We start from the raw sequence: 144,179 nt of genomic DNA on the forward strand, positions 1-144,179 counted from the left end.
CCCCGAGGGGGAAATTCAGGTGTCAAAGCAGCAAAGCGCAGATACAGAGGTACAGGTGTACAAAAAGATTATAAAACAATAAATAGAAATACAGAATATATATAGTGAATGGACATAGTGAATGAACATAGCGTGTACCGTCCGTCAATAAAAAGATGTAGTGTACAATAAATAGATGTAATATGTGCAGTCTATAAAAGGTATATGGGATGTAGTGTAAAGAAAGTTTAAAGTTTAAAGTCCACCAGTGGTTAGGAGAGGTGGTTGCAGGTAGTGCACATAGATGCAGATAGTCCAGATAGTGCGTGTTTTAAGTTTAAGGTAGTGCAGATAGATGCAGATAGTGCGTGTTTTAAGTTTAAGGTAGTGCAGATAGATGCAGATAGTCCAGGTAGTGCGTGTTTTAAGTTTAAGGTAGTGCAAATAGATGCAGATAGTCCAGATAGTGTGTGTTTTAAGTTTAAGGTAGTGCAGGTAGTCCAGATAGTGCGTGTTTTAAGTTTAAGGTAGTGCAGGTAGTCCAGATAGTGCGTGTTTTAAGTTTAAGGTAGTGCAGGTAGTCCAGATAGTGCGTGTTTTAAATTTAAGGTAGTGCAGGTAGTCCAGATAGTGCGTGTTTTAAGTTTAAGGTAGTGCAGGTAGTCCAGATAGTGCGTGTTTTAAGTTTAAGGTAGTGCAGGTAGTCCAGATAGTGCGTGTTTTAAGTTTAAGGTAGTGCAGGTAGTCCAGATAGTGTGTGTTTTAAGTTTACGGTAGTGCAGGTAGTCCAGATAGTGCACGTTTTAAGTTTAAGGTAGTGCAGGTAGTTCAGATAGTGCGTGTTTTAAGTTTAAGGTAGTGCAGGTAGTCCAGATAGTGTGTGTTTTAAGTTTAAGGTAGTGCAGGTAGTCCAGATAGTGCGTGTTTTAAGTTTAAGGTAGTGCAGGTAGTCCAGATAGTGCGTGTTTTAAGTTTAAGGTAGTGCAGGTAGTCCAGATAGTGTGTGTTTTAAGTTTACGGTAGTGCAGGTAGTCCAGATAGTGCACGTTTTAAGTTTAAGGTAGTGCAGGTAGTCCAGATAGTGCGTGTTTTAAGTTTAAGGTAGTGCAGGTAGTCCAGATAGTGCGTGTTTTAAGTTTAAGGTAGTGCAGGTAGTCCAGATAGTGCGTGTTTTAAGTTTAAGGTAGTGCAGGTAGTCCAGATAGTGCGTGTTTTAAGTTTAAGGTAGTGCAGGTAGTCCAGATAGTGCGTGTTTTAAGTTTAAGGTAGTGCAGGTAGTCCAGATAGTGCGTGTTTTAAGTTTAAGGTAGTGCAGGTAGTCCAGATAGTGCGTGTTTTAAGTTTAAGGTAGTGCAGGTAGTCCAGATAGTGTGTGTTTTAAGTTTAAGGTAGTGCAGGTAGTCCAGATAGTGTGTGTTTTAAGTTTAAGGTAGTGCAGGTAGTCCAGATAGTGCGTGTTTTAAGTTTAAGGTAGTGCAGGTAGTCCAGATAGTGTGTGTTTTAAGTTTAAGGTAGTGCAAATAGATGCAGATAGTCCAGATAGTGCGTGTTTTAAGTTTAAGGTAGTGCAGGTAGTCCAGATAGTGCACGTTTTAAGTTTAAGGTAGTGCAGGTAGTGCACATAGATGCAGGTAGTCCAGATAGTGCGTGTTTTAAGTTTAAGGTAGTGCAGGTAGTCCAGATAGTGTGTGTTTTAAGTTTAAGGTAGTGCAGGTAGTCCAGATAGTGCACGTTTTAAGTTTAAGATAGTGCAGGTAGTGCACATAGATGCAGATAGTCCAGATAGATCTTGTTGTTGTTGTTGTGGCCATCATTGCACACACTCAAGTAAACTACAAGTACCTCAAAATTGTAGTTCAGTAAACTTCCTTTCTGTAACTGAACATTTTTTTAAGGTATTCACCTTTAAACTTCAGCCCCTCCACTCTCTTCTCCTTTGTACATTTGTACACAACCACTTCAGCTCTCCTCCCCTTTATGCAAATTAGCCCCCTGACGTCGGCGGAAGTGAGTGCTGCGTTCTCTCCTTCCGACAAGCTAGTCCTTTAAAGGCGTATTTAAAGCCCTGGCTTCAGTTGCAGGAGAGCAGCGGACAAACCTATGCAACAAAAAGCTGCAGCAGCAGAGCCGAGCGACCGACCGACCGCTCAGCGGACAAAACACACCGAGCCAGAGGCTGACAACGACCCGGAGAGGTGAGAGAGGTGTCCTGGTTAAAGGGACGGATATTAAACATTATGTAGCCGAGGTTGGTCTCTGCATACACAGCAGCATCTCAGGTTGCTGCTGCAGAGAGGAGGAGGAGGAGGAGGAGGAAGAGGAGGCATTTACAGTAGTTTGTGTAGGCCTGAGTGAAAAACAAAAAGAGAGGAGATGCAGACAGCCTGGCACAGGTCAGGTTGCTCTCATAATAAAGTGTTTATTATAAGGATTTCTGCATGTTGTTTAAATGTAAAGCAGCTTTGCAAAGAGGCTCAAGGTTGCAGCAGCAGAATAAGCTTCATTTCCTGCACATTTTTTTTTGTAATGAGTTGTATAAGTTTGCAAGAAATGTCAGCAGATTTTAAGTGTAAGGTAGTGCAGATAGATGTAGATAGTCCAAATAGTGTGTGTTTTAAGTTTAAGGTAGTGCAGATAGATTTAGATAGTCCAAATAGTGTGTGTTTTAAGTTTAAGGTAGTGCAGATAGATTTAGATAGTCCAAATAGTGTGTGTTTTAAGTTTAAGGTAGTGCAGATAGATTTAGATAGTCCAAATAGTGTGTGTTTTAAGTTTAAGGTAGTGCAAATAGATTTAGATAGTCCAAATAGTGTGTGTTTTAAGTTTAAGGTAGTGCAAATAGATTTAGATAGTCCAAATAGTGTGTGTTTTAAGTTTAAGGTAGTGCAGGTATATGCAGATAGTCCAGATAGGCCAGACATCCTGGCACAGGTCAGGTTGCTCTTATAATAAAGTGTTTATTATAAGGATTTCTGCATGTTGTTTAAATGTAAAGCAGCTTTGCAAAGAGGCTCAAGGTTGCAGCAGCAGAATAAGCTTCATTTCCTGCAAATTTTTTTGGTAATGAGTTGTATAAGTTTGCAAAAAATGTCAGCAGATTTTAAGTATAAGGTAGTGCAGATAGATGTAGATAGTCCAAATAGTGTGTGTTTTAAGTTTAAGGTAGATGCAGATAGTCCAGATAGGCCAGACATCCTGGCACAGGTCAGGTTGCTCTTATAATAAAGTGTTTATTATAAGGATTTCTGCATGTTGTTTAAATGTAAAGCAGCTTTGCAGAGAGGCTCAGGGTCGCAGCAGCAGAATAAGCTTCATTTCCTTCACATTTTTTATTGTAATGAGTTGTATAAGTTTTAAATAAGAAATCTCCTTATAGTTTTACACAACAAACCTGCTTGTTTTGTTTATTTGTTTTGCACAATTTAAGACTATACAACATAACAAAAAAAGTAAATTAATAATATACAGTGCAGGAAGAAGCAAAAAAAAAACACTGGGGTTATCTGAAGCTCTCCATCTAGAGACAAGATTAATATAAATAAATAATATGACTACATAATAGTAATAACAAACAATTAGGACAAGATATATATAATAACAATACAGTAAATATATCAAAAAAGATAAGTGGAAGTGTATGTTAGTGTTTGTGAGGAGGATATTGATTTAGATATCTATAATGAAACAGGTTGATTTAGGTTCAGAAAAAAGATGATGGTTAGGGTTAAAAAAAAACCTTTCCGGCAGAAAAACCCTGAAGGCAAACTTCTCCAATGGAGCAATTTTAACTGTAGTGACTTGCACACCTGCTGTGACAATAGAGCTCTACCAGTATGTTTTTGATTGACAGTTACAAATTAAAAATAATATGAGTAATTTCCTAGCTGCTGCTGTTGTGATTAACCTGTTCATCTGTGTTTTCATTATCTGTGGCTGTTGGTGTGTTTAAATACCAACAACTGTGGGCGTTGGTGATGCCAGTGACTTCAATATAACAAAAACAGACATGTAGGGCTGAATAGATTGGTCGATCAATCGAAAGAAAATGGTTCGGCGATAATTTTATAAATCGATTTAATCGTTAAAGTAGTTTCTTAAAGGTACAGTGTGTAATATACTATTAATAAGTTTTCTTTAGTGTTTAATCACCTACAATTGTACAACCGTTTGTTTCCGTAACCTTAGAACGAGCCGTTTTAGCCGTCTTTATCTACATACGGAGCCAGCCGCCGCGTTTCTACAGTATAGCCCAGAACGGACAAACCAAACACTGGCTCTAGAGAGGGGCATTTTCGTGACCTTGACCTTAATGTCGCCAGATCCTACACACTGTGCCTTTTTAATATGCAAAAGTACTAAAATAAATATCTGGTTCTAGCTTCTCAAATGTTAATATTTGCTGCTTTTCTTTAATGTTTCATAATGAATATCTTTGGGATTTAGGATGCTGGTCAAACAAAAAAAAGCAATTGCAAGACGTCACCTTGTGCTGTGCTCGGGAAGCTTAATGGATTTATCCAGAAAATAACTCAATGAAACAATATTATAAGCATTTGTTGCAGTGGTAGCAATGTCTCAACAACGGAGCTCCTCTGCCCTTCTGCTGTCAGAAAACATTTAAAAGTCATGTTTTATTACCTCAGAGTACCTTTAATGTACATCTGTTTGACATTATTTATCTACTGTTTCTATTAGATAATAATATTTGAAGGATTCTACGCACATTTTTGTGATTCAGTGTACAATTTTATTCAAATATCTCTTGTGTTGGACGGCTGCAGCTCCCATCACATTACTGGTGCAAAGGCAGAGTTGATGGGAGACTTTGCATTAGGCGTTTTGCTGGTTTGGGTGTGTTCTGGTTTATTGACAGCTACTGATTTATTATCATGCTTGTGTGCGTGAGAGAGTAAGAGCAGTCGTGCATTTTTTGTGCTGTGGTGTCAGCGGGTGCTGTATTGATCCAATGTAGCCTACAGTATCCTGACTTGCTGTGTTTGTGTGCACCGTGCTGATTTGCTGAGTCTTACCTCTTTGTTTTTGTGTGTGTTCAGGTATGACGGCAGGGCTTTAATATCACAGCCTGGACCAAAACTGCAACGTCTCGATGACATTTATGACGCTTTCAAGGCCTTTTGGTGAGTCTCACAATGCACAACACCCATTTCTTTTACTCACTGTTAACACTGCATTTTAAAAGTCCTCCGTGTGTCTGCACAAAAACAAAACAAAGGTCCCAAAGAGAGATGCAAATGTCCAACATTCTTCCTCTATTTGCTTTCCTGCCTAATGTGTTTCTGCTCTGCTGAAAACCACAACAAGCACGAGCATAGATGTGCAGTATGTGATCTGAACACGGTCTTGGTTTTGGATAAACCTGGTGGGATTTTGCACACACAAACACATTCACACTGCTCACGCGTCTCTTCGTGTCAGCGTCTTGCTTTCGACATGTTGTGAGGCAGTAGTTTCATGTTTGCACGATCGAAACCGGCAGGTTCAGCTGAAGTGAAAGCAATCGACTTCCTCTTGATGAAATGCTTGCTGACTAGCTACTGGGGCTGAGTCAGCATCGGGTTATTATGGACAAAATGTGACCAGATACAACTGGTCACGAGCAGACAGTCACATGAACACACACACACTAGTGAACTTAAATGTACATTTGCACAGATGTTGTGCAAACAGAGCACACATAGCAGTCACCACCATGTGCACACATTCACAGAGAAAGGCTTATGATCATCTGCCCACGTACAAATATATTTGAACAGGTTTATAATTCCATAAATGACACGTAAATATAATAATAACTTAGTGCGCTTCCTTTCATCCTAGCGTATAACAAGGATCATAACAATGTGTTCTCTACGTGTATTTCACACACACTACCTACCAGTCTCTTTGGTAGATCCATCCAACAACACACAAACACACTCTTCATTCATGATGGACAAGTGAGGATGTGATTGAGGTTTGCAACTGATATATATAAACAATTTTTTTTATGAGAGCTTTACTTTGAAAAAGGATGTTTTGGAGGTTGAATTGTGGCTCAAACACACAAAATGCACCACGTATTCCAAATTGACTTTGGCATGTTGTAAGACTGCTGTTAAATACTGCGGTATGAGCCAACACCAGTATATCTGTTTGTTCAATGGTTTCCACACAGCACGACAGAGCTTGAGAGTCTCAGCGGGGGCCGACGCAACGGGCAGGTTCCTTTTTAAAACAAGAAGGTATCCTGCTGTAAAGAGACTTTAGACGCTTATTGTGCAACCTCCACGCCCTCACTCACTCTCTACTGGCAGAACTGGCCTGTAAAGGCTACAATGCCAAACCAAATCTCCAAAATAAACAGCTAACCATGGAAAGAAATGTGCTCTTGCTCGTATTTGATTGGCTATTGCTGCTGCTGTCGGCAACATCTAGGTCTGAAAAGTAAAGCCGATTTGGCATGCTTTAGGGCGTGGCTGCCTTGTGATTGACAGGTCGCTACCACGGCGTCGTCCAGTCTGGGTGTGTCGGTGTTTTTGTTTTCTGTCTTTTCAAAGTGTGTTTTCTGTTTATGAAAGTTAATTGTAACATTTTGGTCGCCTAAAAATGTCTTATTCAGCGTTCGGTTGTACTTGGCTCCATTTTTGTCACTTGTGGTTGTAAAAAAACAAAGTGGCGACGGCCGAAATGCCGAACTCGAGGCTTCAAAACCGTAGTCCACAAACCGATGGGTGACGTCACGGTGACTACGTCCACTTCTTATATACAATCTATGGTCAAAAGCTGAGCCAGGCTAAAAAAAATCGCCGGAAATTGAAGTTGAATTAGCCCAAAACCCACCATTTGCCAAATTTCATTTAAGTAATACTGCCTGTGTAACACTGTCACTCTTTGCCTTTCTCTGTCAAACACACACACACACACACACACACACACAGCTGATCTGGCTTTGTATCCTGAACCCTGATCCTGTGTGTAGATAACCCACTTCCTACTGCTGTGAAGTTTTTGTACACAAACCTGAGAGAGAGGAGGGAAAGAAAAGAGTGAGCGTGTTTATTTTCCCACCTCTGATCAGAGAGCAAGACGGTGTGTTTATGCGTTTGTGTTCGTGTGTTTGACGTCTCACGTACATCAATGCCATCAATAGCCCCCCTTATCTCTACCAGATCTTACACACATACTTGTTGCGGTTATACTGTAAATATCGTTGTGTTGGAGACACAGCATTCGACATTCAAAGACCTAGCTCGGCTTTTCGCATGTCTGGTGGGTTGTTTACTTTCTAGGTGGGTTAAAAAACTGCCACACTTCTTAACTTGGGCTCTCAGGTTAAGACGTGAAACTTGACTTGGACTTGCAAAATAAATTGGCTTGTGAGCATCTCTGCTTTTTAGTTCATGAAAGTATTCTTTGTACACTTTAACTTCTAGTACTTAGCCAGTGATTTATGTATCACATAAAGAGTCTTGCTCCTTTTGCTATTTGACTTGAACGGATAATCCAAATACTTGATGAATTGAAGTAAATTCATATGAAAACATCCTTTTACAAACTCTCACACACTTTAATAGGCTACTCTTTCAAAAAGTCAGCACAACTACAAGCCAAGTATACGCCAAGTATTCTTTTGTTAAGTATATCTCTGATAAGTACATAAAAAATAAACTAAAAGTATACTCCTCTTATTTTAAGTTCAAAAGAAGTATACTAATAGCACACTTGAATAAACTTCATTTTGGTAAGGGTTTGTTAAAGTTACCCTCTCTGAACTTCCTCTTCAAACAGCAGGCTAACATTGGTGTCTAGGAAACAGATAAAGGGTTAATAGAGGTGTGTGTTTGTTTGTTTGGAGACTAACCGCAACATGTCATGGCTGGCTGGTTTGTTTTGTAGAGCTGGAGGACTGTTATCAAAGTCAATATCAGATGGCTGTACTGTATTTAGCCCTGGCTTTGAGGTGGAGGACACACACTCAGATGCTCTCTGCAGCCAGAGAGATTGTCAATAACACTAAACGTCTTCTAAGAATAGAGACTTTCCATTTACTTGTCTGCTTGCTCTCCTGTCACCTGTCCTCCACTCTGAATGGTCGACCATTTCTCTTTTTTTTCTGTCTTTCTTCTTCTTTTCATTTTTGGCTGGAGGGTCCGGTGTTGCACCCAGAAGCCTCTTCAATTCTGTAGTTTCTGCTCATCACTTGAAGTCACAAAAAGCTATGAATATGCAAAGACGCATTAAACGTTTGAGGAATAAAAACAGGCATGTGTTCATGTTATCATGAAACAATCATTCTTGACCTTTCAAACAGCAATTGACAAAACTATCTCCCACCACATCAATTTAGTAGCGCTTCAGTGCAACCACATTTTTTCCGCCAGTATCAGTTCTCAAGGTCAAGAATGAACTTTCAAACTCAACTTTTAAGCCAACGTGGATGAAAAGTACTCAGAAAGTGCTCAGAAGAATGGGGATTTAACTCCATGACAACTGGGCAAACTCTGTCTGCTGAAGATTATGTGATATGAGTGAAGGCTCCAGAACAGCTGCTAAGTGGACCCTGTGGTGAGACTGGTTTGTTAACAGTTTAGAGGCTTTTTAGTCAAAGTACTCCGGTCAAAAACTTTGACGTATGGTAGGAACATCAAAATGATCAGGTGAAGTGAGAAAGAAGAAGCTGATAGTGTTCGATAAAGACATTCATGAACTTCTTAATAACACCTCTTATGTCAAATTCAAACTGTACCAACATCCTTGTTTACACTGGTATCTTTTTATTTCTCCCAGTAAAGATGTCACGGTGAGGAACGTTTCCCACCAGTTAATAAACTTGTTACCGATTACACCGGACACTTACAAGAAAAGACGGCGCTCAACATATGTGGAGTGCTTACTCCAGCTTTCGCTGCAAAGCTGCAGGTTTCCACCTGGAGCCGCTGTGCCACGCACACCGGCTGTGACCACTCCGTCGTCCTCACGGCGATTGCCTCATTAACATTATGGTTCCCTTACAGCATTGGGTTTAAATCTGAAATATTGCCAAATAGGCGCTTTTGCTTTTCCTTTTGATACCAAATCCTCCGCCATCGTCTTGTCTGTGAACTCTCTCTCTGGTCCTACGTGTGTGAAATCGGACGTCTGCTACTCTGAGATAAGACATAGCATTCGTCGTCTGACCATGTATTGATAACATGATAAGCTAAAATTAACTAAAAGGGTTTTATTTCTGTGAAAAAAGCAAAACGACGGTAGGGGCAAGTAATTTAATGGGTGTATGCCCAACCACCGTGTAACACCAGTAACACCGACTACCGCAGCAAGCCTACCTCCCAGTCATTTAGTGTCAAAGGTCACCTGTGGGGTACTTTCTGTAGAAAACCGCTGGCTTGTATCAGAGATTTTTATACTCTTTTACCAGGGTCGGCATTTGACCCTGTGTTTTTCATTTGGAGGTGTGAAATCTACTTTAAAGATCTGTTTCTAATCACGTGTGAAGAAACAATTCTATTCAACCCAAGATGGGAATGCAGCCAGACTGGAAAAGCCAGCACAAGAACCTTAAAAAAATCCAATGCAAGTATAAATACCTAATAAAATAAAGGAGCAGACACCGTATGCATTTTCCCTGCAATTCAGAGATTTGGACCAGCAGCCTGATTTCTCTGCAGAGCTCCTAAAATCTCTCCCATTGCAGTTTCAAATTACCAAAATAGCACCAAAAGTTATGGTGAAGGTCACATGAGCTCAGATAGCGTGAAAAGCTTGAACAAATTTGGCCTCAGCACACTTTCGGGGCTGTTTGGCCTCTGCCGCCTGTGGTTAATTTTAATACTCTATCAGTGAGCTGTTGTGAAACATCTGCACTTCGAGCCAATTTTCCAAGTTTTCTCTCCAAAGTTTTTACCCAAAGTCATTTAATCCTGCAGGGGAGAAAAATGTCAGCCTTTAAATCAAATAATGAAACTTTTCTCATCTCTTTGGGTTTTGTCCAATCACTATTCCCATCTTCAGTGACTCATCCTGTCCCAGGACAAACTGATGTCCTGCTTTCCAATTAAATTACCAGAGAGCTCAGTGGGTGCCAGAGACGACTGCCGGCGGATCAGATTTGCTTTGTGTGTGTTTTGCCTTCAGGTCGTCGCCACACCCAGTTGTCAAACGCTTGTCTTGCTCTCTCTATTAATTTGTTTCACAGTTATTGAAGTTGACTTTTTAGCTGTTGGTGTATGGTATTGATGACATCCGACGTGGCAGGTTGTCGAGTTTTGGTCTGTTGTTGATGTCGTGGTTGTATGGAAGGCGCGGCATGGAGTCATTATGGCTTGGAAAAAACCCAAACAAGTCTTGATAAACTGGTCTGCAGCCAGAAGCACAACCACAGCCAATCCAGCAAAGTAAATGCCTGAAAACTACAAATGGCACTTCATCACATTGATACAAAAATCTTACAGAAATACAATATTGCCACAAAATATGTCCAAATGGTATACTGTATATTAAAGCAGCAGTGGGTAGAATTGGAAAACAATTTTTATCTAATCTTAATTTAATCAGGAAGTCTCATTGAAATTAACATGTCTTTTCCAAGAGAGATCTGAGAACATTAAACATTCACAAGAACACACACATCTGCAAAACAGAAACAACACAATAAACAGAATTAAAAACAGTTAAAAGAATCATAAACAACAGATAATGAAGCTTTAAAACCTCCAAGGGGAATGTAAGACTCTAGTTTGAGGACAGTTTGCAGCTCATTCCATTTAAAAGGTGCATAATACCTGAAACCAGTTCTACCAACATTACACAACTTAACATGAGGGTTATCTAAGGTAAAGTAATTACTGGATCGTGAGCTGTAGTTTCTAGATTTGAATGACAGAAGAGATGTGAGGTAGGTTGGAAGCTTCAACAGTAGAGCTTTATAAATGAATAACATGAGATGGCTATTTCTTCTTGACTGTAAGGAGGTCGATCCAACCGTCTGATACAGAGAACAATGATGAGTCTGAAATTTGTTATTTGTGATAAAGCACTATGATGCACAGGGTTTAGCTGCTGAAGTGTTGATGGGGCAGCATGGCAATGGAGAATATCTTCATAGTCAAGGACAGACATGAAGGTTGACTGCACAATAGTTTCACGGTTGGAAGAAGGCAGACATCCTTTAAAGCTGCAGTAGGTAGAAATGGAAGAAATGTTTATATAAAACGGTCACTATGTCCTGACAGTAGTGCATGAGGCAGGTAATCTGAAAAAAATCACGTGTCCTCCGGTGCTCCTAATGACATCTGCAAGATTTCACTGACCGGAGGAAAACAACCAGTCAGAGCGGAGCTGGAGCCTTGCCGTCTCTGAGCAGCTGTCAATCACTCGCAAACGGTCAATATAGGCAGCGCTGATCAAATATGAATCAATATTCTTTTACTGTTATACCTATTTCTCGCCTCAAATGTTTTCAGAAACATCTTGTAGTGTACTGTTTAGCTGTAAAATGAGAAAGTTTCTGACCTGACAGCCATGTTGAGATCAGTTGAGGAAATACCAAGCTGGAGCACAGCCAATAGGAACGCTCTCTCTCTGAAATGACCTGTGATTGGTCAAAGTCTCCCGTCACAGGCTAGATATTTTAAAGTCTGAAAACAGAGCCATGAGGAGGTGAAGAAGTCTAGTTATCTACCAGAAGACTCAAATTATAATATGGTATATATATAAAAGGTTGTTATAGAATTTTTGCCCAATGATACCGAAAACATTCTGCCTACTGCAGCTTTAACATATCACCCAACCGTATTGTCAAGCCACAGCTTTTAAAGCTTCACTTCCTACTCTAGTCTCTTGTAATTGGTTCACACATCATATGTAATAACTTTTGTAATCTTGTGTGCGTATTGGCAAGGTGAAGGATTTCATATAGATGTATTTATTCGAGCACTGTCGACAATGTTTCAGAAATTGTATTTGGTGCCAAGTAGGCTAAGCAGATTTTCAGGCCAACTGAAAAATCACCATTTAAAAACTGAGAATTATTGATTATTTTCATTCCAGATTTCACTACAGGCTATTTTCTTGATGTGGTTAACAAAATGTCAAAAGCAAAAAGGGGAACATTTCTATCAGTGTCCTATTGCCAAAGGCGACCTCTTCAAATCGCAAATTGTTTGAACACTTCACAATCCAAAGATATTCAGTTTAATATCAGAAAAACAGATTTATAGATTCATCGATTATCAAAATAGTTTCTGATAAGTTTTTCTGTCGACTGTCTGTTGTTTCAGCTCTAGATGTGAACATGCAAAATTTACAGACTGCATCGGCTACACAAACAGGCAGGTAGTCGGGTATCTAAGGGGAAAGAGGAGAGATGATAACTGGCCGTGTGCCAGTAATGTCATTAACACTGTTAGTAATACTGCACTCAAAGTAATGGAAACACACACACACTTGTTCACTTTTGGGCTGATATGCATGCTACAGAAGAAGAAAAAAATAAATCCTTTTGCACATTTTTACAAATAAAAGTGGATTTATTACAGAAGTGGATTGACCCTAAAACACTACATGCAAACCGATACTTTATTATACAACTCAGGGTCACATATCGGTTAAAGAAGCATTGATTGACTGGTCATACTGGAACAGAGATGTGCGTCATTTGTACTGAGAAACAGTAGTTTCTTTCTCTGTCTTGTTATGTAGTTGTAGATTTGTTTTTGTCACCCAGTGGGATTGAGTCCAGCCAGTCCAGAGTGACAGGTTTTATTACCACCTCCCAAATATAAAAATGTGCACACTCATAAAGCACTCTGGTTTAAACGCTCCACCAAATTGTTTAATTGTGTGTTTTGGGGCCCTCTTATTGATTTGTAATGTGATATTTGGATTGTTTTTGTACTTTGTGTCCGTAAGTGTTATGGTTTCTCTGCAATGTTTTTGAAATGTTCTCAGAGAAAGTTATTTTCTCTGAAACTTAGTGAAGTTTTTGGTAAAGTCAGGCATGAATATGAGTCAGAACAGTCTGCCTGCTGCCAGATACAAATCATAAAATCATGTTGTGGATGCTGCAGATGAAAACATTGTTTGGAATAATGTCGTAGTAGACTCTGAAACAATATAAAAGCTAGTCGCTAGACTTAACCTGCCATTTCTGTTTAAGTTGTAGAGGTTACTTAATTATGGTTGTGTCTAGAAGGTAACACCGAGGCTGCAAAACTCTCACAAGATGGTTATGGTTATGACGGGTCATCGGGCAATGAGTCTTGCGAGGAGTTTTCATATGTTTTTGCAACTTAGTGGTTAATTTGTTACTCATCATATTGTGTTGTATCTTCGGGGTCGTGGGCCTAAACTAAAACAAAACATAAAATGTTTTGATTGTTGTACATTTTCAAGGATTTACAACGTTGTTGGGCTGCCGGAGTGCTTGGAATGTACTCTAGGTCGACGCCATATTTTTAAGGTTTCAGTTCAGTACTCTGCCGTGCATTATGGGTGGGCAGATCTGTACCTAAAGTAGGGACGCTACCGATACTAAGTGTTGTTTTGGGATAACCAACAGATCCGTCTCACATTAGATCACATTTTGGGAACATGAACGCAGAACAATTGAACCAGTTTGGTAAATCATTTGGTGGTAATGCATTAAGACGTAGTCTATTTATCATGCATTTGTCTCATAAATCACAGGTCTCCCTCCTACATGATTGTATATTAGCTGCATTTAATGATAAAATGTGATTCTGGTGCTGGTATTTGGTGTTGGATTCAAACCAAATTTCGTCGTACGACCACAATGAGTGAAACAACCTACCATGCCTCTGATTGGCTGTACTTGTTTTCTTCATTGGTTGGTTTGGTTTAGGCACGAGGAGTGAGATGTGTTAGGGGTTAGGGTAAGAATATTGTGTAAGCCAATCGTTTTTTTTGTTGGAAGACGCCCGATCAGACAGAGGTTGCGTCCAAAATTCCAAACTAACGCACTATTTAATATGCTAAAACAGTATGTGAGATATATAAGTATGTTTGAAACCTTAGTGTGAAACCAATAATATGCAAATTGCATACTATTTCCTGTGAAATATTACAGTATGCAACGCTGGACACTACGGCGGCATAAATATCCCAAAATGCAATGCGGTAGCAAAAAGCTTCACTCTCATTGTAAACAATTACTCAAAGCTGACCCAGGCTGCTAAAAAGCACTCTGGTCCGTCTGGTCATGTTGCCAATTATCAATCAGACACTGTTTGTGTTTGGCTTATAGGCTTATACCGGAGTGTGACGCTACAGGTTTGGTGAGATTGTTGGACACAGTTTAGTTTGTGTCCTAACCGAAGCATATCCTCATTCCTGAGAGGAACAAAAACCCAAACAAAACGATGGAAAATACTTGACTTTGTTTTTGATTACTTATGTGCGGGTTTTGTTTTCACCAGCTCGACAACAGGAAATTATAGAGCATGAGATGTTCCTATGTGGTTAAAGCAGCGGCAGTGCCACCAAATGTTGCACCAACATAGTCAGTTCAAATGTTACTGCCATAATAATATGAAGACTTTATATCTGTATCACATCAGCACTGCTGTTTGCATGATGACTGTCGTGTTGTTTTTGACAACTTAACCCGTGTGTGCGTGTGGTCAAGCAGTTTGATGCTGTTGGTGTCAGTTGGCCTTTATCAGCATCAAGCATGTGTGTATGCATGAGGCAGGAGTGTGTGTATGTGTGTGTTTGTGTGTCAGCTCTGCAGTGGAATATTCCATTAGGCGTGCGGCCGGCGTTAAATCTCACCATCATGAGGTCTGCGATCCTGAACAGGTCTGTGCAGGAAGTTAGAATTCTTTTGACTCGTTGTCAAACAAGCTTGCGGGAAATAATAGTGTTTGTTTACAAAATGAAAACAGCAGTTTTTATCGGTACATTACATTAGTGTTTAGCAGCTTGAGCGTGAGCGTAGATGTGTGTTTATTAGTGAGGTTTGAACTGACTCGGAGGCTGGTTTAGGGTTTTTTGTTTTGATCAGAGAGCGGCGAAGCTATAAAGTGTGACAGACGGTGCTTGTCTGGAAGGAAAAAAAAAACACAACCGCAAATGCTACATCAAATAGATCTATATCACCTCGTCGCACGCTCTTGTCGTTTTTTTCTATCCTGTTTGGCTTGCAGCTCCCTGGTGGGTTAAAGCCTCAGGGGGCTGTAAGGGGGGGGGAGGATACACACACACACACACGGTCCCTCTAAAAGGGGGCAGGCCCCCTGGGTCAGAGAGACAGGATGCAGGTGGGGGGGTTGCAGTAATGTGATGTTGGGTAGGGGGTACTGTAGTCAGAGGGGGCACAGATGAGGTTTGAGGTGACGAGTTACAGTCCTCTGTGTGTGTGTGTGTGTGTGTGTGTGTGTGTGTGGTGAGGGTGACAAACAGCCAGTAACGTGACTCCGGTGTAGAACTAGGCCAAGGCCACTTCATCTTGTCAAAACCTCACTGTATCCAGCTTCAAACGTTCAGACCTGCAGGAGTCAACACAGCGATTTTTACATTAGGAGTCTGTGATCATTATCTGTTTGGAAAGAAAAAGCTTCTGGGTCAGCAGATTACATAAAAAAAGATATTAAATTTACGAGACAATAAAAACTACGTTGACATCACCAGCTGTCTAGACAGACTCAGATCAGCAGGCAGTGCATTTGATACAGCGATGTGTATTATGTTTGTGTGTGTGGCAGTCTGCTGTTGCTTACAAACTAATTATACTGCATTTATTTTACAGCTCTGGTCACCTTCAACCTGTCTTGACCAGGAGCTTTGAGTGCCAACTAGCCAGGGCTAAAAATACACACTATAGGATGACTGGGCTATTACTGGCTGCAAAGCTAGCTGACACAACACACAGCAGAGGCCTCTCCTCACTTCTCCTCTCCTCTTTAACTTTTGCCAGTGTTACGCAAGCACTAGCTGCATAAAGGGCTGGGCAATATGGCCAAAATCTTCCATCACAATATAGGTCATTTCATATTTATAACGATATATATCATGATATAGCATGTTTTCTGGTCATTTTTAGTGTGAGTATTTCTCATTTTGAGAATTTGAGTGGAAAAAGAACATAAAAGTTTTGGGTGAAATTATAGAGAAAAAATAAATAAATAAAGGCTAGCCTAGCTGATATGCTGTATATTGTCATATTACCCAGCTTTGTAGCTTTCCTTTGTAGTGCCACAAAAAAAGACCTGAAACACATTTTTGGCCTCTTGACCCACAGAAGGTTTCAGGTGACATTACAGACACACCTCAGTGACCATGGTCATTTAAAATACCAACAACTTTGTTTGTTTGTCAAGGTATTTCAAAGAGAAACTTTCAGGTTGGCTGTGTGCGGGGAAATCATGTAGAAACTATATCTAACACACTACAGTGGCATCCAGATTTGTTTTTGTGAACCAGTTTTCACCTCAAAACAGAGAAGTTAGGTCAAGTTTAACAACAGTAAATGTGGATACCAATGCTGGTACTATATAGTTTTTGTGCATGTCTACAAAGTTACAAAGCCCAAAGTCACCTGTCTCAGTCTCCTGAACTGCCTGAAACACCTCGCTTTAAGTCCCGCCTTTTCTTCTATAAATGGTGATGTCACCAAGTAACACATTTACATAATACCTGCATAGCAGCTAGTTTAGCACGCCCTCTAACAAAGTTAGTTAGAGCGGAGCTGGAGCGGAGTCCGAAGAGTTTGGTTGGGTTGACCAATCACAACAGAGTGGGCCAGCAGACCAATCAGAGCAGACTGGGCTTTTCGGGAGGGAGGAGCGAGTGTAGGAGCTCAAACAGAGCGTTTCAGACAGAGGGTGAAAAGAGGTGCTGCAGCACAGCCGGTATGAGGAAAAATAAAGTGTTTTTTGAACATTAAAGCATGTAAACATGTTCTAGTAGAAACCCCAAATACAAGTATGCACATGAAAATAAGCACAATGGGTCCTCTTTAATGTGTCACAACAAAGTGGTGGATTTATTTGCCAGTTCCACAAAAAGAATTGCGAAAATTAGGTGGTTAAATTGTCATGATGATGCTACACTTGGATATACTGACCTCAAAGTCTCTGCAGATGTTACGGCAGATTGACTTGTTAAACTTGATCAACCTGTCGGTAGGATAACTTATGATCTTCTGACTTGTTATTCCTGCTCAGAAACAATACGTCTCTTCTTGTCATATTATCAGCCACGGTGGCCGAGGAGTAAAGAGTGAGCGAAGACGTTGAACTTATATTTTGAGCGGAGGCCGCCGTGAGGTTCAGGTGAGGTTGAGATTGGAGATTAATATAGAGCCAGTGGGAGGTTGTCATAAATGTTTTGCTATACGTACGCGCGTGTGTGAGAGTGCATGTGTGTCAACATTAGGTATGTTATGTCACGTCACATTCATACCAGCCTGTGTAGTGATATAAGCCCTGTGTTATGGAGGAAGGGATTTATCATTGACTCTAGTGCACGTTGATACACATGTGCCCCCCCTGTGCTCTCTGCACTGCAGCAGCACTGCACCATAATGCACACATCCAGCTTCTGTTTACCTCTCTCTCTCTCTCAGTAGTGCTTATCCCTGCCATCTGCCTCCAAAAGCTGGGAATATGGTTATTTTTCATGGGAATATCACCATCAGCATGGGGATGTTGAAGTGTTTGTGTGCACGCGTTGCTTTGTAGTTAGCAGCCTGTGTTAACATGTTTCTCTGTCGGTGTAGAGGTCCAGGAACTGTTTTCTGTGCTGCCAAATACATGTGTGTGTAAGAGACAGGGAGAGAGAGTATCCGACTAAAGACTGAAGAGTCTCTGTACTCGAGTCACACTATCTGAGTACGAGACAGAGAGACCCAGAAGACTAAACGTCTGTCAGTGACATTTAGCTGAATTTCTTCTCTCTCTCTCACACACAGACAAAGCAGTGAATGCTATCGGATTATACAGTAGGTCCGTACACATGTAGCACCAGTCAGTTGTCTTATTGTTTCTGTGTGTTTATGTATGTGTGTGTGTGTGTGTGTGTCTGTAACATGAGCTCAGTTTATGTAGAGTTGCACCTCAGCTTTTTCTGAGAGCCAAAATAAACAACGTAGAGCTTCACGTGAGAGCTGAGAGGGAGAGAGGGAAGGTGAGGTGAGGGGAGATGGAGAGGATGGGGTTGAAGCAGAGGAGAAGGAGGGGGAAAAGTAAGGGAAGGAGAAAGAAAGACAAATAAGGGAGGAAGCAGGATGGAGGGAAGCTATAAGACAGAGCTGGAAAAAGTCAAATAAAGTAAAATATTTGACAAAAAAATCCTCAGATGGACAGAAAAAGATGCGCTTACAGAAGACGAGAGGAAAATGAGCAGGAGGGAGGGAAAAGGAGATGCCTGTGTCTCTCAGATCATCACACACACACAAGCTTTCTGAATCTGCGAACACACACACTAAACACACGTAACCCAGGTCTATTTTAGTGTGTGTTTATTCTTGTGCAACAGACCAGATTACCTGCTACACCGGCATGAAATCAGGACAAGCTCTGCCTTTCTCACATCATCTATCTTCTTGTTCTCATTCTTGTTCTTGTTCTTGTTCTTGTTCTTGTTCTTGTTCTTGTTCTTGTTCTTGTTCTCGTTCTCGTTCTTCTTCTTCTTCTTCTTCTTCTTGTTCTTCTTCCTGTTCTTGTTGTTGTTCTTCTTCTTCTCTCTCTGTCTCACATGAGAAAACAGACACCTGCTGCAGGCCTGATCATGTATGGAACATAATGCCAAGGTGCAAATAAGCAGTGACTTCAATTGTGAAATGCTTTGCATGTTTTCTGTGCTCTTGTGCAACCCTTTTGGATACCCTATAGGTGACATTTCTGCAGAGCAGGTCAACACCCTCTGCTGTAAATGTATCTGTTCTACCTGAAGGAATTTCTTGGGATTCCCAGACGATCGAGCTCGTACAGTACATATTCCCATATCGAGCCAAACGAAGCAGCAGATCAGGTCACTGCAGCTAAAAATTGTAGTCAAGTGTCTCTTTCACTGTAACAAAAACTCCTCTTTATGTTCACTCACTGTCCATCCCTCTGGTGTACACAAACCTTAATGGGCCACAGCAGTATGTGAACTTGATCCTGAGGTCTCCATCCTTGTAATCTATATCCAGCTCCATATGGGTCAGTGTTATGTTGTGAGGCGTGTTCGCAAAATGTTCACATACCTTGTCTACAGTGTGACACCAAAATGAATGTCCAGACACAAGCTGATGGCATAACGATAAGTCAGATAAGTTCTTGAGAGCCCAAGGGGGGCGTATTCACATTCCTTGTTATGCAACCAGCCGTCCAAAGAGCTGGAACCAGCAAATGTTTGACATTTTTGCTTGAATAAATTATCTAAATTAATTTTCTGTTGATTGATTAATTGACTTATCTGCTGCCTTGTTTAGGCAAATAAAACTACTTTTTCTTAATTGTTGACAGAACAGTCACAACTCAAGGTCCATCACACAGTCCTCTACGGCAGATTGAGTTTACTCACATGCCATAAACTCTACATGTTTAAATGGTCTGTATAACACGGTCGGTCCTCAGATGTGATGGGGTTGAGAGCTCTAGAACAAGCGAGTAAATGGACCTTAAGTTGATGTCAAGTTATTTTTTTAAGCAATAAGTAAAAAAATTCTCTGCTTCACAAGTCTTCAATGTGAATATTTGCTGGTTTTCTTAGTCTTCTGTGATATTTTTCTTAGTGGAGTACTCCTATCAGGTTGAATATGGATTTATTTTGGACCCTTTGGCCTTGATTGACAGATACATCAGTCAGTTGGCTTCAAACCTTGTTGTTGCCTCTTACTCGTCCTTCTCCAGCTCCACCCCATTCCCCAAATAAATATTTCTTGGCTTTAGATAACTAAGATGTGAGCAAGAAGAAAACCCCATCCCAGCAGCTAAATACATGTTTTTCTGCAACCTTTAGTATCAACCTGCTCTGCAGAAATGTCACCTATAGGGTATGCAAAAGGGTTGCGCAGATAACAGCATTTTACAGTTCAAGTCACTGCTTGTTTGCACTTTGACATTATGTTCCATACATGATCCGGCCTGCAGCACACATGTGACATGTCTGTTTACTCATGTTACCTGTTACATATAGAGACAAATAGAGAGAGGGAAGAAGAAGAAGTGGCAGGAAGATGCAGGGGTTAGATGAAGTGAGATTTCATGCCGGTGTCGCAGGTAATCTGGTCTGTGGCACAAGAATAAACACTCACTAAAATAGACCTGGGTTACGTGTGTTTAGTGTGTGTGGACTCTTGATTTGTCCCTGTCCTTGGACTTCAAAGGCATCTCCTTTCCCTCCCTCCTGCTCGTTGTCATCTCGTCTACTGTATGCATCTTTTTATATCTAATTTTTTTGGCAAATATTTAACTTTATTTGACTTTTTCCAGCTCTTTCTTAGCCTCCCTCCATCATGCTTCCTCCCTTTTTTGACTTTTTTTCTCCTTCCCTTACTTTTTCCCCTCCTTCTCCTCTGCTTCAACCCCATCCTCTCCATCTCCCCTCACCTCACCTTCCCTCTCTCCCTCTCAGCTCTCATGTGAAACTGTATGTTGTTTATTTTGGCTCCCAGAAAAGCTGAGGTGAAATTCTATATAAGCTGAGCTCATGTTACGGACACACACACACACACACACACACACACATAAACACAAACACACTAACAATAGCACAACTGACTGGTACTACATGTGTACGGACCTATAATCAGATAGCATTCACCACTTTGTGTGTGTTTTGTAGGACTGAGAATTACAGATGCAGGCCAGATAGCGCTGTCACCTGACAGCAGGAGATGCATGTATGGATAGCAGCACCTTCACTTGTTGTTTTAGTCTTGTTTACTGTGACCTGTTAGTTTCTTTCTTTAAAAAAATCAATTATGTTTACATAAGCATATATTCCCATATTTACGTCTCATACAGGACTCACCTTTAGACCCACAAAACTAGATTTGGACACAAGCACTCAAACTTGACGGGTTGCATTTCTTATAGAGAGATTATACCAGCCACGCCTCAGCCGAGTTTGACGAGTCAATCTTCCATAACAACTGTAGAGGCTTTGAAGTTAGTATATCTATGTACAGACATCCATCATGTCACCTCTACAGTATGTCTCCTGTTCATACAGGTAATTATAGTTTTCTCAACCTCTCATCATATGACGTCTCTTTCAGACCTGGAATTAGCTCTTCTCTGAACTTTCTCTATTTTTTCTATTCTAATTCATAACGACACCAGACTAAACTTGCAAATTCAAGAAACTCATCAAGGATTTATATAATGGTAGAAATATCTCCTTGCCTAAAAGTGCTAAATTTGAAATTCAGAGCATTTCTATTGCCTCCACACGGCTCTCAACATGGAGACGACTAACAGCGCTAACAGTGAAACTACAGAAACAGTGCTGACAGAGTTAACAGCGTTTACCTGAGGGGGGAACCAGAGGTTGGGCGCTACGCTTCTGCACCAACGCCATTGTTCGGGACGGTGTTATCAATTGTAACCACCGTATGAAAGCGGTGCTGAGTGGTGGCCATGAGCTAGCCGGTGGGGCACACTCACGTGCATGCACTAAAAGGCACGTGCAGCCTGTTTTTCTTGAAATGTGGGTGTGGAATTCAAGTAAACCATCAATTACTCATGCTACGGAGGTCTTCTTGAAGATGCCTACTTTGACAGTTTGATCGGATTCACGAGCAGTGATTGAATGTTTTTCTTCGGGCGCGGTGGAATCTTACTAATGCCATTATAAGCACTAAAAGGAGGCAGAGGAAAATGTGTTCACAGATTATCTGTCTCATGCACTACGGTCAGGATATAGTGACCGTTTGAGCAAATATGACAAAATGTAATTTCATTAAAGTTACTAACTGTAGCTTTAAATGTAGAAAAAAATATTTTTCTGACGTGTGTGTTTTTGATATTTAAACTCTTCAACAACCATTTGACAATTTCAGCATCTCCACCCTGTTTTGATGCAATTTAACCATAACTTCCCATCCCACTGATATATTTGGAGACCGCTGGTTAACCAGGTCTGAACATTTTGTTGTTGTTGTTGTTGCTAGCATGTTGTGACACGTCTCGCCGTAGAGGCTTTGGCCGGTCCGGGTGCGTCGGCACATCGTGTTCTCTCCCTGACCGCAGAGGGAGGTTGCGGTGTTCTTTCTGTGGTCGTCCTCTAATTTTAACATCATATATTTGATTAGATTTTTAATTAGCATGTATTTGTTATGTGTGTATACTGTGTATATATATGAGTGCCCGTAAAGGAGAGGGGCTTGTTATGTAATCTGCTGCAGTGTGTGTGAGGTCAGGTGAGGAGGGGGCTGTGTGTGTGTGTGATAAAATATTCATGACCATCTTGAGTGCATCATGAATGTTAATGGGGACATGTGAGAGCACTGGAAATGGAGAGGAGAGAAGAACCAGAGAAAGTAAGAAATGGGTGGAGAGACAAATATTTTCAACCTCCGCCCTCTTCCATCTGTCCCTTCTTGCTCTTCGTCTATCCTCCTCTTCCTCTGCCTAACTTTGCTCCCTCCAGCTCTTATTCCTCCCACCTTCCACCTGTTCAAACCTTCCTTCCTTTCCTCAACCCTCCCTCTCTCTCTCATTTTGTTTTCTTTCTCTCCCCCTAAGAGGCTTGATGAGGGTCTTAGCACTGTTATGATGTGTGTGTGTGTGTTGTTCACGTGGCAGGCATTAGTGTGTGTTGGGTGTGATAAAACATGCCGTCTCCACGGGTTATAATCCAGCGGCCGTCCGGACGCAAAAACACACACTTTGGAATTTAACTCTGTGGGAATTTGTGTTGCACATACTGTACATGCAGCCTGCTTCTCTCTCTCTCTCTCTCTCTCTCTCTCTCTCTCTCTCTCTATGAGGCGTGTTATTAGCTGAAGGCCTTCACGCCGCGTTCTCCTCTCTTTCTCTTTTTTCTTTTCTGTCCACACATTTCTCATTTCTTCTCACCAAACACACACAAGCCCTCTGTTTGAAACAGTCAGCTCAAACTTGAAAACGTCTCACATAAAACGCATCGCATGCTTTCATCCTCCCCGTCCAGTTTGAAAGACTGTCCGAGTGTCTGCGAGGATGAATCATGTGCTCAAACCAATTACACTGTTTAAAAATGGACTCTTTTCATCGGAGCGTGTGCACAGATTCAAACACACAGGGGTCGGTTTATAACGCGAATACGCATTTTGCCCTTACGGTGTCATGGCCTCGCAGATAGTTTTGGTTTATTCGTCAAGGTTGTTTTTTTGTTGAGTTATTGGTCTCTGACATTTCTGCTTCCAGGCCAATCTAATGAATAGGACAGGAATTTAGTTTGTTGTGCTTGTAGCTTTGAATTTCAAAAAGCAGCATACCTATGCAGAAATAATGACCCCGTGTCAGAAGTTAGAATTTTTCTTCAGGTAAAAATAATTTGTTTAGTTTTTCAAAAAGTATTTCACAGCACATAAAAGAATTCCACTAACCTCGATTGTATTTGAGTGGAGGCAAAAATGCCAAAACTCAAGAATGCGTGGAGAGACGTCATAATAGGCGAGTAAGAAGTGAGAAATATGTTCATCTTTTCACACACAGAAGCAAGGGAAAAAAAATTCTGTGATGCCAAAAAATACTTTCTACAGATGCAACAAAAATGCTGCTTGTGATGCTGCGTACCATAGGGATGTGCGTGGGAAATTAGTCTTTGTACCTTTTAGTTGTAGTTCAGCAATCAAGGGTCCTTCACCTAGTATGCTCATGTTGTTGCCAGATCAGATTGACAGTTTCCAGCCCAATCACAACTTAAAACCAGCTCAATTCCATAAAAAAACAGCCCAAATCATTGCCAGAAACCCGTGTAAAACCATAAAACCATAAAACCATTACATGCGCAATAGAAACCACACACAAAGCTTTATATCTGCATCAAATAACCAAAGATGAAATGTTAGATCACAACCCACAAATAGTGCAGTCAGACAACCAAATACATGAATTCCCATGTCAATGGTGATGACGTCACGCTTGTTCTCATTCCCGGGGGGCATAAAATACAGCTTTCGTATGATACCAATGCACAAGGCACCCTTTAGCACAAGTATGTGACGCATCAGGCTTTAAACCCATCTGCGTCAATATTAAATGCTCATAGAAAGTGGTCAGGGAGTGTGTTGACCTAGTTTAAAGAACGAACAGACACGCAGGTCGGAGGCCAACAAACACATGGCTTTCATCCAGGAGACCGCTGTATATGTCCCGTGCGTTTAAGTTTCACTTTCACATTACAAACAGCTGTTAGTTTGTGTCCCGTGTTCACAACGTTAAGTTTAATTTTCACTTTACAAACGTAGTCGTTTTAAGCCCAACCATGTTGTTTTTTCCTATTACTAACAAAGTGGTTCTGTTGCCTAAACCTAACCAAGTGTTGAATTCACAACGTTAACCACGTGTTTACTGCGTCCGTAAAGTGACGCCAAGGGGTCTGACAAAACGTCAGTATGTGACGAGCTTCGATGAGAACGTGTTGGTTATCCCTAACGACGATTGAATACAACTCATGTTAATCAAATATTTTTCAAATTAAATGAGTCAATAAAATGAGTGAGTTGACACAATGAAGTTTACCGAATTTTAGTATCTGTGTTTTTGACCATACAGTAGCAGCTTGTTCGGTAATACTATCTTCACAATGTTTTCAAAACCCTGCTAAATGCCCAAATAGTAGCCCAATTGGGCGGAAACCAGCCCAATTTGGCAGAAACCAGCCCAATCTGGCAACAGTGCTCCCATGCTTTGGTCATTTGCTGTCACTAACTCTGATGTTTTGTTTTCTCCCCCTCTCTTCTCAACCACCTCACCGGTCATCTCTCCTCCCGACCAATGGGACGCCTGCATGGATGTCATCCTGCTGATTGTTTTCCTCCAGATTGATCAGCCAATCGATGGGGATTCACAGAGGAGCTCCGCCCACCTTCGCTACCTGCCTTCTTCCTCCTCCCCTGCCACCCTCTCCCCGCGGCCTCTCCCTCGCCCCCACCCACTCCGCCATCCAGACCACCAGCCAGCGCTCCATCCAGCCCTCAATACACAAAATGACTCTGGAACTAACTGAATGGTCTTCTATATGGATTTTTACAGCTTGTAATAGACAGTAGGAAACAGAGGGAGAAACCTCAATGACAAAAAAGCCATAAACGCACACCACACACTACACACACACACACACACACACACATACATACACACACACAAATACTTGACACACAGAAAAAAGCAAACGCACACTCTTGGATGTACCGCACACTCTTCCTGTGAAAATTCAACTGCTTCCTTTTATTTTTCTGGATTTTCTACGAGCCTTTGGAAAGCTGATTTTTGTTCATTATTTTTTTTTAGACTCTGGGACAAAACAAAAAGCCGAGAGGAGGATTAACACGTGTTGAATTTGAAGCTGCAGTGTTTTGGGACGACAACTTGTTTTTAGGACAACTTGTTCAGAGGACAACTGATTTTTTTTTGTTTTGTTATATTGACACACCAGATCTCTAGATAATAGATCAGTTTTTCCTTCATTTATTTAGTATCCATAGCTTTTTTTAGTTTTAGTAGGGATCCAAGATTAATTGTATTACCTTGCATGCTGGGACACTATCTGTTACAGGGTTTTATTCTAGTGGTATTAGTTTAAAGCATTAATAGATGTAACTACAATATAACCAGCAAACTACTAACACAGGCTGCAGTTTGTAGCTTGTAAAGATTGTAATTCCATCACTACTACGAGTGACTTGATATAATTAGTTTGAAGAAAGCGAGGACGAAGTATTGTTTCTTCTTTGGTAGCTACAGGTGGTTGTTAGAGGGGGGTGCACTTGTTACCTCATTGCGTGCATGCCCTCCAACATGCCTCCCCAGAACACAGATGCCGACGCTATGCAGGTCGGATCTCTGGGGGGCGGGGGCAAAGCCAAAAAAACCAAGGCATCGGGCTCGGACGAGGAGAAAGGAGGAGCAGGAGGAGAGACGGATGGATCGGGGGCCGGCGGAGGAGGAGGAGGAGGTCGAGGAGGGGAAGAGTCTACGAGCGAGGGATCGGTCGAAGGAATACCCTTGAAGAGATGGGTGATGCACGGGGCCGTGATGTTCGGCCGGGAGTTCTGCTACGCCATGGAGACGGCGCTGGTGACGCCCGTACTGCTGCAGATAGGTGAGTACAGTAAAGAGTTCACACACAGACTCACGGTATATATTCTGTATTTACATAAAAACACCTGCTACTGTACTCACTTTCTTCCTGCTGTCTTAGCCGTCTGTTACGCTGTGAGTCTACATAAAGCAGCAGTGTCAAAAGTAGTGCTGCAACTAACAATTCTTTTCATTATCCATGCATTTGCTAAATATTAACTATATAAAATGTCAGAAAATAGTGACAAACGGCCGTCACAATTTCCGTCACGCTCTTTAAATGTCTTGTTTTGTATGACCGACAGTCAGAAAGCCAAAGATATTCTAAGTATTATTATTTAAAAAGGAGAAAAATGGAGAAGATGCAACCATCTAGTTGAAGAAGAATAAACTAAAGTATTTTCTTATTCTTATTCAGGATATGAACTTTGCATAGGAATAAGAATAAGAAGGAATAATGGGAATAAGAAGTAATATTTAGAATACAAAGTGCCTGTAAACTTAAAGCTAGGGTCGGTAATCTTAGGAAAATAGCAAGAGTACGCTACATTTTTAAAATGATCCAACCTAAAAAACGAGCCCGGTGTTGACAACTCTTTTCCATTGAAAGTAGCTAGCAGCACTAGCCCTGCAAACAACGAACATGGCTATTGTTAGTACTCACAGCTATTACAGTCCTAAGACAGCCACAGATGCTCTTTTTCTTCATTTTTTTTGTCAGAGCATTTGATGTCTTGATTGCTGTTCGGGTGTAATGAGAATTTCAACTGATATAACAAAAAATGTTTTTGAAGAAGATTACCAACCCTAGCTTTAATATAGTCTGTGAGCAGGAACAAGGAGTCCTGTTCTTGTGCTGACGTTGTTCTGGCATTTAAAAGGACACCTTGGCGGCTACATATATCCCACCTCCTGGTCACTTTGTTCAGACGGACTTCCACTGGATCTGCCCAGAGATTAGCTAACTTGCACACACACACAAACACACACACACACGCAGACAGACATCCAGTCAGAGTGGGCGTACTGTCCTTTGGACCTAGCGTCGTCTTTGACAGCCTTTTGAGAATTTGCCAAAAGTCCAATTTTGTCTGGAGTACACTGGAGCCCTTAGGGGACATGGAGAGGGTGTGAAGAGGGAGAGGGAGGACAGGAGGGAGGGAAGAAGGGAACATGAGAGTGAGAAGGGGAGGTAGAGAGAGAGAGAGAGCGGGAGATAAAAGACTGAAACAGACGTAACCTTGTTTATAATTCAAAGTCACTTTCACGCAATCCTCTCTCTTCCCTTCCTTTACTCTCCAAATCTCTCCTTCCCCCTCAGTGGCGTATAGTCTGATCTCCTAGCTTACATAACCACGGCGACATGAGTGGCAGGACGCTCTGCGGCCACCGTGACTCCTGGCTGGCTCACCCGGGATGAGCCGCCACGGGGAGAAAGGCTTTGAAACACTTCCAACTCTCTGTTTCGGTTTTCAATTTCAAAAGGACGGTGCCGAGATCTGCCAAGTGTTAAAGTTAAAAAGTCGGCAGCAAAAGTCACGATCAGCGTAAAAAGTAATGTTGGGGTTCTTAAAAACAATTTGTACCTTTTTTAAATTACTACAGTCACCTTGTATCTCATTTCCTGCTGTAGTATCAGACCAGTGGAGCTGCTGCATGTTTTTGTTCTAATTTCAGCCCTGATTTAGCTGCCCTAACCTATTTTATTTTTTTTTAGATCAGGATGTGTCTGAGCCCCTCTTAGCAGATTTTGAAACCACTGAGAGGTACAACTGCAACAGATTAGTCCACTGAAATAAATAAAACTAAAGCAGACAGAGCAGAGAGTCGTCTATGATGTGGAGAGTTTAATCCAGTCATGTCGGTCTTTTCATGTCAGGCTAATTGACTGCTGTTCAATCTGACCTTTTTTTATGCTGATCATAGTGATAGCTTCCCATCCAACTGAATTATTTATGAACTAGAGCGCAGTATAACCACACTAATTTGTTGTATAGAGATGCATATACTTATTACATATTACTGTGCCTGAAATGTGACAAGATACAGGAGATGTGTTCAGATTGCAGCCATTGTTAAGCATGAATATCGTAGCGCTAACAGGTCAATCAGCACCACGTTTGTTGTGGGAGCAGACCTGAAAGCAGCCATAATATAAAATGTAAATCAGATTTTATTGTCACACAGTACATTGTATTGTATTTAACCCATCCTAGTATTAGGATGCAGTGGGCAGCTACTATATAGCCCTCAGTTTGGGGGGTCTGGTGGCTTGCTCAAGCGATCCTGGTAGCTGGTAGCTGGAGAGGTGCCAGTTCACCTACCAATCCTCAGTCCGTACTTGAACCAGCGACCCTCCGGTTCACAAGCCAAGTGAACCGCCGCCCCCAACATTGACATGTCATCACCTTTATGTTGACTTGCCGAACTTGTTAGCAGTTATCAGTTGCTTACTTACAGTACACATCCAGCAGACACGGAGAACATTATCATGCATTTGAAGTCATGTTGACTGGAAACAAGGCTGATGAGAGCGGTGAGAGTGAACCAAAACAGTCAAATTGAAGGCCTGTAAAAACAAAACAGATAGCTGAAAGATGCTAAAATGATGTCGGGTGATAAATCTTTGTGGGTTCATCACTAGAGCAGATTTAAGGTAATCTTTAATTCTGTTCCCTAGTGGCATTGCGGAGAGATTTTACTTCCTGTCCTGAGCAACTTTCTTTGGAATTACTTTGTGTCACATGAATCCATTTAGAAGTTATACGTCTTCGTGCATTTCCCCCCACAATGGCTGGTTTTGTGCAGATTGATTCCTTTTTTTTAACACACAAACAAACAGGCCCAGTGAGATGAAAACAAACCCCCCCTCCTGCTCTATGGGCGAAGGTCCAAGTTTTGGGATAACAAATATCGACCCCCCCCCACAACCCCCTCCATGTGGTTAATGCTCCATGCATGCTGGAGACTGACTGTAGCTGCTGGAATTAGCTGGAGAGCTGGCTGGTTGGCTCGCCCTGAGTGAAACCATTGTGTGTGTGTGTAACCCCACAACACTGAGGTCAGAGAAAGGGAGAGTGTGTGTGTGTGTGTGTGTGTGTGTTTCAGTGTGTGTGTGCAGCAGACACAGTTTGGTTAAGGAGCCCATATTTACACAACCCAGAGAAAGGATAAATCCACCTTCTACCTTACAAGGTCTTGTGTGGAGAGCACGCAGGACTCTTTTCTGTTTTGTCTCTGAGCTCATGGCAGAAGTCACTCATACTGGGACACAGCAGTGTTGCCAGATCTTGCGAGAGAAACAAGCATACCAGGTCTAGAAACAAGCCCAAAAGAAGCATGAATTTCTTTTGGATTGCATGCATTGCATTTTTGCATTCGTTTTTAGCTTGTAACTTTAAATTTTTCTTGTCAACTAAACTTAAACAAGTTGAACATTTTATTTTATTTTTTTGAATCCAAGAAAACAGTGCTGCGTTTATGTTTTTCATTGCTAGCATGTTGAACCAGATCGGCACTTACAATTACAGCAAACTGCCTGCGAATCGTCGGAGGGAGACCAGAGCAAGCCCAAATAAGCAACTACTTTTTAGAAACAAGCCCAAAAAACGGCAACCCACGACTACCAATAGTTGTAAGCGACTTATCAAGCCCAAAGTCGCTTATAATAAGCAGACTTGGCAACTCTGGGACACAGGCTTTTACCCCTAAAGACATGTACATACATACGGACTGTTGGACCAATCACAACGCACGCATAACAATTCAGTAAATGCATATCTATGTATTTATTTGTTACATTTTGTTTTACAAAGTTAGGAAAGCAATGTTTAAATCAAGCCTGAAAGAATAAACCCAGTCACTGTCACACAGTGAGGCATGCAGCTTATTAATCAAACACTGGTATTGGATCGGTACTCCGTATCATCCGATACCCAAAGCCCAGGTATCGCTATCGGGACTGAAAGAGTCGGTTCGGAGAATCCCCAGTCTGGAGTAAGAGCCTCACCTAATGACTTAATGCAGCTGAAAGTGAGGTAAGAGAGATTGAGTTAATGATTAGAAAGGGATTTAGAGAGATGATAAGGAGTGAAAAGAGAGGGAGTGGAACAAGGAGGAGGCGAAGAGCGCAGACGGCGGGTTGTGTCATTCGTTGTGTTTAGCAGGATGATGTAAGACATAACAAGCTCTCTGAGCTCAAAAAGTGTTACAGCAAGTATCATGATACGCATTGAGGACATGTCAGAAGGACAAACTGTCAACAGTAGCAGACAAATCAGGGTTGTGAGATGAAGGCTCATTATCATAGAAAGTAAAATATCATTTAATGAGTAGTGTGTGTAATTACATCCATTTAATGTTGAGACTCTGCAAAAATCTGCATTTAGTGAAGTCCTTCTATTGTGTCTTAAAAGTCTTATTTTCTTAAAACGGGAAAACACTGTTAGTGTGATGAGACAATTTTGACTTTGATACAAATTAACCTGTGTGTGAGCTTTAAGTGTAATGATCTTGATTCTAAGAGGTGGGACCTAGTCATTGTTTTGCAAGTCACATATAAGTCCTGTGTGCCATTTGCGTGTCAATCTGTAATTTTTGACCCGCACATTTTTCTTTTTTGTTGACCATCACAGTTTTGTGCACAAAAAAATGATCTGTGGTATCCTTTTTTTCCAAGTGGTGCTCAGTAACGTAATGTTAGTTCTTCATGGTTCTCTCCTGCAGTGTTATGTTCGTTGATCCAGGAAATGAATTGACACTTTTTAGATAACATACTTTTTAATCTTTGGGTTTGGGGGAAGGTATCAAGTATTTTAAGTCACGAGTCATTGGTGTTAAAGTCCAAATCATGTATTTTTTTTTGTCTTTTTTTGATTTTGTCATTGAATTGAGTCATCAGATTTGTGTCTGGAGTCCACACCTCTGCTGCAATATAAGTTATTTTTTGATTTATGTGATTCTCATTCTACAAAATTGTTGTAACAAGTTGATTTTTTTTTTTGGGGAAGCAGGTTGAAATTATTTTATAGCATGGGCAATTTCTCTCACTTGTGTGAAAAAAAGGCTTTTAGAAATCAATAATAGACAAAAATGATTTGATAAGGTGAACTTTTTTTTTTTTTTTTTACCAGTGAAGGTCATATTAAGAGTGAAGCAAAAATATTCTGTGTTATGGAATTTGATGATTTGGAGGATTTATTTATCAAAAGCTTGCTGTGTTTTTGAACCCCTGCTGAAGTGCAGATCTTCAAGATGTCACTCTTGTTTGCTTCTAACCACCTGAGTCTGGTTGGGTATCAGGACAGTCTGAAGGTGACCCAAAGGGCGCTTTTTCACCATTAGTCTTCTTTAATCTTAATCTGTTTATTTGCCTGTTTGACTAACTAGCTGTGCCTGCAGCAGTAGCTGTTGCCACCACTGTGGTACCCAAAACCGTCCAGGGCTGGCAGCTCTGCAACATTGTTATCCTTCTTTGGAGGCCTTCTTGGCTTTGCTAAAGGAGATTACTACAATCCAAAAGGAAATGTTCTTCTATTCATTCAGGTTGTGTCGGCTCACTGTAATAAGTGTCTCGACCTTTAACTTTTTTTTAATTTTCTCAGATAAACCTTCCACTGTTTGACACACCACTCACAGCCGTAATATCTGCATGCGGAGACTGAATGAGATCCTGATGCTTCTCGTGATTAATTTAGTTAGTAGATTATCATCTTCTAAACAATAGTCCCACTGATATACTTGGCATTTGGGTGTGTGAAATGGCACCTCGGCTCCTTTCCCCTGAATGTCTCTGTTTATAAAAGTGTGTAGCCTAATGATGTTTGCAGAGGTGATCTTAATTGCAATTGCAAACTCCTGAAGTTAATAAAAGCGCCTATTCACGTATTTGCGGTTTCACATGCATCATGGTAGCATGTTGGCATGCAGCACAGCGGACGGTCGTGTCTAGAAGCTATTACGGAAATTGTGAAACTCTTGCAAGATAGTTAAGGTTAAGCATTGACCTCGAATAGTTAAGGTTAGGATAGGTCGTCGGGTAGAGAGGATGCAGGCCCAGTATGCTTGTGTACAATGCAAAATGACATCTGATTTTGTCATTCGCGAAATTCTATAGCTACTTTTATTTTGTTTCTGTAGCATCTTACCAATGTTAGCTGCCAAATGCTAATGCCAATGTTAATTTGTCATTGTAATCTAACATCAATGACTCTCTGACTTTAGCTACATGCTAATTTATGTAGCACTCTATACAAAATTTAGATTTCCATGTTGCATGCTATTTGTTGTGCAGAGAATTGGCTTGATCTTGCATTGTTTATGCTAGCGTCCCAGGTAACCTAATCCACTGAGTGATCCTATCATGCTGGCTGGTCTAATCTAGCGGATGACCTTGCAGACAGAGTAATACGGGGTTATATAAATGACTGGCTTGATGTCACACGAGGACTAATCACCATAATCTGACCCAGTCATTCATGGGACAGAGGAGGTGGATAGATGAATAAAATCTCTGAGGTAGCTACAGGCACGAGTATTCATCGTGAGGCAGATGAAATCCTGTTTGTGGGAAAGAAGAAGAACATCTGTATAGATATAAGTGGGAAAAAAAGAGAGAAATAGGAGCCACTGAGTGTGAACTGTATTATCTCCAGTCTGCGAGGCCTTTTAACCACAATATTCAGTCCTCCATTTCTCCCTCTGCATGGGAGAGAGAGAGAGAGACACCAGTCTAGTCAGTTATTTAAAGGCTTCCTATTCATAGCTCTTTATATAATCGCGGCAGTAAATTCCTTTATTTATTAATGTTATCACTGTACACACACGGAGACACAAAAGGGTCTCAGAGAGGGTTATTTACGAACATCACCACTGTTGCAGGGCAGGGTTATTGGTGTAATATTGATGCAGTGGACAAAAGACGAGACAAACCGCACCACCAGTATGTGATGATTGATGCCAGTCATTTCCAAAACTGTGGTCCGTGGACCATAAGGGTGTCGTCCAGAGGGTTCTGTGGTCATGTGAGTTTGTTTGCGTTTGTGATGGAAATGCAGAGTCGGCACAAACTTCAGTCTTTAAGACAAAGCCATGTTATGTGCGTTCATACGGGTGTGCATGTTTTCCCATGCACCAGGCGATAAGCTAGGTATGTGCGAGCTATTAGTGTAAGATATGTGAGGAATGCAGGGCTGAATGTGCGTGTGTGCGTGTGTGTGTTTGTTTGTCAGCACATTGCTCCCGACTCTCCCCCTCCAGGGAGGTGAAGTCATCAAAAACAAACCACCACAGAGCTCTCAGGTGATGGCGAGGGACAAAGAAACATCATGGGAAGCAAATTCTTTAAACCGGGGCTGAAAATAACAATTATAACCACAATGTTGTTTTGATAAATCAGTAGTTTAATCAACCACTTGTTTTATTTGTCCCAAAAGCACACACTTGTTGTGCAGCAGTGAAACAGAAACACATGATAAATTATGATGCACACATTAAAAACACATTATGTAGATACATTTAAGCAAAATGAGTGAGAAATATAGTTTAAACCATTTAAAAATAAGTTGAATTATGAATAAAAATATATCATCATAGTCATCATGTATGTGTGTGTGTGTATATATATATATATATATATGTATGTATGTGTGTATATATGTATGTATATATATATATATATTTATATCTATATCTATGTGTGTGTGTATACAGTATATATATTTATGTTAGCAAACCTTAGATAGATGAAGTTGTATGTTATACATCTTCTTTTTATTCACAGTGGGTGCCGTTCAACTAAAGAAACATACATTTGCTTTAAATGTTATGTGTTCTATGAGATTATTGGGTTGAACATTTTGATGAATAAACATACTAGTAATTTTAGCAATCGTGAAGTGACATTAAAATGGTTTTTAAATCAGATATCTGTAAATTCCACAGCTCCACAAACAGGTGAAGTTTCCGTGTGTTGTTGTTGTACTAAGTCGGATGTTTGTCTGTGTTAACACCTGTGAGTGTGCAGTGTGTTATCGAGCTCCCGTCACAGATGTTTTGTTTAATAAGATTCCCATGGCCTCCAGCAGGCCCAATATGGTAATAACTCAGACATAAACACAACACCTACGCCGCGTTAACACTTCACCAGCTCGTTCACAGCATCGCAGCCGGTAACCTCGGATCTCTGCAGTGATCTCAGCACAAGGCTAATGGGACATAAAGCTGCTGCAAATAATTCTCCTCATCCAGAGTGTTTTGAATCGCACACAAACACTGTTTCACTTTATGAAACGATAAATCATAACTGCACCCTGATCCTCAGGCTGTCAAATGAGAGCAGAGACATTTCCATCAAAGATAACAATGTTTTGTTATATTAATATTATCTAATTACCAAATCAATAATAGTTGTTGTGCAAAAATATATTTGTATGCACAAATAAGCTTAATAATAGCCACAAAATTGGGCCCAAATGAATTGTACAGTCTATGGAATACACACTCTTTAGGAATAAATCCTGCTTTCATGTAATTTTTCCTCTTGACATCAGTTTATTTTTCATAAAGCACAGAACAAGTTGGACTGTAGTACAGTCGTCAGTCAAACAGACTAGAAAATCTATGACGCCTAACAGCACGACATTCACACACGCACATAAACACACACAACAGCCCTAATAGCAGCCAGCGAGTGAAGCAGTAATGGCTGGCCTCGGGGTTATTTTATGTGTGTGTATTTAAGAAGGAGACTAGAAAAACATCTGCTCTCTCTCACTGCTGCCTGTTGACTTTGACAGCATATAACTGAAGGATGGATGGAATGATACTGACAGACTAATCTTGTACAGTACACTCATATATCTGGCTGAAATGATGAAGGTGGGAGCCGTTAAATTAAGTACAAAAGATCTGTTTGCGTAGAGAAAAGTAGAGGGCTGTTGTCAGACTTTTGGGGCTCTCACTAGTGCTCCATGTTTGCTCGTTTACAACAGCAATATACCGTATATCTTTTCCCGGGAAAGTGTTAAAGGTCACCGTGCTTTGCTCACAATTTATTATCATGGTCTCCATTTGCTTGTATGATCTGACATAAATACAAATTAAGGAAGACCCTATTTATCTTTTTTTTTTGGAAAACATTACTTCTAGCAACACTGCAACTGCCCATAAGGTACTGCAACTGCCAATAAGGTAGTTGCAGTGTAGTAGTAGGTGACCAGGTAGTAGTGACAAATGTCGAATATGTCTTTCTGGATAACTCTCCTACTAAGTAAAAAATACTGACAGAGGAACAACAATGATACAGTAAGTTATAGACTAACAAAATTAAGGTAGTACGTTGAGGTAGTGTCCGGGTCTGAGAAGTGAAGCGAATGCTGAATTGCCTTAAACCTGCATTCTTTCTAATAGCCAGCAGGGGGCGACTCCTCTGGTTGCAAAAAGATTGTATAGAAATCAATGAGAAAAGGACCATAAAAATGAGTTTATGGTCTCAATCGCTAGTTTCAAGTCTTCTTCAATACAGCATGATGTTCATTTAGTAACTTATGGTCCCATTTAGAGTCAAATAGACCATAAAGCAGGGTATGCTTTAGGGCGTGGCTAACTTGTAATTGACAGGTTGCTACCACGGCGTTGTCCGGTCCGAGAGTTGTCTGCGTTTCCGTCTTACAATTTTAACCGTTTCACAGAGTGTTTTCAGTTCATGAGAGTTAATTATAACCTTTTTTGTCGCCTTAAAATATCTTCTTCAGCGTTTGGTTGTACTTAGCTCCACGCTCTTGTGTCACTAACCCTGGTTGCAAAAAAAAACAGCATGGCGACGGCCGAAAACCAGAGATGGCAACAGCCAACATGCAGATCTTGAGGCTTCAAAACTGTAGTCCACAAACCAATAGGTGACTATGTCCACTTCTTGTATAGACTGTGTGGTTGTGTCCCACACTATTTCCAGACATGTTTAATTAACACAATTCAATAAACATAGACTTTATAAAAGAAGTAGACATCACTGTAAATGTAAGGATTAGCTGCATAGCAACCTGTATTCTTTACCTATTGTATTTCCATTCAGCCAGACTTTCGGTTTATGTTGCAACCGTGAACCTTAGAAAAGGTGCTGACTTGTTCTCTCGGACAGAAAAACAAACCACAAGTTAATCCCATTAATCCAAACTCCGAAAACATCAGAAATATATCGGCAACCTCAGGTCCTCCCCCATCTTTCATACTGCACGAACTGGACCAATGAAAACATCACTTCAGGTTGTTACAATCATTTACGCACATTATGATTTAACCAACCAAGATTTTTAAATTCCTGTCATTTTGAGTTGCCGCCTAAATGCACCACTATAACGAGTCTTTTTGCTGACCTACAGTATATTGGCGGTTACATAACATTACTGACAGATTTGCTGCTGATTGGCTTCATTGATCGCTCCTCTGGTAGCGAAAGGGCAGTCGCTGTGATGCTGTTCGGAGCTTCCTGTGTGATAGGTCAGTCTCAGTCTGAGGGCCCGCCTCCCTGCTGTCAGTCACATATGGTCGTATGTTAATGCAATTGGCAGATGGTGGAGGCATTAAAACAAAGCTGAATAAATACATTTTGACGTTTGTAGCCCGGCATTCACCAGATTTCACGCCTTAAATTTCTGTCTCAGTTTCAATCTCTCCCTCCGTCTGTGTCTCTCTCAGTAGGAGGTAGCCAGTTTACTGCAGTGGTGTTACATAACTCTGCTGACTAGAAGCAGCTGTGTGTGTGTGTGTGTGTGTGTGTGTGTGTGTGTGTGTGTGTGTGTGCATACATGTAGGCTTCATGCAATTTTAATGCCACCTTTTCACATAGAGAGGACGGTTGGTATTTAGTGGATAGCAACCGCCCTGTTCTGTGTTAAATGAGCTGAATGGACGACTTTAAAACCAGTTTCCACTCAATATAGAGCAGGTTTGTGTGTGTGTGTGTGTGCAAAGTAAAGCCCATCCTCCGTGTCCTCTAAAGAACAATCTGTCAGGATACACACACACATTCATAATAATAATAATAACTTTATTTATATGGCACCTTTCAAGAGCCTTACAGTTAAATTAAAGAATAATAGACCAAAAAATCCAAAACATAAAATATAAAACATTTACAACCAATGCCATCAGTTAGGATAAAGACATAATTGGGTTATTCAGTGCAATCATTTCCAAATGAGTTTAAAAATAAGCTGTTTGATTCATTCTCTTACAGTTTTTTAGGTACAATTTTCTTCTTTTTTTCCACCACTATTCTCCTTTTCTGCATTGAATTAGTAGCTTGTCGTCATCAGCTGAGCCACACACGGCCATGCATCGCTCAGTATTTCACTCTGCTAGGCACTTTGTTAATGATGACCTTGCTTGTGAGTCCCTGTGTGTGTGTGTGTGTGTGTCTGTTATGTGATTGATGCTCTCGCCATCTCTTACTGCTGGGAAGTACAATGACTCACTCCTTTCTTCCCTAACGTCTCTCTCTCTTTCTGTCTCTGCCCCTTCCTTCATCCACCACTCTCTTGAGAGCATAAATGTCGGCTGAAGTTAGCAGGTAGCACCATTCACCATAACCTTAAATTAGAGCAAACATGTCCTCTGAAGGTGGATAAAATCAGTCACTTTATAACAGTGTTGGAGTGCTCAAGATTGGTCTTGGCCTCAAGACAACTTTTTGAAGGTCTCGTCTCGGAATTGGCCGTATTTTTACTCTGTCTTGTCTCGGCCTCCGACAAAGAGGACTCTGGATTTTGATTTCAAAACCACAACTGCGGGGGAATCACTAAATTGCCTGTGCTTTGTCTGATTAATTTGTTAACGTCATTACTGTGAGTGCTCATAGAAAACAAAGGTTAAGTCCCACACATAAAATTCATCTCTGCTAAGCCTTTTCATTATTTTATAAAGACATCTCTTATGGTACACTTACACACACACACACACACACACTATAAGAGTTGAATGAAGAGGATTTGTTTTCTGTGGGTGTTTTTATGGGAATGTGGATCTTTCAGATCAGTTTGAGGAGTGCCTTTGGTTTGCATGTTCCACATTTTATCATAAGTGTGTCATGCAGTGCGGGACTCACACTGGTCTGGTCTTGGTCTTGGTCTTGACTTGGTCTCGGTTTAGGTGGTCTTCACTACAAAACAGTTTTATAATGCCAACAAGCTTAAAACACATTTTTTTTGACCATTTGAGATGCACCTGTATATTTGAAACGTTAATAACAGGGCTGTCAATTGATTGAATTATTTAATCGCACAACGCGTTATTATTGCGTTAACTTTGACAGACCTAGTTAATAATCATTAAAATACAATTTTTTTTTTTTTCCCTCTTTAGTTCACAACTGTTGCTGATGTACCAGCATCAGAAATCATTACTCAAACACCTGACTAAAGTATTGCTAGTGCGACAGCTTCATGTTCTCATACATTTTAGATAACTGATTGTCCCTTTTTAAGTCGAGGAATGTACAAAAGCGATCTAGTTAGCTGCAGAGACACAAATGGGCCTGCAGCCTGCAGCTATAATGTTGGCATGCAACGTACAACCAGATGCTTATCAATAATAGAATATTGGTGTTAATATTTCAAATCTGCTTCCAAAGTCCTTCTGTGGCATTTCTTTCCTCCTCTCTGAATGCTACACCTGACTCAGTTCACATGTTTTGTTTCGATCAAAAACACCTGCTTCCCCCTTTCCTTTCCTTTCCTTTCCTCGTGCTCTCCGTCCCTCACTCTCTCGCTCTCACCCTCCTTCCTTCCTGCCCACTTTCTCCCTTCGTGACCTCTGCCCTGCTCTCACTTTCACACCATTTCTCCGTCTCTTTTCGGGACGCGTGTCATTTTTCTTGCGGTTTTCTCACGCCAGCGCAGGATATGAAAGGATTGTTTTGTGTTTATGGGAGAATGGGAACAGATGAAGGGGAAAGAAGGAGAGAATGTGTTTGTTAAAGAAAAAGTCAGATTGTTTGAGTTTATAGGAGCTGGAAGGAGATATTGGACTTTTGTTTGGAGGAGCGATGGCAGAAGGGAGGTCAGAGAGTGGGATGGAGAGGTGTAGACATGAGGATGGAATGATGGTGGGTTTTGTTTACCGGATCGGAAACACAACATCGTTATCAGCATGAGAGCTGAAGTAGAAAACTCAGAGATGGGAATGGAGGGGTTAGAGAAAACATACATCCCTCGTGGCACATGATTACAGCTTTGAAAAGTGAATTTGTACTCTGCACTAGTTAAAATAACCCAAAATGTACACAGTGGTTTGAGATGTTTTGAAGAGTCAACATGTAAGATGAAGCAGTAAGGAGAAAATATTATAACGAAAATGCATTAAAGCATAAGATTGGCAATATTTAAAATTGTTCTTATTGATAACAATGCGTCTCTCAACATGGTCTCTTAGACCCAAGCCCATTTGTTCCCACCGAAGGTGCACATCTTTAAAAACAGCTCACAAATATTTAGTTTTATTTTTAAAAAAAGATTAAATAATTTCCTAAAACAGCTGGGCACTGTAGTTTTTATGCACGAACGTGCACTAAAAACGCGGCCGCCTTGTGACGTCAACAAAGCACGGAGAAGCTCAGATTACAACACACACAGAGGGAGAGTGACTTCATTCTCTGCTCAGGTAGACATAACTCCTCTATGTCTTTACATTATAGATGTTTGATGCTATATTAATGCTCTGGGTATCTTATAGAGAACCTTTAACGATAGCAGGACGGTGAAGGATTGACTGAAAATATAGTGCTTGTATTCACGGTAATAAATGAACAAGTCACTCAGTGCAACGGCGTGACTCATAGATGTGTTTTTAATAGTTTTTGGACAACAATGGAGCTCTACGGCACAGAGGAAAAAGCTATATAAGGCTTCGGATACACAGACAGGACTTGTTAGTAGCAGGATCAATTCATTGTTGGTTTTTGTCTTTTTCATAGGATTTGTTCAAAGTAGGAAAAATATGGTATATTGCCAGCCTTAATCTTTAAAGCCTACAGTCTTTGATATAACATTACGTACACTGGATATGTTGCATTAATCATAGTCTCCATGTTTGAGCAGTTTGACCAAAAGGAATTTAAGATCACATCTCAAACGAGCTAAAGGTGATTATCCATCAGTCCAATTTAAAACTGCTGCTTCTGACTTCTCGTCAAAGCAAATGGAAATCTGACACTTTAATTATCAATTATCTGGCCACTAATAAGCCACCATACCTTTTAATTTAAGCTTTTAATTTCGCTCTTACAGATTAAAGTTGGTAATAATGTTTAAAGTATCCTGTCAAGTCAGCTGAGGGCACTTTCTACAACTGGTTCTACTAATTCATGTAGCTTCAGGAAATAATTTCAAAACAAATCGTAGTGCAAAGTGCAAAAACAGAAATACAGTAATCCTTGTTCAGGACATCCTGAAAACAAGGAGAGGGCTGTTGTGAATATATGCAGCTTACACAGATCGTATCAACTGATCTCAGACTTCCCTTTAAAATAGGAAACAGTGGGCGTCATTTGTTAAAAATTATTTTTTTTAAAAAATGAAAGTCTGCAGGTATGTACAGTAGAAAAAGCTCAGGTAATGTTGGTTTTAAAGGTAAAAAGTGGTTTGATTTCAACATCAAATTCTGGGTCACGTGATTCTAAAAAGCATAATCTTCCCTGTTGAAGCGTTTTAAAAACACAATATCTGAGTGATTTCTCGTTTTTCACATTTTGTTTTTTTCTCCACACAATGTGATTTTAAAAAAAGACTCCCCCCAGTTTAAACAAGCCATGTCTAATCTACAATTTAATGATTAGAAAACAATTGGAACCACAAAGTTTTACTGTCTGGGTGTATTTCTGAGTGCAGGCGCGACGTGGAAAAACACCCATAAAGTCTACGCAGAGGTTGTGATGAATGGCCAGTCTGTACTCCAACAGTCACACATTGAGCTGTGTGTGTGTGTGTGTGTGTGTGTGTGTGGAGGAAATGTGCATAGTAAAATGAGAGCTTTGATGATAGATGGAGCAGATTGTACGTTTTTCTTTCCCACGATCAATCAACAACAATCACTGCCGTCTGTCGGCTTGAATTTGAACTTTTTCCGTCGGTCTCTCCATCCTTCCGGCTTTCGTCCTCCACGTTCCCTCCCTCCTTCTCTCACCTTATCATCTCCCATTTTAACATTTCTTTCATCTAAATCCTTTCTCACACTCCCTTTCTCTCTCTGTTTCCTCCCTCCCTGTCTCTTTACTCATTTCTTTTTCTCTCTTTCTGAAATACTTCCTGCGTCTTGATTCTCTCAGAATTGTTCCCTGTGTGTGTGTTTGTACCTACAGTACTATGAGTGTGTGGGAACTCCGCTATTATGGTAGGTCTGTGCTGTGTGTGTGTGTGTGTGTGTGTGTGTGTGTGGGAACAGAAACATGTCTTATTTACTAGGTTAGGTGTGTCTTTTCTGTATCGTTTGTGTGTGTGAGCTGGAACTCTATAATAGAAACTGTTTTCCTGTTTTGATGTTGACAAACCTACAGACAGACAGATTCCTATCTGCTGCTTTGTCTCCTGCTTTATGGCTGTGCCACTGTTTGAGTTGTGTGTATGTGCTTTTTGTGTGTGTAGACTGTATGTGTGTAACCAAATATCTTATTTTTCCGGACGTTTGTGTGTGTGTGTGTGTGTGTGTGTGTGTGTTTGTGTGTGAGAGAGAAAGAAAGGGGGAATAAAAATATAATGTCAGACAAACAGAGAGAGACAAAGCCACACAACAGGAAGCCCTGTGTGAATGGCGCGGCCATATTAGGAGCCAGGAAGTGAAGGTGATGGAGTCCTCGTGATGACAGGGTTCCCAAGACCTGGTCACCACGGCAACAGGGGTCAAGCCTTGTTTATGGCCCACTCATGAGAAACACATGTCGAGGTCGACAGTTGTACAGGACCTGTAAGGTTTCAAGTGAGCGCCAACGTGACACAATGCTAGTGGACTAAGATGTAGTCACTGTATCCCTGCTGGGGATGTTTGTTGCCCCCATGTTTCTTGTCCTTTTACGATAATCACTGCATGTGATTATCATAAAGTGGGCATGTCTGTAAAGGGGAGACTTGGTACCCATAATATAACCCATTTTCATTCACATATCTTGAGGTCAGAGGTCAATGGACCCCTTTGAAAATCACCATGCCAGTTTTTCCTCACTAAAATTTAGCGTAACTTCGTAGCGTTATTTAGCCTCCTTCCCGAAAAAGCAAGTATGACATGGTTGGTACCAATGGATTAATTTTCTGGTTTCATATGATACCACTATCTTCACTTCAGCTCTAAAACTGAGCCTGCTGCTGCTGATAAAAATATCCAGCTTCATCTGGAAGTTAGTGAGTTGTCACGATGATCCAGCCCAAATTTTTTCATTGCAAATCATGTTGTTTGTTCTGGCTCTGCTTTCACAGACTGCGAGACGTATAAAAGACCGTAATTCTTGCTGTAGAGAAACATGTGATTCATCAACAGTGGTGAAAACATGGAAATTATCACGATTGCAGCAGGGAGGTTTTCATATGACAGCAGTATTTTGTAAACAAACTCCCTCCCAAACTTCTCAGAAAATCTCAAATGCTGACAACAGCTCTATCAACATCACACTCCCCGACTGTGCTGAGTCATGCAATGATTTCCCTGAATTTACCAACCAACTGAGCTTTGTGTCTCCTAAAGTCTCATATTGGATGTCCTAGCTCAGTCACACCTCAGACTCTTCAAACTGATCTAAAGGTCTGTTAATGGATCTGTGCAGGAGGTGGGGGACATTTTTACAAAACCCCTCCATAATTAGATATCATGGCACTCAGTTATTGATGTTCGTGTCATTACAGAGGTCTGTTTGAGAAATCTGAAAATGCGTTTTAAATGTATAAGAGCCTAATGTCGCCTCAATCAAATTAGCTGCCATCAGCTCGCTCTCCAGCTTTATTCCATCTCTTATCAGTGGCATCTTCATCATATTGACCCACAGTAATCTGTACTGTCTCTCTTCGTATAGGATTACTGTAGATTTAATAAAAAAGTCTGAGGGGATTATGGCTTGAAATCATCTTTATCAATCAATCTTTTACCACAGATTAAAGCTAGGGTTGGTAATCTTCTTCAAATACATTTGTGTCATATTTGTTGAAATTCTCATTACCTCTCGACTGTAAGCAATAAATCAAATGCTCTTACAAAAAAAAATCGGCTATCTGTGGTTGTCGCAGGACTGTAATAAGCCTGTCCAAAAATTTCATTCATCTCGTACCAAACCTCTTAATTTTGTTCAACAAACTTTAAGCAGAAGTATTGATCACCTTCAAACTGCACTGAGACACAAGAGTGGGACGGACTCCCTGAGTCTCTCTTGTCTCTATATGAAAGGGATAGTGTGGCGGCCAAATGGCATCTAATGTATTTGTCTTCTCTTTTATTGAGCCGCATTAAGCGACAGTTTGACAGTGAGGCGCTGATAAAGTCCTGATTTAATTATCTGTGATTCAGCTGACTTCACTCAGCTAAAAGACCGTCTGCCTCCTCCTCCTCATCTTCCTCTTCTTCCCCTCGGCCGCTCAGTGAAATCATGTGTCCGAGGGCGTAGTCTGATGTTATTTTGTTATTTTGCCGTTGATAATGCATGCATGGCCGTGTAATGACTCGCAGATAACTGAAATGATTGATTTTTATTAATGTGAAATCACACTTTAGATGTTAGTCCAGGCTCAAGAATATTATTTCCAGTTTGAGGAATGTTTTAATTACGAGTTCAAAGAACAGACTACAAAATATCTTGGCAAATTAGTTTCCTCTGGTGTTCAATTTCATAATGTGGCTTTTAAAATATCTTTACGGCGGGATAATACAAATAAAAGTAGTGTAAAGTTTAACGAGTTGAGTGAATTTAAAGACTGAAATATACCAGATCCATCTCATCCTGGTTAACTGTTGCTGGTGCGAAAAATTGGCGTCAATCTTGGAAGTTAGTCCACAGATAATGGCAAACTAGTTGGGAAAGTAAGCAGTTACTGAACTTGCTTGACATCTATATCTAAAATGTTAAATAAGGACAGTGTGAAATATTTACTGACAGAACGCCCTAACATCAGCAGGTTTGCTAATTCAAATCTACGGCACCTATCATCTCACTTTTAAGACGCTGGATCCAGTTCTCTTTAAACATCCATGTTCAGGACACCTGCCCTCGAGACATAACAGCTGAATCAGCATGTGGAGCGTGTCAGGTATTAGCCTGTGAAAACAGTTTGGAGGTAAAGCAAACTTGCAAAGCAAACAGTTAGTGAGATGAAAGGTGCCGTCGATTTAGCTGTTTTGTCAGTAAGTATTTCACGCTGTCCCTATTTAACATTTGAGGGATCAAATCCAGGCACAGCTGTAGTGTGTTTATTTTAATCAGTGTGAAACTGTGCAATAAAAGTGGTTGATTGAATTTGATCTAATATTATAAATAATCCAATAATATTAGATTCTTTAAAGGTAAATGGTGTCAGAAATGTTTTTGTCAGTTATCATCTCTGATAATCTCATCTAGTGAATAGTTTTGCTTCTAAATCCCCGTCTGTCTCATCAGATCTTTTTCTGATTCAGAAATTAGTTAGTTTACTAATATACTGCAAAAAATGTGGCCTTTCTAAACACATGCATAATGAGCCTTTCTATAATACATGTGAACTCTTAATGTGCAGTATACAAATATCGTAAGGTGATAATAAAAAATAAAGAAATAAAAATGTTTCATTCGTCAACATATTTAGCAATACATTTATGTCTTAAGAAAATGTATATTATCATTTACTGTAGTTATGATGTCCGGTCACGAGTGGATAGGTTAGGTTAAGTTAGGTTATCTTTATTGTCCCATGAAGGGAAATGTGTTTTGCAGCCAGGTTACACATGAAAACAGAATACAAAAACACAACATCAATGACACATTAACACAATAAAACACAGAGCTAGAGCAGGGAATGGAAATTTGTACCCACGTATACATATACACATACAGTATACACTTGTGCAAATATGCAATAGTGCAAGGGAAGTGCAAAAAGTGCAGCCAGAGTGCTATATGCTATTGAGCATATTAATAGCACTTGGGATGAAGGAGACATGGAATCTATTAGTTCTCCTAACGGGTTTATTTTTATCTAATCTTTATTTAATCAGGCAGTCTCGTTGAGATTAACATCTTTTTTCCAAGAGAGACCTGAGAACAAGAAACATTCACAAGAACACACACATGAGCAAAACGGAAACAACACAATGAACAGAATTAAAAACAGTTACAAGATTCATGAAACAACATCAGATAATAAAGCTTTAAGGGGAATGTAAGACTCTAGTTTGAGGACAGTTTGCAGTTCATTCTATTTAAAAGGTGCATAATACCTGAAACCAGTTCTACCATCATTACACAACTTAATCTTAGATAACATGGGGGTTATCTAAGGTCAAGTAATTACTGGCTTGGCGCTGTACATACTGGATTTGAATGACAGAGGAGATGTGAGGTAGTATGTAAGCTTCAACAGTAGAGCTATTTCTTTGTGACTGTAAGGAGGCCCATCCAACCGTCTGATACAGAGAACAATGATGCAAGATTTCACAGACTGGAGGAAAACAACCAGTCACTGGAGCTGGAGCCTAGCCATCTCTGAGCAGCTGACAATCACTCGCAAACTCCGATCACTGTTGTACTGTTGATGTACTGTTTAGCTGTAAAATGAGAAAGTTTGTGACCCGGCAACCATGTTGAGATCAGTTGAGGAAATACCAAGCACCGCCCACCAGCCGGAGCAAACTTTCTTATTTTACAGCTGAACAGTACACTACAAGATGTTTCTGAAAACATTTGAGGCGAGAAATAGGCATTACAGTAGCAGAATATTGATTCATATTTGATCAGCACTGCCTAGTTTGACCGTTTGATCGGAGTTTGTGAGTGATTGACAGCTGCCTCTGTTGAATGAACAGCCAATAGGAACGCTCTCTCTCTGAAATCGCCTGTGATTGGCCAAGTCTCCCGTCACAGACTAGATTTTTTAAAGCCTGAAAACAGAGCGAAGAGGAGGTGCAGAAGTCTAGTTTTCTCAGAGTCAACTGTTGAATATAGATCTTGAATACACAACGGTTGCCCTGACACAACGTCCAGAGGGCAAAAGCTTGAACTCCTTCAGGAGTGGAAGGTCCTGTCAGTCCAGTATAGCAGTAGCCCTTCTAAGGACCTGCCTGTTATAAATGTCCAGGAGCATATAGCCTGACGCCTACCTGAAATCTAACTGGCCATTTTAACAAGACTACCAAGTCTGCTCTTGTGAAGATGTGAATGTGCTTGGTGAACTGCTGTCTAATGTGAATGTGTGCGTGGGAGTGTTTAAACAGTGTGTCTCCCGTTTCCTGACGGACATTTTCATGAGGATTAAGAACTGGTTTTGTTGTTGACAGGTTTGTGTGTGCAAGGTGTTGTCTGATATTCAAAGCTATTGAAAGCATATGTACTCAACAGTGTTTCCTTTATGTTGCTGCTTCCTGTGTGTGTTTATGGCTAAAGGCTACAAAGTTATTTCCATGGATCCATCCTTACCTGAGATCCTGTCATGCCACGCGTGTGTTTGTAGATCCTCACCTGGTGTCCGGCGGCGGTGGAAAGTTGAGGCTCAAAATAATCAAATATGTGCTCGGTAACAAAGTCACACACGCACATAACAGTCGGGGTTACTGTTTTCTTGTTGTGACTGTTACTCACAAAAGCCCAAGAAACTTGAACGTTGAGTCACCACGCTCATTTTTCTCTGAATTACCAGCACACAGGTGTTGCCGCTGCCGTCCTTTGTGTGATAATCCAGGCCGAAAGTTCACACAGACGCTCAATAGACCTGAGATAAAACCTCCTGTTGCGTACGGTTGCCGTGGCTTTCTCTCCTTTTTCTTCTTTGAGTGTGTTTTCACAGTCGGTGTTGAAAAAGTCAGCTTCGGGTCAACTCTTGGGTAACCTAGGCAACAGCACATACAATGGTCAATTTATGTTGCTGTATACTTCAACTGTTACTGCAACTACATTGTCATCATGAGTAGCACTTTTTTTAAATCGTATTTATTATAAATTATGTAAAAAAAAATAACATAACATAAATAACATCACAATTAGCAGGATATTGTTAACATAACGTTGATAAAAGTGCTGTCTCTTGTTCTAATTGTAAACCTGTCACAGTTGATTCCCTTCATTTGCCAAACAGTGATTAATATGAAGTTTGACTTTGGTAGAATATATAAATTACAAAGTAATATTCTAGAAAAATGTCATCCTTCCTGTTATCATCACCATTACATCAATTATTGATGTTTTATCACTTTGTTTTCAAAGTGCAATATTTAAATTCACCACAACTGACTGTTGTGTCACTGGGGGCCACTACCACAGTCAATGTGTTGTGCATTGTCTCTATTAGAAAAATAATAAAATGAAATAAATAAATAAATAAAATTATTTTTAAAAAGGCAGGTTTGTATACATTTAATGCATACTCTTGTTTTCCAATCAAAAAATCTTCACTTTAATTCAAACAAATCAAATAAAAAATGCTGCCTCTCACTCCTATAATTTGGATGTTACTTGCGCCCCCTGGTGGCTGACAGAAAAACTCCATCTGTTTATTGCTCATCTTTCGGCATCTGTCTCAATGTGGCTGAAAATCCCTGGATTAAGAGCTCTCTCAACCTGTCTACATCTCTGTCTATAACTCATATCTGTCTGTCTCTGTGTGTGTGTGCAGGTCTTCCAGAGCAGTACTACAGTCTGACGTGGTTCCTCAGTCCGGTCCTCGGCCTCATGTTCACTCCTCTGATCGGCTCGGCCAGCGACCGCTGCACTCTGCGATGGGGCAGGAGGAGACCCTTCATCCTGGCTCTATGTATAGGGACACTGATAGGAGTTGCACTCTTTCTGAATGGATCGCTGATGGGTGAGTGTGTGTTATTCAATATTTATATCCTGTATTTCAATGTGAACTTAAAAGTATATGTGCCTATCAATCATGAGTTTATTTCTGCTCTCTGGACCCTTGATCAGCTGCTGAAATCTTATCAATCAAGTCAACTAATGTTACCATAAAGCTAGTGTCTTCTAACATTTCTAATACGTCTGTCTCAGCATCAACACATATACTGTATACTGTATACAAAACAAACAAACACAAGGGGGAAAAATTCACAGAATTCTGACCTAGAAATATGAACGTTTACTTTGTGCCATCTGCTGAAAGCTGTTATCTAAACCACCTGAGACTGTCACAGCCTCAGCGGGAATTGAACACCAAACTCTGACAATCCAGATGCTGTTACTTTACCCAGCATGCACTTGTGCCACACAGGAAATAAAAGAACAGGGCAGCATCTTTCAGCATCACTTGCCAAGAGTCGTGTTCTCGCACAGAGACTGATGTTACCCTCAGTCTGACCCTCTGCTTATTACGTCACCCAAATGTCATTCCAAGGACACATACTGTACAACCAATCCAATCAATCAGATTGATCAATCATGATGCCACACAGATATTGATCTCTGGGTCAACTACATCAGTGTAGTTCCGGTTGTAATGTCATTAACCATGTGTGTCTGTACACACATAAACATAAACACACGCACAGAGACTACTGCAGTGTAAGGTTTGTGTCATCGGCGTGTCGTTGAATTTATTGATGGTGACAAACAGGCGCTTAAACTGATTGGTGTTGCAGTCAGCAGCTATTTTTAGACCTCACGTTTTTATCATCACATCCTTCTTGCACACATGTGAACCATAGACTGTATAAGAAGACGACGTAGTCACCGTGATGTCACCCATTGGTTTGTGCACTGCCGTTTAGAAGCCTCGAGTATCAGCATTTTGGCCGTCTTTTGCAACCGGAAGTGACAGGAGAGGGTGGAATTAAGTACAACTGAACACTGAATAGGACATTTTTAGGCGACCAAAATGTTACAGTTAACTTTCATGAACTGAAAACGCACTGTGAAAGGGTTAAAGTTGTAAAACACGGACACCTCCCAGACCGGACAACGCCGTGGTAGCGACCGGTATCCTGCTTTATGGTCTATTTGACTCTAAATGGGACCATAATTTACTAAATGAACATCATGCTGTATTGAAGAAGACTTGAAACCAGTGATTGAGACCATAAACTCATGTTTACAATGTTTACTGAGGTAATAAATCAAGTGAAAAGTAGGCTCATTTTCTCAAGAGATGAAAAATAACAACTGACCACCAACTCTTAAATTATATATCATCACACACAGTGTTTTCCAAAAGTCTGTGTGTTAGTGTGTTTTAAAAAAGTAGCCATTCTATTCGGTTTTGAAATTGTCTCACACATTTGAAATAATCTATGCAACAATTAGTGTTTTCAAATCCAAGTCAAGCCCATTGTTATGTCGTTTGAATGCATTTTCTGCTGGTACTATAGTTGGCAAAAATGTAATCAGCCTCTTGTCTCTGAGTGTATCTTCTCTATCAAATCAGGCAAAAGGAAGTCAACCACATGGCACTTTAATAGAGTATACATTATCATTATTAATTAATTGGCATGCAGCACTGTTGTTATCGGAGCCCTGAATTGTAGGGATGCACGATTTATCAGTGTCTGATCTTAGTATAGTATCTTGAATTATTCTCATTGTTTCAATAATTTAATTTCAGATGATGATTACGTCTTATAATAAGGATCCTTTTCTTAATATATTAGAATGAATAAACATGGCAAGTATGATAATGTCGCAGGCAATTGCATCGCTGTACTTCAAGAAAGAAAAAGACACGGTAACAAAAAATGTCATTAATATGGCTCTTTTAATAAGATGTTTTCAGTTACCGCCTTAGTATTGGACCACAGCAGCTGGTTATTGTTATCGGTCTCATATCTCATATCTCATATAATATAATAGAGTTTACATGTTCCATCAAATGTGGACCAAATGGGTAAAAATGTACAGTGCAACAATAGCCGACCGGACCTTTTAAATGTCTCTAAATAGAACAAAGTGAAATGAATTGTCAAAGGAGTTATAAATAACAAGAACAAACTGTTTTCTGTCAGCAGATTATATTCAACTCTGTTCTGTTCTACCTCCATTCTTCTGCACAGAGGTTGGCACAGGTCGTTTTAGGGCACCGGGGTGTGTGTGTGTGTGTATGTGTGTGAGTGTGTGTGAGCACCTTGCCAGAGGGGTTGACATGGGAAAAACTGTGTGCTGTATCTGTGTGGGAGAAATGAGATAATAACAGAGAGAAAGTGTACGTTTCCATGGTTATATATATATATATGTATATATATATGAATGTGTGTGAACAACACAGGGTGACATGGGAAAACTGTAGTAACCTGTAGGCCTATGAGTGTGTGTGAGTGTGTGTGTGTGTTGACATGGGAACACAGGAGCAGGCAGTTCACAGGGAAATGCTTCCTGTTTGCTTCCCCCTTTCCACCAATCACAATTCACTTCCTGTCTGTCTGCCTGGCTAGTGAGTAGTGCCGCTCCATTGTCCCACACACACACACACACAAACACACACTCTGCTGTTCCTTCTATGAACGTTTGTTTCCCCGATGTTAATGGATTTCACTTGGTAAAGTCATGCTGCGTCACACTCTCTCTCTCACACATACACGTATACACATGTTCCTAAAGCTTTCCCATGTCACTCTGCGTTGTTTTCATACATTCATACAATTTCACACACTCAGGCCCTCGGACACAAACGCACGTCGTGCAGCTCGAGGGCAGGACCGGGTCACAAATGTAATGAGAAGCACAAGGTCACACACATCATGCAAAGCAGTATGGGAAATGTGCGGTGACCCATTTGCGTATGTGTTTGCGTTTGTGTTGTGCAGCTGTTGTAACTCACTATTCAGCTATTGATCACATGTGCAGCTCTGACCAGGGTCACATCAGTGTAACAATTCCAGATGTTTGTATGTGGATGCAGAGAGTGATAATATTTCCTATTTTAATATTAATTTGTAAAATTAAGATTGTATGTATTTGTTGTATGTATTATTTTTATTTTTTTTATTTTTTTTATTTTTATTTAATAAACATAGGGACCATGTACAGATTAAAACATAAATGTCACCATTTCATGCACCATACCAGATTATAGCTTTAAGCTTTATTATTACGACTTTTATTCCATTTCTGTTGATATTTATTGGCCTTTTTTTAACCATATAACAATAATATACCTTATTTTCTCAGTTATTCGTCTTATTGGTGACAAATATCTTAAAATATGGACAAATAAATTAATCTATCTACATGGCTTGATACCACTAGTCATGTTTAGTGGGAAATATTTTGTCATTTGGGTGAACTGACCCAATTCCTAAGCCAACATCTATTACGCTTTATGTATAAACATTTAAAAACGCTTGTGTTAAAACAAAAATAATCTTTTTAATAAAAAAAGCTCACCTATCTATGACATGTGCCTTATTATTATCCACATCTGTTAACAATCAAACAGCTTTCACTGTCTGTTTGTTTGTTGTATAATAACAACAAACACACATTTTTGATTAAACTCTTTGTCCATTCATGTTTTTCTCCGTTAGGTTTATCGATGGGTGACGAGGTAGGGAGACAACCAATAGGAATCGTTCTTACTGTGCTTGGCGTGGTGGTGTTGGACTTTTGTGCGGATGCTACAGAGGGACCAATCAGAGCGTACCTGCTAGATGTGGCGGACACGGAAGAACAAGACATGGCGCTCAACATCCACGCCGCCTCAGCAGGTACCGCTGACATCTGACGCATATAACTTTCTCAGGATTTTAATATGGAAAGGTTTAATGCGCATAAATAGATATTGTAATATAATTTGTGGTCCTGCCAATAAAGACTTAACTGAATGGACACGAATTTGACATAAACAAGTCCTGAGAGAGAAAATGAGACACATCTGTTTCTACTTATGTCTCTTTTGGACGTCTAAACTTTTGCTTATGTGCGCAGGTCTTGGTGGTGCGACCGGCTACGCCCTCGGAGGTTTAGACTGGACGCACACCTTCCTTGGAGCAGCCTTCAAGTCCCAAGAGCAGATCCTGTTCTTCTTTGCCGCCATTCTCTTCTCCATCTCTGTGGTGTTACATCTCTTCAGCATTGAGGAGCAACAGTACTCGCCCCAACATGACAGGCTGGACCAGGTACAGCGTGTCGGTGTGTGTGTGTGTGTGTGTGTGTGTGTGTGTGTGTGTGTGTGTGTGTGTGTGTGTGTGTGTGTGTGTGTGTGTGTGTGTGTGTGTGTGTGTGTGTGTGTGTGTGTGTGTGTGTGTGTGTGTGTGTGTGTGTGTGTGTGTGTGTGTGTGTGTGTGTGTGTGTGTGTGTGTGTGTGTGTGTGTGTGTGTGTGTGTGTGTGTATCTGCACTGTAAAATTCAATTTTAGTTTACAAAAATAACCTAAGACTTTTGTTTTCTGTCCTCTCACCAGGAGAGTCCAGATCGCACCAGAACGCAACCATCGGCTAATGGCAGGACTGGTCTCGCCCCCAAGCTGGAACTGATTGGAGAGAATGAGATGATGGACAGCTACGACCTCTATGACCCATATGGAGACGACCTCTCAGAGCGTGGAGATATGGACATGGACTTCTTGGAGATGGAGCTTGTGAGAAGTAAGTTCGCAGACTCTTGCTTCTTTTGATGAATCAGAATGACGTGTTTTTCCCTTCAAGTACGATTAAATTTGGAAAAAGAAAATCAGTTGTGGGTTTCCTTCTACTAATTTTCTCAGAATTTGTCACCTAAACTAATCATCCCTCTCCTCGCCTGTCTCCAGGTAAAAGTGACAGTGTTCTCGCCATGGCAGACGCCACTCTTGACCACATGGACCACGATGCGTTGTACCTCTGCCACTTAGAGCCGTCCATCTTCGCCGAACGCCTCTCACCCTATCACGGCTCGCCTCCTGCAACCGGTAACTTCTTCAACCCCCATCGCAGCACTCCGCCACCCCGCTTCGGTAACATCAGGCGCAGCAGCAGCGCAGGAAGTCAAGACCTGCTCCAAGCCAACAACCGCCACGCAAATGCTACCAACCCCAGGATTTCACGCCTCTCGGCTTTCTTGCAGGAAATGGAAAATGACGACGGTCAGGAGGCGTTGCTGAACAACCAGCTCAATGAGCAGCGGACGCTGAATGGGCAGCTGTTAGCCAGTGTGACTAATCCTGACGGAGTTAACGCCAACCAGCTGAGCTCTAAAGGACAGGCACATCGTGCTGGAATGGTCAAAGGTTGGTACTTTTATGTTATATTTCACTTTGTACAATTCTTGATAATTGAAAATAAGAAAAATTAAAGATATTCTAATAATGAATTAATTATCCAGAATTGTATTTATTGCTATTTTAACTGCTGTGATAGAATACTTTGAAATTATTTAAAGTACTTTTTTGTGACTTTATTTTGAAGTGTTTGTATTGAATCTTACTGATTACAGCAATGCGTTGTCAAGGTGGAGATAAGTCGTGCAATAAGAATGGGGAGACATCCTCCCCTATCCTGCGCATCATTAAGATTTTAAAAACTGTTAAAGAAGAATAATAAACCATTACTTAATGGTAATCCGTAATATGTTTTTTATTCCAGCTGCCAGTACCGGAGCCCCCATGCGGCAGTCACGTCACCGTCACATCTTCTACCGCCAGCCGTCCTGCACCTTCTCCTACTACGGTCGGGTGGGAAACCACCGCTACCGCTACCGCCGGGCCAACGCCGCTTATCTCATCAAGCCATCTCGCAGCATGAACGACATATACGAAGTGGAGGCCAGACACAGGAGGAGGCACAAACAGAGAGACAGACACCGTAGCGGAAACACCACCTCCTCCAGCGGGGATACAGAGAGCGAAGAGGGAGAGGTGAGGAGGAATTTACTTGACCTGTAACTATGACAACACAATATGTTAAGTGTCTCTTTTCGGGTGGATATTGTCTGATCTCGTGTCCTGTCTGTAGGTTGAGACCACCGTGCGGCTGCTGTGGCTCTCCATGCTGAAGATGCCTCCGGAGCTGCTGCGACTGTGCGCCTGTCACCTGCTCACCTGGTTCTCCATCATCGCAGAGGCCGTTTTCTTCACAGACTTCATGGGACAAGTCATCTTCCATGGAGATCCTACCGTACGTGAAACAGCAACTAAACACACACAGGCAAATATATGTATAGCTGGGTTTCCGCTAAACGTTCCTGGGACTTTTAGTCTACTTTTCAAGGAACTAAAAGGTTCCTTCAGCACACTGTTGTCTGCATTTCCACCGCAGTCTAAAGACCTGCGAAGATTAGACAAATTAGTCCGCTGACCTATGAAAAATCCCCTAAGCCTAACTTCCCTTTTAATGTTATTAAACAAAGAGAAATGCTCTCCCCTCATCCTAAAATGGCCCTAAATCGATACTAAAGTACTTCCTTGTTTTATGAATGAAGCGGTACATTTGAGGCAGCGACCAATCAGCGACGTTCATCCCTTCAAACCACCTGAAAGTTCCCGTACTTTCAGAAAGTACTACCCCCTGACTAGAGCTTTTTCGGTGGGTAAAAAGGCCCCGTAAATTGTCCCCAGAACTTAAATTAGACCCTGGTCCCTGCAGTCAAAACGCAATGAGTTCCTCAAAAGCTTTTTAGTTCCGGGGGAAAGTTCCTGCGGTGGAAACGGGGCTTAAATGTATGTCCCTTTAAGTTCAGTTACTTTAATGGCGTGACAGCTTGTCCAAACCAATGTGGAAATGTGAAAAACAACAAGACAAAACATAGAGATGAATCGTTATTTGACCTTAAAACTTGTTATCTGCTGCATTACATAATATCTTTTATCTATTAGATCTATCTATCATAATAGAAAACAGATCAAAAAATTAGATCATGAACAAATAAATCCGAACCCAATAAAAGCTTAACCATTAAGCATGTGTAAATGTGTTTTGACTTTGTTTCTTATTCTGATAATCTCATATGTTTTCCTCTCTCAGGCTCCTCTTAACTCCACTTTGTTGGAGGATTATCACAAAGGAGTTCAGATGGGATGTTGGGGGCTAGTTATTTATGCCTTGACTGCTGCTACATGCTCAGGTAACACACAAGCACATGCACATGCATTTCAAGAAAACAAACTCTCTGGCTGTAAAGTGCACTTTTCTTCGTTAAACTCTGTACTAACCAATCAACTGATCTACCACCTCCAGCTATCCTCCAGAAGTACCTCGACAACTTTGACCTGAGCATTAAGGTCATCTACATCATGGGAACGCTTGCATTTTCCATAGGTTTGAACCACAGTAATAGAATAGAATAGAACAAATAAATGTGAGCAGCTGATATGTATTTTTTTTTCTCTTTTTCCCTCCATAGGAACTGCTGTCATGGCAATCTTCCCTAACGTGTATGTTTCCATGGTGATGATCAGCAGTATGGGCATCATCTCCATGAGTATATCCTACTGTCCTTATGCCCTGCTAGGGCAGTACCACGAAATGAAAGCGGTATGAACACAAAATCCTTGTTTGTTTGTTTTTAATATGGAATATTAACCTGCCCAGGGAATGACTGCAGATATTAAAATGCTATATCACAATGTTGTACTGTCCCAGATAGGTAGATAGATTCAATATATTTTTAATCTATTTTTCTAATATGTAGCTGTCATTAACCGTAACTGTCTCTGCCTCCTGCAGTACATCAGGCACAGTCCTGGTAACTCCCGGAGAGGCTTTGGCATCGACTGTGCTATCTTATCCTGCCAGGTGAGTGTTCATAATGTCTTAATGATATCTTTGTGGCATAGTCGTATATGTATGTGTATATATATACAGTATATGTATGCTATAGCATGCTAAAAAAGGTGTGTTGTTATTTGACCATTTGTAATTTTGCAGGTGTACATCAGTCAGATCTTGGTGGCCTCGGCTCTGGGTGCTGTAGTGGAGGCGGTTGGCAGCGTCCGTGTCATTCCCATGGTGGCCTCTGGGGGCTCCTTCCTCGGATTCTTGACCGCCCTCTTCCTGGTCATTTACCCGACTCCAAACAGCGGGTGAGAAAACCACCTTGTTTGCTTCCAATATTCCACACTAACATGCTATTTAGTACGCTAAAACAGTATGTACGATTTTTGAATATGTCCAAAAACCTTAATATGAAACCAATAGTACGCAAATTGCATACTATTTCCGGTGAAATATTACAGTTTAACTTAAATTTGCTTTCATGCCAAGAGTTAGATGAGAAGGCCGATACCACTCTCAGCTCAGTTGTTGTGACTGTTTCCAGTATTTATGCGAAGTTAAGCTACCCGGCTAACCGGCTCTTGGCGAGAAAGCGAATAAACTTATTTCCCAGACTGTCAAACTATTCCTTTAAGTCCAAAATACAGTCCTGACAGTTGTGATTTTAATTATGATTGATAGGGATGGGGAATCAGCCAAAGCTTCGAAACGATCCTTGACGAAGCCGGAAAATCAAAACGCCAACGAAGTGGCTGTTGCCGTGGTGACAGAGAAACCCAGCTTCCTGAAACTCAACAAGAAGGGCAAGGCCACCACCACCACCACTTCCTGTCACACAGAGAATGAGTCCGCTCTGTGATTGGCTGGCTTAAGTCGACGGACAGATCACTAAATTCACTTTTTGACATTATCGCCGACGGGAAGACTTTAGGTTATCGCCGTCCTCGTCTTGCTGGAGTTTACGGACACAAAGAAGAGAGAGGAGGGTGAATGGCGTGCGTTTGGTCCACTCTTGGTGTCTTTGACAGGCTTTTTTTCTGATTCGGTGTGTCTTGATTTGCTGAAGAAAAACAACTCAATCTGACGCGGGACCAGTGTCACACCAGACCAACAAAGCATTCTGGTCCCATTGCTGTTTCAGCCATCACAGAAATTCCTTCCACTCAGCCCTCTCAGACATTTGACTGATCCATCAAGGGTCATCCAGAAGTGAGAAGTTATCCATTCATCATGGTTCTAAGGAGAGGTTGTCTCTGTCTCTCAGGGCCTCTAGGAGGTGCTACTGAGCAGCCACCGGGGCAGGAAACTTCAGGGGACTCGCACACATACATAACACGCACACACACCTCTTCATCACAATCGAATGAACACATGAATAATGAACGTTGTTGAAGAACATTAGTCCACGAAGCTGCAATCATTCAAAGATGCTGAAAATTGTTCTTCCTCGCTGTGGAATCGGCTCGATCGACCAGCGTGTGTCTGCTGATGTTTTCACCAAAATAAACCCAATAAACACGCTCGGATTTGCGGGACTTTCAGTAGCTTTAAGACTCTAGAGACTTTTGGAAGTGGCATTTCTGAAACCAAGAGCCCGAAGCCTGGTTCTTGGGGTGAGGGGGATGATTGATCTTTATTCCCCAGATTGATTGCAAGTGTGTTTTATTTCGCCCTCCTCCATGTGGCAGGAGTGCTAAAGTCTTTAGTTTGGCCTTCACCCCAGGGCGACGTTGACTATAAGCTCTGCTCAGAAGTTGCCTGTATATCGAGGGTCAAGAACACAGATTGAGTGAAATTCCAGAAGAAGAAAAAAAAGAGCGCAGATGCAATATGTGCAGTATACAGGGCATTACAATCCCAAATATTATTTTCATGATTTTATTGAGGGCCCAGAATGATACTTCTGTTTGTTTTGAATAATCCACACTGACCTACATGCTGCATGTTAGAGGAGCAGAGAAGAGACAAACCAAACACCAGAGAAGAAGAGACGTGGAGTTGTTCTCTCTTTCTCTACTTTCTTGCTTATTTTTTTTTTATTTTTGGAAAATGCTGTTAGCACAATGTTTGTCACTAACTGCACATTAGCTGAGCCATTGTTTGAAATTGTGTTAAAGAGCATTCAGTTAGAAAAGCCTTGTTTGAAATCCTCTCGGGGTGTTGGATTCATTCGTCTTAAGACACCAGCAGGACGGAGCCTCCTCCTCCTTTCCAGTGGATCCAGTAACTCTACCAGTAATCGTCAGAGTTTGTGATGGGAAACAAAAATACTATAAAGGGTCCTGGACATATTGAAATGAAAAATATATAATTTAAATCATTCTAGGGTTGAGAACGAGTAGCTTATATTCACGGGTTTAGGCTTGTTGCGTGAGCCTCGGTGGAGGATTTCCGCTCCTGGTTTAGGTGTCTTGGTTCCACTGTACTGGGCCAAATATAAGTATAATATAGTATTTTAGATGCTCATTACATCTGTGTGTTGTAAACTGAATGGATTTTTAGAAGAAGATAGAGGGATGAAAGGAGCACTGGAGAAATGTTTAACTTAAATATATAAAAGTATTTAGCATACAGACACGAGAGTTGTGTTACAAATTTGGAACTACACGTCTTAACTAGATGCAAAATACGACAATGAAGGCAGATTTTATATAATCCGCAGATTTACAAATCTAATCTAATCTAATCTACAACTTTACTTCAAAAAATCCTCCTGAAAAATTACAAAATATCAAGAATAATATGCCAAATTACAAAAATAACTTTACCACCAAAAGGCAGCTTGCCCATGATCAGAATATATTATATCTTGAACCAAACAGCTTCAGTTGGTGTCATTAAAGTGTCGTAAGAGATGCATGATGTTCTCTGCTGCATCTGCTGTTTCATGAGGCTAAGCGGTATAGCAAGTGATGTTGGATGAGGAAGTAAAACTGTTGAGTTTAGCTTCACTTTAGCCCTGTTAACATTTAAACACAGTGACGAAACTAATGAAGCTAATCACAAAAACATGCAAGTTGTATAAATTAAAATGAAACTTATTAATACTGAATGATATTGAGTGTATTAGACCGATAAGGTTGAATAATCTTGGAATGTTGCTGATGATGCTGGACGTTTTAAAAAACTTGTAGTAAGAAAGATTTAAGATGTTATTATGTCTTTTTGTTTTCTGACAAATCAGATGTTTTGTTGCAATAGCGGCCTCTGTTAATCAGCTGTGGAGAGGACTGTGTGTGAGGGTTGTGCGGGCAGAGCAGGGTTGTTAATGATGGTTAAATCCGGGTGTTTTTTTTCCTGCACGTGACCGGGTGAAAGGCTGTGGATTTGGTTTTCCTTTCAGCTCAATCAGCTGAAACATGCAAATCGAAAGGAATTGAAATGTAACTTGCAGTGAGTTAATTTACTGATGAAAGAAGGTTTTATTATAGTGGGTATTACAGCATTTAACAGAGTTTTATTTTTGTTTTTTAGAAGAGAATTCACTCACTGGTTGATATGTTTGTTTTTTGGATGGGTGCTGGTGCAGAGTTGAACCCTGTTTCTAACAGAATAGATTCCTTCCATAATTTCAGGTACATTCAGTCAGTCCCAGAGCAGAGCGGAGTAGAGAGAGAGTATTTTTGCTTCGTGGGTTGACCCTGCTCTGGCTGTGGTGCTGGGACGGGATGGGACGATGGTGACAAAAGGCGAGGAGGTACAGACGCCAGAATGGCTTCTGTAACCACTAGGGCAATAAAACATTCTGGATTAAATAACGAACAGTTTAACAACAAACATGAAGATTTAAAAAAAAAAAAAAAAAAAAAAAGCTTTGGGTTTGGGAGGTTTGCATGTGACAACAGCAATATGCATGTGTGGAAAACCAAAGTATGACTCTGTACAAATCACTCAAGCTCTTTTCTTTATTGTCCTAATAGGTCAGGGATGTATTTTCTAATGCATGGCTGGTTGTTTGTGTCTTTTTTTTTTTTTTGTTTGAACTTAAATGTGTAAAGAAACATGTACTCTTTAAGCTGAAGCATTGTGCTCTGTCGGGGTCAGTACGCGCTCAACAAGCATGTGACTTTCTAAACCTTTTTGCACATTTACGAGTCAGACGGCGCACATCTCGCACGAGTCACGAGCAACACTCCTTGTTAAAAAGTGTAGGCGGGAAACTCCAGGCCTCGAATACTTGAAGTGCAACTTGAGTGTTTCTGTTCCAATGCAGTGGGAAGTCTTTGACTTTTTGTTTTGTTTTGTTCTTAATGTCCCAAGCCTTTTATTTACCGCAGACTCGGGAATGTTCAGACAGCAGCGTGGCCTGCTGGGAGATTGAGTTCTCACCTTTGATTCCATCTTGTGACTTAAAAAACAAAAGTCAATGAATGTGACGCGATTTCAGCTGAAATACTTTTTTGTGTTATCCTTCGACAAGCCTGACATTGCACAGAACTTGCACATAATAAGTTAGGAAAAAAAAACGTAGAAGTGTGTTGCAAAAAGGAAGAAAAATAACACTTGATGTTTTTTTTTTTGCTTTCTTTGTCTATAAAGGACACTTTTCACTTAGTTTCTAAAAGAATAAATTAAAGCTGTTCTATTTGCTGTTACGGGAGATGTTACTGAAGCGGACTGGATTGTTAGCGTGTGTGTGTGTGAGAGTGTGTGAGTGTGAGAGTGTGTGTTAAAAATGTCATCTCAGTGTTTGTTTTGGGTTCTTGTTCTCTGTTCTTTGCAATCACCTGGTTTACACTTAACTCTGGAATCGATGGCTGCAATACCGGAGGTTATTTACGAGTCTTTATTGTCTCCGTTCTGGTGTTTTAACTCAACTAGAAAAATGTCTTTTATTTTGTATCTGTTTGACTTTTAAGGCGGAGCCGCACATGAGAGTTTGGCCTTTGCACTTTTTTCAGTGGCAGCCATGTTGGCTCCACCGTCCTGATCATTGAATGAATGTGGCGACGACGTGGTGATGCTGTTTCATGTTCCCAGCCAGCAGCTGTCGGTGGCGGCGGCGTGGCGTGACCATGCAGTTAGTCCAACCTGGCCAGACTCAGAGTGTGTGTGTGTGTGCGTGGCTCTGCCTCTGGTAAACTGTATGTTAATGACCGAGGAGAGAGATGCCTATACACTTTGATCCTCACAGAGATTAAATCAAGAAGAATACTTAAAGAATGGGAAAAGCAAGTATGCGCAGTGTACTATATATAATATGCCTTGTTATTTGAAAAAAAAAATAAGATGTAAATATACATATTTCTCTTTTAGTTTCTTCTTTTTTTGCTGCTATAAAAAAGATGATTATTTTTGTTAGTAGTTTTGTTTTCTATATAAAGACTGTATATATCTCTATGTTCTGTAAATATGCTTGAGCCTTCATATGTAGGACTCTGGATGAACACTGTATGGAACGCACCTTTAAAATCTGTTCAGAATTAAACCAACAATGACTCCTGTTGTTATTTAACATTTCAAAACACTTGAAAATGAAGAAGGGACTTTCGGCACACCAAAGAACTCTAGAGCGCCGAATACTCATAGTATTTATTTAAACATTTTCTGCTGGTGGAGGGGTTTGCAGAGTGTTTCGTCTCTGCTCCATCAAACTTAGTTATGGTGTTCGAAATCATGTGATTACAAACTCCACATACATTATCCTGTTGTGAAATTATAATTTAAAATTGCAGTATGTATACAGTTATATACAGAAACTTACAAATTAGATGAAATACAATATACAATTTCGTCCCAAAAATACACATTTAATCTAAAGTTGACCTCACAAAAAATGTGATAAATGTGCACATTGAGTTGATGCTCTCTCTTTTTTGAGTTAAGATAGATGAAAGACTGTGGATATCAATAATATTTCAAAAAGTTAAACTATAATATCTCCAAAATATCTGGTCTGATTGGATGGGTAGCACTGGATTAAAGAGGATTTAGATGTACATGTAGTATGAAAGGATGCAGAAGGATGGAGATTCTAGTGAAAGATTTTTTTCTGATGAACTTATTACCAGTGAATGTTGAGAATTGGTATTGTCCCCGTCGTTACAGACTTTTAATCCCATTGATTTTACCCACAGATATGAACAATGCAGTGTCAATTTTAGTCATAGTCTTATTGCATGTTACCTTATGCAAGAATTATTCATTTAAATGAACTCTTGTGAAATATTGGAAACAAAAGAAAACCCCTTCAGGCGCTCTTAGGCTGAGCAAAGAGAAAAGTTGTATTAAAGGGGACCTACTATGCTCATTTTCAGGTGCATTCTTATGTTTTGGGTTTCTACCAGAACATGTTTACATTTTTTTAATACCGGCTCTTTTCACCCTCCGTCTGAAGGCCACCAAACTCTTCAGACTCCGCTCCAGCTCCGCTCTAACTATCTTTGTTCGAGGGCGTGCCAAACTATCCACTAGGCAGGTTTTATGCAAATGTGTTACTTGGTGACATCACCACGTTACGGAAGAAAATTGCGGGACTTCAAGCAAGGCGTTTCAGGCAGTTCAGGAGCAGTGTTTGTGTGGGGGAGAGTAACTTTGTAACATTGCAGAACTTTTACATGCACAAAAAACTATATAACACATTAAAGGAAAGGGAAAAAGCATAATAGGTCGTCTTTATAAACCTTAATTTAGTCGGGATTAAAGGTTTAAAACTCCGGTTATTGACCTCACAGGGTCTTTACTAATAAATAAATTCAGCAGTCTGCTGTGAGATATTCAGTACTGCCGGGTTACGTAATAATAATAATATCTATGGAGAGTTTGAGTGTTACATGTCATCATCCACGTGACTGCTGGTGAAATAACCTGCTGGTCTGCAGTTTCAGGACTACTTCACCATTTTTATTTTTTTTTTCGGAGCAAAAACGTCCTAGCTCAGCATCTTTAAAGCTTCAAACAAAGCAGCCGACTGGTTTCCCATGATGCCTGGCGTGTGGTCAGCAGTGCTGAGAGAAGACAGGAAGGTCAGAAAACTTTGTTCCTGCAGAATCAGATTTCTGTCTCACACTCGGGGGTCATAGCCCCGCTCTCTTTCCATACAGAGAAACCAGAGAGGGAACCTGAAACTGTCTGTGTGTGTGTGTGTGTGTGTGTGTTACCAAGACTCATCATGTGACCGCAGGACCAGCTGATTGTAAGTGTGTGTGTGTGTGTGTGTATGTGATGTACTTACGCAGAGGTATAAGTTACAAGGCCAGAACATCACGTAAGTGAACTGCAGTGACCTATTGCCCCTTTGGAGGCATTAAAGGGAAATACCACTCAATTTAATGACTCATATTCCTGCCATGATTGACACATTATTTAACATCTGTCTATTATGTAATCAATAGAAACATTTCTCAAACACATACTGTATTTACCAAATCTTAGTTTAGTCGACTACAGTCCTTGTTGGGTAATAATTTGGAAGAAATTTGGTTGAAAATGTCACTTTTTTAGGTTTTAAGGAGTAGAAGACAAATATCTACGTCAAAGTTTTCTATTCTATTTTGGGATAAAATAGGTTCGCTATTTTGATTTCATCCTGAAAGATATAAAAACAGCACACATTGATTGCACTGGTCAACTTGCTTATACTTAAGTGAGCTGCGGCTACACATGCCAGAATGATGAAATCATGAAATTATTATCATATATTTAATTTGTTACCACCGTCTGTTTTCATTTACTGTTACATAATACCAGGTTGAGACACTGCTGTGGTGAGACACTGTCCTCTGGTGGAACAATCCAGAGGAGCTCTGTATCTCATTCAAGCTGATTTTTTTTTATCTTTCTGTGAAACAAAAGGATTTGCCTTTTTGACTGTACATAGTCATACATAGTTTAACTCTCTTTAACTGAGAGTGGCACTTAACGCAACAGCAGCAGAAGGTTGTGACTCATTGAATTGCACAATTAAAAGTAACTGCTAATAAATACAAGTGTGGAAAGTGTGGCGTTAAAGCTGCAGAAACACCTCAACTTGAAACCGGTTTCATTTCTTTACACAGGTTTTAAAATGATAAAGAACTTTACTATTCACTGAATTTTTCATTTCAGTGAATTTACAAATTTACATAAATGGCCAAATGTGGTAACGCTTTTTGATTACAGCCCGTAACGCAACCTGTTTTAGGGCTGCAGCCCAAACCTCCACCTATACAGCCTCATCCAGCAACCTTCACCACTGCACTCCACCTGAAGATTCTGCCAGACATCTCTAGCTCCACCTACAGCCTCTTCCAGCAACCTGCAGTGCTTGCTCCTATCCTATTGCCATGTCAAAACCACAGCAGGGACCAAAGATACACACGTAAATATAACCTTTCAGATAACATGTAAAGACATATCTGTGTAATAATAGCATGCGTAGGCTGATAAATTAAAGCCAGCTTTCTGTTTACATTCTGTTTACCTTCTTATTCTCACAGGTATTTCCATACGTTGTGTGAAAGAAGAGCGCACATCCATCAACGTAAACCTGACTGACTGGGATGCTGAACTTCATCTACCAGAAATATCTCTTCTTCCTCCCACTCGTCTGAACCCAAGGTAGGGTGGATGAGGCTGGTGTATAGCAGTATGAGATATTTGTTGGTGCCTCAGTGTCTAGCCATGCATGTTAGAAACGTTATCAAGCCTGTAGAAGTCATTGAGTGAAACAGGAATGTTATATATCTGTGTAATGGAACATCTTAGGATGATGTCTGAGGCGGAAACTCTTTGTGGTTGGACTTCACAGACTTCCAGATCCACCAGGAGCTGATCTACGGCCGGAAGGACAATTCCTTCTACAAGAGCTGTGTGCCAGAGATACTCGTTCCTCCTCCCCATACAGAGACACTCCACCTGAAACTTTAACTTTCTAAAACACAAAATGTCTATATGCTGTATGATCCTGCAATCCTCGCCTGACAAACTCTCCTAGATGTTGTATGAGCCACACCAGTGATCATATCCTCTAAAATATCAGAAATGTAAAATGGAACATTTGTTGAAACTCAATTAGTGGTTTGTTTTTCATAATTCCCTTTAAAGTAAGTGTTTTAGAGGTGTAAGTCTTCCATTTAGACACTTGTAAGTGATAAACAATGAGAACGTCACTGTGTACTTGAGAGACTAACTGTGTTTATACTTCTGAAGAGAGCTTTGCTTCTTATTTAATGTGTTGACTCCAGACTCTGCCCTATTGTCTTGCTCGCTAACGCTTTCATTCTGTCATTCTGTGTTTTATAATGTAGTTGACGTCATGTTTTTCTGAATGTTTTTAACCTTCGCTTTGGCTTTACATGGCAACTCTGGTCAAACATAGTGACAGAAATGGTAAGACAGAAAACAAGGAGTGTTTCCATTTTTAAAAAAAAAGGTCATAATTTGGCCACATTACTTGGTTGAAACTAAAAGCCGCTTTTGTATTTTGGTATGTTAGCCTTTATTGGACAGGTTACAGTGAATATACAGACAGGAAATGTATGGAGAGAGACAGGAGTAAAACATGCAACAAAGGTCCCTGTTGGAGTTTTATGGTTATATGGTGCGGCTTTAATTACAGTGAATATGTCATACATTATTATTTTTTTTTAAACAAAAAGTTTTACTTCAAAACAACAACAAAAAAAGAACATCACATGAGGCAAAACCTGTGAGCTACTGGCAGACAACACTTCTCACTACAACTCTGTAGGCCCACCTATACAATCTGATGCCATCAAGTACAACAGCACTGTAACATATTCTACTTCGACTACGACGCAGCTCCACTTCCTCCAACTGTACAAAAGTGAAGCCAAAATATCCTGGATACAGGGGCTGTAATCTTGAGATTTTGACGTCATATGGAGCCAGAGTCTGCGCAGTAATGATCGGGTGATTGAAGTCACCCGCCCGAACCAATCGCGAACCGAACAAGACCGCAGTTTGTTTTTAAAAACAAACTTATTAGAAAAATTAACACTTGAACATACATCAGCGTAATAAGAACTACTTAAAATGTTAGAAACCATGTTTTGGTCCCATCTGCTAACATCGAGGAGGCGGGACTTATGAGCTATACTGCAGCCAGCCACTAGGGGGCGATCAAGATGCTTTGGCTTCACTTTGGGGGAGTTGTCATGTCGTCCATGTTTATACACAGTCTATGGTCCAGTTCAACATCACTGCTAACTACAACCTCTACAAATAATAAACGTTTAGTGGAATTAATAATTCTCTGAGCTGTTGTATTGGATTGCATTAGATTTTACAGGTGTACCTGAAAAAGCGGCCACCCAGATCCACATCCTTTTCATGATGGCGGTGTACTTCAGCTGTCAGTTCTGTTGACGAGGTCAGACCCCAAAATATCAACTCTGCACATAGTACTCCACTCCACATGAGTTGGCAGACGTAACTATTCAGTGAAATTCAAGGTATTTAAATATTTTTGAATCCTGTCTCAAGGACATTTTTTCTGTTTTCAACATCACAATTTAAGGAAGCATGTACAGCACGAGCTCATCGGTTTCACAGCAAAACCATCACTCTGTGGTCCAGTATTTGCAGTCTCAGGACAACATCCGAGCAAGGACAGGGGGACGAAAAAAGACATGGAGAGATAAAGGGATGAGGACGTGGTTTGTTTTGTTCATCCTAAAGAGAAATTTGCAGCGTGTATTTTCATTTTGTTTATTGACATCTTTCCAGCCTCTGAATCTTTCTCTTTGTTTATCCATCACTCTTTTTGAGTCTTTATCTCTCTGGACTATTCCACTCACAGGTGTCACCTGTCTCTAAGTGGAGTGTTCCATGTTGGCAGCAGAGAGGGGCGAGCTTGCGAAGGTAATTATGGCCACGCTATGAGCTATGGCCAGTGCCGTACCCGGACATTTATTCACTGAATTCCTCTCCCCTTCTCCCCCACTCGTGTGCCCCGCCTCGCCGTCGCCCTCCCTCGCTCCCCTCCTCCTCGTCCTCCACACTCTCTTGAAGCTGTCCGTCACAAAGCAGTAAACCACTGGATCCAGGCAGCTGTTCAGGCTGCTCAGGGTAACTGTGATGTGATAGGCTAGCACGTGCCCCGCCCCCTGCCCAAGCCCCTCCCCTCCCACTTTGACCCGGAAGTAAACCAACACCTGTCGGACGTGGAATGGTGTGAAGCAGATGGTGAAGACCACCAGGACGGTGGCCAGCAGTCTGATAGCGCGTGCCCTCCTCGCCCTGCTCTGCTGGGGCATCGGGCCGTGGCTGAAGGAGAGAAAACAGGCGACGCGCAGAGTGAAGCCCACCACGGCCAGCAGGGGGAGCAGGAACTCCAGGATGGCGAGGTAGAAGAGGGCGGGGAGGAGCACACAGGAGGAGCTGGACCCCAACGCTGTGGTCTGTAGGGAGCCGGAGAGAGATCCCAACACATCAAGCACTCTTTCTCCTTTAAAGTTATAATACTCAACATTTTCACAACTGCCCAGTGGTTCCCAACCTTTTGGGATTGTGACCCCATACATTGTAAAACCTTCACCACAGGTTATGGCCTCGTGAGTTAAGACCTTTATTCTGTTTAATCCACAATTTGCATATCTATGTATTTATCTGTTTGTGTTTGTGCATGTTTCTTCACCTGGAAAGAGTAGGTGACCACAACTGCAACGAACCAAACCGCGGCGCTGACACCCCTGGCTGTTCCCGGGGTCCTGCATCGATGGAGAGTACTGGACGCATGGACGACAGCGAGGTACCGATCTACACAGATACTGATGGAGGAGGGGTGGAAGAGGAGTCAAAGAGAAAAGAAGAGGTCAAAAGGTTTTTACTGATAGTGAGTTTTCATTTTAAATGCTGACTGAAGGAGTGGCACACCCACCTGGTCAGAAACAGTATACTACAGTACATGTTGACAAAGTAGCTGAAGGTGTGAACGTAGGAGCAGGCCACGCAGCTCCCGCCACTGTAGTACAGAGCGATGCGAGCGGGCAATGACAGCGCCACCAGCAGGTCAGCTACAGCAAGGTTTATGGTGTAAACCACAGAGGCTGAGGAGTGGGTGGAGGCCCCACAGAAGATGTAGAGAGCCAGACTGTTGAGGATTACACCGACCACCAGCATCAGACAGTTACACACCTGCAGCAGGGAGGAAGTGTCAGTCGTCTAAATAGCAACTGTGGATGTTTCTTTTTGGTTGGTCATACAGAGTCAGAGTAGGCAGGGTGGCTGTACTTCAAACCAATATAAAGTTATACAATACAGTTTTTTTTGTTTTTTTTTATAATTGAGTCTATTTTTCTCTTTTGTTCTGACAAACATCTTGTTTACTGCCATAAATTGTTCATATGATAGGTTTGGTATTACATCTTATCCTTAATGGTGAAGATAATCATTAAACCAAGGCTTATTTGGGTGAAAAGGTATACTAATGTGATCCCTTCTCCTTCTAATTGGCATCTTGTCTTACCATGAGAGAGACCCATACAGCGTAGAAGTCTTTGTACAGCTGCACATCCAGGTGGGCCAACCTATGCAGGTATGGTGCCCCCCACCGCTCGTCCCAGGCGCTGCAGTTAGTTGGATCAGGGGTCAAGAGAGGCAGGAGGGGCTCAGTGGTGGAGCTGGAGCTGATGTTGGTGAGAAGGCTCTCCATTGGTTGAAAAGGATGAATGAATGACAGGTTGGTGTCTGTGGCAGAAGAAGTGAAGAAGTAACAAGACAAAAGATATTAGTCTTGTGCATAACAACATAATGCTTAACCTTTTTTTCTGTAATAATGTATAGGGAATACAATCAGGCGTACAGAAACATACAAATAGAGCACAAATGTAAATGATTGTCCCACCATATTTTGGTATTTTTCCCCCAAAGTCCCCCCCAACCCAACCCTCACCCATGCAGTGCCAATGCAAAAAGGATAAAGAACAAAAAACAAAGTTAAATTAAATACAAAAAAGAAAAAGAAAAAAACAATGAATCATAAAAAAAAGAAAGTACACATTGACAGTAATAATAATTACAGGATAAATCCCAAGCTACAGATAAAATAGGCTGATAAGCTTTACCATGTACAAATGGACAATTTAACTGTTAGTGGTCATTTCTGTTTACATAAATCAAACTTTATGATGTCATACAATTTAGCTGATGGAGAGAAATACATCTCATATGCCATAAGTCCATTAGTCTGCCTACGTCTAAATAAAATTAAAACATAATTGTTTTTCCAGTTTAAGGAACCACATCATATCCTGAGATGAGGACGAAGGGGGTGCAGAGGACTTCCAAAGGAGTAATAACCTTCATGTTTAACTTGCAAGCCAGCATGGATGAGAAGTCTTAAAAGTGCTTTGATTGAGCTCAAATGTTAGCAGAACTTGATTGTGCGGTGCAGTTGTAAGATCAGGAGAAAGGGGTTGAGATTGTTTTGTCAAAACATGCATGTACTGTTCATATAAGTGCAGAGAAACATGTGTGCATAACCCGTTCTAATTTAATCTGAGAGGAAGCTGCTATTGTTTCCGCTGAGAAACAGTGAGAGATGTTTATGTAAGAATAGTAATACATCATCTGCATACAGTGCAATTTTGCATTGTGTTTACTGAGTTGAATTCCTTTGATGTCATTATTAGCTTCTCTCGTTTGGCAGTTATACAAGTCATTATAGCAATGAAATGACTTTTGCATCATTTGTGTCTTTGTTATAGTGAAATTATAAACTTGATATTTCTCCCAGACTCATTTGTTTGTAGTTTAAAGGCTAAAAGCTTGTTAGGATCGTTTCCAAAGTTGTGCTGTTGCTGTCTGCTTTTAACAATCTCCCAGCAGGAATTTAAACTAATGAGGAGAACTCCCATAATGTTTGTAGGAGACAGATGCCTCAACCTTTTACCCTGGAGTCAGCCGTAGATACTGTATTATAAATAGACTTAAACAGCTCAAGTCTAAAGTGATGCAATGTGCTCCAATTGGCTTAAAACAGCTCAACATGTTCCAGCTCAGTGAGCAGACAGCCACGTATTAAAAACTAAAAGAAAGAGTAATGACCTCTAGGCATGAAAAGTGGTCAACATCAGCAGGAGTTAATCCAGAGAGAGAGACTTTAGAAATCCTCATCTTATAAACAACGTCTTCTCGTACTGTAGAAAAGACTGAATCCGTCTTCATATGCGCTCTAGAAGGATGTGACACTTTCAACAAAGTTAAGTACGTGACCTTGTGTGTTACTTTAAACACAGTGTACGGTATCAATATGAACCATGACAGTGTGTGCTGCTATTTAACACACTGTTGACACATGTTGTGTTGAACATGAGATATACGTTTGTCTCGAACGAGTCACATAAATTTGATGAATGTGACACATCCTGTTTAATGGAGAGGAGGCTTTAAAATCCTCAACGTGCAGATGCTGTTCAATTTCAGGAGGTTTAAGGTGAATGTAACTATACAATAAGCTTAAAATAGACCAAGTATTTTAAAGGAACTCTGGTAGGCTTAGAGGATGTGAGGAGAGACCAAATGGTGGAAAATAAGACATGCAGCTGAAGTGGGAAGCTACTAATAAAGACAGTTATGTAGCAATGTGTTAGTTTCAAGATTAAATGCCCAAATAAGCAACAGCAATTTGACAAAACCATTACAATTCAAAAACGTTTCTGGGCTTTCAGACTTATTACATGGTCTTCATCAGTAGTGGGAGTTTGCTTAGTTGTTATCTGTTGACATGTGACCTTAGAAATAGTGGTTTGATTGTTTTGTGAAACAAAAGGCCAAGGCCAAACTTTGATGCATATACAGTTTTGACGAAATAAATCTTGGCTTTCTATCCTTGTTATATCTGCAAAAGATTCCCAGCTGAAGTGTGTTCAGCTCTTACGTAAAGTATACGTAAGACAGTAATGGAGAGAGGGATAGAATTCACCAAACACGCAGTACACCGTACTTTTGAAAATTAGTTTCATAGTTTCTACTTCTTGTAAAACACAACTTTTCCTGTCTCAGTCAAGTTGTGTTGGCATGTTCAGGATATTTGATAAAAAGGTATCTCAAATTCTCAATAATGTAATAATGTAATAATAGTAATTTCTTTCTTCATCGAAAACAAGGTAGATTACCAAGTGGATTTCCCTGTTAAAAGTATTATTTGACAGACCCCCAATAAGTCTTTCCTTTCCTTATAAATACCAGAGATGGATGAGTTACTATCTGTTAACACGTCCTGCCGAGGAAGATCTTTCCACTCTTCATCATCATAAAGTAAAGACAGTCGAGTGAAACATGGCTGAGGGCCTGGATTAAAAGAAGGAAAAAATCCTGCCCGTTGCTATCTGGTTTCTCAATTTTCTCATTTCTTGTACATGTCATGCTCATGTACAATAAAAGATTGGTGCAGATTACTGTTTGATTATAAATCAAATCTCCAAATCTTGCATTAACCTAAACCTTAAATCAGTAAATCCCAACAGTTTTAGAGAGAACATCAAAATGTGTGTAATTTTTAATGAATGAAAGCTCCTGTTTTCACATAATGTCCAATCAAAAAATGAAAGAGCTGCATGTAACCTATAGGTGAGAGAAGCACTGCTATGATTAGAGGGTGTTATTTCCTTCAAATAGTATTACAGTGCGACCCTTGGGTTAAAGGCATCCAGTCCCTTGTGGAAAATTAGTAAAAATGCAGTATTTTAATGATTTTTTTCTTGCCTGAAAAAAATAAGACAAAACAAATGTCAAACAATCACTAAACAGGTTAGTTAATATGTTTCTGAAACATACCTTATGAAGACAAAGAAGCCCTCGTCCAGTAGATCCACCCACAACTTCTTAAAGTTTTGACGTTTATATTCTTATGATAAAGTTACAGAGTTGGTGAACTTCTTCTGTCTTCCCGTGCCCTCTATTCTTTCTAAACAGAAGAGAGTGAGTAGAGAGTTGGGATGTGAACCCCTCTGGGCGGGACGATTCCTCCAGCAGTGCTGAGTGTACTATCAGGCAGTTGGACCTCCTCCTCATCTCTTTCTCATGTCACCCCCCTCTCCCACTGAGGTGCAATGCAGGAATAAAGACAAATTAGAATAGAATACAGTAGAAAAGAGTCTTCCTCTCCTGTAGCTCCTTCTGTCCTCATCTTCATCCACCTTTCTGGCTCCAGAGAGAGAGAGCTTAGTGTCCAAAAAGGCAGACAAGGAACTGTCTATCTGTCTGGTGTGGAGAGGAGGTCGTCTTGCTCTGGCTCTATATCTGTTTGGCGTGGAGAGGAGGTTGTGTTGCTCTGACTCTATATCTGTTTGGCGTGGAGAGGAGGTTGTGTTGCTCTGACTCTACCTGTTTGGCGTGTAGAGGAGGTCATGTTGCTCTGGCTCTACCTGTTTGGCGTGGAGAGGAGGTCGTGTTGCTCTGGCTCTACCTGTTTGTCGTGGAGAGGAGGTTGTGTTGCTTTGGCTCTACCTGTTTGGTGACGCCGGGAAGCTGCTTGACATCCTGGATCCACCCTCTCACACGTGTCACATTATATGTATTCATTTTTGTCATATGGATTGTCTATGTTGTATTTTCATCATGTTGTTACACAAAACATCTATTGCACGTCTGTCCATCCTTGAAGAGGGATCCCTCCTCTGTTGCTCTTCCTGAGGTTTCTTCCTTTTTTTTTTCCCTGTTAAAAGGGGGGAGGTTTTTTTTGGGGAGCGGGGGGGGTTCCTTATCAGATGAGAGTGTTGCACTGTAAAGGACAAAGGGTGTTGCTTCATGTGCAGATTGTAAAGCTCCCTGAGGCAAATTTGTGATTTGTGATTTTGGGCTATACAAATAAAATTGACTTGACTTGACTTGAAAAACAGGCAAAAAAGTCAAGGAGTATTTAAGATATAGGCAGCATATTACATACACTGAAGTCAACTGGTTGGATTGGGAATAACAGGATCTGAAATCGGCGGTTGAGTAAGTGACTAAAAAAGACAGAAAAAAATGTGCAAAAATGAAGACACAGAAACACAATCTTGTCTTTGTGAGACAAAAGGAATGAGAGACCGGAACGGACTAATTCACTCAAGTAGATTTTCAATAAAGTTTATTTAATGCTGCCTCCGGGGTGGTCCCACAACGAAAGGGTCTGAAGGAAAAAAAACATATATCCTTCTCCATCTCTGTTTGTCTCTGTATAAATACCTGACTCAATTAGAGAAGACGGTTTCTGTAGATGTTTTTACTAAGCTGCCAGCCTGTGAACCAGTTTAATTAAATTTACGCACACACTTCTAGGAATAGAGAGAGAGAGAGAGAGAATGAACACATGTAGAGAGAGAGAGAGAGAGATGGAGAGGAGGTCTTTTACATTAATTTCAACAGAGATATACTATTTGGAGTGAAGCAGCACCTCATAAACCACAGTGACATAAACAACTAGAGAGAAGGCCTCCACTCCAGGGTGTGTAGTGTGTTTTTGTGTTCGTCCGCAGGTGCATATGTGTGCAGCTGGTGTACAGTACATGTCAAATTGTCAAACAAACAGCCGTAGCACAGACCCAACGACTTCATCTTCGGTTCATATGAAACTAAAAGTGATGTCATTTTGCAAAGGCCCTGGCTAATGTTTGATTGAGTGTTTCTTGGCTTGTTCAAATATTTGAAACCATTGTCAGATCTATCCCGGCAAGGCTTGTTTAAAGTGCTGGGGACAGAGAGGAAGGATGTCCCACTTGACACTTTAGCAGGATTTAGTGGGTGAAAGGAGTGCTGAAATATAGTTGTGTGTAGGAAGTCTATGTCTAGAGACTGTTGCTATGATTGTATTTTTTTAATTAAAGGGGCACTCCAACAATTTAACATCTAAAAGTCAATTTACTAGTACACAGCAAATACCTTCTGTGGGTCTGGAGGAGCTTTCTAGAGTCTGAGAAAGTAACATTGCTTGATTATCTTTGCTCGGACTTTTAACAGAAAGCCTGTGTTCTAATGGAGTTTGAAAGTCGGGGGTCTTTACCAGCCAGAGAGGGTCAAATGAAAAGAAGCTATCAAATTGCATTTTGCAGATTGTAGGATCCAGACTAGAGATTAAAGGTCAGGACATTTCTGACTGGGCTTCATCAGTTTTGACAATTTGTGCCTCCCCAACTTTAAGGAGGTGTAGTGCAGAATTATGACTATATTGACAATGAGCAGGGATGCATTTACAGAAATTCTCAAATGAAGCAGAGGTTTGAACGGTGTGGTTTTTGTAATGCATCTTCATCTAGGAAAAATAAAGCTAATTTATCTTGAACATTTTAGTCAAGTCTAAATAAAAGCCTGTATAAAAAAAAGAATATAACATTTATTTTTCCTCGACTTGTGCTTTAGTGTGTCAAATTTGTATGCAGCCCAAAGAGATAAAAAAAAGTTAAATTAAGTTACTGTGACATGCAAAATGTGTTCTCTAAAAAGAAATGGTCACAAAATGACATCTGAAATTTTTTTTAGGATATTTTACAAATGAGATAAACACCAACTTGATTATTTTAGAACTTGACATTTTGAATATTTCGCAATTTTGTGTATTAGCTTATAATTATAGCCTAATATATAAAATAACTGTGAAAATAGCCTATTAAATTATTATTATCATTATAATAAAATATAAATGAATGTGATTAATTTAGTCCATACCATCAAGTGCTACTTGAATATTTACATTATGGCCTCATATTAAATATGTGAGTTAAATATATATAAATAGAGTTATATTGAATATAGCTCAACAGTGACTGCCTACTTTTTGAACGGCTCCGGTTCTGGAAGTGAATTTCCCATTCATTTACTCCATTGATGTTTCATATAATCCTTATATAAAGAGTTTTACGCAAGATTATATATATTATATATTATATATATATATATATATATATATATATTATATATATATATTTTATTTCAAGAGTGAAGGAAATACTCTTCCCATAAACCATAGCATATGGCGGATCAGCGCCTCTGGAAACTCCCCCAAAAAAGTTTAAAACTAACGGTTGTTGATCATAAATAAAGACAGATTCAGCAACTGCATGCCTGATTGTTGTTTGGGTAGCCTAAAGAAAATCCCAAGTATGCACTTGGGTGTTATTTTATGATTTATTTATTGTTATTATTATTATTATTATTATTATTATTATTATTATTGTTATTATTGTTATTATTTTGTGATTATTATTATTGTTATTATTGTTACTATTATGACTATTATTAATGGTATTATTATTGTTGTTGTTATTATGATTATTATTATTATAATTATTGTTGTTATTGTGATTATGATTATTGTGATTATTATGATTATTATTATCATTATCATTATCATTATCATTGTTATTATTATTATTATTATTATTATTATTATTATATTGTATTATAATTGTAATTATAATAATAATAATAATAATAATAATAATTATTATTATTATTATTATTATTATTATTATTATTATTATTATTATTATTATTATTATTATTATAACATATGATTGTATATGTGTATTTTTTCTCAGTTCCAGAATACATTGGTCAGGCTTTTCGTTGCCACGGCGACCAAGTTGCGTCACCATTTAAGAGGCCGACGTGAACACCGCCAAGAGCTTCCGCTCTGGTGTTCCCAAGCAACATCAAAATAATGAAGAGGTGAACAGTAACTCTTCTTTATTTTTTACGCGCCCCAAGGAGAGACGTGTGGGAACATCACAATACACGACAAATCAGATTTTTTATTTCGCCCTTAACGTTTTTAATATTTCTGTAAGCGGAACGGGTTATCTTTGTGCCACACGGAACCGGGTCGCGTTGGAGACGGACACCAAAATCTGTAAACAAACGTCACGCTCGTTAGCTAGCAACAGTTGTTAGTTGCAAAACGACTGTGGACTGAAGCGAAAAGAAGATGTTTAAAAACACGTTTCAAAGCGGATTCTTGTCTATTTTATACAGCATCGGCAGCAAACCGCTTCAGATTTGGGATAAAAAGGTGAGCAGCGATTCACACTGAATGCTACAGCTAACGAGCTAACGTGCTAAAGCTAATCTCTGTTGCAGTGTGTGTTTAGTCTTCAGGGTTCAAACAGCTGACTGAGCTTGTGTTAGTCAACGTTACATGTGAAGTTTACATTTGAAAAGTGGTTTTAATCTGCTCCAGCAAAGAATACAGATAACTAAATATAATCCCTGTCTAGTTATGAAGACAGCTGTCAAGAGCTTGTTGGTATTTTGAAACCAAACACAGTTTCAAAGCTCTAGTATTGATTCAGAAAGTTATGTTAAAGGTCTCATATCGTGCTCATTTTCAGGTTCATACTTGTATTTTGTGTTTCTACTAGAACATGTTCACATGCTGTAATGTTAAAAAAAACTCTTTATTTTCCTCATACTGTCTGTCTGAATATGCCTGTATTCGCCCCCTGTCTTAAACGCTCCGTTTTAGCACATTATGACGGAATTGCAACGGAATTGCGTTGCTGGGCAACAGCTTGGGTCCATGTGTACTTCTTGTCAGTTGATTACATTCACATACACTGCAAAAATTGTGTTAAGGGTCTAAATATTGTATATTTGTGACATCATATATGGACTGAAATCCTAACGGCTTGTTTCAAATGCAGAGTTTCTGAATACGGGCTGTGTGGATTTCCCTGTGGATTGAGTGTTTCAATACTTTCACAGTATTTATATAGGACTTAAGCCTGCTTTATATTAAAAAAACATGAAAATCTCACTTTTTTTATAATATGGGACCTTTAAATGTAACTACAACGTTAACAGGATACAAGGTGGGCCTAAAGGAACTGTTGCCAAGCAACAGGTAAGAATAGTAACAGTGGAGGATATCATTTGTTTAAGGTAGTTTGAGGTTAGCTAACTTGCAACACTTACAAGACAACAAGATGTAAAAGGTTTTGGCAATATTCACTCTGACCGATACAGGATTTTTGTGGCCGATATTATAGTCATTTGTAACATAAACAAATAACATAAATAATATTTTATAATATTTTATAATAACATTTGATAAGGATCCCTACAATGTGTGCTTTAGAGACCAAAATACAGTATGTACTGAGCAGTTGAAAAATAAACTTGTCCGTTCTCTCAGGTGGAAAACTATGTAACAGTGACACTGTTTCTCAAACATATCTTTGGCACATCTGTACTGCTATTTCTTATCTATGATCTTATCTGTATCTAATATCTGTGAAGTTGAATGACTGTGATAGCGCTCCTTTACCAGTGAGATACAGCTTGATTTTTCCACCTTAAGAAAAACAATATTTCTGTGTGTTCACAGGTGAGGAATGGCCACATCAAGAGAATCACAGACAATGACATCCACTCACTGGTGTTGGAGGTTGAGGGGACAAACGTCAGGTGAGTTTGTTTAACTGATTCTTCAGCTCAAGTTAACTCATACAAGCACCCTCATTCATCTCCCTTGTCTTTTTTATTTATTCTACTCCCTGCAGTACCACGTATATAACATGTCCTGCAGACCCCAAGAAAACATTGGGCATCAAGCTTCCTTTTCTCGTTATGATCATCAAAAATCTCAAGAAGTATTTCACCTTTGAAGTCCAGGTAAGCATTCCTGCAGATACAGACCCTTTCCATGTCTTGGTGGCAGAATAAACACATGTGTACTGATGTTATACTTTCTTCCATATCTTTTACAACTTTCAGGTGTTAGATGACAAAAACGTTCGCCGGCGGTTTCGGGCGAGCAACTATCAAAGCACGACACGAGTGAAGCCGTTTATCTGCACCATGCCGATGAGGCTGGATGACGGCTGGAACCAGATTCAGTTCAACCTGTCGGACTTCACCAGGAGGGCCTACGGAACCAATTACATCGAGACGCTGCGTGTACAGGTTAGTGCACAGAGACGGACAAGAAACTAGATACTACTTGCACTAGAGTGACTGTAGATCCTCCTTTCTGATGCTAATGTCTGACCTGTTTTCCTCTCAGATCCACGCCAACTGTCGAATAAGGAGAGTGTATTTCTCAGACAGATTGTACTCTGAGGACGAACTCCCAGCAGAGTTTAAACTCTATCTGCCTGTCCAGAACCAGAAAGCGAAGGTGAGACGTCACACACACAAACTTACACTACATTTAACCACATAAGTATTAAGGGTGGGAATCTGTCGGTATCTCACGATTCGATTCAGAATCGATTCAAAATGATTCCTGATTCAAAATTGATTCACAATTCAGTACATAGGGGTGCTAATTTCAGGATCTACTCCAGTGCCAAATTATGGCATGAAAGCAGGGTAATGTGTGTATAAGATTATGGAGTTTTTAATATTTGAAAAATCAACTGATTGCATGTAAACACACAAAGGCCAAAGGTAACATTTATTCATGCTAAACCTGTACAGTTAAATACTTTCTACTTAAAAGTGTTTAGTATTTCTCAATTCTCAGTGACTTCAAGAATAACAAGTTCAACTTACATAAAAATGCTACCTGTTACATGAATAACATTGGTAGGCTTTGGCTAGCTGCCTTTTTATTTCTCAGAATCATGCCAATTTAAAAATAAATTGTACACAAAATAACAATGTACAACTGGTATTTTGTGTGATACGTATGGAAAAGCCTAGAATCATTGTTGCCGCTACTGTGGAAGTTTTACACTACTGATTTAAAATATTGAAAATAAATAAATTCGGTGGTCTCCTCCCGGGACCCTGAATAAATAGTTATATAGATATCAATAACATTATCGTTAAACTCCGCAATACTCGGCGAACAGCAATGTCTCCAGAGCTTAACGCTGGCTGAGGCATGAGTGCTGCACTCAACTGTTGGTTAGGTTGATTTCTAACTACAGCAGCGAACAGTACTGACAACTATATAAACGTTTGTTGTAATATCAGTTTGTATATAATGTCTTTGTGACGACAAGTGGACAAGTGGATAGATTTGTAGAAGTTTGCCTAACACTCGTCCGTTTGTGTGTTTGTGTCTTGCAGCAGTAGAGATTCTCACCCTGCACTGTTCCCCCAGACCTGATGTGGAGTTTAGCTGTAAGATTTTCTGTGTGTAGAAATATGATGAACTTTAAAACTTTGTAATTTTGAATTTATGAGTTTTGAGTGCCGTCTTGTGTTGCTCTCTGCGCAATAAAAGTTTTTTATGGACTCCTCTGTCCTCACAGTTTTCCATGTAGTGGTTTAAAGATGATAGTATCAGTTTTCTAGAAATTATAGTTTGTGCCACACATTCTACAGCAGCTATATTATGTGTGCTGGAAAAAATAATAAGCATGAAATTCAGGATACTCCACCGTTACCTTGCTAATAAAATGAAGGCTCGGTGCTCGTTTTTAAAAAGACGAAAGAAAAATAGACAAGTCCATTCATCAAATATAAATAATCTTTATCAAACACGAATAATTTCAAGTGAAAGGCTATGAAAATGATTTGCATTCCCAAAACATATAGTCTTTGTTTCACTTTGGATTTCTGTGTACAGTATGAACAGATCAGTAATACATTCATTTTACTACGTGTTGCATCACAAAATCATCCAAAAACAACTAAAGACAGTTCAACTTAAAGCTGCATCTTCAACTCATATTCCAAGAGCAGACAGTGCAGTAATAATGTGAAACAGGAAGCGCTAAAATAACACAAAAAAATGAACCAGGAGAATAATTTTGATCGTCCCATCTCAAGCTGTGGTGACGACCCTTCTCGTGTTAAACACCCTGTCACTTTATATTTTCCTTTTCAAGAAATCCCACAAAAACATAACAAAGCAAGGCAGAATTAAAAGTAAACAACTCAATTGAGTAAATATATTTTTCACAGGAGATTCATACAAATGAGAAAAATAATAATTTGTTGTAAATTTCTATTTGCACTTTTTGATTATTTGAGTTGTTTACTATTGAATTTCACCGGTATTTTCTGATACCGACTGAATTTAGTGACTTTACTTAGTTTTTCCACCAAACTAAACAGAGAATCCAGTGAAACATGTATTTTGTATTTTGTGAAGAAGCTGTCTAGACAGCAGCTCTTGGCATTGAGATAGTTGTCAATATAGTGCTCAAAACATTGTTGCTACATGTGCTACTTACAGAATAATCCTCAGATGTTCATTCTATTTAAAATATAAAGATCGAACAAATGTCAATGCTGCTCAGTTTTAAACTGGGTCACATTTGTTGATAAAAGTGTGTCAGACTAACAGATATTAAAGCTGCCGTTTGCACGCTTAAATACCAATAACGTGATAAGATTTATGCATGACTATTGAATAAGGCTCTCCAAAATAACATCTTGTTTTCACGAAAACATAAAAATGACTGCTTTAAAAATGAAAGGTGTCATACTGCTAAAGGGTTAGGTTACGGGCAGTAAGTCTTCAGTTCCCAAATATTTCAAAACACCATGAATATAAATGCATTTTTGAATCGACTGGCAAAGTATAGGAAGTATTTGGCCTCTGTGTCTTTTTTAAACAAAACAACTGGTGTATATATAATGTTTTGATATTTTGTTTAAACTTATTTTTACAGCAGGCACTTATACATTTCAATAAGGAATGCCAACACAGTATTTTTGATAACTGGTGTTATAATTTAACAACAACGTTTTCCCTGAATGTGGTCAATAAGGGAAGAAAAGAGGACAAATCTTTAAAAAATAAATAAATAAATGTAAAGGCTCCAAGTCAACTGTCACTGTATATTTGGAAAGCAGATTAAAACCTAAAAAAAGTAAAATAAAACAACTAACTTTTATATGGCAATATCCTTATTGGCAACTTTAAATTAGGTCAAACCAAAAAATAGAAATTCTGAAAAAAACTGTGGCATTAAAGGTCTGTTTGAAACTCTCATTATTATCACTGCAGCTGCTGTTTTACTTTGAAACAAACTGAACCATCCTTACACGACAACGAGCAAATTACAAAACATACAAATCATTTTCAACAAAACATATTTTTCCTTCCACGATTGATACAACTTAAAGAATACATTCGTAGAAATCTATTGCTTTAGTCAACAGCATGCATCTCTTTAAAGTGCAAAAACACATTCATTGGTTCAAATCAGTAAATCAACTACTGCATTAAATCACAGATTTAAAATAAAACACAACATAAATTATAATTTGGCACAACATAACTGCAGACAGGCGTACCCACACATAATTTATAATACAAAGTATAAAATAAACTGATCTGATAAAGTCAAATGCAACACAAAAAGACACTAGAGTCAAGACACCTGTAGCATGTACTGTACTGTTACAATAAGAGCTTGCATTGATGTTGTTTAGAGTTGAGAGACAGAAGAGGAGAGGCTGCCTGGAGGTCCACGACTGTACAAATACGGTCACAAAAACGTCCTTTTACAGTTTCTCCTTCACCTTTTAGCTTCACATCCTTCAGTTTCTTATCTTACAAATTTCGTTAATACTCAACAACTGCACTGCATCAAAAATTTATATAAAAAGCTGTGGTCAATTTGAAGACCTGGAGACATCCTACATTGCTATTTTAAAGCCTCAGCTTGTAGACACAAACTGTTTATCTGGCTTCATCATTTCTCTGTTGCCTTTGGATACAAGGATGGCAAGATCCCCGTCTGGCTTGTGCTCGCTCGGCAGTGGTTCACATTTGGTTTTCCAAAACTCGAGGAGTGCTTGGTTACAAGCAGCGTTTCCACTTTTGAATGCACTGAAGTGCTTTTAAAAGTTCAGGAAATTGCACCTAAACTTTTTTTGAGCTCATGAATCATCAACCACCAATATTACTTAGCAAAATCTGCTTAAGATAAAAGCACACTTCTAACAAATCGGACAGTGGAGGATCAATTCCAATAACAGAGATCCAAGTGTTATTTCACTTTGGATCATTTGTCTGAAGTTGAAACGTCCAATGCCAGATACAGATATTAGGAGCAGGTGGTGACTGCGGATCCTAATACATGAGGCTGATTACAAAGGTCAAAGGTATGTTTGTCCTACTAAAGTGGAATACTGCTTTAAAGCAAGCACTTCTCATGTTGTTAGAATCATTTCCTGACATACTATGGTCCATTTCTCTGTAGTGCAAAAATCAAAAACGATTTTCCTGCTGTTGCTGTTTTCACTGACAGGTTCATATTAGCAGGGCTTTCTATTAAAGTCACCTTAACTCGCTCTACATTCACTCATTGAGTTGTCCTGCAGGCTGGTGTGTGTGTGTGTGTGTGTTTATACAACATGACTTGTACATGTTTATGTGTGTGACTGTGGGAACACGTGCGTGTGTGTTTGTCCGGTACTATGTAGTGGTTCCATAGTGAATGACATAGTAGTCATGGACGTACATCAACACAGCGACAGGCTGGCCGATGATGAGCGAGATCCACACAGCGGCGTTGCCATAGTTCCCATTCAGGAAACGACCCACAAACCAAGCCAGGGGAACCTGAAGGGATTAAAGTTCAGAGGTCAAAGTGTGTTTGTCTACAGCAGAGGAGAGAAAGGGATTAAGTGACAGAATGAAAGAGACGGACAGTTCAGCGTGTCTTACCTGAGCCATCATTCCCATAAAAGCCCACAGTCTGAACATCTTCAGAGGAACACTCACCAGGTACTGAAGAAGAACGAGAGTAACATACAATAAATCAGACACAGATGTTTTTCTTTTAAATATTCAAAAATGTAAGGAGGGAAAAGCTGCACACTCATAAGATGCAGATGCAATCTTTTTATTTTTATCTTCAGGAAGAACAAATTTCCTTTTATTTTTGTTCCTATCCACGATTTGTTCTCATTTTGTTCGTACCCATTGATTTCTGGGATTCACCAGTTATCTTATTTTTTGCTCTTCTCTTAGCTAAGATAACATTTTACTAGTAGTCGAGATCACTCTTACAAAGATAAGACAAAACCATCTTGTACTCACAGTCCACAAAATGTCCAATTCAAGGAAATTAAATTTGAGGAACATAAAAAAACCCCATTAATAATCAAATTTATGAAATATGTTTTAGAGTAATTATAATGATTGGATTATCTTAATTGGGACCAATAGTATTTCTTTTGCCCATGAATTTAATTATAAAACCCCTTAGATGATATTGAATGCTCTTAGATGCTTTTGATTTTCACACTATTGACGCTCTGGAAAATTTCCTTTATTTAACAGTACCTCAATTACTAATGTTCTAGAATTTCTCAATTTGGGATCAATAAGATCTATCCGTCTATCTATCTATAGATACGGCCTTTTTTTGGTGGCATCTGTCCAATTCTTTGGCATGTGCCAGAGTATTTGCACAACACCTGCATTTATATAGTGTTTAGGGGCGTTACCTATGCTAATAATAAACAATCAGCCACACTCCTCCAATTTATGATCAAGTGGGATTCATCATTCAGCACACCTGGGAGTTGACTTCTCTTATTTTTTCTCTTAAAAGAAAATTAAGAGAAAATATAAGAGAAATTGTAATTTAATTGTAAGGCTCTGATTTAGAGGTATACGTGGAAGCCAGCTCCTCACAGCTGTCTGATAACAACTGTTAACAGCAGGCCATTTCATGTACAGACATCATTAAGCAAAAATGAGTTTTGAAGTTGAATTAGCAGATTTGGAGACTTCAGTAGTGTTTCGAGTCACACTGAATGTTGTTGCTTTACCTCGTGGAAGAAGGCAGACACCAGGAAGACGGCGGTTTGAGCCAGAAACTTGTTGACCCCATTCCTCAACATTGGCTTATAGAAGTGTCTGTAACACACAAAGACACACGATTAAGGCACATACACTCGACAAATTACACCGATCTTCATCTCTTTAATCCAATGCCAGTCCACACCTTGATTCCTTTTATCATTGTAGTTTGGATTTTATTTCATACAGATGTGAAGCCAAAACATCAAACAGTGTCAGTGCTGAAAAAAAATTTAAAAAAGTTTGGTGCTCACCTCAGACACCATTTGTGAACTGGGATATTCCAGTTGGCCCAGAAATATACGACAGTCTCAGAGTTCCTGAAATTAACAAAAAATGCACAGATTGAGAATTTGACTTCAAGACTGATGGGTGTACTACATATTTTAATAAATACGCTTCTATTCCTGTGTGATGAGTCACACATAGTCCGCTTAAGTTTAGGGGGATCACAGCTAAAAATATGTGGAAAAAATCGACTAAATTATCCTCGAGATTAAACGGGACACGCTCAACAAGTGTATGATTTTACATGTGTGCACAAATGTAGTTGTGTTTGATTGAATGTTCCTTCTACTTACCACCAGTCTTTGTAGAACTCTCTGTCTCCAAACTGCAGCAGCTCTGCCACAAAGTTCATAGAGGAGTGGAAGAACCAATAGAAGAATATTAACCATATCAGATGGTTAGGGACCTGGAGGAGGAGGAGGAGGAGGAGGAGGAGAGGGAGAGGAGACAGAGAGGAGAGGGTCAGAGGAGAAGTGTCTGGGTTGATAAGATCACACTATACTATCCTGATACACATGAGAGACAGTTATCACAACGAGAGAAAACCTCATAGTTCAATATGCAAGATTAAGTGGTAATAATCAATTTTCTGTCATTATAAGGTCATGATAGGACATAATTGTGTGTCCAGTGTAACTACATTACTTACAGCTAACTTAAGGAGGCGCTCCACCATCCTAGAAAAGTCCATTTCCTGTGAGAGACACAAACAATGACATTTTTTCATTAATGTTTTGCCCCCAAGACATCTATTATAGTCTATGATCCCTTGCTTCTTGCTCTCCTGAGAGCAATTTATCTTCATATACAGTACAGTACAGTAGTGTATGTGTGTGTGTGTACGCACCTGGAATGGTTTCATCGAGTTCTGTATGGTGGGAACCATCCACTGGAAGATACAAATGAGAATTGCTTTGCATTGTTTGAGTGGTGAAAAACAGATTTAAAGATGCAGTGTGTAGGACTCTAGCGATGAGGTTGCAGATTGCAATCAACTGAAACTTCTCCTGTGTGCTAAGCGTATACTCTGAACAATTGTCTGCGTGATGTAAGCCGTGTTCAACATACCTGCTGTATCAATCCCACCAACAGCTGCGTGAAGAAGAGCTACAAGAAAGAGCGAGTCTAAATGAAAACTTGTTAACATGCATATATGTTGCCATTTGAATTTCATTTTCCACCATCTCACTTTACATCAGGAGCGTGCACAGTAAGTGTGTGTGTGTGTGTGTGTGTGTGTGTGTGTGTGTGTGTGTGTGTGTGTATGTGTTTGTTCCCTCTCACCATTTCAACAAGTCTTCTCATCAGGAACCTTATGCGTATTCGAGGTGACCGCGGGAAGTTGAGCTGGTAGCAGAGAGTCGGGGCAAAGACAAAGTAGTACATGTCTAAAGACAAAAAAAAGAAATGAAATGTTAATTTATATTAGGATTATTTATCATGAAATTATTTCCGTTAAAAACTGTGCTGTTTATCGCCATGCAGTTGTCATGGTTACCTCTGTGGGTGAGGTTGCCTGGGTAGGAGACATGAGGATGAACTGCTGAACCATTGGGTTGTGCCACAGACGGACCTGGAAAACACACAGACACAAGCTCATTTATATAAATCACCATATCCATGTTTTTCAAATTACACTATAAATACAACAGACAATCAGCATGTTGGATTTCAAGGATTTCTCTGTGTGTGTGTTGTTGGTTTATCCAAGCTCCTACGGCGAGGAGATAAAGTCATCAAGTTGCATTTAGGATTAAAATAGCTTCAAAACGCACAAAGTGATAAAAGCTGAAGACAACTTTGATCTGTCTGTGCAAAAAGCTGCAGTTTGTCTTCTCACCACTAGATGGTAGTAACACCACAGTATTAGATTAAAAAAAACAAGCTAATAATCCTGTTAAATATGCACTGACATTTGTGTGTTTAGCCATGTTAGGCTTACTGTTAGTCAGATGTGTTGGCCACTGAGCAGCTCAAAAGCACCTCATACCTAATCATAATCTAGATAACATTTCTTCGACAGTGTGTGTGTGTGTGTGTGTTGATATACTTACATGAGTATGATCGTGTTAGTCTCTTGGCTTTCAATTGTCTGATTTGTCGACACCACCTGTTGGTGTCTTGGTAGGAGTACAGCTTGAGAAACAGCACTGTGTAGATTCCTAGGGAGAGCACACCACCCACTGACACACGAACACGAACACAAAGGGCCATTGATTAAGAGCAATAAATGACAGATGAAAGGAACACTCTGGTGTGTGTGTGTGTGTGTAGATAGATATGAACAAAACTAAAAGACAGTTTATCGACTCAATAGTTTTTACAACTCTTGAGTCAGTGACTCAGTCATCAGTGATGATTGAAAGGCAATTTCTGATATTTTGTGCTAGAATCAAAATACACACATGCATCTATTCTTATTCAAATGCTGTATTTATGTGTCATAAACATACCCTGTATATCTGTATATATTTAGTATGTACCTGGGGTCATGGAGGTCACAGTGAGCACTGTGGCTGAAGGGAAGATCAACAAGGATGTCAGGTTAAAAAAGTGAAGAATCATTCCCGTCGTTTGGGAAATGGTACCCTAATGATGATGAAAGGGAAACAGATCACCGTAAAAAATTTTGATCTGTGACTGTACATATACTTTCATTATTTTTTTCCTTTAACCAGAGTAACACAGCTTTTACAATAATTTATAATATATTTTTTTTTAAATTTAATTTGTCAGAAGTGGTTTGGATTATATGTAATCTAATCTGAACCAGGAGTGGTGTGCTTATCAGAGTTAAGAGCAGGTATAAAGAGGGGGAGGTGTTGGATGTGTAAAGCACCTGTACTGTATCAGACAAACATCCTTGATGGGAGATCCCTGAATGATAAATTCAAAACAAACCTACGCTCCCTTTTGTAGTTCATCTTAACAAGTTACTTAGTTAAATAATGTCAATCTTAGGTTTTTGGGATCCAAAAGGTGGAGTTAAAGGTTTCAGCAATTTATCAACAAAGCATACAAAAGCAATCTCTGCAGTGACCACCACAATAGTAAAAGAACATTTGTTGCAACTAGGAGAACGTATGCAAATCATTCAAATCACATACTCACCACAGCCAGACGCCTCTCTGTGTACAAGGCTGCTAAGATGAACACGTTCAACACTGAAACACAGAACAGACAAACGACAGACTCATCAGCAGCACATAGACGTGAATCATAGTAGGAGGCCGACGTCTTTATTTTATCACTCGGTGTAACACAATTTAACACAGACAGAGAAACTGGTGGTGAATACTGATTTTGTTGAGTTTCAGATACTACAGTACATTAGTCCAGTATTTCCCTAAATAGCAGCATTTCATTCAGATTGTTCAACTACGTTCATTCACCTTCGTATTGACTTGTTTTGCTGCATCGATAAAGCCGGTCGTTGCCGGAAAAGAGACAATGTCAGGTGTCACCCGTCTCTGGCTAAATAATCAATAACAGCTGTGCTAGAATATTCAGGACAGTAACTCACACTAACAATGCTTCTATATGTATATCGCTGAGCATCTGGCTCATTAAACCTGCTATAACGTGCTGTAGCAGATCAGACAGTCGGGCCGTGGAGAGGCTGTAAAACAGTCAACATGACACTTTGTGTTATAGTAATAGAGACTAATGATAGGACTAAGGACAGGAAATACAGGAACCACCCTTGTTTGCTAAGTTCAACTTTGACATCAGTCCTGAGGTCACACAAGGACAAAAGGGCTGTGAGTCATTTACACGACACTGAGGCAGTGAAATAAATGCTCCATACCAATGATGAGGCAAGCTGCTGGCCAGCTATACGGGTCCTTTAGGAACAGAGACACTACTTGGATAGGGTCCACCAGGATACCATACCTAGATAAGAGAAGAGAGGAGTGATCATTTAGAAGTGGTTTGAGGCTGAAAATGGTTATGTGATGTTTAGGTGTTGTTTGGTGTGGTTAAAGCTTAAGTTGGTAACTTTGAGCAAATATATCCTGACTGTAGTGCAGGAGACAGATAATCTGTGAGAAAGGTATGTTCCTCTGTGTCCTCCCAGTGCTCCTAATGGCATTTGCAATATTTCACCGGCCGAAGGAAAACAACCAATCAGAGCAGAGGAGTTGCTACAGCAGCTGTCAATCACTGCTTTGCGAAACTCATGAACTCCAATCAAACGGTCAAACTAGGCAGCGCCGATCAAATATGAATCAATAAAATGCCTATTTCTCGCCTCAAATTAGCTCATTAGCTGTGTAGCTGTTTTCATATTTGATCAGCGCTGCCTATTTTGACAGTTTGATTGGAGTTCATGAGTTTTGCAAAGCAGTGATTGACAGCTGCTTTAGAGACTGCTCGGCTCTGATTGGTTGTTTTGGTTTGGCGTGGTGAAAACTTGTAAATGCTATTAGGAGCACTAGGAGGACACAGAGGAACATGATTTTTTTTTCAGACTATCTGTCCCCTAGGATTGTCAGTTAACAAATAAACTGATTTCCATCTAATCTAATTTATACATTTCCAGACTACACCTGGCACTTACTTATGTCTCAATTCTGTAGAAACATACAATAAAACTCCTACGTACGTGTGCTGTAGCACTGAACGCGCTTGAATTTGTTGGATGCACAGTTGTATAACCAAATCAAATAGGAGTGAGTTGTAAGAGCACATTATATAAATGTAAGTTTGTGTGTGTAGGTGCGGACTCACTTTATAATGTTCTCTAAGAAGAGGCGTGCATTACTCAGCACCTAAAAGAGAGGACAAAACACAGCCAACAGGAGATAATGAGCATAGTTCACAGTAATAATCATAGTTTTTAATCTGACCATTCACTGAATATAGCCTTTGTTTACCCACAAATATGTCAAATCTGGCTTATGGTTTTCTTTGCCCCACAGCTCTGCTTATGATTAGTCTGTGGATTTCAATGTGTTTGTGCGTGTTGAGGGAGTTATTACTCCAAACCAAGAACACATACTGGATGTTTCCTTTTAAAAACAACTGTGGTGGTTAAAGAGTCGCTGCCTACAAAACACACAGACATGCAGGTATACACATCTGTCAGAGCAAGTTACAGAAAAGAGCAACAAGAGCAATATAAAGTTACATATCTGCATGATCTGTTTAGGACTGCATAGATAAGATCTGTTTCATAGCAACATACTCCTGCTGCCATCCCCACACCCTGCTTCTGCTCACTCTGTCTGAGTAAAATAAGTTTATCATTACATTATGTATTAAAGTTCAAGGTCTGAGTCCAGCTTTAACTCTCAACCGTCAGTTATCTGCAGCTCCCTGAGATAAACCTAACCACCCAGTTATCTGCAGCTTCCTGAGATAAACCTAACCACCCAATCCACACAGAGAGCCAACACTGCATATGTATTGTAAGCATTTATGCATTTTTAGATCATTTTTATGGTGTGTACAGTGCATGGGTTAGAGAGAGACAGATAAGATAATGAGGACATTGAGGGTACAACACATGCAGTGGTGATAATGTGTCATGTTACACCTCGACCCACTGGCCTGCCAAGATCTTGCAGCAATGTGGTTTTGATTCAACTTTGTCTTTTGTCCAAACCAGTAACCTTTGTCTTAGTAACCTTCAGCAGGGACAAGAGAGGACCATCATCATGTAGAACATGATTATTGGGACAGTGGCCTGTCTGGAACATTTCTAGAGAACATTGCAAAATCTGATTTTGCAATAATTCAACTGTACAAATGTGTCCTCCTTTGTCCCTGTTCAGAGAGAGGTCAGTGTGCAAAGTCAGATACAGAGCAACACCCCGGCACTTCAGCACGGGTTATGTTAACTGAACCCAGGCTGCCTGGTTAAAGTACCATTTCTATCCTAAACTCAGGAATGTTATCTTGTCAAAAATGAATATCTTTTGTTTTGATTTGTTGAATCACATGTTTTAGCACCAAAAGATTACAATATCTATACTCTGAGTTGAACACATTTTCTTATCTACTTCTCTTTATATCATTTACAATTTCCTCAGCAATAAAACCCTAATGATAAGACATTAAAATAGTTTTCTTTTTCCAATTTGAACAAGAAAACATCTATATTTGTCCCCGTGGAGGAGAGACGTATCAGATTTGGGAGGTTTAAAAATAGAAAGAGTTGTTGGGGTTGGCTGGACATTACCACCCTGAGCTAACCTGAGAGAACTGCTGCCAACAAACGTTAAATCATCAAACATTTTGCATTGGTCAAGGTTCTCTGGTCAGGTTTCTCTCTCCGACACACAGCAAAGACTACATGCACATAATGCTCTGCATCTACATAACCAGGCAGTAGTTTGTATTCATCTTCCAAAAAACATTGTAGAATACTATATTATTATATTATATTATTATAATATTGTAGTTACTATCTATCTATCTATCTATCTATCTAGAAAGACCAACAAAATAAACTAGTCATTGACGCTTATCTGTCTGTTTTCACAGCCTTGGTGCTCGGAAACTAATGCGTGAGTGAGTGGGTGTGATAACAAATCAGCTGGCTGTTAAGTTTTGATCTGCTGTGCACTGTCCTTTAAGCTATTCACAAAGTCTGTTTGGCTGCACATCAGAGGGAACAATGATATGAACCAGCTGAAGCATCAAGTGTTTGTACGACATCCAGGGATGATTTCTGCTTGTCGAGGATTCAACATTGTGTCTTGTGCCAAATATTCACTGTCTGACTACACGTTACACAAACATGTACACTCAGCCTATTTCACAAGCACTTCAAGAGAATTAAAAGAAGAAGCGTAGCTGTTCTGAAGGCAACTAGTGGATTTCTTTTTAAATCATTTTGCCGTCTACCTATATTTTAAGGTTGTGCATTAAAAGAATTAGTAATATTTTGAAACATTTGGCTTCAACATTCAGCACATTTCATCTCTCATCTGTAGAAACATGTGCTCCTGCAGTTGACATTTTAGGAATTAACCGACGGTCCTGCTTATTGAGGACAAATTATACAACTAAGCTTCTAAACACACACACACACACACGTCTCTGTGGTTCCACTTCACACTCTTACAGCCTAATCCTGAAGGCTTCCTAAAAACGGTCTGAACCGAGCAGCGTCGGCCGTCCCTGGTGACCAAAAAGTAGAGGACGCGGTCGTCACGGCAATATAAACTTTCAAAGATGGAATTAATCCTGTCACAGAACTGCAAAATTAGGCCTGATTTGGAAAAAAACACACACACACACACACACACACACACACACACGTACACAAATGCAGGGACAAATAACAACCCATGTGCATGCAACCATGCAAGCATATATCCACATATGCAAAGCATGCATGTGTGCACATAGGTAGAAATATGCACTTACACACTTGCACACATGTATAGAGCTCTATTTGTAGGCTTATTCAATTTCATTTGGATTATGGCTAACTGGATATTTGTCTCCTCCATGTCTATCAAAATACTAACAGTGACTGGATGTTCAGAGACTCTGCAGGGTGCCTTTAGAGACATTTTTCTGAAGAAGAGCCTGTTGTCCTGAAGTGACCTCAGCCCAGGGGGACATATTTAACTGTGACACATTGAACTAAACTTGAAGAGAGACTGTGAGATTCTGCATCTAACACAATATTTACTGTAAAAGAAGGTTGTCAGGCAGGTTAGGGAGGGCAATATGGTCAAGATCTCACATCAACTAATATTTCATCATCATCATGTTTTGTGATAACAGACAAAATGTCACCAACATAAATGCCATATGCATAATTTCCACTGCATCTTTAACATTGTCCAGAACAGTATAGCTACACATGTGTACAATATATCCACATACTGTAGCATCGCTTGTTTTAACAGGAGCTCCTACTAATTCATTTTTTTGTCCTATGAACTGGAGTGCTTCTCTCATCTGTTTTTGCAAACAGCTTCTGTTGCTGCTTTCAAGTTATTCTTCTCAGTTTGTACTTGCAAGCTTAAGATTTGTAAGCACAAAGTGTCATGCACACAGGGGCTTTCTTTCAGAGCTATAAATAAAAATGTCCCTGCTAGAAGATTAATCTTTTGGGTTCATGTTTTATATTAGAATTCCAGTGTGAGAAACAACTTCATTAGCTTACTCCACTCTGAGCAGAAGGTACTGTGAGAAAACATCCATCAGGCATGCAAGGGATGTTATGATCTGACTGTTAAAACCAAGGATTTAAAATAAAACCATATAATACTAATGGATATGGGTCGAATCAGAGAAGACACTACAAATCCAACACTTCTTATATTTGTCTGTTTTCACAGATGCTTCATACTTTGCACCCTGTAATCATCTCGCTCCCTATCTTAGGGATGATAGAAAATCCCTCCACTGCTTTCATATTCATCATTTTCCTCGGTGTGTGCTCAACACATGAACTGTTACTTCAATCCGTAGGATGACAACTGCAGGTGCACCAGAACACCCTCAATACGAGTACAGCTGAGCTGACAAACAGTCCACTTCTGATGAGAGGGAAAGTTCAACTTATAAAAGCAAACACATTGAGATTAAACTGTAAATAATCAACCCTCTTAATCAAAGTTGTAGGAATGAGAAAATACAGGAAATGGCAAAGCGGGCCACGAGGGAGTAACTGTGTGTGCATATGCGGTGAATCTTCTGAAGAGAGATAACACAAAAACTACTTATCAGACGTCTCACAGACAACAGAAAGTCACTGTAACAGGTCCATCTCAAAATCCCAGGTGGGTGTGTACTGTACATGTGTAGGCTGGCACTTCTGCTTTTGTTGTCAAAGCAATGACCAAAAATCACTCTAAAATGTGCTCTAGTTGTTAGCGGTTTTATATACTGTATATGTGTTTGTGTGTGTGAGAGTGACAGTGAGAGACAATTAGAGTGATATGCAACTGGTTAAGAATAGTGACTCTAATTTCTGATAATGTATAGAACAACCATAAATTGGACATAAGAAGTGGATGTAGTCCCCGCGTAAGGTAGCCACACCCTAAAGCATCCCCTGCTTTATGGTCTATTTGACTCTAAATGGGACCATAATTTACTAAATGAACATCATGCCGTATTGAAGAAGACTTGAAACTAGTGATTGAGACCATAAACTCATGTTTACAATGTTTACTGAGGTAATAAATCAAGTGAGAAGTAGGCTCATTTTCTCATAGACTTCTATACAATCTGACTTCTTTTTGCAACCAGAGGAGTCGCCCCCTGCTGGCTATTAGAAAGAATGCAAGTTTAAGGCACTTCAGCATTGGCTTCATTTCTCAGAACCGGTGGTAGCCCACTGAGAACAAAAGATGTACAAAACAGCCACAGACTGTAATGTGAGGCAACGTCAAGACATGAAAGATCAAATTAAAAATTGCATTTTATGTGTTTTCATTCAGTATTTAGGAGTCATTGTTTGTGGAAGTCGCAGTGCAGTACACTTTCAGTTCTGAATGGACACGTAGCCTTGTCTTACTCACCAGCATGACGACACACCAGTTGAGGATTCCTCTGTAGTTGCTGAAGCCACTGGCTGAACTTAAGAGAGACTCCTGGAGGACGTGACAGCTGCATGGAAACACAGAGTCAACAGTTTTAATGACTGACTGATCGAGCTCTTTACATTCCTTCCTGCCCATTTATCTCCAAGAGCTGAGGGATGAAATCATTGAGTACATCGCTCCATGTCACTCTCAGACCTCTGTTAAGGAAACATTCAACTGCATCTTCAAAGTAATTGTAAAGAGACCAATAGGATTGATATTGATGAAGGTATTATGTGTGTATTTTGTTTTAAGGAGGCGGCATGATTCAAACTGACAACTCATCGTGACTCATGGTTAGCCCACAAATGATTTAGAAATTGAAATCTTTGGTTTGTTTGACGCATTTACTTTCCTAACTGGTTATTTTGCAGTAACCTCCAAAACAAAGATGGGTCATGGTATTTTTCACTGTCGAAGCACAGTGTTTATTTTGACATTAAAGAAGCCCCAAGTTGGGATATAAATTATTTTCTAGTCCTACTGGCTTTTAAATAACTGAATCACATCCAGTAGTCTAATGTGTAGTCCTATAACTGTACCAGGCAATGAGAGAGTTCTGTGAAAATGTAAGTTAAAGTTATTGACCCGATTGTCCAAAGGGCACTGTGAAAACTGAGGCTGTTCGTCAGGCAAGAATTCTTAACCACACGTGACCGAGAGACAACAGAGCGGACATGAAAGACGAGGGAGAGGAGAACAGGGAGAAGGAAGTAAAGAACAAAGTACAGTAAGAAGGAGGGAGACTTTGAAAAGAAGTAAAGTGGAAGGAGGAGAAGCAGAGGAGCAAGTACAGAGAGAAGAAAAACCGGATAGAAAAATAAGGTGTGAGATAATGCAGTATTAATGAGAGAAAGGTGGACAAGGAAGATGAAGTGAAGAGACAGGGGTGGTTTGAGGGGAAGGAAGGACTTAAATGAGCATTTAAAGAGAGGAAAGAGTAGAGAGGGGTCCCTTCAGGACACGGCAAGACCAGACCAGCACAGGGACGACGTGCAGACACACAGGTATAGTCAACAAGCACAGGATTGCAAAAGCACATGCTGCTACTGTTGTTTCCCAGTTGCTGTAATACAGGAAAGTGACACTATAGTATACACATACCCTGGACATGACTCTAGTAAAAGTATTACGATCACTTTATTTCATGCATTCTGGTGTTGCAGTGTCACCAAAAGTTTGTGTAAAACACCAGCCAGACTCTTGGCAGCTTACAATGCTTTAGCAATATAGGGCGTGATATGTTCAGGGTAAAGGTCAGGCTATTTTGTCTTCTCTCACAATGCCTGTTCTCACTCCAAGTTTACTTACTACCTATTATATTGACATGTATCCAAACTTATTCTCTTTCACAAAGAGTCATGTAAAGCAAGGCTGCTGAAATGATTCCTTCGTTTACATGTAAACAAATGCACATGCTACATTTGAATACTTTTGCATGTTTTAAATACTTCTACTTGTTCTTATTATATCCAAGAATAGGTTGTACACCACATTATGTATCTATCATGTATTGGCTTGATTTTTTTATATGAGCTTACATTATAGATTCTTACTGAAAACCTCAAATTGATAATACCAACAGTTGTGGCCTCAAGACAAAGTCATATTCTATAAAAGTGTGCAATCATATAGGTGACAGTGTCTTGGTTTTTCTGTCACTATTAGCTAAAGAAAATCCAAAATAAACAATGATGTTTATACAAATGAGTAACATCTGCCTACGTGACACATAGAGCAGAAATCTCTCTAATGTTATGAAATGCTATTTCCTGTCATTTCAGAATCAGAGTCGTGTTTATTGCCAGGTGTAAGAGGTATACACTATAGGAATTTGCTTTGGTAGCAGTATAATAACAAAGAATGAAATAAGAATATGATATAAACAGATATTGCAGGTGTGCAAACAGTGACGTAGGATCTTTTTTTTTTTTTTTATTATTAAATGACGGTTACCTGAGTCTGTCTTTTGAATCCTTCACCACACTCCTCTGTCTCTCACTAAACCAGCTACAGGACACTGAAGTGGCCCCTTTGAGCCCAATAAGCTCAAACAAACAGGCTAACTCGCAGTGAAAGTACAGAGTAGAGAGTATAAATATGGATCATGTAACCTTAATCAATTCAATTCAATTTGCTTTATTGGCATGACTGTCAGGTGAACAATATTGCCAAAGCGTCAATTCAATAATAAATAAAAATAAAAAAAGAACAAAATAAAAACATATATAAACATATATACAATTCATTAAGCAAATAACAATATACAGATATTTAAAAAGAACATGCATGTAAAGAAGAACAATGTAAGAAAACAATAAAGAAGTAATTCATGTTTGTTGTGTCAATAAAAAAACAAAAAAACAATTAATAACCAATTTAGGAATTGCTTTTGAAAAAATTATATTTTAATATAAGGAAAACCTGAAAATGTGCCATGGTGGCAGGTGATCTGAAATCTTTACCTGCCACAGCCAACATTTACTCTGTATTTGGCAGGTGCTAATTTCATTCCCTGCAGATGAGTAACATCTGCCTACGTGACACAAACAGCAGAGCTCTTTAATGTTATGAAATGCTACTTCATGTCATTTCAGTAACTGTTACTTTGTGACGTAGGAATTATTTTTTTTAAATGAAATGACGGTTACCTGAGTCTGTCGTTGAAATCCTCCACCACGCTCTTCTGTCTGTGTTTCTTCGGACTGTTTGCGAGCTGTTGTCCTGATGTCTCCATCTCTCTGTCCACCTTCCAGTTGTTACTCGCATGTCTGCCGGACACCTCGTCTGTTTTGTTGCCTCTATTAGCGGCATACTGTGGAGGTTTGTCTCCGCCGGCTTCATGATGCCACTTGCTGCCGTTGGCTTGTTTACCCGCCGCGGCTCCTCCAGCTCCAGACCCGGAGATGGTCGTCCTCCTCCGGCGGGCTGCGGGCCCTCTCATCTCGGCTCTATCGCTCATTTTCAGCGGATTAAATCAGATTTTATTACCTGCCTGACATCGCTGCTGCTCAACCTGCTGTTAGTAGCCGTTTCCATCCGTATAGTGTTGTTACATCAACAGATAATAAGAGATGAAGTCGTGTTAGTGCTGCTGGCGGTTATAAGACGTTTGATTCATCACCTCTATACTGCTCAAGTTGTCAATAAGGTTGCCAGATATGGGTATCATATAAGGTTGCCAGATCTGTGTTTTTTCAACTGACATCCCCCTATCGAGCGGATTTCCCAATCCACTTCCGGACTGGCTGCTTATAAAAAAAAAAAAAAAAATGTAACTGGGTGATATATGGGCATGTATCATTGTAAAATCTGAAGTATTTGCCTTAAAAAATATGAAAAATTAGAGATATTAGTGTATTAATGTAATGGATAATTACATTGTATTAAAATGTACAATTAAGATAAGATAAGATAAAATGAACCTTTATTAATCCCCGGAGGGAAATTCAGGTGTCAAAGCAGCAACATCAGCAAACAGAGTGAAACACAGGAGAGGTAAAGGTATACAAAAATTATAAAAACAATAATAGAGATATAAAAGATACAGAGTTAATGGGTGAACATAGTGTATGCAGTCCGTCAATAAATAAATGTAATATGTGCATATGTGCAGTCTATAAAGTGGCCACTTACCTATACCGGTATATAGGATGTATAGTGTTAGAGTCCAAGATGGTTGCAGTATATATATACATTATGTGTATATATACCTATTGTTTATTCATCTTTTATAATCTTTGCTTTATTTTATTTATTTAAACTATTTATTCATTAATAAACCTATTAATCACCTGGACGCTTTAATTATGTATACAGTTTATTTAAATTAGATTTAGTGTTCTCTTAGTAAATTGCCCTGAGGGAAGACTCTCAGACAACATTACTCCCACAAACTCTACCAATCAATAAATGAGAATCTGATTTTGTTGTTGCTAATAGTACATTAGCCTATGAATACATAGAGCATTGTGTCACATTGTGACGCAGACTCCTATAGGCTATACTATTAAAGAAATACTTTTGCAATATCTGTTCCCTCTAGAATCACACCAAACCCAATTTATGCCTTCCCGCACTCTGGAGAACAATTTTTGTCCTTACATAAATGTTAAAGATTTCATATTATGCTCATTTCTGGGTTCATAGATGTCATTTAATGTTGTAATAGACCATGTTTACATGCTGTAATGTTCAAAAAAACCTTTATTCTTCTCATACTGTCTGCCTCGGTCTGCCTGCATAGAGCCTCTTTCACCCTCTGTCTGAAAAACTCTGATTCAGAGCCTGTCTCCTCCCAGTCTGATGGTCTTTTATGATACTATGGTGACCTGTAGACACACTGGGGAAAGATATTGATGTTTAAAAGACATGGAAAAGTGCATTTTACATAATAGGTGACCTTTAATTGGTTTGTTAGGGTGAAAGCCATGCAGGGTTTGGATCGGTTTTGGATTTCCCACTTTGAAAAGTATGCAACCTGAGAGGCAAAACTCAGGGCTAAATTGATCCTCTCCACATTTTCTGTGCATGTGTCCCAAAATGACCCTACATTCAGGAAACTAGCTTGCAGAACCAAATCAGTGGCATTCAGAGCATTGACTTCACCCATTTCACCTACATCAACATCAACAATTAGATGCAAATATGTAACTTTACATGTGAATTGTGGAAAGATGTCAACAATTTTATACTTGTTAACATTTACTCAGATTTTGCACTGAACTATAGACATATTATATTTGGTTGCTACGATTACAGTGACAAAGACAGTAATGCATTCTTTCTTATTAATCTCATTTTAATTCTCACGAAGTTCCACATTCACAAGTATAAATTTACCCCAAAAAAGTCTAACTTCTTTGTATTTATGAAAGAAATGGAGTATATCTGTCAACAATTTCTTCCTCACAAAACAAAAAAGTAATGAAAACAATGAATGTATGCAATATCTTTAAAGTTGTTTTTTTTTAAATTTTATCTTGGTTTTTATTTCTGTTGTCCTTTTATGTTTGTCATAGCTCTTTGTTTATGTTTCGCTATGCTTCTTCTGTTTGTAAATTATTTTAATGTTTTCTGCTGTTACTATGTATACTGTCATTTTTAAATAAAAAAACAAAACAAAAAAAAAACAATTAGATGCAAATGGAGATATATTACTTTACAATGATTTTTTTGTGGTAAAAATGATTTTGATTGCAACAAGAATTTAAATCTCTTATCAATGCCATACCCAATATTCTTTATCAAAACAAATATTATTGTACTCTCAGTCCCCATCTCATCTCCCCACATCACCTTTAATACATGGAATTCAATTTCTTGATAAAAGGTGTCCCAGCAAATTCGCAAGGTCTATTCTAACAAACGATTTATATCCTGCTCAGTATTGTGGAGATAATATTTTGAGTATTTTTGACCAACCAACAATATCTAAATTAATTTTGAAATGGCTTTGAGAGATCTAATGATTATTATTATTTTCTTTTACTAATTTTTATTAGGCAACATTTTTAAAAACCCCACCCATCATCATGTGCTGTTCTAAGGAAACTCAACTCTATATTAAGTCCCTGAAATTAATTAAATCAAAATATGCCAAAGATCTCTTTATATTACTTGAAAATGATCTGACCCTATAGCTAACGATCGCTTAATCCCTTTTTTATCCCCCTTTTTTTTTTATCCCCCTTTAATCCCCTCTCTGTTTTATTTATGTCATGCTTTATTTATTTATTATTTTATTGTCTGTGTAAATGTTTTATGTTTATTGTGATATCTGCGCAGTTTTGATATATATATATATACTGTATCCATATATATATTTATATATACTGTATCCATGTATATATTTATATATATATACTGTATCCATATATATATATATATATATATATACTGTATCCATGTATATATTTATATATATATACTGTATCCATATCCATATATATATATATATATATATACATACACACACATACACCAAACTTTAATCAGCCACAAAGTTATCTGAGTCTAAGGAATCAACACAGCTAGTTCTTGCTCAAATATCAGAACTACAAAACTACAGTCAAGTCACCTTCTGGTGTGAGCCGAAGTGGAGCCAATAGCATTGCTGCGTCGTATCACGTGTCACTTTTGTCCAATCAGAGCGCAGCGTGGTGACCTCATGTTCGGTTGATTCTTCTACAGCTGTTGAGAGAAACGTCCACGTTTAGCCTTATATCATCAGTCTATTTACCTGTTTAGAGACATATTTATAATCTGTTAACTCTCCCATGGAACAACATAAACTTCGTTACTCAGTAGTAAACTTTTAAAGGGATGAAAAGGCTCAAGAGGAAGAAACAAAGCGAAGGAGTTGGGGTGAATGGATCTGTCACAAGAGGTGAGTCAACAAACAGTTAGCTAGGTAGTGTTTAATAAACCTACACTAGACATGAATACAGGCTATAGCCACATAAAGACAGTTATAACATTAAAAACAGCCTGTATGTGTACTTATATGGAGCTACTGTACGTGTAGCCTACAGACAGAAACCTAACCTGTCCAGTCTATGTGGTGAAATGCCAGTTAACTTAATACTGTTACTGCAGCCAGCTGACACACATTATTAAGACACTAATCACCAGCTAGCTGCTAACCTGTTTCTAACTGCTGGTTTTTCTAAAAAGAAATAGCCACTTATCAGCCAGACAGTGGTGCCTGCGTGGCAGCCTGTCAGCCAACTTGGACAATTTGGAAAGTTGCAGCTGTTTGCCAGACAGAGGAAGATGGACATATTATGTCATTATTCACTGTAACAAAAACAAAATAAACATTAAATTAAATTTGCTTTATTGGCATGACTGTCAGTCATTTCAGCTGTCAATTAAATAATAAATAAAAATAAAAAAAGAACAAAATAAAAACAAATATATATATATACACATATATACAATTCATAAAGCAAATTACAATATATAGATATTTAAAAAGAACATGCATGTAAATGGAAGAAAACAATAAAGAAGTAATTGATGTTTGTTGTGTCAATAAAACAAACAAACAAATAAAAAAACAATTAATAACAATATATTGCAATATCAAAGGATAAATGTAAAAAACAACAAAAAAAAACCTTTCAAAAACACATGAAGTAGAGGAGTAAATAAAAGGCAGAGTGTGAGTTACATCTATTATATGTTGTTGTTGTGATTGTCTCTTAGGCTGTGACATGCACTGACATACTGTCATCAGTCATGCATACACATACATATATCGGGGAGATGGATGAACTCAGGTCATACGTTATTTATTTTTTCAAAGAAAACATCTCTCACATCCTTATATTTCTCACAGCACAGTAAGAAGTGAGATCCTGTCTCCACCTCTTTTGTATCTCTCTTGTATCTGTATATGTGTGTTTCATGCATAGGATTGCAAGCCTCTGTTTATAACTCCAATGTGATCTCCCTGCTTCCTCCATGTCTTTCTTCTCCTTTTATATTTCTCTCCCTCATCCTTTCCTCTTTCCCTTCCTTTCCTCCCTATGTGTCTCCTTCCTTCTTTTCCCCTGTTTACCCTTTAATTCATCCCTGTGCTTTCTTTCACTCCTCAAATATTTATTTCTCTCTGTCACACCTCCTCCCCATCCCTTCTCCTCTCACTCACTGTGTTTCCTTTCCCTCTTCCTCCTCATCTCTGTCTTTATTTTACAGAACCAGATTGTGGGAGGAAACAGAAGTTGACTGAGATCCATCAGGCTTTGATCAGGTTAAAATAATAATGATCTCTTTGTTTTGTCCCTGAATGGCATTCAGGAGGACAAATTAATTCATTTTCTCTCCCGGGAGTTTGTCACATTCAGTCAAAACATCCTCTGAATTCCTGTTATGTTTATTTAAAGCATTCCTCATCTGAAACAAGCTACAAATTAGCTATCTTACTACTAATGAGACCCTTTGATTATTAATGAAGAATGGCTGAGAAAGTACAAATACATAAAACATAACAATTGTGTTCTAGTGATGAAACACACAACCGCACAGTAGTACTCATTTAAGATCTGCCTTGATATGCAGGTATTTCTAGAAATCTAAAAAGTTTTGAGAGTTCAAATTGTACAAAATGCCTCCATTAGCACCAGAGCAATGGGCCACAGGATGCGTTTCGCCAAGTGGGAATGCTCCTCCCTCTGCTGCTTGCGGTTCCACAATTAGATGGTATGCATTTATCCGTACAGTGACCTTCATCACTCCCTGCTAAGCTAATTTCACACATGAAGATTACTCATATGTGCCCAGAGGAATAGAGTGATGAGGATCATGAAGACATTAGTGTCAGGAGGAGGCATTTGGGACTTGATGGGGAAATGGCACAGGAAAGCTCATGCAGAATTGAGCAGGCTGAATTTGTGAATTCACGTTTAACTGCAAAAGAACGAAACAACAGTTGTCTTTGTCCATTCAACTCAGATATGTGGACACACATCATGCTGTCACAGTGTCAGGCAGACGTGGAGTGAATAAAACAATTGACAAATGAATAGAATTATCAGTCTTGAGTGAAAGATTGTTCAGAAAATCCTGTCAAATTGTATCGCGAAGTGATGAAAGTGTGTGCAGAAGGGCATTCAAAGAATGATTAAACATCTTGCATGTAGATAATCCACATTCATATTATGTCTTGTTAGAAGAATTTAACACCAACTACATTTTAAGATATCTCTCTGCTGCATAAACATCAATTTCAACAAGAAGTTTAGTGTCATATCCTACTTTTAAGAATTTATTTCTTATACATATATGTTACATTACTGCACTTAAATCAAGAAAACACTTAATTCATGAGGTAAGTTTGTTTGTAATGGACAAAGTTAATATTATTTAGAGCCATTAACTGATTTTAACTTGTTTTGAGAAAATAATTAGTTGTTAGCATGGAGATTTGTTGCTGTGTGAGCAGACTTTAGAGTGATGCATCACACTGACCAGTGTCCAATTCTGACTTTTGAATGCGCAGTGATCCGGTGGACATTGAGACCCTGAGGAGAGCAGCAGCCAGTAAGGGAGGACTGCTCACTGATGAACTGAGGAGGAAAGTCTGGCCCAAACTACTGAACATCAATGTGTACGATCTACCACATAAACCTGGTTAGTGGTTGATTGATACTGAATATTTGCTGGGTAGATGTATGCAACATAATACTGTTACTATTACTAATACTGACAACAATAATAATAACATTTCTTCTGGTGTAGGTCGAGATGTGAGGGAGAACCACAAGGACTACAACCAAGTAGTCCTGGATGTCAGGAGGTCCATGAAGCGGTTCCCTAAAGGTCTGTCTGTGTGTGTGTGTTTGTTATCTCTAAAGATAGCAGCATAGCTCACAGTGCCATTTATCAAACTGTACCCCCCGTACTTACAGCAACACGCAGTTATCTGGCAAGGCTTAATAATTAATGAACTGAGTAAAAGCTGCAACAGGGTCAGACTCTCATGTCACAAGACGCCCGTGTTGACAGCCAAAATCACAAAGTTGGGAAAGCAACAGAGAAAAGTGTCTTATCAAACTGCGAGGCTGTTAGTTCAATCAACTAACAACAATTAAATCAACTTTTCTGCCAGGAGGAAGCAACACATTTTCAGAAAAACAAACTGAAAAAAGCAGCAGGGAATAAGGGAAAATTGGAACACGCACAACATTAGATCATTAGTTGTGTTGATCTCTGTCTGTATTCTTCAGTAAGCTGCTCAACTAATGCAGAATTTGATTCATTTTGCAGGTAAAAGGTGCAAGAAAAGTAAAAATGATGTACTTTGGGGAAGAGTAAACTCAATGTTTTATGCACAAGGAAATCATGTTTATTAGTTATATGCAGTCTATTAGCAGAAGTGGAATATAATATTCCTAACTCTGTTTTCTTTAGTGTATAATCACCAGAAACTAAGAATTGTTATCTTTATGTTAGCTTAGAATGAGCTCTTCATATCTACATAGGGAACGGGTCCTCTTCACGGAGTCCGCCATTTTGCTCCGCCATGTTTCTACAGTAGCCCAGAACGTAAGAGCGTTTTGCGTTTTTATGTTACCTGAAGGCCACCGCAGTTTTCCGACGTAACATGAGCCGCTGAGTGCAAAACCGTGGTACCGCCAGCCAGCCGTCTGACTTCCGTTGCTCCTAAAGTAGTGTTATTATGGTAAGGATGGCCTCTGAGCGAGGCGAACGGCGTTCCCACAGTTTTACACTCGGCGGCTCACGTTACCGCAGTCTTGAAAAGAGAGGAGTGAGCGGAGGGGTACTCGGTTGGTTGCAATCTGCAACCACGCCACCAGATACCACCAAATGCTACATACTCTACCTTTTTAATATCCTTTGCTCTCCCTCAGGTATGCCCGCCACAGAGAGAGCCGTGCTTCAGGAGCAGCTGACTGACATCATACTGGAGGTTTTGAAATGCACCCCTCAGCTCCATTACTACCAAGGCTACCATGATGTGGCCGTCACTCTGCTGCTGGTAGTTGGGGAGCGGATGGCCCTCGCCATGCTGGACACTCTGTCCAATCACCATCTCAGGTTGCATACTCTTTTCTAATGAATCCATTTATCCAGGCATTTTAATCAGCTTAAACTCACAACTAACCAATGAACCACGTATGTTACAAATTATATAGCACTAATATTTATATAACTTCTGTCTGTTTTCTCTGCCTGTCTGTAGGGATTTCATGGATCCTACCATGGACAGCACTAAACACATTTTAAACTACCTGATGCCGATATTGGAACAGGTTGATACTGAACTACATGACTTCATGATCAGGTACACACACACACACACACACACACACACACACACACACACACACACACACACACACACACACACACACACACACACTGTTGCTGTCCAATGGATGTTAGTACTTATGTCTCATTTCTTAAAACAAAAAGCATTAAGCACTTGTACTGTTGTATTGAATATACTTCTAGCTGTTTTTCTGTAGAGGGATACACACTTGAATTTGAATGTACTTATTGTAAGTCTCTTTGGGCATAATGCAATGTAATTAAAAACCACTAGAGGGCATCAAAGTGTTGATTTTCACCTGTGATCTTCGCAGAGTGACAAATAGGGGAGTGTTTAGTCTTTGACTCAATTGAAAATGCATCAATAGTGGTCTCATTTGGGAGTTCTCCTGTCAGATGGTCCAACAGCTGTTTCGGAGGCTTTTCTGTCCCACCAAGGTGTGCACCACATTTACCTTTATTTGTGGGATGTAATTAGCCAAAAAATGATTCATGATCTTTTTGCAGTTTATTGAAACAACAACAAAAAAAGCATTTTAAGATACAGCCAGTTACTGTAGGTTAATGTTGGGGTGTGTAGTGAGGACTGGGATTTTGGATGTTTGTGAGTCAATGAATCATCCTCAAAGGTATTTCAATATGTGTGCTCGCTTGTGTGTGTGTGTGTGTGTGTGTGTCTACAGTACCTTCGCTGTCTTGTTGCCTGTTCATAATTGATGCTGCGCTGACAACTTCCATATTTGCAAATTACCCGTCTACTCACATACACTCTCACACAAACAGAAAATGCACAAAAAACAAGACATTGCACTCGCAGAAAAACAGCAGGATAAACAACACCCGACTTCAAAGTTTGGAACGCTCATTTTTTTAGTGAATACTTCCACTTCCCCTTACCTGCCTTCTTATCTCTGCCTCCTTTCTTCTTTCCCTTTTCTCTCTCCCTCCCTTCTTCATTTTATCTCTTTTATGTCCCTCTCTCATCACACATGGTCCCTGCCCTTTGCTCTCTCTCTTTACACCCTCCCCCCTGTCCATCACTCCCACCCACTTCTTTTCGCTTGTCACTCCCTTCCCCTTGTACTCATCCTTCTTCCTCCCTGAATGTTCCTATCTAATATTTATCAACAACCTCTAAGAGTATCCAATTTACTTGAGACTCTGTCAAAAATAACTCCCCATTTATGTCTGCACACAACAAAGAAAGGCAGGGGAAGAGCATAGGAGGGTTAGAAACAGTATGTGAAGGTAAAGAAAATGTGTTTTTCTTTCAAATTCACAATGCCAATTCTTTAGAAATCGCTGTGGTCATGAGAAAATCTTGCAAACCAATGTTTAGTGACCCTCGGATTAAGCCAGACTATTAAAAAACAGTTTACGAATCAAGGAAAGTACTGCTCATGTTGTACCATGTCCTCTGTGGCTCTGGACAGGTGCTCTGTGAAGTCTGAGAAAATAACCCCAGTGATGTCATTAGGGTTGTCTCAGGTTCAGCTTGGAGGCTACACATTTTTAAGGGAAAACCTCATTAAAGACATGTTTGAATGTTAAAATATGTAGGTGTTTCTCAGGTTTAACCAAAACACACTATCAAGATGCATTTTGGGAATTGTTGGATCCAGCATATGTGGAGCTTTAACCATACTAGGGATTAAAAGTCAGGGTATCTCAGCCGCGTTGCTTAGACCATTATTCACGTCTGTCTCATTCCCGTGATATCTTGGGGATGCCTTGATGGACCTCAAACATCCACTTGGACTGAAAGATCTGTTTATGTATTCGCCTTTTCTTTTAGAGCGGAGGTGGGAACCATCTTCGCGCTGTCCTGGCTCATCACATGGTACGGCCACGTGCTGTCAGACTTCAAACACACCATGAGACTCTACGACTTCTTCCTGGCCTCGCACCCTCTGATGCCCATCTACCTCGCCGCTACGGTAAGAAGGCGTGAACAAGAGGCAGCGACTTTGTTTCGTCAGTAATCCAGAACGCTCACTCGTGAATACATGCTGCCACACACACAAACACACACACAGTGAGTCAGAGTACTGTGAAGTCACTGGACTAGTTAATTAGATACCTCCTAATGAACAGATGAAAGAGAGAGAGAGAGAGTGACGGAGGGGGTACAGAGGGAGAGATAAAAGGGGAAAGAAAGGAAAAAGGACGAGGACTGCATCAGGAAACAGAACGACAAGGAGAGCTGACTGATGTTTGACTGCGGAGTAGAAACAGATTACAAAGGAAAACATTTTTATATTTGTGACTTTTTTTCCCACTTGTTCCTCTGAAACTTGTTCCTCTGGGTGCTCACACCAGATGTTTTGGCAGAAATGTTTGCTGCTGGAACATGTATGTGTTTGTGGAAATAATTTATTTTGTGTGGTCTTTAGGTGTTTTATTTGAGCGTGAATACGCCTTTTTTAACAGAAGGCTTTTATGCACGTTGATTAGTGTGTACAAGTGTGCACATTTTGCTCGTTTGCAAGTGAGGATGTTTTAGTGTGTGTGTGTGTAGGGGCTGGGCAGAGGGAGAGTTCTGTTTGAAGTGTGTGAAACAACAAAGCAGAATGTAGTTCATGTTTCCTCCAAGGCTGAGAACAGCGCACAGCATGGGGGGTTAACTCTTCATCTGCCTATTATTTCACTGCGTAGCGCTCGTTCTGCCTCACTAGTATCACCGGAGCTACCCAGTATGTACAGCATGTAGGATCTAATTCACTTTTTGCTCCAAGGTTAACCAGAATGCACAGCTTCACGGTTAAAACATTTAACCCCTCCCCTCCCCATCTCCTCCTCCTCAGATTGTGCTGTACAGAGAGAAGGAGGTGAAGAAGACGGAGTGTGACATGGCCATGGTCCACCACCTCCTCTCCCGCATCCCCCAGGACCTCCCATACGAGCTTCTGATTGGCCAGGCCCAGGACCTGTTCGACCAGTACCCTCCGTCTCTACTGGCCAAACGGGCAGCGCTGCAGTCTCGCAAGAGGTGAGGGGACGGGAATTGAAACTAATAATTGTTAATAATAATAATAAGGATGTCACTACTATGCATCCACATAGCTGAATGATGCAACATGCAGTTTCAAACTTCAATCATAATTATGAGTACTTTAATCTATATGTTGTTATGTATCTATATAAATAAAATGTACTTGTTGCATTCTATCCAAGTAAGTGGGCAAAATATAAAAACACAGGCATTTTTGCCTTGATATTTACTCAAACTGTTTTGCATCTAGGGAGAAAATAATGATTATTTTCATTATAACATTATCAGTAAATTATTATTTTTTTAAGATTATATTTTTGCCATTTTTTTGTTGCCTTTATTGGACAGATGAAAGTGTAGAGGCAGACTGCAAACAGGGAGAGAGACGGGCGTATGGCGTGCAACAAAGGTCCCGTGGCTGTAACCATTTGGCTACCGAGGCGCTCCAGTAAATTATTTTTTGACTAATGAATCAACCGATTAGTCTACAAAATGTCACAAAATTGTAAAAAAAAATACCCATCACAGCTTCTTGTACAATATACTATCTTCAAACAAATTGATCAGAGAAAATCAACAAATGTTCACATTGAAGACAGTAGAAAAACTGAATATTTGGCAATAAATTATGTAAACGATCAGTCATTTGTCAGAATTGTTGTCTGTAAATGTTCTGTCAATCAACTAATCAATTCCTTGACTAATTGCTGCTGCACCTGCACTTTTTGTGCTCAATAATTTCATCAGAACACATGACACTAATACACAAGTTTACCACATAAAAATATTCTGAGATGGTGTATTTGAGTGTGATGTAATTCTCTCAGTAACCAAGAGGGGGTGCTCTAAAAACACAACCAGACTCCATCCAGACAGTCCTGTTGACATGCACAGGCCGTTTAATGTATGTGTGTGTGTGTGTTTGTGTGTTTGTGTGTAGCCACATGTGACCATTTTTTCTACATTTTTTATTATTGAGGAGGAAATATTAGACACACACTTTCTCTCAGTGTATCCATAGTCTCTCCATCAGTCTCCCTCTCTTTGTCCTTCAGCGTTACTTACAGTCATCGTTCAGGAGAGGGAGTGACATCGCTGACACAAGGCCTTGACTGAAAGATGTCCCGTAATGCATTACTCCCATAGCTTCCTATATGCAAGAGCTACTGAGTTAGCAGATCCCTCTAATTTCCCTCACCTATCGTTATCCATCAGTTGATCCTCCAATCCATCTGTTCCTGTCATTCCAGCTGTCCATGCTCCACCTTAGACCTGACTCTGTTCTCCATCACCGACTAACTCTCCTTCCCTCTTTCCATCCTTCTCCTCTTTCTTCTTCCAGTCTGTCCATCAATACCTTCCAGGCGTTTCAGTCCTCCACCCTCCACCAGAGGCCCGACTCCGTTCTCCAACGCCTCACAAAGTCCCAGGGCCCCACCAACTCCAGACACGGTAAATATAGTAACTGTAATCTTATTACTGACTCTGAAGAAGGACTGCACACATACAGACAGTACAGACACATGTGCAAATGAGTGAAGTAAAAGTACATTTTAGTTAGAAAAAGGCCTGAGTTGGGAAAAAAAATGATATTGAATGTGAGATTGTAAGAACGAACATTTCAATTCGAACATCAAAAATTGTTCCTCACGGTTTTCGGCGCCTTACACGAGAACACAACTCTTCAGAACAAGGCAATAAATATGTCATCCCACACAAACGCTGCCCCCCTTTGGGCCAATCAATAACAAGTAAACAAATGATGTACTGTAGTACCCCCATCAGACCAATCAAGTTCAAATTTAAACATGCCAGAACCGAACACAGAGATGCTTTATTACCGTCGGTTCTGTGAGAATCAGATCAGTGGCGTCTGACATATTGTCTGTGATGTACAGGCAATCAAAAATATGATTTAACATTCCCCTCAGGCAAAACAATGTAATATTAAAATTGATGCACATCATTCCCTGCAGTTTCATCAAAATTCAATTAGCAGCATCCAAGATGAAGTGCATAACGGACAGAGAGAGCACCTCCTGATTTCACTGTGGCAGACAATGAATGGTTAGACAGTAAAGAGGCAACCCGCTGTCTAAATGTTATACAAGAGATGAATGTTGGCTGATGAGCGAAATGAAACTTTAAGTGGAGTTTATAACTATTTGGGCCTCTAGTTGATTAAAGAGAGAGTGCTGCTGAGCAAAGATGATGGAGCAGGATTGGTTGTTTAATACTTTCGCCCCCTCCTTGTCTCCACTCCTTGTGTTTTGACATCCCTTGACCCCCCCAATTTTATTTCAATCCCACTAACAACATGCAGCTTGAGCCTCATTTGCTTCGCCTTCCAGCATTATGAGTCCTCTTGACCCCTCCACTCCTCACAGTCTGACCCCTCCTCCTTGTTCTGTGCTCGTATAGCCTCTCTCCACTCAGGTCTGGAAGCAGCTTTGCCCCGAGACCGAGGCCAGCTGTGGGGGAAGGGGAACAGGATGGTGAAGATGGCTGTGTGGGGGCTGTCCGCTACGCTCGGGGCGGCCGTGTTCGCTGTTGCTCAGACAGCTATGGACTGGGGACCCGAGGTGTTACTACAACTGTTCTGACGTGGCGGTGGGGATATAGTCTGGTGAACACACACACATTAACACATGGTGACAGCAAACACACATCTGCTCCTCAGATGGATTAACAATAACCAAACAAAAATACACAAACAAAGACGTTGAAGACTTGAAGCTCGTCTCTCCTGCTGCGAGGAAACGTCAGAGAAAAGCAGGAATAGGTCAGTTACCTTGGTGCCAAACAGGTTGTTGCCGCTCAACCACAATGAACATATGTTAGTCACTAGCCAACCTCGGGATGTGTGTGCATGTGTGTGAGCGGGTGTATGTGTGTTGTATGTGTCTGAGCGGGTATCCTAGACCCCAGACCTCATACCACATAGCATGGATGGATAACTGAACAAGCCTACCAGGCTCTCTGACCTCAAGGGCCCCTGGGCCATAGCCTGCCTGTGAAGTGGCTGTAAACTTTATTTTTAAAAAGTCAATCAAATGACCACAAAGAGATGTAAAACATCCACAAGTGAGACACAAAACAACCGCAAAGAGATGCAAAATGACCACGAAACAACGACAAAAAGACAAAAAACGACTTCAAAGCGACGTAAAACAACCCCAAAGAGAAGTAAAACGACCCCAAAGAGAAGTAAAACGACCACAAAGAGACGTAAAACAACCACAAAGAGACGTAAAACGACCACAAAGAGACACAAAACAATGAGTAAAAGACACGAAACGACTACAAAGAGAAGTAAAACCACCACAAAGGGATATAAAACGACCTCAAGGAGACGTAAAACGACCTTAGAGAGATGTAAAATGACCACAGAGACATAAAACAACCTCAAAGAGACGTAAAAAGTCCCCAGATGTAAAACAACCCCAAAGAGACACAGAACAACCACCAAGAGAGGTAAAACGACCACAAAGAGATGCAAAACCACAGAGATGCAAAATGAACAAGGAGAGACACAAATGACGAAAAAAAGACACAAAACGACCACAAAGATACGTAAAATTACCACAAAGAGATGCAAAATGACCACAGAGAGATGTAAAACAACCACAAATAAATGCAAAACAACAACAAAGAGACACAAAACAACCACAAAGAGACCTAAAACAACTACAAACAGACCTAAAACAACTACAAACAGACCTAAAACAACTAAAAAAGAGACACAAAACAACTACAAAGAGACCTAAAACAACTACAAAGAGACCTAAAACAACTACAAAGAGACCTAAAAAAAACACAAAGAGACCTAAAACAACTACAAGGAGACCTAAAACAACTACAAAGAGAAGCAAAACAACTACAAAGACGTGCAAAATGACCACAGAGAGACACAAATGACCAAAGAGAGACGTGAGCGCGTTGTTTGCAGTCGTTTTGTATGTCTCTTAGTCTGGAGGTCTTGTGCCTACTGTATTTAGGAGTCTTAGGATGCTTCTAAAATGTATGTGCCCAGGGGCCCGTTGTCTCATTATCCGTCCATGCATGTGAGACACTAACACAGTTTTGCTTTCTCAGGCTGTTGCTCACAAGGCACCATCGGTGTAACATTTTACACGTGTCTCTGTGTGTTTGCTGATTATTTTGCTGATAAGCCGTTTTGAGACTGTCTTGCTTGTTTCGTTGCCGTTCTGTCGACGGCGTTTGAGTGCGCCTGTTGGATCTGCAGCCATATCTGAGAGCTAAAAGCGCCCGCAGCCAGCACGATGACACATGAATACAAATTATTAAAGAGCGGTGTTTCCCTCTGAAAGCTTCCAGTTATGAGCGGAGACGGAGAGCGGTAGAGAGAAATGGGGAAAGACGGAGGGAGAGATTTTGCCTGTGAGCCACCTGTATTAATGCTTTACTCCAGGTGTCGGCGTTACATTTACAGTAGAGTCTGACACACAAAGCAAGTTGTTGTTGCCCCCCAAAATGTGAACATGACACACAGTTGGCACGCTTCACTCAATGCAAGCAGTGGGCCTTTTGCAGATGCATTTTGCAGGAGGTATTGAAATCCATATATATTTAATATATTATTTTTATATTTTCTGTTGCAGTTTCCAGGCTGTTGTGGCCCACCACTGCCGAATGAATATGATATCAGGAAGACACCAGTACTTTTACATTCTTAAAATATTTAACAGGTTTGCGCCAACATCCACCCTGAACAGCCGTCAACAGAACTACAGTACACGGACTCAGACCTTCCTCTAAATCATATTTCTATTCAGCATTTTACAGCTACAGTGATTATTTTAACATTTAGAAATTAGGTTTTTATTTCACACGCCCTGTAGATATTGTTGGACCAAACGTAATCACTGAGTTTCAGCGCTTGAAAAGTGAATATTAATAATACAGGCTGTTTCCAACTGAGGTGCATACATATGTACAGGGCACGGGGGGTTCTCCAAACAGCATGCTCTGTGTGTCGACTTCTATTCTGAAATATTCATCAGCTTTTTACTAGCATGTTGCCGAGTTGCATCTGTTAACACAACTTCATCCCTCCTCTTCGCTCTGCCATCAGATATAAATGTGTGGCATCTTTGCACAGTCAGATAAGATGTGAGGTTTACCCTGTTGATTTCAGTTGCTTTTTAGTTTATGAATTCAACTGGTATGGGCTTTGTTGTGTATGACATTACAGTAGTAAGAGAGAAAGTCACCATTTCTAGCCTCAGGGCGATCTGAGAAGGATTGCAGAGTAGTTAACAAACCGGTCAATCGATCTATCACTCCATTAAGGAGTTAGTTTCAGGCATTTCCTTAGAAAATGCCAATTGAGGTGATTTTGATTGCTGTTAATCAGTCAGTCATTTTATTAGAGAGTCAATAAATCAATCAATGGCTTGTAACTCAGGTAGTCGGCTGGCCTGCACGTAGTGTTTGAATAGCCTCTGCATGTTCCACTTTTCAGTCTAACAAGCTGTACATCATGTAAACATTGCATGTGAGCGTGTCTGATGTGATTAAATTAAAATGTGTGTGTGTGTGAGAGAGAGCGAGAGAGAGAAAGAAAGAAAGAGAGAGATAGGAAATGGTAGCTTTAGTCACACAGGTCAGTTTCTTTCTTTTTTCTCTGTGTTTTATTATTTTTTTTGTTTCGGTGCTCAAGGTACTTCAATATAAACTGTCCGTCTAATTATTTATTTTAAGAGCAACAATCTGATTGGCTATTCATGTAATGGTTAGATTTGATTGGATTTTTTGAACGTTTATTTAAAATGAATATGTAAAAAAAAGATTATGGTTTTTAATCACCAGGCTGAGGGTTTATATTTTTAAAGGTGATCCAGTTATGTAACATATAAAATACTGTATCTGGTCAGTCATTATGAGTCAGAAGAGAAGCTAAAGGAAGAATTTGACATTTTGGGAAACACGCTTAATTGCCGTCTCGCCGAGAGTTGGATAAGAAGATTGATGCCACGTCTACAGCCGGCACATAATCTGGGCGCAAAGTAAGGCGCAAGGGGCAAAGGGGTTGTATGTAGTCTTTAAATTATAGGTGTTTTAGGTGTAACAGGAATTAAACCAATCAATGTCATCTCCCATTCCCTTTAAAAATTATTTTAAATAAGCATATTTCCCAAAATGTCAGACTATTCCTTTTAATGTTTGGCTCATGTGCCAGCTCACTTCTTAGATTAAAATAATAAACACATATCATTGCAAAGGGAACATTTACTGTCTTATGGTGCATGGTCGGCATCGATGTGCATCCTCTTATCCTCTTATTACACAAACGGCTCGTTCTGCAGTGAAGTTAATTGTGTTACCACTGGCTGTAATTTTAAAGTGATTGTATGTAATTCTGCATCTATGATGCTTGGAAACAGGTGATTGATATAAAACTGTTTTATTGATTTTTAAAAAGTAGTTTTTGCATGTAATCTTTGCTTACACTTGACTGGCTGCCTAAATATGCAGGGAAAGCTCCTTTTGTCCAGTCCGTGGTCTTCATGAGACAAGATGCTACTGTGCAGCTGTGTTATTAGTACCATGCAGACCTACATACTGATACGGGGAGAGAGTGGTGGTGGTGGTGCCAGATCATAATGAGGATTTAATTCCTGCCCCTGGCTCTTGGCGTGCTTAAGACACTTTCTCATCGTCTTTTTTCTCACATTCACACTCAAACACCTACACCAACACCTGCACCTGCACCGGTCTCAGTCTGGCAGAGGCCTTAGATGAAAAATGAGTGAAGCGTGTTTCTTGTTTTGAATGAAACCAACCAAGATGTAAAAGAAAGAAGATGGATGCTGTCGATCCCACGTCTAATGTTGACTGAAAAGAAGTTTATTTTCAGGTTTAGGGCCATAAAGTCATGAAAAACACTATGTGAACTCTTCTAGAAGACGTAAACATCGTAGAAATAGATCATTTTATTTGACTGTAGTGAAGTGATTTACTTTTATTAACTATATTGATAGTAGTTTAAATATTTCACATTGAGTCAATGCTTTTTAAGTTGCATTTTATTATCTTTTTGTCTCACTTCAGCCCACATCTGCTAAGATTTTGAGGCTATTTTGCACTCCACCTACTATCCATTCTGTTAAATCTACATGTATTTGCCAAATAAAACAAACAAACAAAATCCCATAGATGATTCATTCCAGAAAGTTTTAATAATTTGAACAGATCTGCTCAGTTTTCTATGTTGATTATGAAACGAGTGATGCGTCTTTTGAAACACAGACATTTGGAAACAAATACTCATTTTTGTTGCTGTTGAATGAAAATCATCAAATGAAATCAAACCAAAAGAACATAAAATAAGAAATGGATGTAATTTGACAGCTACTTGTTGGGTTCAATTTAAACCAAAAACACGCTTTCTGTAAATCAAAATAACTTGCATTTAATGCCAAATTATGAATTCCCTGTGGTGTGATGAAGAGCCCGAAGGTGAACTCCCAGCGAGCTCGTGTTGAGCCTCTCGTGACTGCTCTGTCCTCCCCTCAGGTCCGCAAACCTCCCAAAAGACTTGATCGCACCAAATGCTTTTACAGTTTATAATGCAAGCCCTTAATTTGTGTGTGTATGTATAGTTTCTGTGGGCATTTTAATGCATGTTTTATCATATCATGGATACCAAATATGTGGTACAAACATATCAGGTTCTTTGCACCTTGTACTGAGACATTTCTTTGAGATGAAGCTGTTTTTGTGTATGAGGTAAAACAGTGAATAAATTATAAAGAAAACACTTCTTGTTACAGTGTGAAAGTTCATTCTAGACCTTGTAAACTGACAAAAGTCCAATTACTAGCTTTCACAGGCGCTCAAACAGCCCGATGTTTTCAGTTCAGAGGGTTTCCCAACTCTTGCTTTGCTCATGAGGACGCTCAGGTTTTTGATGATAGTACACCACCACACATTTACACACAGTTATGCATTTAATAGCTAAAACAAAAAAAGAAAATTAATTAACTGGTATTTTGATAATAATAATTTTGATTTAAAGGCGCAGTGTGTAGGATTTGGCGGCGTCTAGTGTTGTGGTTGCAGATTGCAACCAACTGAGTACCCCTCCGCTCACTCCTCCCTTTCCAAGACTGCGGTAACGTGAGCCGCCAAGTGCAAAACCGTGGTAATGCTGTTCGCCTCCCTCAGAGGCCATCCTTACCATAATAACACTACTTTAGGAGCAACTGAAGTCAGACGACGGTTTTGCACACTGTGGTTCACGTTACCGCAGTTTCACAAACGTGTCGGAGAACTACGGTGGCCTTCAGGTAACGTAAAAACATGAAAGGCTCTCTCTAGAGTCAGTGTTTGGTTTGTCCGTTCTGGGCTGCTGTAGAAGAGGACCTGCTCCCTATGTAGATATGAAGGGTTCATTCTGAGCTAACGAAAACAACGATTCTTAGTTTCAGGTGATTTTACACTAATGAAAACATAGTTATGAATATTATATTCCGTTTCTGCTATCACATCTCCCGAAATGTTACACACTGTTCCTTTCAGTATACATGTCTTTCATTCCCTGGTTGCAGCCTCTCAAATGTGCTGATTTTTCTTCTATGATCGTAAACTAAATACCTTTGGATTTTAGACTGTTGGCCAGACAAAACAAGAAATTTATACAAATCAGCATGAACTGCATTTTGTTTTTCTGTTTTCTGTCATTTTACGGAATAAAAGATTGAATGACAATGAAAATGTTAGTTGCAGCCTTAATGCACGTAGAGTAATTTGAATAAGTCAAATGCTGTTTTTGTCACTAAGCAGTTTTAAAGAAAAAAACAAGGACATCCCCGGCGTCTTCCTTTGTGTCTATTTGTACTGTACAGCTGTTGTCTTTTCATAGGCTCTGTTAAACTGGCCTCCTTGGAGAAATTAGGTCAAAAATGTGTTTTTGTGTGTGTTTAATGTATGTGTGTGTGTGTGTGGGGAGGACAAGGCTGCGCATCTGTCCATCTGACCTCTAGGGAGACGACTAGAGATAGAGAGCAAATCAGAGGGATGAGGTGAGGCAGAAAGGCGAGGGTTAAAGAGGAGCAAGGGATGAGATGAAGCAAAGATTTATACTGTAGAAAAAGACATCTGGTGGACGTGTTCGAGGCAACCGAGAGGTAGCCGAGTCCTCGCGTTTAAGCGCAGTCCCTTGAGGGTTTCTAATGAGCTGTAGTGGAGGTAAGTGTGGGTCGGATCAGAGTTGAGAGCAGATGTGGAAGAGGGGTGGTTTGAATTTATGCACAGAGCTGTCTGGAGGTGTTAGGGCCCTAATTTCAACACTAAATGATGACCGTGATCCCTCAACACACACACACACACACACACACACACACACACACACTTATCTCTGAACCTCCATGTCGGCGCTCGCCCTCAACAGCGCTGAAGAATTTTACATGTGTTGGTTAATGAAACCTTTGATTCTGGCTTTCTGTGAGGTTGCATAAGCCCAGCAACAATCTCTGTGTGAGTGTGTTTGTTTGTACTTAGCTTAGAGCACACAGTTGAAAAACAAAAAGGAACAGAGTGGAGTTTGGTAAAGAAAGTAGTGTATGTATGTGTGTGTGTGTGTGTGTGTGAGAGAGAGAAACATTGGGCACACTGGGGACAACAGCTGCTCCAGGGGTCTGTCTGATGTTTTTTTTCCCCCCCTGATGACACACACAAACACACACACACATGCGTGCATTCACACAACCAAGTGCCACCAAAACAGCAGCAGCAGCACCTCGACTTTCACCGCTGACTTTTATTTTAATTCATTCATTGGACTCCGTTGTACAAACAACATAAGCTCCATGTTGCCTGTTTTCTGTGTGTTTTTACAATTGATTGAGTTCATCTTGTCCCTGTGGGTTGTAGACCTGGAACTGTGCCAAACCTTTTAATTAATAGGCAACATGGTAATGTTTCAAAAACTGCATGAAAATCAATGGTAATTATCTTGAGAAAAGTGACATTTGGGATGATCACAGTCTGCATTAAAGCCAGACACTGATTAACTGAAATGTATCACATTAATATCACACAGGAAATGGAGCTTCTTGGGAACTCATATCTGTGAGGAAATATACTATGTTTAGAGTTATCGTAATTAGTTTCCAACATTAGCACCCAAGTTGTAATTGACTTTTCGCCAAGGCCCGCCCCTCGAATGCAGCCTGGCCAATCATAGCGTAGCATCAGCCAACACCGAATAGGGCTCGACAACTATAATATGGCTGTGCTCCATCAAATCATTTCACATTTTCTTCATTTTCAGGCTGGTTTTGTGGATTTTGAGCTGGTTACAGTTAAACATTGTGCCTGGCACGTGTAATAGTGATACTTGTTATCCAGAGAGGTTACAGGGCTACAGAACTTCAGAGAGCCGGGGATGAGAGAGAGTAAGCTGGCGAGCAGGTGGGTTGGCGCGTGTCAGCTCCGTGCAAAGCACCGCATCAACAACACCAACACATCTCCGACAGTATGATAATTATGCACTTTGCGTGCCTAGTCTGATAGATTATGTAGCCTATAGACAACATATGTTTTAATAAAACACAGTTGTACCGACAGGATACAGTAGAGCAGAGAGGCTGTTTCCATGCTGCGAGGCAGACGAGCGCTCGCCTCCGCCTGTCTATTTACCTGAAGAGCGCAGATCCCAGCGGGAGGTCAGTTGAGTAGGCGGTCCTTCAGTGTGGCCCAGGTCACATTCGTGTACATACTGCTAAAAGAATGTGGCCATATGTGGCCGAGACCACCTCTGAATGTGGTCTGAAAGATTGGATTTCAAAGCGTCTAGAGTGTGTTCACATCTGTACTTAAAGCTGTCCGCTTGTGATCCGATCACTCAGGACGCATGTTAATACCAGGTCTGAACAGGGCCTTAGTGACAGTGTGGGCTCCATGCTAGCTCCGACAGCTTGACGGCGTAGCAGCAGGGGGCGGGGTTTAGCGAAGTGTTAATTACAACTGGGATACTCCGACTTGGTGCTTAATAATATGGAATTGCCTTTGGCTCCGTTTTTGCTTTCCACCAACTCCTGAGAAAAGTATCAGGTTCTTTAGCTGCTAAATGTTCCACTATGTTCACCAGCTAGTTGCTAACTTTGTCTGTCTGCTGCTCGGTACAGTCACTTTTAAAGCTTTCTGCTGAAAACGGCTGCCTGAAACAACACTGATGAGGGCAGTGAAAGTGAACCAAAACAGTAAAATGTCAGGCTATAATACCGAAACGATGAGACGAAACCCTGCAGTCGAATGATCCATCGTTAATATACAAATATTGATTATAGAAGCTTTAAGTATTTTAACAATCAAAGATCTGCTTTTTATTTCTAATAAATTCTTCACTTCGGCCCTGAGAGTGTCGTGCCTTCATCCCTCAGATCAACAAATCAAAGTACACTTGAACATTTCGACCACATCACATTTAATTTACAGTGAAGCTGCATCAATCACAATAGCTTATGGGACTGGATTTGCCCATGTGGAGACACAGTCAGACACACACATGCATACCACACAAACTCTCTTTGTCTGCAGCCCTTTTTTCCTGCTCTCTCCCTCCCTCCCTCCCTCCCGCTCAGCCCTTCACTCTGTCATGGATCAGAGAACATGTCCCAAAGTGCTTTACAGGCAACACACGTGCAGCATGTCCCTGCATGCTGATGTGACTTTACAGCTTTACTCCAGCCTTGTACAGTAGATTGTGTGCGTGAACATCCAGCGGTGACTACACAGACTGTGTGAAGGTCCACCGTTAGATGTGTGGCCCTACATGCTCTGACACTTGTGTGTGAATATTTCAAATGGAGCGACCTCCCATGTTACCTTGAACACTGGTGGGAATGGATGTATGACCCGATGCTTCTAGATTTAGACGCTGACTGGTGGGTAAAAAGAAGGATGCTGAGTGAAAGGACACATAAATCTTTTTTTACGTAAGATGAAGTACTGGCTGAGCAGTCGTAGACGACAGGAAAGAAAGTGTTGGCATCATATTCTCTAAAAGTAATTTATTACAACTTGTGTCTTATTTTTGTAGTTTTGGCCTTCATGATAACATTGTACTCAACAACGTGTTTGCTGAGATCTGCAGGTATGTCACTGATCAAACTTTTCCTCTCTTGATACTGATTCTGATAACTCAACAAGTATCTGTCGATATCAAGTACCGATTCAGTACCAGTGCTCTCTTTTTCGCGTGGAACTAATTGAAATATTTTTTGATAACATGGAGCCTTCTGTTTCTGTGGCGCTATAAACAGAGTTGGTGGCCTGCCATGAATGTAATGTAATATAATGATAGTAATGGCATTGACAAAGAAAACTCTATTTATGTGTCACGTCTTTCTGATACCAGATCTGTACAACAAACTGAAATGGTGCAAGAAACACAGACTTTCAGATGGTCAGACAGATTGTAAACAAACACTTTAGTTAGATTCAAGAGATTCAAGGTAGCTTTATTGTTGTTTTCATCGTCCTTGCATTTGCATCTACAAACAAGAGATATAACAAGACTAAAGGCATTTACACAACGGGGGCATGCCGAATAAACAACACGAAAACATGAAATACTCGTCTGAGAATATTATATGTCTAGGGCTTTTATTGTGAAAGGTAAGAACGAAAGGAGTGGATGTGGACTGCGCTGCCTTTGTCAAGGTTGAAAGGAGAATAACGTTTCCGTCCTGGTTCGGACTATGGTGCCTCCGTGTTGTTGTTTCATAAATATATGCGCAACTCAACCCGTTCTGTACAACGGGATTGGTTGATGCCTTAATTCGCAGAGCAAAAGCTCAGAAAATCAACCTCATTCTGAAAAAAATGACGTTGCTTTTTCACGTATAATATTCGTGTTATGCGTGAAATTACTTATGAAAAGAAAAATAGTTCGAAAAAATATATATTGATGTGCAAATTATTCGCACGAAAAAAACGCCACCGGTGTGTAACGACCTTGAGACTCTACAGTCACGCTAGCGGCTTTGTGAGGCTGTACTTTGACATTCTGAGCCACAAATGTCAACATGGTGGCGCTATGAGTCACAAGTCAGGAGATCACCAAAGTCAAGAGGATTCTTCCTCTGGGAATCATGAATGTGTTCACCAAATTTCATGGAAATCCATCCAATAGTTGTTGAGATATTTCAAAGTGGTGGACCAACAGATCAACTCTTCACCGCTAGAATGGCTAAAAATAGCATTAATAAAGTACCAAATACATAGAAATCTAATTTAACAAGAAAGAAAGTACCAGTATATAAATACTAAAATAGAAATGTCAAAATACTGTATTAGATAAATATAGTGAGTTGTGAAGCCAAAATTACAAAAGTAAGATCAAAGTCGTACTAAACCAGAATTATCCGGCGGGTGTGATCGTGCAAAGTGAAGCTTCTAAAGTTGAATGTGTCATATTTCTTTCTTCCTGTAACAAAGCACAGAAAGTGTCATATTACTGTGAATCTGTGATAACCCCGGGGCCTCATTAGCCTTAACCAGGTCTGGTCCATACAGCTCTATTAATACCTAATACTCATTACTCTTTATGTGCGTTTGTTAGGTGTCTGTGTCGACACTTGGGACTGACCTCCTGTGCCTTTCACACATGACCTCTCGTGCTCTCGGTCCCATGGCTCCCATTGGACCCAACCTCTGCTGACCTCACCTCTGTTCCCATGGACACCAGAGGAATTAGGAAGAGCCCCGTCGAGTCTCGTCTCTCTCTGAACAGGTTGAGTTAGTTTCGTTTTCAGTGGTGAAAAGCTCCTTTCAGGAAGTCTGATAATGGGGCTCTATGTCACCCAAATTTTATTTCATGCCCACCAACAAGAGCTGCCCAAGTGCACATATTTTTTTCCACATTTTTCACTTTTGTTTCTGTAGCCTGTTAATAAAGTTTGATTCCAGACTTCCAGATAAAATAAATTAATGATAACATTACAAATAATAAAGGATTCAGTGTTTCTCCACCAAAGTTTTATTTCTGGCAGTGTGGAGGAGGATTTGAAACAACATTCAATCTTCATGTTAGGAAAAAATATTATTAATCAGTTAAAGAGGAGTGTTCTTGTAATCAAACAAAAAGTTAAGTTTACATATTTCTTCTTCTTCTTCTTCTTCTTCTTCTTCTTCTTCAGCCAATGAGGTGTTGTCCAACGTTTTGAGAGAGTATATTTTCACCTTTAGGCTGAAAAAGATTCATTTTGATTAATTTGAGGATAAAATGCTGTATATTTGCTACGATAAAATTCACTAAGCTGAGCATGGCAGCAGCAATGCCAGGGTTTGAGGCTTCTATGGTCTTATTCACATTAATGGAAAAGGCTGGTGATACTCTACTATTTTGGTATCATTAAGAAATCCCATAAAACAACAACGCGAGAGTCCATCTCTCAAAACAACTTTAAAGGTACAGTGTGTAGGATTTGGTGGCATCTAGTGTTGTGGTTGCAGATTGCAACCAACTGAGTACGCCTCCGCTCACTCCTTCCTTTCTAAGACTGCGGTAACGTGAAGAGGACCCGCTCCCTATGTAGATATGAAGGGCTCATTCTAAGCTAACGAAAACACAACGGTTCTTAGTTTCAGGTGATTGAAAACATAGTTATGAATATAATATTCCGTTTCTCCTAATAGATCCCCTGAAATGTTACACACTGGTGCTTTAAAAACAGGCCACAAATAGTTTTTTTTAGCATTTGTTGGGGGGCTTTTTTCCAGCAGCGGATTTTGTACTCCAGTGGGTATTTACAGCAGCAGATGTGGGATTGAGTCAAAATAAACTATAGTGTGCGTGTTCATGTTAATAAAGGGACATGTCAGCCAGTGCAACAGTGTGGCTCACTGATGTGTTTTAATAGTTTTTGGACAACAATGGAGCTCTACGGCACAGAGGAAGAAGACATATCAGGTTTTGGATATGCAGACAGATCAATTCATTGTTGCTTTTAGTTTGTTCATGGGATTTGTTGAGAGTATTGTCTGCCTTATTGTTCGCAGCCACTCTGGGTGTAGTCCATCTGTGCTGCTTTTATTATCCTACAAAGATTTACTACAGATTCCCCTGTGAAATACTCACACCATCCTCGATAATGTGTTGAAGAAACACTATGTCCACGTCACTCTTTAGGGTAGCAACTTGATGGTTTGTTGTATGAAAGAGTTATTTTCCGACTGGTTCACATGGTGTTTTACAGCAGCTGATCTTTGCTGACTGATTTGGCATTTGGTTAAAAGTTTCTCCTCTTTTCTCCGCTGACTAATTTAAGATGTGTCATAACTAAGTCGTGATGTCTTGTTAATCTTTCAAACTAGCTCTCAGTGGTTCGGCCCTGCTCAGCCTTCATCCATTCTATCGACCTCACATAATCTAATTTACACACACACACACACTGCAGAGAAGAAGGCTAACAAGAGACGGCGAGTAAATTTTACGCTCGAATTGGATCTGTCTGTGTCAAGTGTGTGCACGCCGCTGTGAAGCACATCTTCGGAGGCTGTGATCCAAGTTTTATGGCGGGAACGGATCAATCTGTCTTAAGTCACAGGGATCTATCTCATGTCCTTCATTTGAAAATGCCTGGCAGAAAAATGTGTGGAGCTGGCAAATGTCAACAAGCGTTCAGTGTGTGTCTGCGTGGGGGTTTGTGGGTGTACTCCTACCACAGTGAGGACCAACAGGGTGACTGAGTGTGCGTCGACTCTCTGTGTGTGTGTTTGCCTGTGTGTGCATACAAGTGTGGGTGTGTTGTGAGAAATATGAATTTGTTGGTAAATGTCAAGAAGTTGGCAGTCTAATGGCTGAGCTGACAGATGATCCATAAAGCTATAAAGTGATTGGTTTGGAGATTCTCATTCATTCTAATGCAACTGTCATAGTGGAGGAGTGTGTGTGTGTGTGTGCGGTGTGTGAGACACAGAGTGTATAGGGTGAAGCAGTGCAGTAGTTGCATTTTAATTACATCCAGAAAGGACTTGCTTGTTGCATGTTTGTTAACGTCTGTTCAGAACTCCGATCAAACGGTCAAACTAGGCAGCGCTGATGAAATATGAATCAATATTCTGTTACTGTAATGCCTATTTCTTGCCTCAAATGTTTTCAGAAACATCTTGTAGTGTACTGTTTAGCTGTAAAATTAGAAAGTTTGTGACCTGGCAGCCAAATTGAGATAAACACCAAGCACCGCCCACCAGCCGGAGCAAACTTTCTCATTTTACACCTACACTACAAGTTGTTTCTGAAAACATTTGAGGGTCACAGTGATCTAATTTAATCAGTTCATCCTCAAGTGGACATTTATGCCAAATTTGAAGAAATTCGCCCAAGGCGTTCCCGAGAGATCACGAGAATGGGACTGACGTGAGGTCACAGTGATCTTCGACCTTTGACCACCAAAATTTAATCAAACCATCCTTTAATCCAAGTGGCTGTTTGTGCCAAAGCCTCGTCTTTCAGCGACTCTCTCAGTGATTTAGCATCAGCCCTGCTTAGTTAACATAGAAATAGCCCTAGAAGAGGTGAACAAATCACACCTTTACCGCCAACATGGAGACGAGAGCTGTGATCTACTTCCTAAACTTTTAAAACGAGGTCCACGCTCCATTAGACATCTAATGGCTGACCACAGTGGAGCACTTTAGGAACGTAGGACTCATAATCGCTAACTATTCATCTATCAGAAGAGGCGTAGAGAGGACACATGTCGAGACTGGGAGGTGAACGTTATTAACTGCTCATTCTGAACAAGCAAAGGGTTTTATAGTCTTTTATACACGGCACAGAAAAGCCTTCGGGTGCTTCAGCGCTTATAGTTTCAAGACTTTAGCTCCTTTATAAACCACATTCAGCCACTAAATAAATAACGTGTTTTGTGAGAGAGTAGCTCCAAATCTAATGTCCTGGTTCAGTAGTTATGCTACATTGGCCATGTAGCTGCATTACACCGTGTTGCTTCGAGCCTCGTCCTTTATTCTTCTCCAGGGCAGAACTGAAATACTGCTGCAAGGCCCCAATTTAAAGCTCCAGATGTTGGTGTCAGCTCTGTCCACCAAACCGACAAGAGACGGCAGAGGATAAAAGACATTAAACCACCTCGATACAGGCCTGGATAAGATCTATCAAACATGGTCTGTTTACTAGCAGCAGGCTGGACACCAAAAGGAGAAAAAAAAAATGCAAATCATTCCTTCTTCTTCCCGAGCAAAGAAGTCACTGTTATCATTGTACTAACAGGATTGTGTGTGTGTGTCTGTGTGTGTGTTAGATCCAAAGCTATAAGCTCGTATCCATGACCACAGATTATGTTATAAATAAGTGTGTCTGAGCGCGTGCAAGTCGATGTTTGATTACGCTGTCACAACTTTGGACGTGACATTACATTTCAATCTCATTCCACCGCAGATCCGCTCGGAGCTGGAATTGACTATCGGCTTAAGTTGCCTTCCACCATATATTTAAATGTGTCTGTTTACGGTGGTTTTGTAAATGAAAACTGTGTTGGAGGACAGAAAACTCAAGAACACACACACAGAGTAATTCCCTCTCTCCGTCCTCCCACTATAGAGAGGGATGGGTCGACTGTACCTGACTATTTATATTGATTTCTCTCCTCCTCCTACATGTCTTCTGTTTTTCATCTAAACACTGTCAAAATAAGCAGATACACAAAACATTAATCTCCATCAAAATATATTACAGGAATAGTTTTCTTCCTCATTTTCTTTGTTTCTGGGTGTTAGATGAGAAGATGGATATCAAGCTGATGTTTGCGTGTTAGCGGGTGTGCAGACCAGAAGTGCTCCAAGTGGGCCAGTACTCACCGATACGCAGTACCGGCACTTCTTCATTTGTGAAGGGAAGGGTGTCAACAATTGTTTTATCACCAAAAGTGAATATAAAAAAGGCAGGCATTTGTTATAAAAGTAGGTTTTTAAATAATAAATCACCATCTCCGCTCTACAAGAAAAGGCGAATACATAAAGAGATGTAAACATGTTTTCTATTTTCTTTAAAGGAACAGTGTGCTGGATCTGGCGGTATCTAGCGGTGAGGTTGAGATTACAACTTCTACCGTGTGCCAAGCGTGTAGGATTGCTATGGTGGCTGACGTGAAAATGCGAATGGCCCTCTCTAGAGCCAGTTGTTGTAAGAGTAGAGTGCGTAGAGTGTGTGTGTACATGGGAAGTGAGTGGTGAAGCAAGAGAGAGAGAGAGCGGTGGCGACGGGAGCAAGTAATGTTATCGACTCCGGCCCAAGCAGGAAAAGTTAACCATGTTTGGTTTGTCCGTTCTGGGCTACTGTAGAAACATGGCGGTGCAACATGGCTTACTCCGTGAAGAGGACCCGCTCTCTATTTAGATATAGACGGCTCATTATAACGAAAACACAACGATTCTTATTTTCCAGGTGATTATTCACTAAAGAAAACATTGTTATATTCCATTTTTGCCACTAGATCCCCCTAAATGTTACACACTGTTCCTTTAAGTCAGTACAAACAAAGGAAACCGAGTCACATTCAAGCGAGGTTTCTGTGCTTTAGCAAGAATCTACTTTATATTTTCACTTTTGAAACTATCATGATCATTTTTCAAATGCCATGGTAGGATTCTTTTGATGTCTTTTTCTCAATTATACATATTCACTCTCCCACTCACTCACACCTCCTCTCCACCATTCCCTTTCATCTGTATCTCAGCTTTTCCTTCCCTGACCCACCACTCATCCCTCTATCACCACCACATAACGCTGAGTAAATCAGCAGCCATTTAGTGCCGCTTGTTAGCTGATACCAACATGCTGGTTTACCAGGTAAACACATAGAGATCATAGTAAACTGGTGCGGCGTCCTGAAAGGAAGCAGATCCTATTACATGTGACCTCCGCTCCTCTCCGACTTCCCATGCCGGCCGCCTCACATTCGACATTCATTCACCTGATACCATCGACCCTTACAGAGGGCCCGGGATTCGTTTGGTGTTAGTTTAGTCCGGGGAATCAGCAAACAGCACTGAGAGATCAATTCACTCTGAGTGTAATGACTATTGATTCTGTAGGAGCGGAGAGACAGAGAGGGAGTTGAATGTATTTAGATAAAATAATGCTTTGCTCTCTCACGATACGCTGAGCTTCTCTGCTGCTGTCGGGTGAACCGGCAGAGGGCTGGATGTGCATCTCAAGTACACACACACACACACACACACACACACACACACAAGTTACTTGTACATGCATGCAAATAAGTATACAAGGGACAAAAAAACTTAATTGAGGTATAAAAAAAGTTATACAAGAGATGCAAAAATATTTGTTTCTGCACCTTTCTGTTAAAGCTGACACATCAGACACAGGTACACATCCATCCACCTGTTGTTAGTCACATTTACCCTTAAAATATTTGAGTGCAAACTCAAGATATTTGAATAAAAAGGCAAAGTATTGCAAAAAAACTTTTACGTGTACCTGAAGTGGGAAAGTTGACAAATTAAAAAAATAAGAAGACAAAATAAAGGCTGGCAGATTTCTTTAATACAATGCTTCTTCTACTGTAGGCAAAGCATTCATGTCATGCGTCCACTCCACCCGAACCTATAGCTCAAGTAGAAGTAAAATTTGCCAAAATTCTCTGCTGATGCAAATTTTTCTTGGGCGCTACCCACATAATCAGCTGTGCTGCTCATCCCACAAATGTATGATCCTTACAAGTTGGATATCATTGTGAAGGTAAATAAACAGGCTATCCAACGATGTAAAATACAATGACCATTAGCATTGTAACAACAGAGAAATAATCTACCAAACATAACTTTCCAAACTTTTTTTTCTGAGTTTATATGACCTCATCTGCAGCCCTTAAAGAAAAATAAAACAATAAGTAGATAAACATTGCACAAAAGCCGACTGTGGGGTTGTTGTTAGGAGTTGTCACAACCTTCACCTTTGTCATCTATTTAATGTGAAATGGTCAAAGACTTTCTAGAACATCAGATACGGTAAATATCAGAGTGCTAGGAAGAAAAGGAAAACGCTATATGTGATTCTGCCCGTTGGTTGTTAAAGGTCCTTTGGTACATGCCAGCCTTGACCTTGACTGATTCTGTTGATCGTATCGAATTAACCTGGGATTTCCCAAATTTGCCCAGTTGAAAGCACACCGCTGAGTCGTGATTTGAAAGGTGAGTCAGTCTTTTTCTGCTGCTGTGCTTCCGTCCCTCCTCTTCTTCTCTGTGTATTTCCTCTGATGTGTCATCACAGCCAAGAAATCCCTCACGTATTAAACGGTTGAAAGACCTTTCAGCTTCATGAGCTGTCTTCTTTCCCTCTGTGTCTCTTCTCTTTACCATTTTCTTTTTACCCAGGTCTCCTCTTTTTTTTTCTGTCTCCCTCTTTTTCTTACGAGTCTCTTACATTTTCTTAAAAACCTCTCTCTCCATTTGTCTCTCCCCGAGAGCAAAATCTGCCGACTCACCTGGTCTCAAAATTGAGTGTGTGTGTGTGTGTATGTGTTTGTGTGTATGTGTGTGGCCCTGACTAGCTTTGTTGGGTCATGAATCTTTTACCCTTACCAGTCAGCACAAATCCCCCCCTCTGACAGACACACACACACACACCTGGCAAGATAAACAGCTCCTGGCGGTGTGTTTCGCTTTGGTGATCCGCTATATGTTAACTTTGTTAGAGAGGCTCGTAAAAAGACAAATAGGAATGAGGGAGCTGGAAAGGTAAAATATAAGAAAAGAGATGCAAAGACAGGGAGTGAAACATTAAACACAAAAAAACTGAGGAGAGAGAGAGAGAGAGAAATTGTGCGCTGAAGGAAAGAGGAGGAGGGAGGAGGAGGAGGAGGAGGAGGAGGAGAAGAGCAGGAGAGCTGGACAGGAGAGAAAGGTGTGAGCTTATCTCACTGGCCAGGCTTCAGCGAGGTCACTCTGCAGACTGACTGAGGAAGGAGGATGTACAGAGGAAGGAGGTGTAGTCACTCTACAGAATGACTCAGAGGAGAGAGTGAGTGAGAGTTTAAAAAAAAAAGCCACAAATTCAAATGCTTGTATCTACAGGCGGGTGGACACAATTTGGTAAACATCTCATGAAAAAGGACTAAAGTACAAACTGTGCTATAAAGGTTGATGCTAATTTGTGTCCTTTTAAATCTTTTGGTGGCTGAGATTTCAAATTAACACAAGACAACAAATTCTTGGCCAAAGTTCCTGATGCTTCATACAGAAAAACTGCAAAATATGTCACACATGGTCTTTTAGAAGTTACATTTATATACTACTAATGAGCAACAGCAAATATACGACCCAATTATGTTTTCTATCAACATGACAGGGATTTTTTTTTTATGAACATTTTTGCCAAGTCGCAAAGTCTATCTGATAAATGTTTAGGTTTACTGACAATGTATATTATTTGTTTTCTACGACGCAGTATTAGGGCCACATTTAGGGGGGAAAAAATTGGAGATTTCAAGAATTAAGTCATAATATTACGAGAAAAAAGTAATAATTTAATGAAAGTAAAGTCATATTATTTCAAGAAAAAAAAGTCATAATATTACGAGAATAAAGTCATAACTTTATGAGAAAAAAAGTCGTAATATTCCCAAAAGAAAAAGAAAAGTTGAGTCATGAGTCCTCCACAAGAGGCAATTTCCTCCAGCTCCATGTGGTTCTTTCTTCGGAATAAACGCTTGCAAAATCTTTTCTAGGAACTGATACTGATGATAATATGTTGCTGATGTGCCAAAAGTATGTCGTTTTTTGTGAAACTTATACTAAAATATAACTTCACAAGATGCTCCACGTTCCTCATTTTGACACAGGTGGCACGCTGCTTTATTTCTCCTTTAAAATAACACGTAAAATTACTACTTTATAATATTATGACTTTATTCTCATAATACTACATCTCTTTTTTTCTTGTAAACTTAGGACTTTATTCTCATAATATTACAACTTTTTTTATCTTAAACTTTTGACTTTATTCTCATATTACAACTTTTTTTGTAAACTTATGACTTTATTCTCATAATAAGACTTAAACTTTTGGCTTTATTCTAATAATATTACAACTTTTTTTCTCGTAAACCTATGACTTTATTCTTGAAATCACTGTCGTAGTTTCCCTACAGTGCCCGTTCGAAATAACTAAAGAATAATTAATGTTTTTAACGTTATGTTTATGAACACACAGCACTTGGGTTAAGGTGAGGACAATATCATGGTCTTGGTTTAATAGTGAAAAAATCCAATGATATGAAGCAGGAGACAATTTATAGGAGACGGGGATGCAAAACGAGAATCATGACACCATACTGTTGTCACAGTAAACAGTATAGCCTTTGGTGGTTGAGGAATACTGGCATTCAAACTAAAATAATTCACTCTTGTAGAGGTGTTTGTCATGATAATATAATGCATTTACGTCAAAGTGTTTTCATTAAATGTTTACATTATGTCTACTGAAAGTGCAAAACTCATGAATAATAAGTTTTCCATAAAAACCCTACAGGGAAAACAAAGTTAATTTAATTGAATACCTCCACTTCAGGTTGAGCCAAAAAATCCATGTGAAATAAACCTGCCTCCACTTGTGCAGTCAGTGATTTCCTGTGTTTCCCCAAAGACTTTGAGCAAAAGCCACATAGTTCTGTGTGTTAGTGGAGGGAATAATGAACAAGAAAGAGTGATGAAATAGTGATACCATGTGCCAACCCCCATTGCCCAAATTACCATACAAAACTACCGTCACATAAAGGGCTTTCAATTGATTAACATATTTAATCACAAATAAATCGTACATTTTTTATCTGTTCAAAATGTACCTCAAAGGAGATTTGTCAAGTATTTAATACTCTTATCAAAATGGGAGTGAACAAATTGGGTACACTTGCTTTATGCAAATGTATGCATATATTTATTGTTGAAAATCAATTAACAACACAAAACAATGACAAATATTGTCCAGAAACCCTCACGGGTACTGCAATTAGCATTAAAATATGCTCAAATCATAACATGGCAAACTCAAACCCAACAGGCAACAACAGCTGTCAGTGTGTCAGTGTGCTGACTTGACTATGACTTGCCCAATACTGCATGTGATTATCATAAAGTGGGCACGTCTGTAAAGGGGAGACTTGTGGGTACCCATAGAACCCATTTACATTCACATATCTGGAGGTCAGAGATCAAGGGACCCCTTGAAAATGGCCATGACAGTTTTTCCTCCTTAAAATTTGCCGTAAGTTTGGAGCGTCTCCATCACAACAAACTAGTATGACATACGACAGCGCATATTCAGATCTCCTGCTGCATAACAAAGTTCTGTGGCTGTCCAGGGGAGAGGTGCTGAAACGGTTTGAAAACCTCCGCAAACCCGACAAACTTGTGTTTGAAACATGGAATGCCATCCCCGACACTTATAAGAACATGAAGAGGTATGCATTTGGAGTCCTGTCCATCTTTGGATCAACATATTTATGCAAGCAGGTTTTCTCAAGCATGAACTACATAAAATCCAAATATTGCTCCAGCCTCACAGATGACAGCCTGCAGTCCTGCATGAAGATCAAAGTGACATCTTACAGCCCTGATATAGAGAAGCTCTGCAGTGATGTTCAGAAACAAAAATCACATTAAACAGACTTTTTTTTCATTACATTTTTCGACAAACGACTTTTGACATATGACTTTTTTGGTGAAATTTGTCAACATAATTTATTATGACTTTTTGGTGACATTTTTTGACATGCTATACTATGACTTTTTTTTCATTACAATTTTTGACATACTATAATATGGCTTTTTTGGTGAAATTTGTTGACAAACCACACCATGATTTCTTTGGTGAAATTTTTCGATAAACTTTACCATGACTTTTTTTGGTGAAATTTGTCGACATAATTTATTATGACTTTTTTCATGAAATTTTTTGACAGAGAATACTATGACCTTTTTTCATGAAATTTTTCGAAAAACTATACTATGACTTTTTTTTCACAAAATTTTTCGACAAACTTTACCATGACACTTTTGGTAAAATTTGTCGACATAATTTATTATGACTTTTTTCATTACATTTTTTGACAGACTATACAATGACCTTTTTTTCATGAAATTTTTCGAAAAACTATACTATGACTTTTTTCATGAAATTTGTCGACATAATTTCTATGACTTTTTTGGTGACATTTTTTGACATGCTATACTATGATTTTTTTTCATGAAATTTTTCGACAAACTTTACCATGACTTTTTTTGGTGAAATTTGTCGACATAATTTATTATGACTTTTTTCATGAAATTTTTTGACAGAGAATACTATGACTTTTTTTTCATGAAATTTTTCGACAAACTTTACCATGACTTTTTTTGGTAAAATTTGTCGACATAATTTATTATGACTTTTTTCATGAAATTTTTTGACAGAGAATACTATGACCGTTTTTTCATGAAATTTTTTGAAAAACTATACTATGACTTTTTTTGATGAAATTTGTCGACAAACTTTACCATGACTTTTTTTGGTGAAATTTGTCAACATAATTTATTATGACTTTTTTCATGAAATTTTTTGACAGAGAATACTATGACTTTTTTTTCATGAAATTTTTTGACAAACTTTACCATGACTTTTTTTGGTGAAATTTGACGACATAATTTATTATAACTTTTTTCATGAAATTTTTTGACAGACTACAATGACCTTTTTTTCATGAGATTTTTCGAAAAACTATACTGTGACTTTTTTTGATGAAATTTGTCGACATAACTTCTATGATTTTTTTTCATGAAATTTTTCGACAAACTTTACCATGACTTTTTTTGGTGAAATTTGTCGACATAATTTATTATGACTTTTTGGTGAAGTTTTTTGACATGCGAAACTATGACTTTTTTTCATGAAATGTTTCGACAGACTATACTATGACTTTTTTTTCATTACATTTTTTTGGCAGACTATACTATGACCTTTTTTCATGAAATTTTTCGACAGACTATACTATGACTTTTTTTGGTGACATTTTTGACATGCTATACTAACACTATTTTCATGAAATTTTCCGACAAATTTTACCATGACTTTTTGGTGAAATTTGCCGACATAATTTATTATGACTTTTTTCATGAAATTTTTTGACAGAGAATACTATGACCTTTTTTTCATGAAATTTTTTGACAGAATACTATGATTTTTTTTCATGAAATTTTTCGACAAACTTTACCATGATTTTTTTTGGTGAAATTTGTCGACATAATTTATTATGACTTTTTCATGAAATGTTTTGACAGACTACAATGACCTTTTTTTCATGAAATTTTTTGACAGAGAATACTATGACCTTTTTTCATGAAATTTTTCGAAAAACTACACTATGACTTTTTTTTCATGAAATTTTTCGACAAACTTTACCATGACTTTTTTTGGTGAAATTTGACGACATAATTTATTATGACTTTTTTCATGAAATTTTTTGACAGAGAATACTATGACCTTTTTTTCATAACATTTTTTGACAGAGAATACTATGACCTTTTTTCATGAAATTTTTCGACAAACTTTACCATGACTTTTTTTGGTGAAATTTGACGACATAATTTATTATGACTTTTTTCATGAAATTTTTCGAAAAACTATACTATGACTTTTTTCATGAAATTTGTCGACATAATTTCTATGACTTTTTTGGTGACATTTTTTGACATGCTATACTATGATTTTTTTTCATGAAATTTTTCGACAAACTTTACCATGACTTTTTTTGGTGAAATTTGTCGACATAATTTATTATGACTTTTTTCATGAAATTTTTTGACAGAGAATACTATGACTTTTTTTTCATGAAATTTTTCGACAAACTTTACCGTGACTTTTTTTGGTAAAATTTGTCGACATAATTTATTATGACTTTTTTCATGAAATTTTTTGACAGAGAATACTATGACCGTTTTTTCATGAAATTTTTTGAAAAACTATACTATGACTTTTTTTGATGAAATTTGTCGACATGCTATACTATGACTTTTTTTTCATGAAATTTTTCGACAAACTTTACCATGACTTTTTTTGGTGAAATTTGTCAACATAATTTATTATGACTTTTTTCATGAAATGTTTTGACAGAGAATACTATGACCTTTTTTCATGAAATTTTTCGAAAAACTACACTATGACATTTTTTCATGAAATTTGTCGACATAATTTATTATGACTTTTTTCATGAAATTTTTTGACAGACTACAATGACCTTTTTTTCAAGAAATTTTTCGAAAAACTATACTATGACTTTTTTTGATGAAATTTGTCGACATAACTTCTATGATTTTTTTTCATGAAATTTTTCGACAAACTTTACCATGACTTTTTTTGGTGAAATTTGTCGACATAATTTATTATGACTTTTTGGTGAAGTTTTTTGACATGCGAAACTATGACCTTTTTTCATGAAATTTTTCGACAGACTATACTGTGACTTTTTTTGGTGACATTTTTGACATGCTATACTAACACTATTTTCATGAAATTTTCCGACAAATTTTACCATGACTTTTTGGTGAAATTTGCCGACATAATTTATTATGACTTTTTTCATGAAATTTTTTGACAGAGAATACTATGACCTTTTTTCATGAAATTTTTCGAAAAACTACACTGACTTTTTTTCATGAAATTTGTCGACATGCTATACTATGATTTTTTTTCATGAAATTTTTCGACAAACTTTACCATGATTTTTTTTGGTGAAATTTGTCGACATAATTTATTATGACTTTTTCATGAAATGTTTTGACAGAGAACACATGACTTTTTTTTCATGAAATTTTTCGAAAAACTATACTATGACTTTTTTTCATGAAATTTGTTGACAAACTTTACCATGACTTTAAAAGGTCATTGTATAGTCTGTCAAAAAATGTAATGAAAAAAAGTGATAAATAATGTCGACAAATTTCAACGCAAAAAGTCATGGTAAAGTTTGTCGAAAAATTTCATGAAAAAAAGTCATAGTATTTATTGTCATTGTGTAGGACAACAAAATTAGATTGTGACAATCCCATAGGTGCTAATGACAAGATAATACAATAAAAAATATAAAAATACAATAGGTATATTGATGAGATGACAGTTTTTCCAGATTACAGTTTTGCCAGATTATTGCACAAAGTGTCCGTCAGATAATTATATAATTATTGCACAGCATCATATAATGATTGCACAGAGTGATCAGTTCAGAAGGTTTATGGCAGTTGGGGAAAAGGACAACGAACCGGGACACTAAAGTGTACCGCACGTTCATCTCCCTTTCACAGTGTGTTTTCAGTTCAGGAAAGTTAAAGGAGCTGTAGCTTATGTAGGACTGACAGCTAACATTTAAAAAGGGTAACAGCAGTCCAAATTCAAAATATTGGAGCTGTGGACCGTCCGCCCCTCCGGTGTGATTGATCGCAGTTAGCTCAAATTGTTGAGGGTTACCTTCTAGACACGACCTTATTAGCCTCTGGCCAGCAGTAGTCGGAATCACTTCACTGGCTGTGTGTCTCAAATACTCGCTGCCTTGATAACCCAGCTGCACACGGACAACAGAGAGATCTGCCGAGGCTTTTAGGTCGGTAGAATCTAACGTTAAAGGTCCCATATCGTGCTCATTTTCAGGTTCATACTTGTATTTTGTGTTTCTACTAGAACATGTTTACATGCTGTAATGTTAAAAAAAAACGTTATTTTCCTCATACTGTCTGCTTGAATATACCTGTGTTTACCCTCTGTCTGAAACGCTCCGTTTTAGTGCATTGCAACGGAATTGCAACAGAATTGCGTTGCCTGGCAACAGTTTGGGTCCATGTTTACTTCCTGTCAACTGTTGTTTTTTACATACACTGCAACAAGATATAAACTAGGACACATTTAGAATGTTTACGTTTAAAACCGTGTAATGATCTACATATTGTATATTTGTGACATTACAAATGGACAGAAATCCTGGCAGCTTGTTTCAAAAGCACAATTTCTGAATACGGCTGTGTGTATTACTCTGAATATTGAGCGCTTCGATACTTTCACAGTATTTATACAGCACTTAAACCTGCTTTATAATATAAAAGATATGAAAATCTTACTTTTTACAATATGGGACCTTTAATGTTATCTCTGTTGATCCAGTTCGTTTGCTTGCTTCCATGGCTGCAGAAGGCTGTGTTTGCATGCCAACTTGGCAACTGGGTGTCGAAATGGGCAGTGGACTGGATCAAACCGGCCAAAACAAAGACAGACGTTCTGAACCGGAATGGAAATTTCAAAGCAGAATATATTTATTTAGCATGTTTCCTTAATCTCTGATGACATATCATGCTCATTTTATGATTTATTGCAGTAAATATATTACATATTGGTCCTTTAATTGTCACATTTTGGTCGCCTAAAAATGTCTTATTCAGCATTTCCGTTGTACATAGCTCCACCATCTCTTGTTACTTCTGGTTGCAAGAAAAACAAGATGGCTACGGCCAAAAACCAAGATTGCGACGGCAAAAATGCCAAACTCGTTTCAAAATAGCAGTCCACAAACTAATGGGTGACGTCACGGTGACTATATCTACTCCTAATATACAGTCTATGGTTGTGGCGGCATACCCAATCAGGAGAGAACTGATAGACCTTAAAGCTGCCCTACTCAATACTTACAATAATTACAATTGGATCAAATGACTGTGTGTATGTGAAAGGTGCTGCTCGTAATGATGAACCCACAGATAATTATTTTCCAACTCTGCAGTTCTCCTCAACTCTATGGAGCCTTTTAGCGTCTTTCAGCTCATTGTTTTGCTTTTACGGTTCACTCTCATATAGCGTCTTTTTCGGGTGCAAGTAGCTATTTGCAGCACAAAAAACTCTGAAAATCTCACTGTACATAACCTGCCCAATATCAAACAGCAGACGGACAGGAATTAGCAACTATAGCTGGTGAACAAAGTGGAGCATTTAGCAGCTAAAGGGCCAAACATTTTTCTCAGGAGTTGGTGGAGACCAAAAACAGAGCCAAAAAGAGTGAATATTGGACTTACATTCATCAGGTGGCCAGAAATACAACTCTAAATGAATGATAATGCTACTCTGTAACTGCTGGATGTGTAAATAACAAACTGTTTGCTTAAATGTCCTCTATAACTTATGTCAGTTTATAAAGTTTTAAAGCCTGAAAGAGCAGATTCAAGAAGTTGTACTTGATTTGTAATTAAGAAAATAGATACTGTAGTTTGAAAAAATACATATCCATTTACCTTTTTTTATCGCACTGATTTGATCATCTGGGACTTCCAATTTAGGGCACAGGTGTGTGAATGTTTTCCGTAAAGGTGAATTCTAACCTGCAAGTGTTTTGCTGCCGTAATATGTTTTATATTTAGGTGTCCCAGTGGCACACGAGGCTGGTTCTATTTAATTCACATTATTTATATGTTGAGGATTCAAGTCTTTCTTTGTGATCGTTTGCTGTGTGTCATCTCCACCCCGCCTTCTCTCATCTTTCCTGTCGCTGTATAGGCTGTCAAACACTGAGGAAATACCACAAACAACAACAACTCCCCTCCCACTCTTCCTCTAGATAAAAGCGGAGTAAGATTAAAAACAATCCAAATGATCCTTAATGCCTAATAGTTTTGCCTCTGAAGAAAAAAAGAAAATGGCAAAAAGACACTCTGACAGCTTCACATGGGGGAGTCCTGAGTAAACAAACGCTGATCCAGAAAGCGCTGATCCAGCCTTTCCTGGGCTCCCTCGATGCAATCGCTCCCCTCCTCTCTTCATCTGTTCATTAAGGTCAACCTGATTTTTTGGTGAGAGTGGGGAGAGACTGTGAGGAAGAGGAGGAAGATGAGATGTAAGAGGATTTGGAGCTAATTAGGGGAGTAGGAGGCGAGAGAGGAAACAGATGAGAGAGGGAGAAAGAGAAAAGGAAAGATGAGGGAGGGGGAGAAATGGGGGGGAAAAGGGAGAGAGATAGTCACTGAAAAAGAAAGAGTGGGCAGGTGAATTTGCTCAGTTAGCTCCCTGGTGTTTAATATCACTCTCCCACTCTTTCTCTCCCCCACCTTTGCTGTCGTTCTCACCCTTACTTCCACCTCCCCGTCCATTTATCCTCCTCTCCATCTCTCTTTAATATCCCCTCTTTCTTCCCACTTCCTTCTCCCCCTCCATCCCTCTGCTCCGCTTTCTTCCCCTCTCTGTTTCTCTCAGTCGACTGATTTTCTCTGTTTCACACCTCTGCTATCAGAGGGGACTGGCCAGATGGATGCAGGTGTGTGTGTGTGTGTGTGTGTGTGTGTGTGTGAGGCAGGAAGAAGGCAGTGCTGCAGAGGCAGAAGAGCATGACTAATCCTCAGGACACACACACACACACACACACACACACACACACACAGATTAACACACATAAACACACACTGAAGTTGGCACTCGCATAAACACCATTTTCCCGGTGTTGTGCTGACCTGCCAGTGTACTTAGCTCATGCCCAGGTAATTTTTCATTCAAATTGACCAGGTGCATAAAGATGGCAGCCTCTTGAAAAGGCAGTTTTCAGTCCTCCCTGCCCATCCCCAACATGCAATTCCAGCATTTTGTCCAAATGTGCGACGCAGACGTGAACACTGGCACTTTGAAATAGTCCAGTTTTGAGTTTTTTATGAAATCCTATAAAGCTCAGTGCAGTTAGCAATTCCCTAATTACCAGTCCGTCATTTTGTTTTATTTGTGCTGACATAATAGATATTGTGTCAGGAATAACCTCTGGGCTATATTGGGAAAAAAAAATTAAAGGGCAAGTAAAACGTTAGTCATCTCTATACTGCATCGTGGGTGCTGTCAGAAAAGCCATGCAAGATATGCACAACCTACCTTCCAACCTACATACAGTACAGTAAAAGGCTTCAGACTTTCTAATTCTCCTCCACATCCTCTTTATACAAGGCTTCAAACTGGTCAGTGTATGCTGTTGGATAGAGGTGAGTAATAAGTGAGTACAGTACATCCCTAAATAATCCACAATGAACAGTTATAGAATATGACGTATGATTAAATGCTTTTCACCTTCAGTATTTGCCTCCGCAAAGTGTGTTATTTTTCTATAACCACAGAAGTCGGAGTGGATTGTCCTGCTTATATACTGTATCAGCCCAGTCTCACGGTAAAGCGTGTAATAGACCCGCTTGTCCACAGGAAGAAAACGTGTCAGTGTCACGTTTTGTGTCGCAGAGATGTGAATATTACACGCCTGCATGAAGGTTCAGTGTTTTGTATGACAGTTTTCACGTGACGATTGTCATGTTTTCCATACTGACGTTACGTTGTTTCCATGTGTGTTTAGTATGTGTAGTTTACATACTTAATTTAAGCCCTCACATGATGTTTTCCCTTAGCAACAGTAGGTAGAAATGGAGCAAATATTATTTAAAAAAAAGTTATTTTTATAAAACTGTCACTATATCCTGCCGTCTCTGAGCAGCTGTCAATTACTCGCAAACTCCGATAAAACGGTCAGACTAGGCAGCGCTGATCAAATATGAATCAATATTCTGTTACTGTAATGCCTATTTCTCGCCTCAAATGTTTTCAGAAACATCTTGTAGTGCACTGTTTAGCTGTAAAATGAGAAAGTTTGTGACCCGGCAGCCATGTTGAGATCTGTCGAGGAAATACCAAGCACCGCCCACCAGCCGGAACAAACTTTCTCATTTTACAGCTAAACAGTACACTACAAGATGTTTCTGAACACATTTGAGGCGAGAAATAGGCATTAAAGTAAAAGAATATTGATTCATATTTGATCAGCGCTGCCTAGTTTGACTGTTTGATTGGAGTTCGCGAGTGATTGACAGCTGCCTCGTTGAATGAACAGCCAATAGGAACGCTCTCTTTCTCTCTGAAATGACCTGTGATTGGCCAAACTCTCCCGTCACGGGCTAGATTTTTTAAAGCCTGAAAACAGAGCCATGAGGATGTGCAGAAGTCTAGTTTCCTCTCAGAACACTTGAATTACAATATGCTGAAAGGTTATTATGGAATTTTTGTCCAATGATGCCAAAACATTCTGCCTACTGCAGGTTTAACCTAACTAAGTGGCTTTTTTTGCCAGAACCTAAGTGAGAGACTTTGTTGCCCCCTGCTGGTACTGCACATTCATACAGGTGTGTAACATTCACGTCTCTACGAGGCAAAACATGACACTGGCATGCTGTCCTCTGGTGGACAGGCGGGTCTATTACACGCTTTGGCGTGATATCGGGTTGACTGTACTGTTTCAAATTTTGGGGACTATAGGTCTTTAAATGAAAACCTCCTTGTTGGCACTGTATCTGTCAACCTTAAAGCCCTGACACACCAGGCCAACGGTCGGCCATCGGCCAATTTGGGGCCGTCGGTGAGTGTCTGTCTCAGTATTCTTCCTTGATTTTCTGCTTCTTAAGTCAGAGATCATAATTCCCTGACAGTCACCAATATACGCTACATCTGTCACTCAGGTTAGCTCAATTCAGCTCGGTTCAGTTCGGTTTGGTTCGGCTCAGTTTGGTTCAGTGTAGTTCTGTTCATCAGTGTGAATCAGTGTTGTTGATGTTGCTAAACTCATCTAGTTGTGAAGTGTAGCAGAATCAATTACACGGCTAGATGCTCCCAATTAGACTAGGCTGATCAATGTCAGCCAAGATCACTGCATAATCTCTCTCACACACGCACACGCACACACGGTGACACACACAGTGACACGCACACACACAGACTGCATAGATGATTTGATAATTAAATCAATCTGAACAACTAGAGCTTCACTAATGAAGCAATGATCTCAGATGAAATTCATCTGAGATCATTGAGGGAAAGAAAGCCTGTGTGCGTGTTTGTCAAACATGCGTGTGTGTTTGTGAGAGAGAGACAGATTGTTGTTTTGATTTTATTTAGCATTTAGATGAGATAGCACTTTTTCCCAGGCGGAGAATAGTGAGACGGACAGTCGGACTGGTCAACTGGGATTTATGTCTTAGAGGAGAAATCACTCACCACCTTGAATGTTCAGGTCAGTTCTCATTTGTGAGTTCACCTGAGAAAACCTTGTAAATCCAAGCACCCAAGAGACACAATTTTGTCTCTCATTGTCCAGCCTAATTTTCTTGTTGAACTCGATCAGAGTAACGGTTCAGCTTGTTCGTCTTCTGCCCGCACTGGAAGGCCACTGATGAAAATATCAAACAAGTCTTCTAACGACTGGGACATCCCAGATGAGGTCAGGGGCAATTAAAGAGGGGGGTTGTGGACAGCAGGAGGGCAACAACGCTCCTTAATGACTCTGCTGACATGCAAATTCATAAAACTGGTCTGGGTCGACCGAGCGAGCCATCTCATAAGCCGTAGCATGTGCTGAGTCGAATGATTCTTGTGAGATATACCTTTCCAGCCAGATGCGGACCTAACAGTGCAAAGTATTGTACAGTGAGCCGGTCATTGTTGTGAAATAAACCCCAACAGAAGGGGTTTATTTCACAACAATGACCCGCTAGCTGTACATTATTATTACACAGCTACTTATTTACTTATTTAAGAAATCAATAATTTCACACAAAAACGGTCCTCCAGAGTCCGACATCAGAACTGCGCCCATAGCAGCAGTCTGTAATAAAGAAATAACAGACCGTAGAACGCCAAGATTGACCAATCAGAATTGAGTATTCAACAAAGCCGTGTAATAATATTATATGAACCACACTTGGAAGTTAAATAGAAAAGGTGCCAATTTTACCATAGTCAGGGCAGCATTTGTACATCGTATTACGTCATTTTTCTATTTATGTCAATCTTGAACGACCATAGTTATACTTTTACAATCTGCAACCACACCACTCGCCAAATCCTAATCACTGTACCTTTAAATGTCAGATTTGTGATGAAAAAAATTTACATTTTGTGTAGCCGAATTCAAATTTTTAGCATTTCCCCCCCCTGTAATCATCTCTCTACTGCTCAAATGATCTTGCAACCTCTTGTGGAGCTATACCACCATGTTGGGAGCCACTACCTTAATAGACTCTAGATTTATCCAGCGGTGTCGCTGCATGCTCAGATGTAAAATGTTGTCATGACCTGTGAGAGTTAACGACCAAAAAGACCCAGGTGGTGGGAAATTAATTTTCCTTTAACTACTCCTTTTTGTTCAGTTCTCATTGCTCGGACTTTTCGGGTGACACTCAGTCTGTCTCTCTTTGTGGCACAAGTGTGTGTGTTTACCATGGACTTCCGTGCATGTGTGTATACTCTGATCTTTCCAGTGACAGTTTGATTAAGCCAACAGCGATGAAGTCACTCTGCTGCCTGGCGATGCTCCAAATCTGCGGGGTGCCTCCGGTGTGTGTGTGTGTGTGTGTGTGTCTGTGTGTATGTGAGGTTGTGTTAATTGCTAATCACCAACGTGTGGGTTTGCTTTCTTTAACATGCTGCTTTAGCCCAGAAAAAAAATATCCTGATTAATGACATGATCCGTCACCCCGGCGATATGATGATTAACGACATGATTCATCACCATGGCGATATGATGGAAATAAAGCCATTAATTCTACTGATCAGATGACAGAAGGGGTGGTGATGGGGGTGAAAGAGACAGGCAGGCAGGCAGGGTGTAACACGGGAAAAAATGTAAAGAGAGAGTAGGAAGTAAGAAATCTGAGAGAAAGTGTGCGATGAATGGAATAGAAATAAAAAAGAAGCGTTGAGAATATGTGAAGAAGTGATATTAAAAAGAAATAAATTGAGAATGAGGAGGCAATAAAATAAAATAAAGGCAAAGAAATAGAGGACTGGAGGGTTTTAATTGGGAATGTCAGTCTCTTTCTCTCTACTCAGACTCAGGACAGGACGTCACATCGCCAACTCCATCGTCTCTGAAGACATGAAGGGAAAGAGAAAAGGTGGAAATGTCATTTTTAACGGCAGACTGATCAAGTCGTCCCTCTCAGACTCAAACAAGCTTCTCGTATCTTGGCGGTGTGCTCTTTACCTGCCTGCTGCGGGGGCTAATAAGAATTTAGACATCTTTTTTTTAAAGAAAGTGACTTCAGGTTTAGTAAAAAGTTTCAATTACACTGAGAGATATTTCACCAGTGACACTTCTTACCACCACAGAATAAATATCAAATAACATGTCCAGGAAAATGAGCATAAACAGTAAATATGTAACTGAGTAAAGCATGTGCCGTTTCAGTAATGCGGTTATATTACCTCTTCAGCTGTACCATTGTGTAGATCATTTTTACTCAGCAGAATTTCTATCACCTCTTACTGTAATACGAGAAAATGCTTTATGCATTTTAAGTTGACAGCGCTCGTAAGAGCGTCAAGTGTTCAAAACTTCCAATTAAAGTCCAATTGAAATCACATTCAGTCATCCTTTTTGCAGTCAAAAATCATGTTTAAAGGACCAATGTGTAACATTTAGGGGGATGTATTGGCAGAAATGGAATATAATGTTAAGAAGTGTGTTTTTGTTAGTGTATAATCATCTGAAAATAAGAGTTGTTGAGTTTTCGTTATCTTAGAATGAGCCGTTTATATCTACGTAGGGAGAGCGTCCTCTTAACGGAGTCTGCCATGTTTCTACAGTAGCACAGAACGGACAAACCACTCTCTCTCTCTCTTGCTTCACCACTCACTTCCCACGAACACACGCACTTGACTCTTACAACAACTGGCTCTAGAGAGGGCCATTAGCGTTTTTGCATCGGCCACCGTAGCAATCCTAAACGCTTGGCACACGGGAGAAGTTGTAATCTGCAACCTCACCGCTAGATAATGTTTTTTATTTAAAGGTGCAGTGTGTAGGATCTGATGGCGTCTAGCGGTGAGGTTGCAGATTGCAACCAACTGAAACTTCTCCTGTGTCTCACGCAAAAAAAATTAAAACGCGAATGGCCCTCTCTAGAGACGGTGTTTGGTTTGTCCGTTCTGGGCTACTGTAGAAAGTTTTGTGATGTGAAGTTCTTTGAAAAAAATATCAGAAAGTCTGTCTGTGTCTGTCTTTGGATTGACAGCAGCCTGCAGTCTGAGCTGCGTCGTGGGAACGAGAGACAAAGTAAACAAACTTGTGCTGTATCTTACAAACCGTGGGCAGATGAGTGTGTTGTTACTGGTATTGAAGAGTGAGAACCACACCACACCACCTCACTAAACAGACCAAAGTGACATTTACAGGTATGTTTACATGCTGTTTCATGTGCTACAGCCGCTGAGCAGCTAATTAGCTTTCCAACCCGGTGAATGTTTATTTGGTCGCTCATTCAACAAGCTGAGGTGCAGGACGACGTGTTTAGTTTAGATCTCCCAGCTGAATCATCATGATTACACAGTTTTTGAGAGCTTCACAAAGGTGCAGAGCTTTACTGTTGTTTGCTATAAATTCCTCGACATAACACATTTTTAAAAATAAGTTTTACCAGTAGAGCTAAAGGTGGGATTTTGACATAAAAACGACTTTTTTGTTTAAAAAACAAAACAAATGGAAAAAGCATTTTTGTGTCTGATGGAAGCTCTCCTGCCGGACCAGAAAGCCCTCCCGCCTCCCTCCATTATTTAAAGTGCATGACCTGCATTTTGAAAATTCTGACACCGAATCCATAATAAATAAATGTACCACGCAGCAGTGTCTGTGACTTACTGTGTGCAGCCGGAGGACTTTCATTGGATTCAGTGGATGGATGTTGTACATCACAGACTAAATACAAGCGTTATAAAAAACATCAAAGAGTTTCAAAGAGTTTCATCAGTGCTGTTTTCAATGGAAACTTTCTCTCGGTCTAAATAG

General features: G+C 39.7%; 5 protein-coding genes and 1 long non-coding RNA gene across 10 annotated transcripts; 4 read left to right on the plus strand and 2 right to left on the minus strand.

The window, feature by feature from the left end:
• The first annotated feature begins 2,018 nt into the window (after positions 1–2,018).
• LOC119502842 (solute carrier family 45 member 4) lies at positions 2,019–61,471 on the plus strand. 2 transcript variants are annotated; one of them, XM_037794071.1, is made up of 16 exons: positions 2,019–2,174; positions 5,034–5,117; positions 24,958–26,238; positions 48,041–48,229; positions 51,879–52,058; positions 52,279–52,469; positions 52,754–52,937; positions 53,102–53,557; positions 53,913–54,184; positions 54,282–54,443; positions 55,290–55,389; positions 55,503–55,583; positions 55,669–55,799; positions 55,992–56,060; positions 56,193–56,347; positions 56,721–61,471. In XM_037794071.1, exons 3-16 carry the CDS (start codon positions 25,923–25,925, stop codon positions 56,896–56,898), a joined length of 2,664 nt encoding a protein of 887 aa, XP_037649999.1. In that variant the 5' UTR covers positions 2,019–2,174; positions 5,034–5,117; positions 24,958–25,922; the 3' UTR covers positions 56,899–61,471. The 2 variants fall into 2 exon arrangements, 1 of the variants encoding a protein (XP_037649999.1); XR_005210187.1 differs by lacking the exons at positions 56,193–56,347; positions 56,721–61,471 and having other exon boundaries at positions 55,503–55,546.
• Positions 61,472–62,783: 1,312 nt separating this feature from the next.
• On the plus strand, positions 62,784–65,619 carry LOC119503452. Its single transcript, XR_005210320.1, has 3 exons — positions 62,784–63,174; positions 64,457–64,577; positions 64,768–65,619. It is a non-coding gene; the product is annotated as an uncharacterized LOC119503452 (long non-coding RNA).
• A 1,174-nt stretch (positions 65,620–66,793) lies between these two features.
• Positions 66,794–68,637, minus strand: LOC119503552 (G-protein coupled receptor 20). Its single transcript, XM_037795394.1, has 4 exons — positions 68,449–68,637; positions 67,861–68,117; positions 67,618–67,750; positions 66,794–67,381 (listed from the first exon to the last, which is right to left on the minus strand). The coding sequence occupies exons 1-4, from the start codon at positions 68,632–68,634 to the stop codon at positions 66,794–66,796; spliced, it is 1,164 nt and encodes a 387-aa protein (XP_037651322.1). The 5' UTR covers positions 68,635–68,637.
• A 7,002-nt stretch (positions 68,638–75,639) lies between these two features.
• cfap20 (cilia and flagella associated protein 20) lies at positions 75,640–79,143 on the plus strand. The gene is made up of 6 exons (XM_037795053.1): positions 75,640–75,969; positions 77,284–77,363; positions 77,459–77,570; positions 77,673–77,861; positions 77,962–78,075; positions 78,975–79,143. Exons 1-6 carry the CDS (start codon positions 75,886–75,888, stop codon positions 78,978–78,980), a joined length of 585 nt encoding a protein of 194 aa, XP_037650981.1. The 5' UTR covers positions 75,640–75,885; the 3' UTR covers positions 78,981–79,143.
• Positions 79,144–79,355: 212 nt separating this feature from the next.
• Positions 79,356–96,851, minus strand: dgat1a (diacylglycerol O-acyltransferase 1a). The gene is made up of 17 exons (XM_037795052.1): positions 96,170–96,851; positions 93,456–93,543; positions 88,696–88,736; positions 87,773–87,858; positions 87,076–87,128; positions 86,448–86,553; positions 86,019–86,147; positions 85,463–85,537; positions 85,249–85,352; positions 85,033–85,071; positions 84,812–84,853; positions 84,614–84,658; positions 84,258–84,370; positions 83,931–83,996; positions 83,646–83,733; positions 82,534–82,596; positions 79,356–82,428 (listed from the first exon to the last, which is right to left on the minus strand). The coding sequence occupies exons 1-17, from the start codon at positions 96,478–96,480 to the stop codon at positions 82,282–82,284; spliced, it is 1,596 nt and encodes a 531-aa protein (XP_037650980.1). The 5' UTR covers positions 96,481–96,851; the 3' UTR covers positions 79,356–82,281.
• Positions 96,852–99,667: 2,816 nt separating this feature from the next.
• zgc:63863 (uncharacterized protein LOC393372 homolog) lies at positions 99,668–121,030 on the plus strand. Of its 4 annotated transcripts, none has more exons than XM_037794985.1 (10): positions 99,668–99,906; positions 101,220–101,274; positions 102,523–102,653; positions 102,762–102,842; positions 103,895–104,081; positions 104,227–104,328; positions 106,111–106,252; positions 107,120–107,304; positions 108,650–108,759; positions 120,899–121,030. In XM_037794985.1, the coding sequence occupies exons 1-10, from the start codon at positions 99,843–99,845 to the stop codon at positions 120,922–120,924; spliced, it is 1,083 nt and encodes a 360-aa protein (XP_037650913.1). In that variant the 5' UTR covers positions 99,668–99,842; the 3' UTR covers positions 120,925–121,030. The 4 variants fall into 4 exon arrangements, with proteins under 4 accessions (XP_037650913.1, XP_037650915.1, XP_037650914.1 ...); XM_037794987.1 differs by lacking the exon at positions 120,899–121,030 and adding an exon at positions 109,631–109,650; XM_037794986.1 differs by lacking the exon at positions 120,899–121,030 and adding an exon at positions 109,284–109,596.
• Positions 121,031–144,179: the final 23,149 nt, after the last annotated feature.

Source organism: Sebastes umbrosus, chromosome 15 (assembly GCF_015220745.1).
Source record: "Sebastes umbrosus isolate fSebUmb1 chromosome 15, fSebUmb1.pri, whole genome shotgun sequence".
In the NCBI taxonomy this organism is placed as follows: domain Eukaryota; kingdom Metazoa; phylum Chordata; class Actinopteri; order Perciformes; family Sebastidae; genus Sebastes; species Sebastes umbrosus.

Bases quoted from the DNA above. Each gene is read 5' to 3' on its own strand.
- LOC119502842 (XM_037794071.1), top strand. From the start codon at position 25,923: ATGCCCTCCAACATGCCTCCCCAGAACACAGATGCCGACGCTATGCAG. The intron at 54,185-54,281 runs GTGAGGAGGAAT...TCCTGTCTGTAG, and splicing joins CAGAGAGCGAAGAGGGAGAG to GTTGAGACCACCGTGCGGCT. The intron at 56,348-56,720 runs GTGAGAAAACCA...TATGATTGATAG, and splicing joins TACCCGACTCCAAACAGCGG to GGATGGGGAATCAGCCAAAG.
- LOC119503552 (XM_037795394.1), bottom strand. From the start codon at position 68,634: ATGGAGAGCCTTCTCACCAACATCAGCTCCAGCTCCACCACTGAGCCC. The intron at 68,118-68,448 runs GTAAGACAAGAT...TCCCTGCTGCAG, and splicing joins CTGTATGGGTCTCTCTCATG to GTGTGTAACTGTCTGATGCT. The intron at 67,751-67,860 runs GTGGGTGTGCCA...CTCCTCCATCAG, and splicing joins AGTATACTGTTTCTGACCAG to TATCTGTGTAGATCGGTACC.
- dgat1a (XM_037795052.1), bottom strand. From the start codon at position 96,480: ATGAGCGATAGAGCCGAGATGAGAGGGCCCGCAGCCCGCCGGAGGAGG. The intron at 84,371-84,613 runs GTAAGTAATGTA...CTCCTCCTCCAG, and splicing joins AGCGCCTCCTTAAGTTAGCT to GTCCCTAACCATCTGATATG. The intron at 83,734-83,930 runs GTGAGCACCAAA...TGTGTGTTACAG, and splicing joins GTTCACAAATGGTGTCTGAG to ACACTTCTATAAGCCAATGT.
- zgc:63863 (XM_037794984.1), top strand. From the start codon at position 99,843: ATGAAAAGGCTCAAGAGGAAGAAACAAAGCGAAGGAGTTGGGGTGAAT. The intron at 102,654-102,761 runs GTTAGTGGTTGA...CTTCTGGTGTAG, and splicing joins CGATCTACCACATAAACCTG to GTCGAGATGTGAGGGAGAAC. The intron at 102,843-103,894 runs GTCTGTCTGTGT...GCTCTCCCTCAG, and splicing joins CATGAAGCGGTTCCCTAAAG to GTATGCCCGCCACAGAGAGA.
- cfap20 (XM_037795053.1), top strand. From the start codon at position 75,886: ATGTTTAAAAACACGTTTCAAAGCGGATTCTTGTCTATTTTATACAGC. The intron at 75,970-77,283 runs GTGAGCAGCGAT...GTGTGTTCACAG, and splicing joins TTCAGATTTGGGATAAAAAG to GTGAGGAATGGCCACATCAA. The intron at 77,364-77,458 runs GTGAGTTTGTTT...TACTCCCTGCAG, and splicing joins GTTGAGGGGACAAACGTCAG to TACCACGTATATAACATGTC.